The 119,272-nt window shown below is 34.3% G+C and overlaps 2 protein-coding genes across 3 annotated transcripts in view; both read right to left on the reverse strand.

Annotated features, from left to right (window-relative positions):
* Positions 1-16,231, reverse strand: part of LOC145679182 (chitinase-3-like protein 1) — a 20,818-nt gene extending 4,587 nt beyond the window's left edge. The window contains exons 1-9 of the mRNA XM_081749773.1: positions 16,084-16,231; positions 11,593-11,665; positions 5,725-5,910; positions 4,726-4,826; positions 4,442-4,573; positions 3,431-3,558; positions 1,667-1,790; positions 1,179-1,364; positions 3-116 (exon numbers count right to left, since the gene is read on the reverse strand). Of these exons, the coding sequence (XP_081605899.1) occupies positions 3-116; positions 1,179-1,364; positions 1,667-1,790; positions 3,431-3,558; positions 4,442-4,573; positions 4,726-4,826; positions 5,725-5,910; positions 11,593-11,659 (1,038 nt within the window). The 5' untranslated portion in view covers positions 11,660-11,665; positions 16,084-16,231. The remainder of the gene's footprint in view (positions 1-2; positions 117-1,178; positions 1,365-1,666; positions 1,791-3,430; positions 3,559-4,441; positions 4,574-4,725; positions 4,827-5,724; positions 5,911-11,592; positions 11,666-16,083) is intronic.
* A 44,158-nt stretch (positions 16,232-60,389) lies between these two features.
* LOC145675620 (adipokinetic hormone/corazonin-related peptide receptor variant I-like) lies at positions 60,390-118,355 on the reverse strand. Of its 2 annotated transcripts, none has more exons than XM_081746171.1 (9): positions 117,855-118,355; positions 85,997-86,221; positions 84,639-84,726; positions 78,057-78,284; positions 75,882-76,095; positions 74,019-74,145; positions 68,535-68,690; positions 65,401-65,471; positions 60,390-60,602 (listed from the first exon to the last, which is right to left on the reverse strand). In XM_081746171.1, exons 2-9 carry the CDS (start codon positions 86,218-86,220, stop codon positions 60,589-60,591), a joined length of 1,122 nt encoding a protein of 373 aa, XP_081602297.1. In that variant the 5' UTR covers position 86,221; positions 117,855-118,355; the 3' UTR covers positions 60,390-60,588. The 2 variants fall into 2 exon arrangements, with proteins under 2 accessions (XP_081602297.1, XP_081602288.1); XM_081746162.1 differs by having other exon boundaries at positions 117,859-118,354.
* Positions 118,356-119,272: the final 917 nt, after the last annotated feature.

The raw sequence follows: 119,272 nt of genomic DNA on the forward strand, positions 1-119,272 counted from the left end.
GTGATAGATTCTACGTCATCGTAACCAACCCATTGATCTCCTTTGACCATGTAAGGTACTTGATAATATGGATCCCTAACAACATTCCAACCGCCTTGTTGCAACATAACACAGATCTGAAATATGGAAAAATATCACTATAGTGTTAACATAAATATCTCAAATTTATTGAAGTTCTGTCCAGTTTATGAACTAGCAAACAAACAAATATTACATATTAATTTTAGATAAACATAGTTTAAACTTTTGAATTTTTTGTCTTTGTGTTTTAATAATAAATAGCTTCAGAATTAATTGCTCTCAAGAACAAATCAACGAAACAGTAATTTTTAAATGAAATGATTCTACTGACTATGTAACTATACAATATATCTGTAAGTGAAGTAGCGTACATTGAAAATGAAGCTCAACTGCAAGATTGAAAAATTGCAAGATTAGATTAGACAAGCAGTTTGGAATTTGTACATTTTTAGGAGTTGATCTATCATTTATATCTCCCTTATTGGTCTTTGGGGTAAGTGGAATAATTACTATACGAAGTAGATAAAAAGAAAATTAAATCAGTGGATGAATAAGTGTAAGATAGACAGTGGTGCCGATGTTTATATATAACTTTCGGAGGAGGGGCGTTTAAGTGTGTGTGTGTTTTTTTATGTCAGATTTTAATTAAAAGTATCCAGTTCCTAGGGACCCAAGGAAACTTGAGGAGGGAAAGCAAGAGTTGCTTCTGTCCTCCCAGGATCGCGGCCTGTGAAGATAGAAAAGTACACCAATCGAGCAAGACAAAGTAATATTTTTCGTCTGAAACGGGTAAAAGAAATTGTGTCTGGAGAAGAGACGAAGTCTCTCATTCATACTGTGGACAACAGAGACGTATTTACCTAGATAACCCAGGGGGCGAATGATTTGAAAGAGGCTTGTGTCGTTTTCTGCTGGAAACAGCAGCAAATAATAATTACATGTCTACTGCTATTGTGGTACATTAATTCTTTGACAAATATAGTTACATGAAACTGATTTCCTTTACTGACGAAAGTAATGAAAATTTAGTGAATTTAGAGTGAGCAAACTCGAAATGGGAATCACGCTACAGCTAAAATTATTCAATGTAGTTTAGCCGTTAATATAGCTTAAGTAAAAGGAAGCATATACATTTGAAAAATATGAACTAGAATTACTTCATTGTATCCTAAAAATCCAGCTTCTCTGGTGTAAGGTCCAGCTGTACATGGCTGAGATCCAGGAACTCCAATTCCATTATTTTCAGGTTTGTCCAACTTGAAGCACCTTCCGTACAATGGGATTCCCATATTGATTTTTTCGGGTGGAGCTCCCAAACTGATCCAATAGTGCACACTGAAGTTCTAGAAAATAAAATATGTGAATGTAGTATTGTCGTCATATGGACGTCAAGTACAAGTGTTTAAAATGAGCCAATTTAAAATGTAGACTAATGAAATTGTATAATTTTCCAAAAGGAGTTAAGATACACAATATTTACCAAGTCTGTGTATGTGCAATGCATTCACTTCGAATCCAGTTGAGTTGCATTTAAATTCTAATTCATATCAACTTTTATTTAAAAAAACATAGGAAACAAATACATAAGGAAATTGCGTTTTTATTTGATAATCATAATTAAAGAGTATCATGGATTATAACTTACTGTGTTGAAGTAGACGTTGTCACCCTGATCATCAGGTCGGCCGTACATGGGAGAGTTAAGTCCTGTTACTTTATCAAAGGCTCCGTGGTAATCGTAGCTCATGAGGTTGATGTAATCCAAAGACCTAAACAAAGATATAAATGAGATTTTTAAAACTGTGAGTTCCTTCGTAGTTGAATGGTTACTGTCTTGTCTTATGTGCTGGATACTCTAGTTCGATCCCCGTAATATTCGTAATTGAAATTTCGCGGTTAATTTTAAATAATATATAATATTCTAATAATATACAAACTATAATAATAACAAACTAAGAAACTAATTCAGTCTATGGCCTACGGAATCCGAAGATTCAATGCCGCGTTCACGAAAGCTCTCCACTGTCTTCTATCTTTAACCAACTGGATCCAGTTTCTACTTTGTTTCTATCTCTGCGAGATCCATCTTAATATTGTCCTCCCATCTGCGCCTCGTCTTCCTAACGGTCGTTTTCCGATTGGTCTGCCAGTTAAAACTTTGAAAGCGTTCATACTTTCTTCCATCCTGGTTACATGGCTTGCCCACCCGAACCTCCTAGACTTGATGACCCTAACAATGTTTGGTAAACCGTATAAATTATGTACTTCCTCGTATTGAAGTTTCCGCCATTTCCCTTCCCGTTCCTCTTGGATCCGAATATTCATCTCAGGATCTTGTTCTCAAATACTTTCAGTTTATGTTTTTCCCCAGGGTAAGCGACCATGTTTCGCTACTATACAGAACAACAGGCATGATTGTTGCTTTATATATTTTAAGCTTCAAATTCCTCGACAGAATTCGCGACGACAAGAGATTTTGAACTGAATAATAACACGATTTCCCTGCTTTTAGTCGACATTTAATTTCTTCGTAAATATGGTTTTCGTCTGTTAATATTGATCCTAGATATTTGAAAATACCCACTTTATCAAAAGTATTATTTGATATGTTAACGCATTCATAATTTGCCGTATTACGATCCCGACGAACTTCCGTGTATTTAGTTTTCTCTGCACTTACTTCTAAACCATGTTAGTGCAAGCGTTTAATAAGACCTCTGCATTTCTTTCTATTGTTCTCCTATCAACCCCTATTAAATTTACATCAGCATACGCCATAACCTGGTGAATACCATTCAACTCTAGGCCCTGGTTACTATCTTTGATTCTTCTCATAGCGTATTCCAGGACAAAGTTGAACAATAATGGCAACAAAGCATCTTGTTTCAGGCTATTCTGGACGTGAAAGCTGGCGGACAAAAATTTTCCGACTCGGACATAATAATAATAATAATAATAATAATAATAATAATAATAATAATAATAATAATAATAATAATAATAATAATAATAATAATAATAATAGAAATACTCCAAAGAATATGTTGAATCAACTTACTATCAAGGAAATCAACTCAAAGGAAATCAACTTACTATTTAGCACACTTCATAGTGAATATTAAATACACCTGAATATCCATTAAGTATTGTCACTTTGTTAGCTCGTTGTAATTACACACCAAAATAGATAATGTGGACAACATTTCGATAACTCGCTGTATAGCGAGAATTCCTTTTAATTTTAGAAAATTAGTTTTTAACTACAATAGTTGAACTTCTAGAGAAAACAAATTATCATTCCTAAACTTTGAACAATATTTTCAATTTTATGATATTATTTACTTCATGAATGATATATTTAATTTGAGTTTGATTTATTAATCAATTTGTCTTCCTTTATATTACTTACTCTGCCATCTTGGGTACATCGTAGGCGACATCAATTGTTCCTTTCCCGGCAGATACAGCTGCTGTCAGCAACAGTCCTTCTGGAGCAAAAGCTGCCTTCATCTCCTTCAAAAGGGCAGCGTGGTTCTCCTATAATTACAATATTCAATTTAAGCTAGTACAAGCCAAGAAGATTATATTATTGTATACATATTCATACATCTGGAGTATACTAATGTATGCAACTGACAGTTATTGTATTCTCTAATAATACCTAGTAGTAATTGTCTCTAACTGATCAATATGTAACAAGATTTCCATAACTTGAATTATAGGTTTGCAAGAATTTACTAGCGAGATTTGTTCTATTCTTCTCTTGAATTTAGTCAAATCTACTAGATACATTGTACAAACCTCTACATGATTCAACATTTTCTGCGAAACTAACTTTTAGAAAATAATTTTAAAAGTGGCAGAAATTTAAAAATATAATTCAGGAAAGGTAGTATTAATTGTATATGTAGTGCAATAGACAACATTGAAGATATTTCAGTTAATTAAGAGCTAATGCCTAAATATATCTTGAAATGATGCACTATTCATACTTTATTATACGATGATAAATGTATGATCTGATAATTTATAATGATCAGATCATAATGATAATTTATGTGAAGTTTACCTAAGATCAGTCTATGTGATTTAAGATTCTTGTAACTCGAATCCAAGAATTCTAAACAAATTTCTAATATTGTTATTACATATATATTTCAAAGAAAGTCTATTGTTTTACTAACATTAAACATGTTGCGAAAACACGTAATTTAATACGTATACGCTTATCAGTTTTAGGCACTGTTTATATTCATATATTAGTGCACACATGATGAGCAACTGAGCTTAATGATGAATTTTAAGATTAAGAAAACGTAGTTATTATTATTATTAGTTAAGCCTCGTTTGGTGTGTTAACTTTTACTGAAACGTGGGTACTAAGTACCATATACATTTTTGTTAAAGTTAAGTTACTTACTCTGTCCTCTGGTTTGCCACCTCGTTGAGCAGGGTATTCCCAATCAAGATCCAGTCCATCAAAGTTGTACTTCTTCAAGAATGTAATGGCGTTAGTGATGAACTTTTCTCGACTTGCGGCAGTAGCTGACATCTGTAAAAGTTTCAAATTTAAAATATAATATTTCACATATTAGTTTTATTATATGCATACCTGTTTTGTCTAAATCATTTAATGTCAAAATGTATCTAGCAGTTTTGTTCTAATCTTGTTTTTACGTAAATTTACAATAGAAAGATACTTACGTCAGAATATTTCGAAGATCCCTCATTCCATCCACCAATAGCCAGGAGTGTTTTCAGACTTGGATTTTTCTCCTTGAGACCAGTGAATCTTACAAATGCACCTGTATCATGTATAAAAATATATGCATTTTATTTTCAATGCAATTTTATTTAGCTTTTTGTCTGTTTCCTATTAAGTCAATCTTCATATACTATCCGATTATATTACGGAGAGGATTATGGCTTTGTTAATACATTTTAATAACATTTTTATCTATAACATGTTTAGTTCGGGAACTGACTTTCTTCAATGTAATTTTACATATAGCATCTCCCAAGTTTGATAACACATGTGGTTAGTTCTTTCTTAAATAAATGACAGGTGGATTTGATAAAACTAGATTTATTACATTAGATTAACTGGGAAGGTGTGTATACCTACTATCTGTTTAGGAAGTGGTTCTAGAATACCTAAAACAAGTCAACAAGATAGTTAATCTACGAGTAGAAGATAACCTGTAAATAGTACAGATGTATACTGTATTAATGAACAGATGATTCGATAATTTTCTGATAGAAAATAACACGTTGTTTTTAGAGAGTATCTTAATAGTACATAGTTACTTTTAACTTGCTGTTAGCCCAAACAAAGAAGAACAACCATAAATATTATAGAGTTACTTGAAAATATAGAATTAAACTCAGAATGGTAAATTTCAGAAACAAGAAATACAGAAATGATTTGTCTTAAAATATTGTTTCCAGGAAAGTATGAGAGGCCTTCTTTCATAGGTTTATGAATAAAAATTGTTCAGTTAAAATTACCAACTATATTAGGAAATTATATTATTATTTACTGATGTTTACGATAAAATTCTAACGTTAATATTGATTAGTGAAAGAAATTATATTTTCATATTTTATTACTTAAGAATGGGATAAACGACTTCTAATAGTATTTAATAATTCTGAAATGATTTACGTAAGTGAATAAAGAGCGAACAAAATTTCAAATGTTACCTTTGCCATAATTGTCTGGTAGGTCATTGTAGCCATCAAGTGCAGTCATGATTCCATCCCAGCTGAGACCAGCAAAACCATATATGATGTGGGTGCACAGGAAAGGATCGATATTTTCTACGTCATATTTTCCTCCTTCTGGTCGATACACTGCCCAGCTTCCATAATAACATACTAAATTTTTACCTACAATTAAAAATTAGAATGACATTTATTTAATGAAACCTGGTCTAGATCTTGCGTCGTTGTACTCTATCTTGATTGTTTTGGAATTCCGTTCAGCACTGAAGCTGTATGAAACGTGGACTTACAGCTTAATATAGGATACGAACCACATGAGCTCCACCGGGTGTACTATGTTTAGTTTTTTTTTAGAGTATAGTTTGATTAACATTCTATTTATCCACATCAGAAGTACATGTTATGATAATATCCAGCATACCCATTTAATGTCTATGGATACGTCTAATAGATGTTCACTGAAAGTATCGTAGTAATGTTAGAATTTTGGTAGGTATATGAATAGAAGTTGAATGACTTCTGTATTGATCAACATCTGGTTATCCTCAACAGTTACCTTTAAAGTACTTCAAAAATCTTAGAATTAATGTGTTTACTGCATTTACCGATTCAGTTATTTAAACATTGACATCGAAATGGAGTGTATTAATAAGAGAATTAGCTTATTATTATTATTATTATTATTATTATTATTATTATTATTATTATTATTATTATTATTATTATTATTATTATTAACTGCAAAATATAAATTGAAAATTTTGAAGGAGATAGGATTCGATGCCCTGATTACTTTATTCTTTCTAAAGCAAGTTAATACTGAGAGTCCAGTGGATTTGTAAGAAGAGAATTTGGAAGGAAATAGGAAGTCCACAACAAACCCATTTGATTGTGTTCGGAAGCAATGGAAATACACACCCACTGAATGCAATTCAACAAGTCAGTAGTATTGAAACAGACACGATGACAGGAGTATTGTCATCTATTGGAACACTACGTGGATGAGATAAATAAACCAAACGAGAAAAATAAGTAAAATAAATAATTCATGTTTTATAAAATCAAAGTCATTATTTAATTATTTATAAGTTGTGTTTCCCTGTTTCGATATTCGGTGTTCTGGTAGTTTACATCAGCTTACTGTGTTAATTGTAATATTTGTAGTGTTCCAGCTCTTTAGTTCGAACTGTAAGAATTGACTCGAGGGGAGAGGGAAACCATACGAACATGCTTCGAGCTCTTTCCTTCATTGAGGTACTAGTAACTGTTTTCGAAGTGCCAATTTTCTTGCCGAAAAATGATGTAACATTAATACCTAACATGTTCTGACTATAGCTTATTTCATCTTCTTTCTCATTTACGGCACGAAAAAAGTATGAAAGTGAACATGCTACAAAAAAAAAAAAAAAAAAAAACGGCTGGAACTTTTGAAATGAATTTTGGAAAATAGTACCTACACCGAACTGGATTTTTACTTCGATCAAAATGACTATCCTAAGTGGGAGAGAAGGTTCAAAATTTATGACAAAAATGGAGTGTCTCAGGAGCTCCTAAAGTTAGGAAGATGAAATTTGGTCTCTTTCCTATGATAATAAGAAAGAAAACGTCAATTTCAGTACGGTGAGAAAGAAAATTAAAGAAATTGCTCTTCTTCTTTCTTACAGGGAGAAGTTTTGAAAAACTCTGGACCACATTACGTTTCTACTTATTTTTAATGAGAACTATGTATTAAGGGATTCGTCATCCGAATTTAAGCGGCTTGTTAGGTACTCTATGTTTGGCAGAAATTTTGAATCTTCTCTTCCTCCTTTAGAATATACATTTTAATTGAAGTGTATAATAAAACTTCAGTTCGAGGTAGATACTATATCCTAAAATTTATTTCAAACGGTTCAGTTGTTTCCTTCTGATTCGATCATACAAACAAGACTACGTTTATTTTTATTTATATGATACATGGTTTACTTTTTCGTGCAACATCCTATCTATTATTTTTTATTATTCTTTGAGAAGCAATTTATATTATCACTGCCTGTTAGCATGCTAAAGCAGTATTCAATTCAGGAAATACATAGAGAACAATATAGAAAAAATAAGTTTCATCGTCTGATAATAACAAAATTCATGGTTCATTCCTCTCAGACTTCGTTATACCAAGAAAAATAGACGACGTATTAAATTGTGAGAAATGAGAACTCTTAATTAAGAGTATATCTATCCTTAATCATCATAGATATAATTATATCAAATGGCTACAGAAAAAAAGCATAGAAGTTTTAGGGGAGGAAGACACCGTTTTCGGTTTTTAATCAATAATGATTAACGTAACTAAAATGTTACATAAGAATAAAGACAGTGTCAAAATCAAAAGAAATAAAATATATTTGGATAAGAACATTTCATGTTATGATTGTTATAGAATTATATAATTTTTATTTAACAATTTACAGCATATCATATTACAGCATAAGTTTATTGATTCCACACAGGCAGTGTAGTTACTCGATGAAATCGAAGGACATTATCATTACTTCTACTTTTGAGCAAAATGATCTCTAATAAATATGTCGGATGATCATAGAAACAATCATGTCATTATTGAAGCTCTTGTAGGAATCCTGCACTAAATTCACTTATATCATGTTCTACTTAAGTGTATACAAGTTATTAAGTCATATTCAACTACAAAACAAGTCGAAAGAAATAAAAAGATCAAGGATGAATTATTACAACACACTTACGAGATCTCTTCTTATAACAATGTAACGTTTCCAAAATTTCAAATGACCTTGTCAAAGGAACTTGTTACAGTGATGGTAAAGAAAAAGTCTTCTTGTCTTGAAGTGGGTTATGAATGTACGATTCTTGTAGATACAAGTGAAGATGATTTCACGTCACGCAAGCTTTATTTTGGTTTCGTTTCTTACTTGTGAAAAAGGCAATGATTTCCTACTTTTTTATGACCCGCATTAATTTTATGTTAAAAGACTTTAACGTAATATTCGTCTGTGTAAAAAGTAAATTTCTGGTGCTACTAGTTCTAGTTAAGGATTTTTTCCTTAATTTAAACTACTAAGTCTAATCAGTGGTAGAAGGTCTAATCAGTAAACGTTCGAATCAAACTTTTTTTTTAAAGAAGGGGGTCAGTGGCGTATTTACGATTTTGTTTCGGGAGGGGCTTTGTTAACTTTCGGGGGGGCTTTGCCTGGAAATGTGAAAATTCTGCAAGATATTTCATTTACTTTACTAAGTAAGATTTCGGGGGAGACTTAAGCCCGGAAGCCATCCCTCTAAATACGCCACTGAGGGGGACTTTTCTAGATACATACATATCAATGCTTTTGTTTACGCAGTGGTGTAAGTTAAGTATGAAATGGACGAAATATTTCTCTGGCAAGGAAGAAACTCTCCTTTGACCATTTGAGGAAATTACTTGGTGAAAGGAGGGAATTTCCCTCATCCCCCGGTTAATTCGAGATCTTAGTTTACATTCCTAACACTCAAGAGTATCTTAATTCAAATCCAGTGACGATCGTTCTAATTTAGATAGTATAAGGGATATCAGCTTATTTTACAGAATTTTATTTCGGGATCCTTAAATTAAATTACTCGTAAAGAGTTTTTTTCTGTTATTTAATATATTGAATAAATTGAGTAGTAGCGTGTTTGCAAGCGATCCGATTGAGTTCTTCCTGATTTTTTTTTCTTAGCTGCATTGAGTTATCTCGTAGCTAAGCGGTTAGCATACGCGCCTTTGGCGTGGGAGTCCCGGGCTCGATTTCCAGCGGGAACTCATGTGGTTTCGATCCCACCTTAAGCTGTAGGTCCACGTCTCATATAGCCTCGCCGCTGCAGAAAGAGACGCTAAACTCAAAATGAATCCGTCAATCCTTAGCTGCATTAATAGATTGTTGGGATGTACTTTAATGAAATTATCTTTGTTCTTTTTCTGTACTCATACCTATCTGCATTGATGTTTTCAACAGCATTAGTAATCTTCATAGATCAGTAAATGAGATGAATTTTCATCATTGTATACCTTTGTGGTCAAGTAGGTAACACATATGCTTTCTGTGCGCACGACTCCGAATACGATTCCGGATAGTGCCTTGCCTCATATTTAATCCTGACTAGTAGTTGGGATCCCATTTCAAGCAGAATGTTTCGTGTTGTATAGCCTTGATAGTAAATAGAGACTTTTAAAAACATAACTCAGCTGAACGTTCTATCATTACTGTACTTCATGGATCTACACTTAGTATAAATTTAATATGCAAAAATCACAGAAAGACAATGTTAGTTAAGGAGCAAAATATCATTCAATACAATGTTACAAGTAAAATATTGAATTTTTATGAAAGAACTTTTAATAGCAGAAATTCAGCAAGATATCTAATTACAGTTCTAAAAGTCAATTCGTATCTTAATGAATAACACAAATCCTTCGAAAATAATACTTCTATCCGTAATAAGAAAAGCAATCAAGGAGTATACAGGCAAGGTCAAATCATACAGAGGGACTTAGTATGTAAATATCAATTTACAGAATGAGAATTACGGATGTAATTAACAATAAAACGTTTATGCCATCTTCCATATAATACCAAATAAGGTGTATCGTCGTAAAAAAAAAAAAAAAAGAAAAGAAAAGAAAGAAAAAGAAAGAAAGAAAAAGAAAAAAGTAAACAGTTGATGTTTCCTTGTGTTACTGAGATATACTTCAATTCTAAAGTAGTGCCATATTTAAGTACGAACGAAATTACACGAGCGCAGGGCGACAAAATTTTGGGGGCGACATGAAAGAGAATTAAGATGAGGCAAGTGCATTCACATGCATGTAGAGAATTGCTGCAGTGTAATGCGTTGATGAAACACTATCTCTTGTCCAATTATCTTTGTTGCAGACTGTTATTAACACAGAATCGAAAACACCGTAGCAGTTGGATAACTTCGTGAAGTCATTCACGCAGGAGTGAAATCGGTGATAAACCGTGTTGTAATGCTAAGCATGTTAACTGTTAGGATTGACATTGCCCTTCTTGAAGCTGGTCCATCTTGGTCACACAGAGTAGCAGATTGCAAACTATGAACCTAATACTAAACATACTGTACTAAAAATTGGAAAAGAAATTAGAAGAAAATATTCCAAATTAGGATAGGATTAAATACAATTTTAGCGAGTGTCTATATTGGTAATAAAAGCATTTACGTAATTCGAATTGAGAAGGCTTTTTGCAAATTCGAAATTTGTTTATTTGAAATTTGTCTTACATTTGAGCCAAATGTAACAGAAGCTAGAGACAACTCGAGCACAAAATTTAGAGTAAGAACATAATTGTAAAATAAACGTTGTTAATGGTGAGCAGAAATACAATTTTATACAATTAATGTAGTCCGTATAAAACACAAAACTGTTCAGAAACGAGATTAAGTGTCTGACTATTATTAGCTTGGTTTTGTGGGGTTTCTCTTTTCTTTAACAGCTTATTAACTGACTAAATTTTGTTAGGTGCTTAACTAACCTTTAAGTAATAATTAAACAGAAACTCTCTTTTAAGTACAAAATTATGCACAAGTTATTCATCCGAAAATAGTACAGTTTACGTGATTTTACATTTGAGTGTAATCCATTAAGAATATTTGTCTTGTTCGGTAAGGAGGAAGTAAGGAGGCAAAGAAACGAATGTATAGAACTTTTTAAGTAAAATTTTGTTACTGAAAGAAATCTGTGTAAGAATTCAATATAGTTGTAGATAAAGTAGTAGTAATTTTTTAAATAAAATGTTAATGAGTAAAAATTTATCTGTAATAGGATCAAGTTACACAATGAATTTATTATTGTCTTACCGTTAGCAAAATGCACAGCAAATGCTGCCAGGAATGTTACAAGACCCAACACAGCGAAACACTTCATATTGTCCTGAAAAATATATGGACATGTTATTAGTAAAACTTCAGTAAAATATTTGGTCTAGGAATTAATTCGTGCGGGTGGACAAGAGATGGCGCAACGAACGGAGCGTCCCACAGTTCCGTGTATCCACACATGTGTTGCAAACCCCTGTCATCGCGTATCGTTCGTAGTATAGGGCAGTGGATTAAAGCGTCAACAACACCAGTTTGTAGTTAAGTGAACATGGCGCAATTTGTGCCTGATAAAGTGTTTTTGCGGGGTGTCCTGCTGCATTACTTTAACATGCAGAAAAGTGCGACTGAAAGTCATCGTATTTTGGTGGAAGTGTATGGTGACCATGCTCTAGCTGAGCGAACGTGTCAGAAGTGGTTTGCACGGTTTAGAAGTGGTGATTTCGGCTTGGCAGACCAAGAGCGAGCTGGACAGCAAAAAAAATTTCAAGACGAAGAATTGACAGCATTGCTCGAGCAGGATTCGTGTCAAACGCAGGAACAACTTGCAGCAGCATTAGGCGTTGATCAAACAACAGTCTCCAAACGCTTGAAAGCCATGGGAATGATTCAAAAGATGTCACATTGGGTTCCACATGAATTGAAAGACAGAGACGTGGAAAGACGAAAAACCATTTGCGAATTGCTGCTTCAACGACAGAGCAGAAGGGGTTTCTGCATCGAATTATTACGGGTGATGAGAAGTGGATCCATTACGAGAACCCTAAACGAAAAAAGGCCTGGGTGAAACCAGGTGAACCAGGTCCATCACAACCAAAACGAGATATTCACTGTGCAAAGGTTATGCTGTGCATATGGTGGGATATGAAAGGTGTGGTGTACTATGAGCTGCTGCAACCGGGTGAAACTATGAATGGAGAACGTTATCGACGACAATTAATGCGTTTGAAGCAAGCTCTGGCCAGAACACGACCAGAATGGGAGAACAGACATGATAAACTTATTGTTCAACATGATAACGCTCGCCCACATGTCGCAAAACCGGTCAAAACCTATTTAGAAAATGTCGGATGGGAAGTTTTACCCCACCCGCCGTATTCACCAGACGTTGCTCCTTCGGACTACTACTTGTTCGATTGCATGAACAACGATTTGATTGGACAGCGGTTTACTTCTTCAGAAGATATCGAAACATGGGTCTCTCACTGGATCGCTTCCAAGGATGAGGACTTCTTTCGCCACGGAATCCGTACATTGCCTGACAGATGGGCGAAAGTGGTGGCTAGCGATGGACAATATTTTTCTTAAGGTATTTATGTATTTTGTGTTTGTACTACAGCTTCAATGTGTGCGTACCAACCGCAAGAATTAATTCCTAGACCAAATATTTGAAATATATTATTAAGTTATATAAAGATAGACCTATATGTAGTTTGCGAAAGTTTACCATTATATAATTTTTTTTTTTTTTTTTTTTTTTTTTTTTTTTTTTTTTTTTTTACAACAGAAGCATATCACTTTTTAAAATCACATTCCTATTATAAATGGGAGGCAATAATTTGTCGCCTCAATTTTTTTTGCTTTGCTAATCTTAATATTTTTCGTTGAGGTTAGTAATTAATTTTGTGTTAAGATTAGTAGCTCCAAAGTACTTTTTTGTTTTTAGTATTATGTTACTTGGAGTTAACTGGAGGCATGATATATAGAAAAATGGGCATTCTCCAACCACAAAGTCCAAATAGTCACCAATGGTTGCCACTAAGATGTCCCCGTTTTCATATTATTTTAGGTATAATAATACGAAGATGGATTTGCTTTTTTACTACTCTATTTCTTTTAGATATAAATACTTTTTACATTATCTCGGGTCAATCTTATATCAAAATAGCCTGCCTACATTAGAGGAGTGAAGCACAAGTCTATTGGTCAGTGCACAAAGAATACCAAATGTTCAAAAGTGTGATACTAATTTCGGTTTCTAACAATGAGAATCTGATTAATTCCTGTTGAATAGACGTTAGATTAGAAGCTAAAGAATCAATAATCTGTGTATTTGCAATCAGTACAGCAAGAGTAGTTTGTGTAGAAATTAACTTCAAAGTATAGTTCATAGCATTTTCTGTAACAACAGTACTACTTGATCAGTTCAATTTTTATTAAGGAGTTTGGTATATGAAACATTCCTTTATATATTTTCTCTGTCTGTCTGTGTGTCCGTCCAGGAGACACAACATTTCAAGAACTACTATTGATAGATTACAATCAATTTTGGCTAGGATAAAGAGGGTTAGAATTTAGAAATCGAGGTCGCTGGTGGAGGTGATCCATTCAATTAATCCTAAGGTATGGACAATCAAAACTTGGTTATGAATGTATTCCTATGGAAGAAATTATGGATATAATTCTTGCTTGATAGACTACGTGCAGTGTTGTTGAGATTAGCGGGTTCATATAACGCTCAGGATGCAAAATACGAATATATCCGTGGAATACAACGCTGAAACAAAACAAAATGACATTTTACTCGACAAATCTAAAGACTTGAATATTTGCTGTTTTTAAATATTCATTCATAAGTATATTTCATTTAATTTGAAGTAAAATGCTATATTTAAGCCTACACTTAAAAAAATTCAACTTGATAAGGAGTTCGATTTACCAAAAACCAAACCAAATTCCTCCACGTTCTGTACACTGTGACACTGTTACTTGTTAACTGTGCGTTGACAATTTTCATTAGTTTCTAAGATTGCTTTGTTTGTTAGAATTGGTCTTTCCCAGCATCAAGATTACATGCAAAAATGAACTTAAATCTTGTTTTACCTCGTGGTACGCTGAAATACACGGATGGCAAATGTGTTCAAACGATAATGTATGAATTGTTGAAATATGAAATTGGAAGCAAAGTTCCTCGAAGATGCTAATGCAAATATTGTATTCCAAAAACTCACATAACGTGGGACCGAACAGGAGCCATCATAACATACGTAAACACTTTATCGCTAAGCTATCGGAAAATAAACTAAAGCAAAGTTAATTTTGATAATTTTGGCATAGAGCTCGGTTTTGTATGTTGAATGCACGCACGATACATTTTGACTTTAGTTATATGTGTTGCATGTAATTCAACAAATTGTACTCAAATAAGAATATCAAAAAATAGACCTCTAGTGTTACAATTCGAAATATGTTAAATGACGCTCTCTGCTGCACATATGTCATATATATGGCATATATATGGCACATATGCTATATATATATATAAAATTAGACAAAAGCATAAATTACATTTCCTTCTAGAGAATATCGAATATCTAGCAAAAATTTTAAAATGAAAGAAATTAAACTTTGAGATCTTGGTTCATCAATCATGCAGGATAATTACTAGGTTTTCTTTTAGATCTAATTACTTCAAGTGATTAGCAATCAATTGATTGTTTCTTTTAAAGACTAACAAAACAAGAGAAAAGACTAAAGAAGAAAATTATGTGAAAGAAGCAATTCCCCGTAACTTACTTTTCATTTTTCTTCCTTTTTGAATTCATTGTTTTTGTCCTATATTCTTCAATGTTATGTTCACAACGTTTAACTTCTCATTTAAGGTTCTTGGAAGCATAACGTGACAAGCTTCAAACCGTTTCTCGTAACAAATTATTAACTTACTCAAGCTTGAAATTTGACTTGCTACAGTTACTAAAGCTTCATAAGAGGAAAGTTATTTCGCACATTAAATGATCACTATGATATAGAAATCCAAGAACTGTAATACAATCCAACGAAGTTCTATTTTTGTTTTTTGTGTTATGTTATTGTGTGCTACTACTAATATGAGAAAGGTTTGCATCTGTAGTTCCAGGTTTGATTCCCTCTGTAACCATACATTTTATGTTACTGATCCAGCATAATGAGATAATTAGGGAAGTTTCTTGAACTAAAAGATAGTGGAGTCTTATCTGAAAAGCCAGAAATAATTGCGTAATGAACTTGTGCGCTGACCACGCACTAATCAGGTGAATGTGCGCCATTTAGCTGGCCATAGAACTATGTAGGTTGCAGAGACAGACAGTTCATTTTAGTAGGTAGTTATTATGCCTAGCTTAAGCTCATTTTCCAAATAAAGTATAGCCTAGTAGTGAAAATAATACATTATTTCCGTATTTGTATTAAAACGGAGCGAAAACTGATGACTTCCGCGAAAAATATCGCGTAAATTTTTCGATATAATGTATTGATACATACTTGATTGATTTGGAGATTCAATAAAATGATATTAAGGAGTATCAATGAATGCGATTGCTCTTCTCGAATTTCAGATGTTGAAGAAAAATATTTCGAAAGCTATACTACCGAACATATTATTTTACTAAGAAAAATTATATTAAGAAAATGATCTGTCAAATGGAGACGGATAGAGATACCTCTTCCCTACTCACTTAGTATCGTAATTGAGTGAATGATAGTGTGACTACTTACCACTTCCTTCCCAGTGAGAGAGGGAGTACACTGATTACTGGTAAATCACGTTCGCTTTTTTATAGTCCTTCAAAATAATAGCAGCCCCGCTCCTTCGTTCACACGATGTGGAAGATGTGTGTGAAGAAACATGCATTCGTTGTTTAGAAGACAATACTGCACACACACACACACACACATACATACACACACGCAACGCGCCCTGAATCAACCCATGTGCTTGTCGTCGTCACCTGATAAGTAAATACAAGGGAAAGGGGTGGAGTCTCGCTACGTTGTCAGAAGGGGGAACTTTAAACGATAAGCTTAGATATTTTTTTTTTTATTTCTTTTCTCGTTTTGTTTGAAGCACACCTTAGCAAACTAAAACTCTCTTCATCCATTTGGGAACACTTGTTTCTATTATCTCCTTTAAACTCAAAAGAATAAAAAGTAAGTATATTAAGAAAATCATTTCAGCACTGATCTAAACAAATAACATGTGTTGTCCTATATCCAGGCGAAATTACTAATTGTGTCTGAGATTATTTTCTACAAGTACTCGCATTTTTTCGTTGAAAACACCAGGAAGTTTGTTTGAGAAAGAAGTTATATGTTTCCCAGTGAGAAATATGAAAGTACATTTTGTGAGGTTAATATTGTACTGTACATTATAGAGCCCTATATTATAAGAAATATATTTATATATATCAATTACTATATATGTGTGTGAATTTGATAGTGTCTGAAGAAGGGTATGTTAGATATCCGAAACTCACATTTATTATTACATTGATTTATAATAAAACATTGCTTTGCTCAGCATTTGTATTTTAGTGTAAGTTATTGAATATAGCAAAGCTACTACGAATCAGATAGGAAATACATATTTCGTGCAATGCTATTCATACACTTTTTGTTTCTAAAATTATAATTAGATGAATATTATAAACTTTCTTTACATAAATAATCCCATCACTCGATTGTAGGACAGCAAATGTAAAAAATTTATACCCAAGCGAAACGGAGGAATCCTTTAATATTAATGCTTGAAATCCTGGATCATTAATTGAATTATCTATTGGATCACTAATTGTATTACTAAAACTTAAGAAAAATATTACAAAGCGATGACAGATGGCCTGATAAAAGTAGCACTAGCATCATATTCTACCGTATGATTTAATATGATTTTACTCTTCTGCATTATTATTCGAGTCTCTGGTTATTAGTGTTGCCGATGAGACGAGAAATTATGTTTCCTCTTCTCCCCTCGTAAATTTTGTCGAATTCTCGTCTCGTATCGAATCTCAAAGATTTCTTTCCCATCTCGTCTCAATTCTCAAAAAAATTTTCTCGTTTCGAATTTTTTCTCCATTCGTTCTGTAAATTTACCTACAAAATTTATTTCCTATCGCTGGATCAATTTATAGATTTTACATTATTAATTTATGTAACACTAAAATAGTGTTTGAAATCTAAGACTTGTATGAACTAGTGTTGCCCTCTAGATTCGAGAAATTTCTCATCTCGTCTCGAATTTCAGAATGCATTTTTCGCCTCAAAAACGAGTCGAAACGAGAAATTTACATCATTTATAATCTATCAACGAGAAATCTAATTTATCATCCGATATCATCTCGTGGGAAACACTACAGGTTACTTCAAATCAACCTACTGACATTTACGTCTTAGAATTAGTGGTTTTTAACTCGCTAAAATACTGCGATAGACAAAGATTTAGCGCTTGTCTTAGTCGACCATTGTACGTTCTCCTCTGAACACACCCATCAATCAATTCTTACTGCAATACATTACAAAGTACCGTATATTGCTACATTCATTTGGTTGTTTCGTTTCCCCTCTATCAGTTATTTTCCCTCAATATGGAAGTTTGCAACAAGCAAAGTGCATACATTGCATCGTAAGTCTAAATTTACAAATAAGAAAGATGAGACCTAAAACATAAATCTCAAATAGTTTGTGAAAATTAATACTTCTTCCATTGAAAAGAACATTTTGTTCATTTGATGAAAGTTATGCTTTAATAAAATATTCGGGTTCTCGAAAGTTATTGCATTCAAATATACAGTATTTTTTCGTTTCTTTCTTTTAATTACCTAAAGAAAATAAAGGCTTACTTAGCCTTGTATTCAGAAATACATATTGAGTCAAAAGTACCAGCACATACTTCTTTCTTCGAAAGGAAGTAAGTGTCAACCGTTCCTAGTTCATAAATTGCACAGTCCTGTTCAAAATGTCTTGGCCTTCCACTTTGTTTTTAAAGAGTCATCTGGCAACCGTGCGTAGGAAAAATAAATACTTCGGCTCTAGATAAAGTTGTCAATTCCTGTATATAAACATTTATTTAATTCCAAGTGTAGTTAGAGTACTGATAGTACAAGGCATTTCAGATATAGGGTTTGCTAGATTTTTTGCACAAGACTGTAAATTGAGCTAAGGACCCTATGCGAGGGTACTTCCTGTGTTTGGAAGCCATCTTGAAGTTCATGTGAAGGCATGCAACGCAGCATTAAAGACAATGATGTACCGAGATCAATTGCATATAAGTAGTTATCACCAAAAAGCTATTTTATTTTACATGTGATCTGTATAGAAAGTGTACTACTTATCTTTTGTCAATAACTGGTTCAAAGGTAGCTTTCATAGCAAGAAAATAAAGTGTATATAAATATGGTGCATATGATCATTACAAAATTTAATTGTGTACTGGATTGATGCACATGAAATTAACAATTAAAGGGTCCTAGCAGTTGCACACCTAATAAAGAAAACGAATAAAAGTTTATAAATACGTGTTTCAGTTGAATACATTTGAACATAAAATACAGTGTAGTGCTCAAAATTTTCTTTGGATTATTTTAAACAACTCTGTGAATGTTTAATCAAATTATATCTTATGGTCTCAGAGATAAATACGTGGAGGTATCAGTGACGTTTGTTTGTCTTGAGTCTATTACATCATTTTAAAAAGTTTATAAACATCAGACAACTTATATGTTACTTAATTAGCAGACTTTCTCCTAAGTTAATGTTTGATGGACTTCATCATATCTCAAATAGTGGCAAGTGATGTTCTTTCACAAGCTCAGTTGTATAGTTTAAAAAAGATATACTAAGAAACCCCCCCCCCCAAAAAAATGTGAACTTAGACACTTTTCTAACTTGGTAAACTATCTGTACAGATAAAAACAATATTAAGTATACGCTGGAGGTATAAGAAATGATAGTTCCAACCTATACTTAATACTGTTTCTGACTGTACAACCAGATACAATCTCCGTCACTGGTTATTTGTGTAAGTTGGTGACTTTCTATGAAAACCCAGCTTAGACAGTTTTCATTGTAAATACAAGTTAAGAATAACAGGATAATTAAACGAAGGGTAATGTGAGATAAATTTAAAATCATCCGAAAAATTTATACAAATGAATAAAATTAACCTCGGTAAGATATTAATTGAATTCGCGACATTTCCAAAGAAACAAGAAAAACAGAGGAAGATAAGAACTTCTATTCAAGATATATCACTAAGTTACTGATCTAACTTATGATTTGAAATCAGTTCAAGTTCCCATTATTTGATTTCCACGAGCTCGATTTTTAGTTAGTTTCGTAAGTTCTACAGAGCGTCTAATTTTCCTGTAGACTACGTGTTTACCTTACTCAGAATACTAATACATACAAACATTAAAATCTGTATTTTTCCTCAAATGCGTTAAATGCAAAAAATAGCTTAAGTGAGTAATGATTTCATATTGCATGCTTCTACGATAAGTAATATGTTTATTTAATGATATGATAATAAGTATCATAATGTTCTTTCTGCCAATCTACAATCCCGATTTAAGCTAACATGTATTGGCAATCTTTTAATAAACAGCAACGAGATAAAAAATTAAAGGGAATAGAGTATGAGACACTGAGTAATCACATAAATATATCACACAATTTCCTGTACAAATCATACAATCATTATCTTTTCTACGATTTCCACTGATGAGGTATATTGATGAATTTGTTGACGAGACTATTATGAAAATTAAGAGATTTTGATACTACTTAATTACGTTTTTATTACTTTTACAGTTCTGCAAAACCGGTTAAAATTTGCGTAAAGTTCCCAAAGAAAAGCTTAGATTGTTGCTAAACCTACTAAATACACAGTGATCACGAAAGCATAATCTGTTAACTTATAATGGCAAATAATGTCATTCAGGTTACAGGGTGGCTTGTAAGTAGGCCTGAGTATCAGTAGGCAGAAAAGTGCACAGTATATGGCAGTGGCGTATTTACGATTTTGTTTCGGGGGGGGGGACTTGGTTAACTTTGTTTATGGAAATATGAAAATTCTGCATTTACTTTAATATAGTAAATACAATTTCGGGGGGGCTTAAGCCTGGAAGCCCCCTTTAAATACGCCACTGAAATATGTTTTTCATACTGATCATCTCGAAAAACGATTACGTAGATATTACTTAAGTCTATTTTTGTGGTAAGAAACAGTCATTTCTTGATAAAACAAATTCAATATATTTTGACAAAGGAATATCAGTTGGAATGTCGGAATTATTCAGGTGTGTTGTGTTTTCTTGTGTTACAGTATTTTCTTTTTAGTGAGCAAGTGAGTGAGAGAGAGAGAGAAAGAAAGAAAGAAAGAAAGAGAGAGAGAGAGAGAGATCGTCTATTTAGGGTACAAATTAATGTTGTGGTTCTACCACACGACACTTGGAAAGTTTGGTAGCGTTTTATCAAACGAACATTTACTACAGGAGTTTAAATCTCACCTGGTGTTAGCAAAATTTGTATGGAAGAAGTTATAAGCTCAAGGATGGTTGTCATGTTTTCTGACGAAAACTGTTAAAACTATGTCTTTTGCCTGTTGGTTTAGGTGTTTGTGGTTTTCATCTCTGCTTGCTGGAGCGGCTCCCAAATGACTGTCCTGAAGACGGAGAAACAGAGGGGATTAATGTCGCCAAACAAGGCTTGAAGCTTAGTACATTTATACTAGTTAATTAGTATGTAAGGGTTGATAAAAAATGTCCCATGAGAGGAACTTATAAAAGTCTCGTAAGAACGACTTAGAGATTTGCGTCAATAGATTATGTTTAATCGACTTTGTTTGGCGTCATCCTCTTTGGATTTAACACCCAGGTGTTTAATTTTGGCTTTCAGAAAAGGTTGTTGTCTTAACGGATTTCTTCTGTCTAGTTGGAAGGTAAGTGGAAGTAGAGTAGACATGATCAAATTTTAATTTTCAAGACTTAATTAAATTTTAATTTTAATTTAGAATTTAAATTTTAAATTTAAGACTAAATTTTAATTTTAATTTAGATTTAGTCGGCATAAATTAGCCCGACAAGAGGTATTCATGTTAGTTCTGGACAATGTACGTAGTGCCAAAGAAACTACACAGTATACATGAGACCTCTGAGACCCCTATTTATTTCCATAATTCCGAATAGCTTTTGAATTGAAATTACTTTGTTTTCTTCACATTAGTTACATTTATATCATTTGTAACATTTATATTTTTTTTTAACATTTATATCAACAGCAATATATAATACAACTTTCGTTGCACATTGCCCTTTTTCATTTGTACGAACTATCATTTTCCGACCCCTAATAATGTTCTGTAGTTAAACAGAGAGATACAAACCGGCACGTAAATCTTTGTTGGGGACTTAGAGACAACACGTATACTTTCTAGGGATAAAAAAACACCCGATGTGTTAGCAAAAGTAGTTGTTGTGGGTCCGATTTTATTTTTTAATCAAGAAAAAACTAAAAAGACAATTGGAAGCAAAAGCATACATTGTAAATGCAAGTAATAAGTATAATTTATTCTCTCTCTCTCTCTCTCTCTCTCTCTCTATATATATATATATATATATATATATATATATATATATATATATATATATATATATATATATATATATATATATATAGGATTTAGGATTTGATTTCTGGGTTTTCGCCATCTAAGGCCATGTTAGCCCGTCACATTTGAGGGATGGTACCACCCTGGGATTTGCCTGGTGTGAGTGGAGAAAACCCAGGAAAGCTCCATCCAGGATGGCTGTCCTGCAAAAGCTTTTTACATTTTTCAACGGCGTGCCCCCATCGGGAATTCAACCCATGACAGTTCTAAAATCTTTTTATGTATTTGAATATTGTTTGTAAAGAAATGTAAAAATTAATGAAATTCCACTTTTCCCTGATTTTGCTATATCCATGGTAATGGTTTACAGATGTTAAAATTAAGTAGCTCATCGTAAACCCTGTTTAATTCTTTAAGTATTCGAAATGTCCTCCATCAACTTAACATACATCCAATTTATCCGAAACATTTTGTTACAAATTGCGGACTGCATTAATGTTCATGAATGCTTTTCTTATGAACTCTTTCATTTCATCCACTCTCTGGGGATTTCACTGCACTCCAGAAAAAGAAGTCCATTGGCGTAAAATCAGGTGAACTTGACGGCCAGTAAACGCTGCCTTGTGACCAAATTCATCGTTGCTGGAAGACATTGTCATGGTAGTTTTTTACCACATATACATAATGAGGAATTACACCATTTTGTTGGAGCTAAACTTCAATAAAGTTCGTTCTATTTTTGAGTTCTGCATTGCCACGTTGCACCCCACGTTTATGCATTGCTGCCATTAATAGTTCCGTCAATCCTACAACACCTTTAGTGGAGGTTGCACTCCATATTGTGTCACCTGCTTGGTTTAATTGCATTTGGAAAATCAAATTGGAATTTTTGTCAGCCGCATAAACATAGTTACGTTTGTTCAAGTGGCCCAACAACTTTGAAATAGGCTTCGTCAGAACCAGATGATCTTATGAAGTACGTTTCGTTCTTCATAGATTTGATTACGTATTATTTCACAGAATTGCAATCGCCGTTCTGGATCATCTTCCGGTAAACGATGTAATAGTATTAGATGGAACAGTTTGAATCAAGTTTTCTTTTCAGTAAGCGTTGCAGTGATTCTTGGCAAGGATAATTCTTGAATTGCAAACAATTCTTTAAAAAATATTAAGTATTCTGTCTTTTGGCAGGTCCTGGGACTAATGAGGGTTTATTCTTCCTAATTTTAGGTTTGGACCTTCAAATGTTAAAAAAAATAGTGACCGTTATTTCATTTTCCTTTCCCATGGATGTTTTAGAATATCTAGGTTTGGGCGCATTCGCCATTGAACGTCCTCCATTAAACTTGTCTCTGACACAATTAATAATCAGACGTGTCGATGAAGGATATTAAACACTTCTATTTATGACGCACGTACCCTATTACCATTTAGTTTTCCAATATTGCTTAAAAACTCATTCCTTTTGTTCTTCATTTAAGTTCATTGTCATCATTTACAATACCTGCAAACAAAATAAATAAATAAATAAATAAACAATACAAAGTGTACTAATGAATTACCTATTTTTGGACCACTTGGTATAAGCTAGTACTTGCGAACTTGCTATCTTCTATCAGTGACAACCTTGAGGAGAAACAGAGTAAGCAACCTCTATCCTTTAGAATTTTCCGTTTTTTTACGTTCAAACTAGATTTTTTTTTTTTAAACTTGCTTCCAAGTAAGTAGACAGATCGCTCAGTGTCTAGCGGAACCTTGAACATTGTCCCTGTGTTGAATCCATATTCCTTCCATTAGAAGCATCGAAAAATGAAATGAAATTTTTCAGTTTAAGTCCAACGATTATGCCCTTTAAGCTAAAAGAGACAATGATTTAAGTAAGTGAACGATGGAGGAAAAATCAGTAGAACGATAGTGTGGAAGGAAACGGGAGTACCCTGAGAAAATCGATGGACATGATGTTGTCTCACAAACTTATTTGGCCGGGGATCGAGCTAGAGACCCACGCACCGGAGGTAAGCGCTCTACCATTCAGCCACAGTACTAGAAGCATAGGAGTACCAGCCGCATATAAAATGAAGGCCCAATACACTCGTTGTGTAGAATCCCTCGAAAAACGTTCGGAATTCTGTTTATTACAGAGTTGCCAGTCTAGTTTATTTTAAGCTAGATTTGTAAGTACCAGAAACACGGCTACTTTCTTGTTATTATTAGGATTTAGATTTCTGGGCTGTCGGCGTCTAAGGCCATTTTTAGCCCGTCACGTATATGAGGGATGACGCCCTCGGCGATCATACTATAAAATGAAAGGGAAGGAAGAAAGGATTGGGGGAGGAAGGAAGCGGAATGGGACAATTATGTTAAGTAACATCCCGGCATTTGTCTGGTGTGAATGAGGGAAACCCAGGAAAAACTTCACTCAAGATGGTTAACCATAAAAATCTGTTACACTTTTTCGAAACAGTGCCTCCACCGGAAATCGAACTCGGGACAGCTCACACCTTTGTTTATTTTAAATCACGTTTTGAGCTCCCTCTACCTAGGTATAAAATGTTAAATCTTTATAAAATGCGTTTAAATATAGATTTTTGTTACACATTTTATCGTTTTGTGTATTTAATGTTGTAGGAAGAAACTAGGGGATAGTTTAGATGTTGCAGTTCCAACTCTATCACTATTGTGTATTTCGCGAGAGCGACAAGTAAATGTAAGATGATACGGTGAGTTTCTTTCTTCTATGTGAGTGCTTACATTATACAGTATTCATGGGCATCAGTGCGAAAGGGGATAACTGTCTCCCTGGATTTTTAAAAGGAATTCGATTCTTCGAAATACGTGCCAAAACGTATTAGATTTGCTTCTCACCCACTACAGTATTTAATATATTTACTTAGTTGATAAAGTTATTCAAAATGAATCAATAATAATTGTTTTACATAAAGTATTAATTTAAATATGCATCAAAGTGCGTATATTCGTGACTTCGTGTATGTATCAGCCTTTTGCCCTATTGGAAAATATTCCTACGGGCGTTTCCGACTGGATTACGAAATCGCTAAAGTAAAATGCTTCGAAAATTTCTTCGAAGTTTAGAGAAACTTTTCATCGAGGGTATATAGCATATGGAGCTACAAATTAAGGTGGAATCGAAACCACCGCAATGGGTTCAAATTTTTAAAGCTCTTCCAATAGTGCAGACATAAAAGAAACATACATGATATTTTAAATTTTGCATTTTTCTGAAATTTTAACTTGTGTTAGAGATGAATAAAATTATAAAAAGATCTAAAACTTTCTAAACAAACATTTTACTATAGAACATTTTAATGTTTTCTTGCTGTAAAAACTCATTTAATTATATTGTTTTACACTGACGCCGCTTTCTGTATAACTTTGGGGGCACTCATTCAAGTATATGTATTTTGTTGTTAGATATCCAAACAACGATATCCATGTCTTAATGGGGGAGAGGGGCGCAAGCAAACTTTAGAGGTACAGGGTACCCTTTGTCTCTCTAGAACCATTGCCTGTGTTGTTTGAAAATCCAGCCATTTGTATTTATTTCATAATATTCTCAACAACACGTATATAAAGGTAACCATAAAGTTCTGTCAGTTTCTCGCCCACCACCTTCAAACATCGATAAGACACCTAAGACGTATCTGGAAAATCAAACATAGTCTCCATCAGCATTGACGACCTTCTGCCAACGTTCTGGAAGGCCATGGAGTCAATTGCGGTAGAACTTGGTGGAACATGAAGCGAAGAAGGTATCAAGTCCATTTTGCACCTCTACTAGGGATTTGAATTGGAGTCCTCGAAGAAGATTGTCCAAGGAATGGAACAGGTGATAATCGGATGGTGCAATGTCCAGGGTATATGGCGGATGAAATACATTTTCCCATCCAAGGCGTAGAGGGGTGTCCCGGGTTATCCTAACCACGTAGGGTTTAGCGTTGTCCTGCACCAGGAGGACCCATATGCGATTCAGAACTAGTGGCTCCAGAGTTTTGAGTTTTTCCTGAACACGGCCCAACTGCTGACAGTACACAGTTGTATTGATGCTCTGACCAACTGCTAGCAGTTCCCGATGCACGATGCCTCGAGCAGCCCACCACATTACACAGGAGGACATTCTTCTGGTGCAGTGCTGGTTTTGGCTGTTTTGGATCCGGTTCATGGGATGCTAACCAATGATGACGGCGCCGTGGAACTTCGTACTAGGGATGGCCAGAACCGGTTCCTGGTGGAACCGGTTTTCGGCTCTGAAGGGATCCGGTTCTAGAAGATCGGTTCGGAACCGGTTTTTCGGATCCATGTCTGGAACCGGCATTTCGGATCCAGGTCTGGAACCGGTTCACAAGATCTGGTTCCGGAACCGGTTTTTGGATGCAGCTCTGGAACCGGTTCTGAAAACCGGATCTCCAAGAACCGGTTCCTCCCGCCGTTTTCGGAACTTTGCAGCCATCTCTATGCTAAACCCGAGCTGCTGACAGGCTGTGAACAGTGTACTAGTTGAAATGGAGGAAGCGACAGGCAGGCGTCCAGGCGGCGAAAGCTTGTCTCATTTGGCTAAACAAACTGGGAAACTGGGAAACTGGCAAACTCATTTGGCTAAACACCCACTGGTGGACCAAATTTTTTTCTAGAGGCACAAGCGGGTCTGAGCGGGGAGGGCACAAATGCGTGGTCTTCTTTGCAGTGTTTTGAAGATGAACTTTGTGTCTCCTTTACGGGTCTTTGAAGGCTTTCGGATTCAGGTCTGAAAGCGGTTTCTAAGATCCAGTTCTGGATTCGGGTTTTCAGATCCAGGTCTGGAAGCGGTTCCTAAGATCCAGTTCTGAAAACCGGATCTCCCGGAACCAGTTCCGCCGGAATCTGAACTTTGTGGCCATCCCTACTTCGTACAACACACTTCTCATCGCATGTCAACATCCTGTCTAGAAATGGCTCCTTTCTCAGACGAGACAGCAAAGAAACAGTTGTCTGGTGTCTGCTCGCGTTGCCTTCTGACCTGGGGTCAAATCACGTGGGACCCTTCGTTAGAGGTGCTGCCGAATGGTTTCTCCACTGACACTAAATTGTAATCCCAGTTCCTCACATGTCTGGCCACTGTTCGCTTCAATTTATACATGTGTTGGTCCAGCATGTGGTGCGTCGTCCTCCTTGAACTTGTTAAACCACCGCTGCACTGTCCACGTAGTCACGATACCCTAACCAAAGACCTGGCTTATCTTCCACCCCACTGCGCTGCAGTGTCATTTGACCCCAGTTTGAACTCGTACAGAATACATGTCCTTATGACGCTCTGTGGAGGTCCCATGTCCACACTGTTCTTACGCAATTTCACTGCGTAACTGAGCTGCCACAATCAGGTAGTATGCTGGATATACCCACACCAACAACTGACCTTCACCTTATCTCCATTCACATTCAACTCACGGTGTAAGGGCTAATGGAATACAGACCTCCACAAAAAGCGACAGAACTTTCTTTGTTACCTCTATAAATACCCACCGTTAAAGTCGTCCTTATATATTAATTGCTAGGAAGTACTAAACATGTTCAACTTCATTTTCAATGGTTTCACCTTTTTCCCGTGATGATTAGACAGACAACATCGATGTCACTTTATATTGAACAAATATTTCAAATTTACCTTCTTTTTCATCTTGAAAGCAAAATTTTTGAAGATGATGGAGCATGTACTCACGTTTTTTTTTAATTGAAGTGTTTAAATAGCAAGTTTCGCATTTCTAACATAATGTGCTCGGGAGGCCCGGCTCCCCTTGCCACCCCCTTCCGTGGATACGGGCCGGGACTGAAGCTTTTTCAGAGTCTCTCCTCGGTTTTACCAGGCGAATGCTAGAATGGTACCTTAAGGGGGCAGACTACTGAATATTTTTGAAAAACTAATATTTTTTCTTTTGCCCGTTTTTCGTAAGTGGAAAGAGGTAATAAAATGTAACTTACCACAATAATAGATAATGTTATTCTACACCCTAAAATACGAATCGGAAGAATTTTCAGTGTTGCCATCCATAGAAATAACAGTGTGACCAGAATTTGAATTACTCAAAAATCTAGGTAAAGGCAGCGACTAGAAAAATGAATTCAACGGTAATTGATGACTTATCATGCTGTCTATCCTTCTTGTTTACTACTTTTTAAATAATATTTCTGTTTATTTTATAAACCTTACATAAATTCTTACAAAATAAATAAGTCATTACAAAATAAATAGAAACATTATTTAAAAAAGTAGTAAACAAGAAGGATAGACAGCATGATAAGTCATCAATTACCGTTGAATTCATTTTTCTAGTCGCTGCCTTTACCTAGATTTTTGAGTAATTCAAATTCTGGTCACACTGTAATTTCTATGGATGGCAACACTGAAAATTCTTCCGATTTGTATTTTCAGGTGTAGAATAACATTATCTATTATTGTGGTAAGTTACATTTTATTACCTCTTTCCACTTACGAGAAACGGGCAAAAGAAAAATTATTAGTTTTTCAAAAATATTTAGTAGTCTGCAGCCTTAAAGATAGGCCCTGACCAATTTCCTTTCGTTGCTCTTCGTTGTTGTAGTTTCTATTTTGCAACGATAATATATATGTGTTGTAAAGGACAATGGTTCGGTACGTAAGATACCTTTTTTTTTTTTTTTTTTGATAAACAGCCCTGTACATTTATGCTGTTAAATGTTGTCGCCATACTTGAACATTTAGGCTGTTAAGATATAATAAATGAGAGCGTCATCTTAGAGGGATGTGTTTTTGGAATTACAACTAATAAATGATAAGTATTAAATAAATGCAGTGCCTTAACAGAATAAAGAAATAATTTAATTTCTTGGACTAATTATCGTGGAAAGTTTTGGTGTTAAATAAAGTAAGTGTAATCGAACTGGGACAGCAATAAATATTAAAATGTTAGTTGCAATTTTTATTTGTTATTGTAATGAAAATTAGCCTCATATATTGTATTTATTAATTGTTAATAAAATTAAAGAAAGTAATTTACTAATTAAATAGTTAAAGTAAATTAAATTAACGTAAAATTACAACATCTTCGTATTTGTACTTTTAAAATATATAACTACATTCTTCTTGTATTTGTGACATTTTCAGGTAAAATGTAACTTCTCAGATAACGAACAAATTAAACTGACAAAATACAATATACGCATCACGGGCGAACACGTTGTCTTATCTTCTGTGGAAACTTTCAACAGAAATGAAAATAAAGCTTATACTTCAGTCAAAGAGACTGTTATCATATCTCTGGAGGTAATGCATGCAAGGTTGCTTTCTTAATTAGTAGTGTTTACAATCCTCAAAGTAGCTTATGTTTGGGAATTTGTGGCCTTATTCCTTGACAAGATCTTGATTCTTGTTTTACTAGTAAGAGAAGGTCTAGAGTGATTTAAATTTACGAGTATTTATTATCTATTCAATCAAATAGTCAAAACTTAAACTTTTTTAAAAAAACAAATAGTGAATTTCAACACAGAAATCTGCAGGAGATTTATTTCTTTTTATTATTTTTATAGCTTCAGTAATCCACTTATCTTATTTTGTTTGTCGTAATATAATAAATATCAGAATTTTCAAACATAACATTTTATATTTTCGTTTTGACCACGTACGATACCCGAATTGACATGATGCAATTTTTTATATTTCTCTCTCTGTCTCGCTCTCCTAAGCTATTTTGCTCATTAACATATGCCGCCCGGGAACCAGTGATGGAACAAGTTATGGGTCACTAGGTAACTTGTATCACGAGTTTTGTCCAGGTCATTCGGATCTGGGTGTCGCTTCTCAGACCCGGTTTGACCCTATGGCCCGGACAGACCCCTATGTTTCGGATAGAACCAGTGGCCTGGGCGCACAGGTTATTCCGATAGAACCAGTGACCCAGGCAGATCCGGGTACTCAAACAAATTCGATGAGTTGTAGACCCAGACGGACTCCATTACTTACATTACTCCAGATTTTCATAGTGGATGTTGATCACTCGAGCTCGAATGTTTACTTGTTTGATTCAAACTTAATTCCATGTTTATTCGTCTTCCCATACTAACAGTAATTTTTGAACGTAGGCTGTACAAAAAATATTTATCAATACACTGTATGGGCTCAGCGATATTTTATTTATTTTCTAAACAAATTTTAGAGGAATACTGAATTAAACTTTAACGATCTCTCCGAGAAAACATTATGTTTATCTTTTCTGTAATTCTGATGAGTTTATACTTCGTTAAAATCCTGTAGTTATATTTCAGTGCAATGCTTGGGCACACAAGGACGCGTACAACAAGCGAAAAAGAAATATATATTTAGTGGAAAGACAGAGAGAAAGAGGAGAGAATATGTTTTGTTACAATTACTTTAGCAGTCACACACACTTGCTACGTGCAGAGTTGGCGTGGGTCAATGAAAACTTGGCCCACGACCCACTGACCCACCACCCACCATGAACCACTCTGACCCACCAATCACCAAGACCCACCACCCACCGTGACCCACTGTGGCCCACCACCTACTGCAAACCACTCTGACCCACCACGACCTACCACCCACTGTGACCCAACATGAACCACTTTCATCCACTGTGACCTACTCTGACTCACCAAAATCCATCGTCATCAACTCTGACACATGATCCACGGCCTCTTCTCTACTCACTAAAGAGTTTACATTTCTAACAAAACAAGACTGTGAAATTATCACTAATCGAAGTTTGATTTTCTACGGTCAATCCCTTAAGCACCACTCTGTTACAATAACGGTGGATCTGACCTTTACGATTTAAAATGGTAAATTGTTTGTCAGTGAGGAAATTGAAACACTTCGAGGTGGAGAAAATTAGTGTGTGTCTAAAATATACTTGTACTAAGAGAGTATTCTTGCAAATGTTAATTTCTCAACGCATTCCAAAAGAAACTTCTATTCGCAGGAAAATACTCCTGTATAATATGGAAAAGGTTATGATTTCTCAGTTCACAGTATTTTTCTCCAAAAGACTTGAAAAATCAGCTTTTCATATCGTATAAAGGTGCTCGGGTACCTTCTGTGAGAGCATCTCAACAAAGTATGCTCATAATTGTAATTGTGTAATCACTGAAACACCACGTTAAATTTAAGTTACAAATATGCATAATTACAATTATTATGAATATTTATTCAAAGTAGTTTACCTTTTAGTTTATAAAAAAGAAAGAAGAGACTTATTAAAAATTCGATACAAAGTTGAATAACACAAATAAGCCATTAGTAATACAAGTATACATTTTCCATAACTCGTAATTTGCCACCTTAAAACAAATTTGAAATAGAGTTTATTTCCTGTTGGCCTCCAGTACTTTTTCGTGGTAAATCATCCGCAGCGGAATGGTGTCCATCCTTCAGCCAAGAAATAACTAGCTCGTCTACTTTGAGCTTGTCTACCGGTGGGCCATTAACATTGATGAACAAGTTAGACAATGTTTGAGCACTTAATCTATTTCTAATATCAGTCATCTGTATATTCATAAGGGAAAATCCCCGTTTGCACTCTGTCGTGGAAATTGATAATACTTCTACCCGACGTAGAAATTTCTGCATCTCCTCATCGACAATCTGCTTGTTAGACTTAAGTCTGATGACGATTTTTCTTGGTCAGTTTTGAAACACTCAGCAAAAAGTATTACCTCTCTATCACCAAACAACATCTTTTCCATATCGACCATGTCAGTTGGCAATGTCGACTCATGGAGAACAGAAACTTCATCTACCATACCTTCGATAGGGAATCTTTTGCATAAATTATTAATTAAAGTCTGATAAACTGACGATTTCTTATTTGTTTATAAATTTAATTTTTGTACACATGAAGGTTTGATGTCATTACCTAGCCCCCCCCCCCCTAGAAAGCAAAAGGGAACAAGGTTCCAAGGAAGTGTTCAGAGGTGATTGGGAATTTTCCTCCTTCTTCCCCTTCAATTACCACACTGCTGTTTGTCATGGGCCAAATTACGATGAATTTAAATTAAATTATCATAGTATAATTATTTCCTTGTTGAATTATCGATACTTTTCAGTGGAAAAAGGGATGAAATTTAAAAGTCCCAAATCAAGGTAAATAGACCAACGTAAAGGAAAAAAGTGTAAAATTTTCCATATAATTATGCGTACAATCCAAACTTAAAATTTCCGTGTAATTAAGCTTGCAGTACAAATTTTATGTCTATTTTTCTTACAACTTTATAGGTTGATTGTCCTGTGCTGTAAACGCTCTATATAATAAACATAAGCTTCAGAAATTATTATAGTAGAAAGCAATGAATATATGAAGCCAAGCACTGTATTTTTTGTTTCTGGTCGTTTTTACAAACCAATTCACCACCAATTTTCCATATATGGAAAGTGCCTGCCCCCATAAAGGAGAACTTTTAAAAATGCTAGGACACATTCTGTTTATTTTTAATAAAGAGTTAATACACTGAATTTCAGCACCGTAAGTCTAACGGCTTGCGAGATACTCATTTTTTTTCGCAAAAATTCGGATCCTCACTACCTCCTTAGGATATGTATTATAATGAAAGCAATATAACATCCCAGTTTGGACTAAGGCCTAACTATATACCAAAAGTCATTTCATTTGACTTTGCAATTTGACCGTGATCAGGCACATATAGTTACATTCATTTTTTATATAATAATTTGTATATTACAGTGGTTCAAAAATGTATTCTTCCAGTAGTTAGCTCATCTAAAAACTCACAGGTTTCGAAAGCCAAGTAGTAGTATAAGTCCTATTGCTATTATTAAACTACAAATATCAATATCCAAAAGTGCCTGAAGTTCTTTTTTTCAGTTAGATATACTCACCTCAGGTAAGTAGACAGAAACAAATGGAAAAGGAAGGGAAATGAAGGTCTTGAAAGTAAAACGCAAACAAATTTACCAGTCTTCAGAAGATACTGTCTACAATGCAGTGAGCAGAGTGAGTCGGTAGGTCAGACTGAGTCGGTGGGTCGCAGTGGGTCACGGTGGGTGGTGGGTCACAGTGGGTCTTGGTTGGTGGTGGGTCGCAGTGGGTCACGATGGGTCACACGCTGTTGACCCACGACCCACTGACCCACCCAGAAAACTTGACCCACTCCATTTCTGGCTACAGGTATGACGCTGTTTCAGTGTCCGTATCACTGCTCACACCAAGTCATGAGACACACCGAATTTGCTCGGGTCACTTCAGGTCGTATGTTCATATATGTTCATGGCTCTGATTATTTATTCTGGCCACATATACTTTTAAACATTTCTGTATTTAAGCTTCAGCTGACAGCCATAGGCGGCTTTGTCGTAGGCCAGATAGACCTTACCCACTAATTTTAAAAATGTGAACGTCGAAAAGATATTGAACATATTTTACTGCAAAGAAGAATAAATATATATCTACTGCAATAGTACATACATAAATACATATATATATATATATATCAAACATTGTTATTTTGGTATACATTAATGGTAGATGATTACTAAATCGCATCAACTATTACTGCAAAGATCTCCGAAGCAAAGCATAAAGCAGATGGTGAAACCCACTTGCTTTTTGTAGTGCTGTGATTGGTTAATTTTCAAGCCTCAAGAGATATTGTACTGATAGCTCTGTATCACACTCAATGGTTTATATATCAAACCAATATTTCCTACTATTATTATTCAAGAAAATACTGTACGCGACATGAGTGAGAGCGGGCCTGTCCAAAATTAAAAATCCTAAAGCCACCCCTATTAACAGCGTCTTAGCTGAAAGTAGGATTTTATTGTTATTCTATAGATTTATGTACTAGTGAAATATTCAATATTGAAGTACTTAGTAACATCTTTATATTCGAATAAGCACTGCGCCTGAAACACTTACATTGATTTCCTGAGTTCAATACGAGTTTAATAATCTTGCGAAACAAGTGTAACTTATTTATTTTCAATCGTTGGAAACATATTGACAAAAACTCCTTTCCTTACATTATTTTCTTACTGCTTGAAAGTGCATTCCAATTTAAAACAATACTTAGATCAGTGATGGGTTGTATCTTTTGTTTTAGCAGACAGTTTATTTGGTATGTTTACTTGGTTTGGAGTACATATTTATTGCACCAATCCCAGTAAATAGAGTTTTCATTAAAACACAAAGAACCACCTGAGCTAATACTAGAATAGAACAGTTCGTGACCTATGCTTAGGAAACGAGAATGCGTAGTTTCTTCAATAGGGCAGAAAATATCAAAGAATTGCAGTACCATATTTTCCCCAGCTCCTAACACTCACATACTAGATAAGAAGAAGCATCAACCGAAATCGACATATCGCGTTGAATTCAGGTTTTCGAAATATATTTGACATTATCTCAATAATCGAGTTGGGATAATATTATTATATCCCTGCGCATTACTAAATATATGAGACGAAATCTGAAATTCCCTTGGATTTATTTCATAGAACTACCGAGCAAAAATGTATAATTCAATAGAAAGAGGGAAGAAAGATTACCAAATCCCTATAGTTGATTCTGTAGATTAATAGTCGTAAACGCATATAATTGATAAAAGATAGAGTTATGGCGGAAAAAGTATTATATATACGTATATATATATATATATATATATATATATATAGAGAGAGAGAGAGAGAGAGAGAGGGGGGGGGGTTCAAAACAACACCGACAACGTTTGAGAGGTGATTCCTTACACCAAGATACGACAAAAAGTATAGACCAACCCGGGTACACAAATGCTTCCTTTCGTAGTTATAGGCTGCCGAAAACAAGAAAATATGAACTTTAAATGTCCATAGCTCCAAAACTATAGGACCTACTGTAGTCGGGTTAAGACTTCACTTAGGAACTAGTATGTGTCCTATTCAAAAAGCCATGTTTGAGAATCATAAGGCACTCACGCAACAATTTTTATAGGAGTTTGGCTACGGGCACATAATCTGAAGTACTCACCAACTACCTCTAAAAACATTGTTGCGGAAATACCGCAGGATTTTGAAACTTGGATATTTGGACAGGTCATATACTAATTCCTAAGTTAAGTTGTGACCCGACTACTCTACATCCCATAGTATTGGAGCTATGGACCTTTAAAGTTCGGTTTTGCATGTTTTCGGCAGCCTAGCACTCCGAAAGGAAGCATTTGTGCACCCAAGGTGGTCTATACTTTTGTCTTATCTTGCTGTCAGGAATCACCTCCCAAACGTTGTCGGTGTTGTTTTGAAACACCCTATATATATATACAGGGTGGGCCATTTTAATTAATCCACTGAAATATCTGAAAAATGATAAAACATAGAAGAAATGTTTCAAGTACACGTTATATATTGCTAAGGGGGAAACCCAATTCCGCCAAAAGTACCCCTCCCCGACCCCCCTAAATGGGGGTAACAGGGGGTAACTTTGAAATGTCAAATGGGAACATGTGTCGAGTAATACCTCGTTCGAAAGGTCTTGGAAAACTAAGTAACGCTCTACCAAAAGATGTTCCATATTGTGCACCGGTTTCAAAATGGCCGCCATAATATGGTTCGGAAACTCCAGTACCCGTAGTGTGAAAACCATGGAAGGTAAATTAATGAAACAAAATTGAAATACGTAAATATCATAGGGCATATCGAATGATGTGGTCCCTGTGATCCCAGTGGCCTCCCTAAAGGGGTCTTGGGGGCTAACTTCAAAATTTCAAATAGTAACATGAGTCGAGTGGTACCTCGTTCGATAAATCTTGCAACATCTAACATATTTCAGGAGAAAACGATTGATGCGAAATGGCAGTGTTCTCAAAAGGCCGCCGAAACATAGTATCCGTGTCAGAGAAAAGGTTTAGTACCCGTAGTATGAAAGCGATTGGAGATAAATGAACAAAAGAAAAACTGGAGTAGCTAACTGACGTAAGGCACATCGAGAGGTGTTGTCGGGGTGACTCCAAGGGCCAACTGAAAGGTATCCAGGGCCAACTTGAAAATTTCAAATAGCAGCTTGAAGCGAGTAACATCACGTTACATAGACAAATTAATATCAAACAGCTTCTGTAAGAAAATTTTCGACATGAGACACCGTTTTCAAAATGATCGCAAAGACTGTGTCTAAGAAAACGTCTAGTGCCCATAATATGAATACGGTTAGACATAAATGAAAATAACGAAAATTAAATAGGAAAACCACGGAGGTGTTCCAAGGCTCGAGAATAATACAACAGAGATAAAAATATTAGAGTAAAATTGCCATAATGTATACAAAGAAATCCAAGTCCTGCAAAATAATCTCTCCCTGCGCTCTGTATGTGAGTGGGGTGGAAAGTAAAGTGAAAGTTCAAACGAGAACTCTACTTTAATTCGTAAATTAAGGCTAACCTTACAAATAGGTATGGTGTGGTTGAAACATTTGTTTGTAAGGATGACGCTGTAGTGACTAAAAAAGAGAAACTTTTATGCAATGCGTGCTGGTTATTCAGAAAGCATTTCGGGGATGAACGTACACACCGTTTCGTCCCTCAAGTTCACAATATGACATGAATGCTAATAGTTAATCAAAATGTAACTGTGGCCATCCGCGTTAACTTAGTGCACCAATTCTCTATGCATGAAGTCTGCCTTCCAAACAGCATTGGGTAGGTCAAGCGTACGCCCGAACCGTTGTCCGGTCGGACATTGAAATTTTGAAGTTAGCCCACAAGACCCCTTCAGGGAGGCCACTGGGATCACAGGGATCACAGGGATCACATCATTCGATATGCCCTATGATATTTACGTATTTCAATTTTGTTCCATTCATTTACCTTCCATGGTTTTCATACTACGGGTAGTGGAGTTTCCGAACCATATCATGGCGGCCATTTTGAAACTGGTGCACAATATGAAACATCTTTTGGTACAGCGTTACTTAGTATTCCAAGACCTTTCGAACGAGGTATTACTCGACCCATGTTCCCATTTGACATTTCAAAGTTACCCCCCGTTACCCCCATTTTGGGGGGCAGGGAGGGGTACTTTTGGGGGAATTGGGTTTCCCCCTTAGCAATATATAACGTGTACTTGAAACATTTCTTCTATGTTTTATCATTTTTCAGATATTTCAGTGGATTAATTAAAATGGCCCACCCTGTATATATATATATATATATATATATATATATATATATATATATATATATATATCGTTTGAGTTTAACGTTCTTTTATAACACCAAAGCTATATGAAACGGAACTTGGGTTTGCAGCGCTACTTGGGTCTGTAGCCAATTCAAGTACCCCCACTGGGATCGAACAGGTAAAGCATGATCGACCACGTAGAAAGTACGCACGTTAGCTACTTGGTCATGCAAATCCCTTTATATAAAAGAAGCCCTGACTGATTGAGAGGCTGACTGATTAATCAACGCCTAAATCAAACAGGTTGATAAATTTCTGACTTAAGATACTGCTAAGGAGGATTTTTTTTTTTTTTTTTAATTCGACGTGAAAATTTGGATTGAAATTATAATATGCTCATATCTCGCAATATTGCAACTGATAATAGAACTTTTCTAATTCCCGAATTGGAGAAGATAGTAGTCAGATATTGAACTACTGTTCGTTAACTATTTCTACTCTTATTTATATATACATATATTTTTCGGGAAATTTGGAGACTAGATTGATCCAAGTTGCGGTTACACATGAGGCTGAGAAAGGTTTACAAAAGACAATTCTACATCATTCAATTGTTTTTTCTTTGGATACGACTTTGAAGAGGGGTAAAATCGTAAAAATAAACCTTCTTTTCATGGCTACCTTATTGACATAACAAAAGCTTTCCCATTGAAAGAAAGATCATTGCTAACTAAATATGTGTAGACATTATATGCAAATTTTTCACTAATAATGTTATTGGTTTCCACTATTACAATTGTACATACAAGTAGCAATAGAAAGAGTTTTAAAACAGGGCAACTCATTGAGCTCAATTTTGTTTAATTTAATAATTGAAACTGTAATTAGGCGTTTATACGAATTCAACATTAGGTAAAAATATGAAAAAGAAAAATTATTATTTCTGTCTTTGCATATGTAGGTGATATAATTTTAATTGGAAATTATAAATAAGAAAATTAGAAAAAAAAGTGGTAGATGTGTTTAACCAGAAAATAAGTAAATTAAATATGAAAATTTCGGTATTAAAATGTTCCACATTTCGTCCGAAAACATTTGAAACTGTGAACTAGTAGACTATTTATAATCTTATTAGACAATAAGAAATAAATTTAGAGTAGTAAGTTTAGAGGAAATTACCAGATTCCGTCTCAAGCCAAAGCAAAAATTAATTTATTTCAAAGTTATTTGTTTTCAAAATACTTTTACAATTGGATATCGACCATGGTTAGTCTTATTCTTATTAAGAATATAGATGAATCCATACGTGGGTCGTAAAAAACTGTTTGCATTTGCACCTATCGACAGTGGTGGATTTATTTTATTTTATTTTTTTTTTCAGAAAATGAGATGGGTGTCTTTTATTATCAATATTCACAAAATAATTTCCCTGATTCAAATAAAGTTTAAGCAAAATCTGTATTTAATAAAACAATATATGATAAATATTGAGGGACTATACAATCTTAAAACTTTGCAGATTCATAAACTTCAAGTATTCGAGAATTGGAACCTAAAATGTACCTAAGAGAAAAGAATAAAGTAGTTTTAAAATGGTCCAATTTCTAACGATTTTATGTTTCTAAAAGAACTTTTAGCTGAAGACACTCCAAAAATCAGAACAAACACATATGGGGGGTTCGAGTAGGTTTAGCAAGAATAGATCCATCCATTAGGGCATATAGAAAACTTTTGAAGATCGTCGCATATGTTATAGGCAATTGTTTCTTCACACCAATCGTAGAACTGGAATGCATAATGCTATGGTGAACTCTGTGGAAAAGCATTGGAGTTGTGTTAGCTACAAAAATACTGGTACAAAGTTGGAATATAAAGTTGGACAAAGTGAACTTAAACCAGATAACAAATTTATAGTAGACATAAGGTAAGATTCGAGGGAACCGAAATGGAAGAAAAGGCCCTAGAAGAAGAAAACAATAAAACACGAAAAATTAAGAGGTTTTCTTATTGATGGAAAGAAGTTCGCTATGTTATCTACAATGATAGGCTCAAGGGTCACAATAACAAAGTCTGCATATCCAGTTTCTAAAAAATCATAAATGTCGAAGTTTACTGTTTAAAAAGTATTGACTGCCTTGAAATTGCTCATTTGAGATTTTAAGTGCTCACCTGTAATCAATCAAAGTTATTTAATTCTGCTCAGAGAAAGCGAAAATATAAAGAATATATAAATTATATATGTATATTTGTTTGCCTGTTTTATTTTTATTAGTGTTAATTAAAATATTAGCCCAGTTAAATTAGAAAACTGGAAGAATTTCAAAAGGGAAGAGATCGTTTAAGATTTATGCCAAAAATAAGAGAATCTCACGACCTCCTTATGTTATGAAGATGAAACTCGGTATGTAACTTTAAAACAAGTAGACATAGGCTACACATATGACTTACAATAAAAAAAAATACTGTGTGAGTAAGACACCCCTAGCACTGAGGGGAGTGGGAAAGATGTGATATGAAAAAGATCTAGTACAACCAATATTAGTATCGAATCCATAGCGTTGCTCTTCGCTATTTATTTTACTCAATTCTTTATTTTAAAATATTCTGTATAACATTATTCTTCCCGTGTAACGAAGGATATTTCAGCTAGTAAATCATAAAACTGTAAATATAAAAGGAGCGTAGAGGGAGAAGGCGAGTCAAAGAAATGTATACCTACACCGTACATATCATCGAAAATAAAAATTAGAGATATGAAATTTCATTTGAAATAGTTAAATGTGTTTTAACGTTTATTGATATTTTACCTAGAAGACAATATAAAGAAATTAGAAAGAAAGGAGTGAGTTAAGTTCACTTATCTAGGTTAAATATTTAGAAAAAAAAAAACTTTGAAATGCGTTTAATATTTTAAGTGAAAGGTCGAGATCCTAAATTAATGTCTCTGAACTTAAGGAATTCCGAGATAATGACAAGTTATAGGAAATTGGACTGAAAGGGATGAAATGGAGCTTGCAGTTATTATAATAAGATATCCATATCTTGGAATCCTTTAAGTTTAGAGGCATAAATTTCTGTATTTAAACTTTTCATTTAAAATAAGCAAATGCATATTTCGGCTTTTTTACTATTTGACCTACATGGGAAGGAAAGTGATGGGGGTGTTTCACTAAATGTACTAATCATTAAACATTATTCTTTTTGTGCGAAGAATGGGAACTTCTGCTAGTAAAAATATACTTTGAACTTCCAGGATTTAAAGCAGCCACTTGTGCTTTGGAAACTACTCCTTTCCTCTACTCAGTCAAGTTGGACTGAATTGAACGGTTACGGAGTATATTACCACATATTTTGTCGTTCGTTACACATAGAATATAAAGTTATTTGATGATAAATAGCCTAAAATTTGAAAGATATATGTAGTTCTTGCTCTGCAGTCTTAAATTTTGGTCGTTTCTATAGATCATATGTAATTACGTACCAGCATGAATATATCTAAAGTTAAGCCTTTAATATGACTAATGAGGAGGTATCAGAATTATTACCATTAACAAAGATTTTCTATGGCATGGCGAAATATTACCATATTACTGCTCTTGATTTGATAATATAAACATCTAAACATTTTATCTTTCTAAAATATTTTGTACAACATTTAAAACAATATAACCTAGTTTAGGAATGGGTACAATATAACCAAATGGGTACATAATGAAATCTGAGGGTAAAGACGGCCAGGGAGTTGAGCTCACTATATCATCTCTTCTAACTAAGTCCCAATGTCATAGAGGTGACCTATCTTCACACCATTAGTCACATTGGGCTACCCGAAATGGGAGTACACAGTACTTTTTCCTTTTATTTATTTATTTATTTATTTATTTATTTATTTATTTTTTTTTTTGCCACATTATATACTAATCCTTAGTTGTATTCTATGTTGAACCGTAAATAATGTTTACGAGGCTAAAGTTGAGGTTTTCATCTGAAAAAGGAGTCGTGAAGGTAAACATTCATATCGGAAAATGTACCTAATTCTATTGGAAGAGCTCTGTCTCCTCTATTGTAATGGGCCCATTCTTGATGCTAATATGAAACCAATGGTTTCATAAAATTTTGCTGAACATAACCGAAGACATGTATTACAATCTTTACAAATTTATTATTACTTAAAATGAATAATGAAGTGTGAAGAACCGAATGATACCTGCAGACACTGTCAGACAAAATCTCGAAGTACCGTTACAAAGATGCTCCAAAAGTATGCTACTAGGCCTAAAAAGAAATGGCAGTAGGGAACTGCTTACACTGACCATGCATAAATTAGCTCAAAATCATACGAAGGTAGATGAAATAAGGAACGACTATGAACCAGTGCAGTGTTTCTGAAAACGTAGTATGAGGACTATGAGTGATCTTCAAGGTCTAAACTTATAGTTCTCTTAGATTGAATATCAATCCCCAAAAGACAGAAAAACGGATGCATTATTATCAAGTATTCACGACAGCCTTCAGTTATTAGAAAAATTGATATGTATTTTATTTTATTAATACGAACATAAAATTAAAGGAATTCTAATTAATGCTATTATAAAAACAAGTATATTGGAACAATGATGTACTCTATCCCCAAAACTTTCTTATCTCACTGATTCATTTGCGATGAGACGTTTAGAAAATATTTTGAGAAACACTGAATTAGTGAATCCTAATAATAAATGGTAAAGGTCTCAGTCGATGCGTCACGCTATTCTAGTAATAAACAGACACTCAAATAGATATCACTTGTCTGCCTGCTTGACGCTGATGCACTTCGCTACCTGCTCAATCACTTGCTTATCTGACCCTAATAGATTTCGCTAATTGCTCTATCACTTGCTTGCCTTACATTGATAGATTTCGCTACCTGCTCTATCTATCACTTGCCTACCTGACGTTAATAGATTTCGCTACCTGCGCTATCTATCACTTGCCTACCTGACGTTAATAGATTTCGCTACCTACTCTATCACTTGTCTGTCTGACGCTGATAGACTTCGCTACCTGCTATATCACTTGCCTAATTGATGCTAATAGATTTCGTTACCTGCTCTCTTACTTGCCTACCTGACGCTAATAGATTTCGCTACTGCTCTATCACTTGCCTACATTACGCTGATATATTTCGCTATCTGCTCTATCACTTGCCTGCCTGATGCTGGTAGATTTCGCTGCCTACTCAATCACTTGCCTGCCTGACGCTAATAGATTTCGCTATCTGCTCTATCACTTGCCTGCTTGATGCTGATAGATTGCGCTTGACGCTGATAGACTTCATCACCTGCTCTATCACTTGTCTACCTGTCACTGATAGATTTTGCTACCTGCTCTATCACTTGCCTGCTTGACGCTGATAGATTACGCCTGACGCTGATAACTTCGCTACTTGCTCTATCACTTGCCTAGCTGACGCTAACAGATTTCGTTACTGCTCTATCATTTGCCTAGCTGATGCTGGTAGATTTCGCTACCTCCTCTAACACTTGCCCGTCGGACGCTGATAAATTTCGTTACCTGCTCTATCACTTGCCTGCCTGACGCTGATAGATTTCACTACCTATCACTTGCTATCAGATGTTAAACTGTGCAGGTAATTTGTAGATTTAAAACTATTGTGACGATTTAATTGCAGCTTAAAAAAATATTATGTATTTTAGCAAATTATCCTGGTACTATGTTAACATTCCGAGTTTATCATCAAAAACAATAAAACAAACATTTAGCTCTATATTTAAATTAAACTCATTTGAAAATTTTCATTTCAGTTTAAGATATTCCAATCTTTCATATACAAGTCTATTATGTGATAAATTGACTCTGCACAGTTAGTTATAAAAGAAAAACCTCTTTGCGAGGGATTAATGTACAGCTACCTAAAATTGAAGTCAAATTACCTCGCTAAATTGTTATGCTGATACGTTGTGTCAGAAAAGCAGTAGCCCGATTGTCACCAGTTACCTGCGCAATTCAAGTACGTTGGCCTACTTCTTTGATGAAATTGAGACATTTAAAGCCCCAATAACCACTCGATTCAATCGTTATGATCACGAACATTTATCTATTGAGTAGATAATTATATTTTCTTCTTTTCTCGCATTCTCTGTGGGCTGCAATATGTCCGTCTCGTAACGAAGAAAGATTTAGGTTAGATGCAGTGTCAGAGCATAGTGCTGAAATCTCCAAGAAAAGAATCTTCCTCTTCTTCCATGATAGCAGCGTCATGCCATCTGGTCTTTTGCAGTCAGATCTGTCACATCCCGCTGGTTCACGAGTAGATGGAACTTCCGCCAATTCGATTGCTCTCCAGATAATATAATTCACGTTGAAATGTCTCACATATATTTGGTCTAGGAATTAATTCTTGCGGTTGGTACGCACACATTGAAGCTGTAGTACAAACACAAAATACATAAATACCTTAAGAAAAGTATTGTCCATCGCTAGCCACCACTTTCGCCCATGTGTCAGGCAATGTACGGATTCCGTGGCGAAAGAAGTCCTCATCCTTGGAAGCGATCCAGTCAGAGACCCATGTTTCGATATCTTCTGAAGAAGTAAACCGCTGTCCAATCAAATCGTTGTTCATGCAATCGAACAAGTAGTAGTCCGAAGGAGCAACGTCTGGTGAATACGGCGGGTGGGGTAAAACTTCCCATCCGACATTTTCTAAATAGGTTTTGACCGGTTTTGCGACATGTGGGCGAGCGTTATCATGTTGAACAATAAGTTTATCATGTCTGTTCTCCCATTCTGGTCGTGTTCTGGCCAGAGCTTGCTTCAAACGCATTAATTGTCGTCGATAACGTTCTCCATTCATAGTTTCACCCGGTTGTAGCAGCTCATAGTACACCACACCTTTCATATCCCACCATATGCACAGCATAACCTTTGCACAGTGAATATCTCGTTTTGGTTGTGATGGACCTGGTTCACCTGGTTTCACCCAGGCCTTTTTTCGTTTAGGGTTCTCGTAATGGATCCACTTCTCATCACCCGTAATAATTCGATGCAGAAACCCCTTTCTGCTCTGTCGTTGAAGCAGCAATTCGCAAATGGTTTTTCGTCTTTCAACGTCTCTGTCTTTCAATTCATGTGGAACCCAATGTGACATCTTTTGAATCATTCCCATGGCTTTCAAGCGTTTGGAGACTGTTGTTTGATCAACGCCTAATGCTGCTGCAAGTTGTTCCTGCGTTTGACACGAATCCTGCTCGAGCAATGCTGTCAATTCTTCGTCCTGAAATTTTTTTGGCTCTCCAGCTCGCTCTTGGTCTGCCAAGCCGAAATCACCACTTCTAAACCGTGCAAACCACTTCTGACACGTTCGCTCAGCTAGAGCATGGTCACCATACACTTCCACCAAAATACGATGACTTTCAGTCGCACTTTTCTGCATGTTAAAGTAATGCAGCAGGACACCCCGCAAAAACACTTTATCAGGCACAAATTGCGCCATGTTCACTTAACTACAAACTGGTGTTGTTGACGTTTTAATCCACTGCCCTATACTACGAACGATACGCGATGACAGGGGTTTGCAACACATGTGTGGATACACGGAACTGTGGGACGCTCCGTTCGTTGCGCCATCTCTTGTCCACCCGCACGAATTAATTCCTAGACCAAATATTTCGGAGCTACTTGTGCAAGAGAGACCGTGTAGACCATTCTGTTTGACTGATGAACCACATTTAGAGCAGTTGTGTGATTCACAGATATCTACTCCTACGCGAAGTGTAACTGCAATACGAAAACTCTCGTTTGAAAGGAACAGTCCTAGAGTGTGTAATGGTTATACAGGTGGCCAAGCACCTGAAATTAGAGATAAGTCTGGCCTTGTCCTCTTGACTTTTGCTTCGTGTTGTAACATAGATTGAAGTAATGTGATTAAAGATTTACCCGTTTCTTGGTATTGAAGGCTTATTGTTCTTAGTGAGAGTTTGATGACATTTGCTAATGTGGATGGCAAACCCTCTTTGATTAGCCAAAGTTTTTCACAATGAGAGCAGGATGTAGGCCTACATTTTTCATCGTATGAAACATTATCTGATTCTTCGTTGTTAGCAACTGACATGCTTCCGACGTCAGACATGGTTCCTTCAAAATTCCAGTTTCCCTGGCAGGAAGGACCATTGCGGATTAAAGGATTCACGTAATCATAAGTGTCTTGAACCCTCTGCCGGGAAAAATATATTGTTCCAATTTAATTATTTCAAGATAGGGTAAGGACTGTAACTACACTTGGATTTGAGCAGTAATATTTATGCAACCATATATTTAGCCACGCAATACCCTAACTGCATGTTTTTGGTACAGGTGTGGTTTAGTTACTACAACCACTCTAATTTTGTCCTCAGATAAAGTAATATTTTATATATTTTTCGGACTTGCACCTATTTTGATGTGTTTCTCTTTTATGATGCAGCGGGCCGGAGGGTCGGACGGAACGAGTAGTTAGTTCAAAAAAAAAGTCAAGTTACACAATGTTACAAAATAAATTAATTACTATATTTTTGACATCTCGAATAATAAATGATGAAAGTGAAAAATCAATTTGCATAATTATTACTTCCTATAGTCCAAGATATCTGTAATTTATATTATTCTAAACAGTAATAAAATAACAATACTCAAATTGTGATATAATCTTTTGATTTACTCTTCAAGAATTTTGTTTTTACTTAAAATACTCTTTCATAAAATTGATAACAAAATCTTTGTTATTTAGGCTTTGATAATCTTCACAATGTTTCCACCTACCATATAAGATTCCATTAGTCTCGATTAGATCTATATTTTTGAAACTCTGATATAAATACATATTAAGAGCTACACAACAGGTATTTTTGAACGATTTCTTATAGTCACTGTAATTAGTACCTTCATCAACAGTTTCAGTTAATAAATACTGGGATGGACAATTAATTGAATTAATTACAGAGTTTTCTTCCTTCTTGCCTATGTGTGTATCCTGTACTTGGCATTTATCGTTCAAATGAATATAGAACTCACATGTTGTGTATCCACACTCCTCATCTGGTCTACTTCCAAGTATTAGCAACAGATATGAATTCGAAGGCAAAGTTTCGACTGTAAATATGCTGATTCTATCTTTTTCACTGATCATATTTTGTAAATTATCACCAAGAATATCACTTGCATCGTTATTATCGAACTCACCAAATTGATAGCCGTTATTCCTGGGAATTTTCAATCCCATTAGAACAACTAAATCCATGTCTTCTTTAGAAGTTTCCATTGAATTAAGATATTTGCACTGAAAATTCTCTGTAATATCTTTGCCAACTAATGATTTCAACGAAGATTTGAGATTAAAATGATTTGTGTTGCTGTAATACCAGTTGTACCAAGCACCATCTCTATTGCTTTCACATACAAGTTCGGTTAAAACCTTCAGAATAATTAATGCGTCATCCACTGTGTGACTAACTCGTCCTAGTGTTTCTAGAAGACACTTAGGAATCGAGCGTTTCCATAGACGAATCGATGTGGATACATAATATGCGTCAGAATCACATATAAACTGAATGCTTCCCACCTCGTTACACAAAGACTCTTTTAGGACATTGTAAAGATCAGCAAGTATATTTCTATTTGATGAATATGAAAGAACATGAGGTAGTTTTCTTAGAAATGTTATTGTCAATTTATGAATAGTTGCACCAAATGTTTGGATTTGTTCAATCTCAGACCATGACTCAAGAATTGGTTTTGGTCTTCTCACTGCCTTCAAAAACTTAGAGATTGCTTCTAAAATGTCAACTGGGAAGAAAGAAGAAATCGACTCATTGATAATGTGTCTCCAACATATAACATGAAGCAGTTGAAGATCAGATTGTATATTGATGAACACTTTTATTAAAGATAAGACGCAATGGGTTGTACTATCGAAGACAGTCCTAATATCATTTCTTTCAGTTTGAAGATAAACATAATATTCCTTCTCTGCTTGTAGAATATATTCAATTTCTTTCTGAAATCGGAGCCACTTGAGGTTCATGTACATGGATGATGCGTCAAGAAATGAACGACAAACTGCTCTAAAGTTCTTTATATCAGAGTAACTAACAAACTGCAGAATTTTCTCAAGTATTTCTGATGGCATACGCGTAAACCAATCAATTTCGTTCATTTTGTTGTGTGATTGTACAGTAAATTTATCAAAATGTAATGTTTACATTACTAAGTTGTCTTAAACACAATTTTGTTTCTATTCCATGACAATAATTTATTTAACAAGTACTTTTCACTCTAAATTTAGAAGTTTGAAGTTCTAAAAAAAATTACACTTTATCATCATTAGCATCTACATATTTAACAATATTTATCGGTATGTTTCCAAGGTTATGCATTCCATAAATCATCTTATTGGTTTACGGTACAATAATTGTTCAATATTAAAATGACGTGCATTTATTCCATTAACCCCTGCAAGCTTTTCAGCATGATATAAATGTGCAAGAAAGTACAAACCAACCTGTGTTAGGTTGGGAATAAAAAGCACCAATACAACCAGTTCGCTGCAGTAGAGCCTAGAAGGGGCGATACGTTATTATGCAATGATAATTCTATCACACCACTGATATCTGTCATTATATCAATATATCACTCCATAATGGTGTAACCTTCGGCTGTAGCGTCGCATGGAAAAATAGATCCGTGTTCACTATCATCAATATACCTAAATAAACATAAATTTCTTTATTCTTTTTCCTGTATCAATCATGCACTACAACAACCACCTTTACAAATTCTTGCCAATCATACACTACAACAACCACCTTTACCAATTCTTGCCAGAAATGTCTTTTAAAAAAAAAAAAAGCTACCTTAGCGTGGGTCATTGGAATTTAACCCACACTGCTTTCTTTTCTCATTTTTTAGACTTCGAAACTCTACTATGCATAAATGTCAGAAGTTTTATAGAATGGCTATGTTCGTTTGTCCGTCTGTGAACAGGTATCAGAACAAGAACGATGTTCCATACTCTCAGTTAACCCTCTTTTCAAACTAAAAGTGGTTAAAATTAGACATTTCTAGTTTCAACGTTTATCTCCATTGAACGAAAATGATGAGAGATATCGAAATGCGTTTTTTTTTTTTTCAATCGACTCATGTTCCCAAGAGTAAGTTCCATCTTCTCTGCTAACCTTCTATTCTAACCAAAAGTGGTTCAAATTAACAATTTTCAGATCAGCATTTATCACAATTGAACAGAATCTGTAATAAATAGCGACGGACTGTAATAAATTGCAATCAATCAGCGAGTCGAGAATATATATATCGGTATGATCACTATCGCGAACACTATCGATACTGAAAGGAATTGAATTTACTAGTACTTCTGGTTTCAATATGATGTTTGTAGAACGAAAACTGTAAAAGATATCGAGAAGCTGTTTTTCACAGTCGATTCAGCTTTCCAAGAATATATTGTATCCCCTCCCCATATCCTTTATTCGAACTGGAATGTTTCAAATCAGTCGCGTATTTAAGGGGGAAGGGGCTTCCGGGCTTAAGCCCTACCGAAATTGTATTTACTATATTAAAGTAAATGAAATATCTTGCAGAATTTTCACATTTCCAGGAGCAAAGTTAGCCAAACGCACGCTGGTTCAAATTAACGATTTTTAGTTTCCACATTTATCACCATATAACAAAAACAGTAAAGGAGTACAGTAAAAGCAGTAAGTAAAGGCTTTTTGATATCGATCCAGCGTCCGACGAATACGTTTTATCTTTGATTTCGTTACTGTATTGAAATCAGTAGTTATACTACTCGAAGTTTGAGTATTGAATTCGCATAGTTTGTAAATTACCGTAGTTCCACACTGTGAAACGAATCTCACTTGTTTATGATTTCCAAACTATGCTATGCATAAATGTCGGAAGTTTTATGTAATTCTAGGTCCGTTTGTTCGTCTGTCGTATTAAGAGCATCGAGATGCTGCTTTTTTTAAATTTATCTAGCGTCCCAAGTGCATGCACCATCTCCGTTAACTCTATTCAAACCAAAAGTAGTTCAAGTTACGCATTTCTAGTTTCAACGTTTATCGCCATTGAAACAAAATGAAAACAAATAGTGAGAAGCTAGTCTTGGCAACCGACTTAACGTCTCAAGGCTACTTACCATGACTCTCTACCGAAACAAAAAGTGATTCAAATTTAATATTACTTCCGGTTTCCATAGAGCACGAACTGTAATGGGTATCGAGATGAGATTTTTGCAATCGAATAAGTCCCAACTTCTCAATTAACTTTCTATTCAAGCCAGAAGTGATTCAAATTAGTCATTTCCGGTTTCAACGTTTATCGCCATAAAACGAAAACGGTAATAGATTGTGAGAAGCTGTTTTTTTTTAGAAGATTAGTTGATTGATTGATTGATTGAGTTTAATGTCCCGTTCAGCAGCGAGGCTATATGAGACGTGGAACTACTGATTAACATGGAATCCGAACCACATGAGCTCCCGCCGGTAATCGAACCCGGGACTCCCATGCCAAAGGTGCGTATGTTAACCGCTTAGCCACGAAGGAGCACTTTCAAAGATTAGTGTCTCAAGTAGATTTGATTTAGTGTCTCAAGGCAATGAACAGTTCGCAGCAAAAAACCTGCAACATGAGCATGCAAGTTTATAGAGAAACTACGCCTAACAGGGCAGGGAATCAACATAATGTCTAAGTGGCACGAATCACACCAGGAGAAACCTCGGCGTTCTCCCCTGCACACTTGTTATGGAGCAAAAGACTTCGTCGTTTCACAGTAAACTTAAATGCTCATGTTGCAGGTTTTTTGCTGCGGACTATACCATGACTATCCCGAACACCACCAAACCCGAAAGTAGTTCAAATTTAATATTACCTCCGGTATCAATATTAAGTTCCACAGAGCAAGAATGGTAAGAGATATCGAGATTTGCAATATAAGAATAGCTTCTCAAGAATAGGTTCCAACTTCTCAATTAACCTTCTATTCAAACCGGAAGTGATTTAAATTAGCCATTTCCTGTTTTAATATTTATCGCCATAAAATGAAAGCGGTAAAAAATAGTGAGAAACTGTTTTTTGCAAACGATTCAGTGTCTCAAAGCAACATACCAGGACAATACCGAAAGCACAACCAAGACCGAAAATGGTTAAAAATTACTACTTCCAGTTCCAATACTGATTTTTATATTGCAAAAATTATAAGATATTGAGATGTTTTTTTGCAATTGATTTAACGTTCAAGGAGTTAGTTTCATCTTCTCCGTTAACCCTCTTGTCAAACTGAAAATAGTTTCAATATTTATAGCCATAGAACAAAATGGTTGTTAGATAGCAACAATCGGTTTTCTACAACGACTCAGGGTATAAAGAAAACATACCACCAGAACCCGCAAGAACCTATCAAAAGCGGAAGTGGTTCAAATGTACTACTATTTATAGTTTTAATGCTGATTTTCATAGAACAAAAACGGTAAGAGATATCGAGATGTAGTTTTTTGCGATTGATTCAGATTATTAGAATAATCTCCGTCCTTCTCCGTTAACTCTCTATTCAAACCATTGGTGGTTAAAATTATCCATTACCGGTTTCCATTTATCACATAGAACAAAAACGATGATATAAGCCACAAGCTGTTTTCAGCAATCAGCAATCCGCAACAATCTACTAATACCGAAAATGATTCTACTACTTACGGTTTCAGTACTGATTTTGATTTTCATAGAGCAAAAACGGTAAGAGATATTGAGATGTAGTTTTCTGTAATTGACTCAGATTCCCAAGAATAGGTTCCTCCCAAGCCTGTGCTGGCCCACCGGGACATGTCCCGGTGCGCCCTCCGAAACATCACATTATATATAAAGGTTCATTTGCATATAATAAATTCTTACAGTTGTTATTGGTGAAGAACCCGCGAAGAGTACAGTGCGCCCTATACATAAGGCGCCCTTGCGAAACCACATCAAAGATAAACGGTTTTATTCTTCTATATGTCAGTTCCGTGAAATGAATACGTACTGTTAATATTGGTAAAAAAAAAAAAAAAAAAAAAAAAAAAAAAAACGCGAGGCGTACAGTGCGCCCATTGCATAAGGCGCCCTTCTCCCGTTTCCTCCCACTTTCTCCATTCCACCATTTCATTCATTACTCATCATCACCGTCTCCTTTAGCCTAACCGGCATAACCGTGAGACGTAAAGCTCACAGATTTCATTTCATTTTTACATCTCTCTAGCTTTATTTGTTCAGGAGATATGAAGATTTAAGTTATTGGAACTTCGTTATTTTGTGCAGATAGTATGGTTTCTCAGGTAGAATTCGATCACTACAGATTGCATATTTACTCAAATTGTGCATTGAAAATAATTTCAATGCTCTTACTGAATAATAATAATAATAATAATAATAATAATAATAATAATAATAATAATAATAATAATAATAATAATAATAATAATAATAATAATAATAACGATTGGAACGATGAACAATGGAAGAAGACCCTCTGGACCAACGAATCTAAATTCCAACTTTTCGTCTTCCAATGGAAGAAGTTTGTGCATCATCGACCCGTACAGCGATTTCATCCCAACCGTGAGTACCTGCAAAGAGACACAGAGAAGATAGCGTCAGTGTTTGGGGATGCTTTACAGACTACCACGTTTAAGTTAGTTCGAATGAATGGAATAATGGACAAAAATGTGTTGCACAAAGTTTAAATGAGGCATTGAGTTCGATCAGAAACGTGGATTTGGTCAGTGAATTTTACTACAACAACATTTCAACCCACATTCTTTCACGCTATGAGTATTTATCTGCAACGCAAAGAAGACACATGGCAACAAATGGAATAGTCGCCACAGTAATTCGGATTTGTTACCCATCGAGCTCTTGTAAGATACATGTGAGAGGACAGTCCATAAATAAATGCCAAGGAATACTGAAGATATTTTGAGCTACTAGAGCCGCACACTTTCAATACTCAATACTGAAATGAAAGGACAAAGTTACCCCTCTGGTTTCAATGGATGCAGTGTAAGGTAAAAATAAATAAATAAATAAATAAAATAAAAATTATATTGATTTAATTTATCTTCGTTTGTGATCTTTTTATATCACTCATCTTACCTAAATTACAGGAAATTTAATTATAATAAACTAGTTATCCACCATAAATTTCTTGAGTTTTCATTTTAACTCAATCGTATTTAGAACCTGTTACCTAGGCGACAGCAAGCGGACGATTTTATATAGACGAATTATAAATCTAATTCGCGTTTCTTAATCACACCACTCAAACTAGTGAGTCTGTCATTTTTACCTTACAACAAAATAAATAAACTCCTCAAGAAATAAATCGACCGCTCGCTGTCGTCTAGGTAACAGGTTCTAAATACGATTGAGTTAAAATGAAAACTCAAGAAATTTATGGTGGATAACTAGTTTATTATAATTAAATTTCCTGTAATTTATTTAAGGTGAGTGACTAGTAATTTCTAGATTCAAAGGTCATTACTTTGGCCTTGAAAGACAACTTTAATATCTTGCTCGGCTTCCCAAAAAACTCATCGAGAGAGTTCAAGGAGCACAGACTCTAATTTCAATATCTCTAAACTTAAACAATAAAACTTCTCTAAAATCTCTTTGGAAATGTGTTAATATGGAAACCAGTACTCTCTCTACTCTATGTCCATATTCCTTGCTTTCAAAGACTGTTAAACTTCATTACAGAAACAGTCAGGTCTTCACCTAGTTTGGACTTTCAACACGCTCAGAAATCCAGATAGGAAACTAATTAAAATCTTAAAGGATTGGTAAACTTAGGGAATCAAGGAGTAGCAACCGTCACTCATGGCCCAGCTATTATATTACGCCTGGCACACTAATATTTTCGTACACGAAAGTTACAGTGTGAAAACAGAAACACCAGCCAGGCTTCACTACCGCCTGACTGTACGGGGAATCGAACCCAAATCGCAACCTGGATTCAAATTTCATGGGAAAAACCTCCAGCACCTGGAGATTTCAAAATCCTAAGTGTCCTGGTTCACTCTCTCCCTAGGATCACCCCAAGAACAAATTACTTTTTACTCTCTCTCCCTAACCATTAAACTAGAGCCCAATTAAGCCATTATTCAGACGTAGAGCTCAAAAATCCTACTTTATTCTTTAATTCCTACTCCTATCTCGGGAATTCACATAAGTTATGGCCAGAGACCACTTTCTCTAGCGGGACTGGAAGCCAAGGACTAACATATCCACTGGACATCCAGTAACTAATATAAAGAGCAACTCCCGAAAAAAAAAAAAAAGCTTACTTGCTAATTTCCTTCGGACTGAACAGGCACCAGTATAGAGAGACCTTCACCCTACAGGCCTTCCTAGCTGAAACAGCGAAAGCCATTTTAAAAATCCGCTTTTTTATATGCTTTGCCGGGGACAGAAAAAACAAAGAAAAAATTTAACTTAGCAACGGTTCTGGAAACTTCTACAGCAATGGAAAATTCCTGGAAAAGCAAGCAACAAAGAGAAATCTTCAAGAAACTAGCCTCTCTACCAGGCCCGTAGTCAGCCCAAAAATGTAAGGGGGCCCGGCTGAAGTTAGGGGAGGGCCCGATCCAACCATATGATAGTTCATCATCATATTATAGTTCATTTGCAAGCCTACCGTGAACATTTAGAGAACCAGCAAAAATTTAGGGGGGCCCGGCCCCCCTAGACCTCTTGGATACGGGCCTGCTCTCTACCAGGTCTATAATCAAGTGGGCACGAGAGTAATATTTGATCTAACTAAATAAATGATTGGGATAATTTTCTAATTGATATTTATATTCATTTACATATAAACATACTAAAATTATATATATTACGCTATACTTATATTACATAAATAGTGTCAGATAAATGCGTCAGGCCTGACTTACTAATTAATATACACATCTTAATTTTATATATATATTTAATATTCATGCATAATCAAACAAGGTAAGGAAGTGCCCCTTGCAGCAGGAATAGAAATCCGTGACAGTAATATAGTTATTAATAGCCAAAAATTACTCCATAGAATTATCTGTGTCTCGTAAAAGGAATTGATCAGTTAAAAGATTGCTTCCAATATGAGCTTTCCCCAAAACCACCTTCATTATTTGATAACATCTCAATGAGAAAGGGCATCAAGTCATCTTTAGTTTCTGCTTTTAAATGTGAAGAAAGCAACTTCAAAGTACTAACGAATGCTATTCATGTTTTAGATGGATATATTCTGCATTTTGTTGTATCATACGGTGATATTCTTGACTGTTACATGTACATAGTATTTCATTACGGTGAAAATTGCATCGTTATTTTTGATGGATATTCTAAACAGCCAACGACTGAAGGAATTGAGGAACAGAGGAGAACAGCATGCACAACGTTGGCAACAATTCACTTTCAAGAAGATTCATTTACCTATACGCAAGCTGAATTTTTAGGTAATCGCAATAATAAAGTTGCCTTAATTAATACTTTGGTAGCTCGTTGTTTGAAGTCCAATGTGAAGATCTGCCAAGTAGAAGCTATTTCAATCGTTAATGTAACTTGAAAATGCAAAATGCCAAGTAGTACCTGTTGTTGTTGTCGGTCAGAACACTGATCTTCAGGTGCGTAAATAAGTGCCCAGCAGATCCCGCATTGCGGTGGGGGGGCTCAAGCCATCAGGCCTCGTGGGATGTAGAGAAGGGACCCCACTCCACGCTGTCTGCGGGGAGGCCCAAAAACCGTTTGTTACGTCACTGCTGATCTTTTAATTATGTTAACAGCATTAAAAAAGGAAAAGTGTCTTAAGGCCTGCCTCTACGACTAAGAAACAGAAAACTATATTTAATATTTATCAGCAACAGTTATTATTTGGGGAAGAAATATGTGATGTACTGTTGTTTTTGCATGCATCAACAGGTGACACAACCTCAGCTATAGTATATCGAAAGTGTAAACTTCAAGTCATACGTATTCTCCAGAAAGATAAAGATTTGAGGACATCAGTTTTAGTGTTCAATGATCCGTTGTCTACCAAAGAAACAATAGCCGAAGATGACGAAAGATTTCTGCTTCAATCCTATGGTGCCAAGAAAAGCCAGAGCCTTGATAAGTATCGTTATTATGGGTACAATTTTCTCATGGGTAAGCAAACATTAAGTTCCAGATTTGATCTCACACTGCTACCCCCAACAAGTGCAACCGCAAAGCAACATTTTATTCGTATATATCATCAAGTGCAGGAATGGAAGGGAAATTCATTAAAGCCTACAAATTGCTGATAGATACAATCTATCAACAAATTGTTGTCGGTTTGCTTAGACCTGGAACCTGCACTTCTGGGTTATTACGCAATATCTTAGAAAAAACGTAAGGTAATTGTGAGAAGAATTGTGTTTGTTTTAACGCTGGGCTCTCTTGTTCGCCCATGTGGGGTTATTGCCAGAGTGTTTCGTGTGATAACTACCCAGATATTCCTACTTCGCAAGAAAATGAGGATGAATTGTATTTGATATTTAAATTAGATAGATATTCAAATTACATTTGTATTTAAATTACATAGACAAAAGAACACACTTCAGATCATACTTTTAATAATAATTTTCAATATAAATTATTGTATCCCAATGTATTTTAGCATCCTTAGATATAAAAGTATAGTGGCACCTTTGGAAATAATATAAAAACTGCAGAAATATTAACTCAAAGTTAGAGGTCTGTTAAGTAAAATAAGCCATGCTCAATAGATGTTCAAGTCTAGTACAAAGTAATTATATTTATTGTAAACTTTATTAATCGAAAGTACTATTACTGTGTGATTTACAAGCCACTGATTGAGATATATAAACATTTTATACACTAAAATCTGTATTTTTTCCCTCTTCATTTCAATGTACAATTTCAGTAAGTATGCAATCTGTAGTGATCGAATTCTGCCTGAGAAACCGCACTATGCACAAAATAACAAAGTTCCCATAACTTAAGACTTCATATCTCCTGAACGAATAAAGCTAGAGAGATGAATTATACACCAAAATGTGCATTTTTCAATTCTCTACATATCTTCTCTGTTTATAGTTTACGCTATCTGTGCTCATTTTGGAAATATCTGCGAAAAACTGAAAATTGGCGGCCATTTTCCAATATGGCGGCCGAAGCTCACGGTCAATCTTAGGGGACTTTTAGTATGTTGATTAGGAGGTCAAGTACAACAACTGTGCAAAGTTCCTTGCTTGTATGATTTTTTTTATAAACCCCTAATTTTGACCTAAAATTCCTGCACTAGTACGGAATAGCGAGTAAACGTTATTGCTTTTGATATGGATTCTGCATCCGAGGAACAGGTTTCATCTTTGATCTTATTAGCCTATTGCAATCAGTAGTTGTTGATGCACTACTTCAAATTTGAGTACTGAATTCCCATAATTTGGAAGCCTACTGATAAACGAAATTCAGTTGTTTTTTCTTTTCTTTTCTTGTAATAGGTACAACGTGTCGAGATATAATCACAACTAAGAACACTATCGAAACTGGAAGTGTTTGAATTTACTGGTACTAATGTATGCAATACTTATTTTTATAGATCAAAAATTGTAAAAGTTATCAAGAAATTTATTTATTTTTTTTTGGTAATCAATTCAGCTCCCCAAGAATTGGTTGTATCTCCTCCCCTAATCCTTTATTCAAACTGGAATGGTTCAAATAAACGATTTTTGGTTTTAACCTTTATCGCCGTATAACATAAATACTAAGGGAGTACAATGAAAAAAACAGTAAGTAATGGCTTTTTGATATCGATTCAGCGTCCGAGAAAGAGATTCTATCTTCGATCTCATTACTTTATCGCAACCAGTAGTTATAGTTGTACTACTTGAACTGCATCTCGATATCTTAAAGGTTATGCTGTGCATATGGTGGGATATGAAAGGTGTGGTGTACTATGAGCTGCTGCAACCGGGTGAAACTATGAATGGAGAACGTTATCGACGACAATTAATGCGTTTGAAGCAAGCTCTGGCCAGAACACGACCAGAATGGGAGAACAGACATGATAAACTTATTGTTCAACATGATAACGCTCGCCCACATGTCGCAAAACCGGTCAAAACCTATTTAGAAAATGTCGGATGGGAAGTTTTACCCCACCCGCCGTATTCACCAGACGTTGCTCCTTCGGACTACTACTTGTTCGATTGCATGAACAACGATTTGATTGGACAGCGGTTTACTTCTTCAGAAGATATCGAAACAAGGGTCTCTGACTGGATCGCTTCCAAGGATGAGGACTTCTTTCGCCACGGAATCCGTACATTGCCTGACAGATGGGCGAAAGTGGTGGCTAGCGATGGACAATATTTTTCTTAAGGTATTTATGTATTTTGTGTTTGTACTACAGCTTCAATGTGTGCGTACCAACCACACGAATTAATTCCTAGACCAAATATATGGTTAACGAAGAGGATGGAACCTAGTTTTACGAAGCTGAATCAATTACAGAAAACTTAATCTCTATATATCTTACCGTTCTTGCTCTATCAAAATCAGTGTTGAAAACAGAAGTAGTAGTAAACTTCACCTATTTCCGTTATTGGTAGAGTGTTGCGAGTTGTAACGATATGTTCTCTTGGGACTGTAGAAAACCACTTCCTGCTATCTATTACCATTTCTGTTCTATGGCATAGGAGGGGGCGGTTGCTCAGTGGTAGAGCGTTCACCTCCAGTGCTTGGGGGTCCCTGGTTCGATCTCAGCTCGTGCTGTGTGGACAAACACTGTGCTCGTGGGTTTTATCGGGGTTCTCCCGTTTCCTCCCACTTTCTTCATTCCACCATTTCATTCATTGCTCATTATCACCGTCTCCTTTAGCCTAACCGGCATAAACATGGGACGTAAAACTTAAAGATTTCATTTCATTTTTTTTCTGTTCTATAACGATAGGTATTGAAAACGGAAATGGCTAATTTTAACCACTTCCGGTTTGAGTAAAGAGTTAGTAAAGAAGATGAAACCTATTAATAGAACAATGAATCGATTGCAGAAAGCTGTCTCTTAATATGTCTTACCGTTTATGTTTTGTGGCAATCAGCATTGAAACCAAAACTAATATTAAATTTGTATCACTTCTGGTTTTGATAGAGTGTTTCTGTTAGTTATAGTATGTTGCCTTGAGACGCTGAATCGTTTTCAAAAAAAAAAAAAAAAAAACTTCTCTCTACTTTTATCATTTTTCTTCTATGGTAATAAAGGTTAAAACCGGAAATGTCAAATTTGAAGCATTTTCGGTTTGAATACAGAGTTAACAGAGAAAATGAAATACGGTGAATCGATTGTAGAAAGCCACTTCTTGATATCTCTTACCGTTTTTGCTCTGATGCCTTTGACAGACAGACGGACAAAGTCGTTCTATAAGACTTTCGACACTTCTGCGTAGAATAGTTTGGAAGTTTGAAACTAGGTTTATTGATATTTTGGACTTAGCCAACGTTTCTGAAACAAAATCCTGAATACCACACTGGTGTTAATGTTTTAAATTAATGTAATTGACAAGAGTTTTATTCTACGGGTACTATATAAAATAACACAAGATTTTAAAAAATGTTACATTTCTTTACTGTTTTGTTTCTCATTTTAGAAAAAAAATCGAAAAAAGTTCGATTCGTTCAAGTGATTACTAATGAATTTGAAAATAGTAAATAATAAATCTTATTATGATACAAAAACATCTAAGCCAAGGATATATTTACTATTATTTTAAAACTGCACTTTTTAAAAATTCACTCGGGATTTCTCTGCATGAATAGCAAAGAAAATTTTGTTTGAACCAAATCTAACATCTAAAGGTTTTTAAGGTATCGCTTCTTGTCAGTAATTCAAATTAGAATAATCAGTAACATTATTTTACAACTTATTACATATATAACTTATATAATTACTTATATTTTATTGTAAATACCTAATTTATTAAATTCAATAGTAAATGATTAACATAGCAGAGGATTAAATATAGCAAAAAATATTAGTTATATTACTTATAATACATTATTAAATCACGTTGTAATAGTACTTGCAAAGGCATTCCTTATTTAAACCAAATCGACCCTTTTCTATCTTTTGATAATTATTGCTTAAGAAGATGAATTTAAAGATCTTCACTTCGAACTTCCTCTCCTTTAATAGAAATCCTGGATTTCTTAACGGTGTCAGTATTCGAATACTGTGCTTAAAGATCTTTCAACAGTAGCTGTTGGCACAGGAATAGTTAATATTTTTCACACATGCACATTTTAGTCCATCATAACCTAGAGTGGAACCAGGAATGCACCCACGGGGAGTCCACCGGGTTCGGACCCTCGCAAAATACTTCCTAACTCAACATACATTTGTACACTTTCTCAATAAAACTACAGTATACTTGTTTAACATGGAAATGGTTGACATAGCAAGAAAATTTGATCTTACACTTCATCTGTACTCCTCTTATAAACACAATCTAGTTTAATCATTTTTTTTTCTAAAATTACATATCGTCTTTTCGGGTGCAGAATAATACCCGGCTAACACTACATGTAGTGGTTCTTATTGGATCCGTCTCCAAAGCTTGGACCCTTTCCAAATAAAATTTCTGGGTGCGCGCCTGAGTTGAACTTAATATATTTTAATGTTGACACACTGTGTTACTCACAATTTTTGAAAATAGTTTGAAGGATTGTACATCTGCTTTAAATAATCTTCATCTATGTCATGAAAACTTTGATTTCTGACATCTGACTTTTGTTTCATCAGTTGTCTCTGTCAGTTAGTACGGTCTCTCGATAGAGGGCTGTAGTCTCTGATTATGGTGAAGGTACATTTCCATTTTTTCTTCTTCTACACAGTTTTCTTTTACTATACCAATCATAGATTTAACAATTTTTTGCGGAGGACAGTAAATCTGGAAACCTGGGGATAATACCCCGGGCACCGCACTGATCGAAGCACTGTTTAATATCTTTGCAGTAAATTTCTGATATTCAGCGTAACCTTTAAGAACTTAAATAGTATTCCACAATTCTGAATTAGTGGCATTTGGAAATCATACTAGTTGCTTTAAAGATTTATTTTCCACCCTTTAGGTAACTTATTTGCTTCCAAATTTTGGACGTAGTCGAAAAAACGTAATGTATTTATTCATTATCTATGTAGGTAATATATAAATAAAGGAACAAATATGAAAATAATTTTAAAATAGGAAAATATATTTATTATTATATACATTTGGTCATGTAATTTACATTATTTTGAAGTACACAGTAGTTTTTCTGAATACATTCTATTCCACATAAAACTTCACAAATATATGGAACTTAATCATATGGCAGTATTAGTAAGTGTTGCTGGTCCCTCAGAATTCGAATTCATATTTAGGTAGCTCATCTACTTCACACCACCTGAAAAAAGTATATGAGAAAGTAATTACAATAGTATCTTTTTTTAACAATAATAGCTACATTATGGTGATAAATTTTACTTCTATCACTCCGGTGGATTTATTTTTAATTCTAGTGCGAATTACAAACTTCAATAATTTTTCAATTTCATTATATATATAGGTGAACTTTGCCTACTTTTAATACAAGTTAGTTACAAATGAAAAGACAAAATAATTATATTTGTGCTTATTTTATCATTGTGGTGAACAAATATCTTGTGAATGGGTTTCTTTTGGGATTCTCTTCTTTCTTCATTTCACCATTTCATTCATTTCTCACCATCACCGTCTCCTTTAGCCTAGCAGGCATAACCGTGGGACGTAAATTTCAAAGATTTCATTTTTTCCATATAAGGAAAGTTTATCTTGGATAGTCAAAACATTTACAACTTTAAAAATTCTTAATCCTTTTATACATAAGATTGCTTTAATTCCTTGTTTTGAATTGGACTATTATCCTAATTTGATTAAAATCAAGATCATAATACCAAATTATCTCAGGCTAGAAGACGACTACTTAAGGGAAAGAACATATAATATCATTTGGAAATTTTACACTCAGGAATTAAAGTCATAATCAACTCGAATGTTTACAAATGCATCTAAATTTGAAGAACAAAATGTTGGTACAACAATTTACACTCCTTCTAAAGATGTTACATTAAAATTTAAATTACCAAAATCCCTCACTATTTATAAAGAAGAAACATTTGTTATTCGACAGGATTTACTATATATTAAACAAAAAAAAAATCTTAGCATGTATTTGTTCCGATTCCATAAGTGTGTGTTGAGGGGTATTCTTTGGAACTCTAAAGCTTTGTTGCCCATATTTAATATAAAATACTTATATCGTATTCTAACTAAGTAGATATTTCATTTAATTTCAAAAAATCATATGTTGACATAAAAATACGAACATAAGTGACCCAACAGCGAAGAATTCTTGCACCAAGAATTTGGTCTTTCCTATCAAAATTCCACATCATAATTACAATTATATAGTGAAGAACAATAATCTACACCACCCAGATAAAACCTATTGGCCTTCTATGAAAAATAAAGAAAATAAACATTGGAAATATTTACAGTTCTGGTCAAGATCTAAAATTATACTTTTTTTTATAGGCTCCTTCTTGAGACTGCTTTAATACAAGTCAAACTTTTGAAATCAGAAACAAACATGTAACTGCTGGTGCCGCAAGGGTGACGGAACTATTTATTATATTATTTTTGAATGCAAACTTTTCGAAGATAAACGACAACAATTATTGTTCAATTTACATCTGCATTCAGGCTATGGACTTTTCAATTTTAAGAATTTTTTTTCTAAATTTAGTTGGAAAGCAATAAAAACAGTTCTCAGTTTCTGCAGGACACAGGCAGTAGTTCTTAAGAAACACACATGTATATACATAATAATCACCAAAAAATCTTCAGAGAGAACAGATATACAAGGCGATTACAAAGTCCCGTCCCCTCCCCCCTTAACTGACTTATATAAACTGTAAATATATATGACGGAATTACAATGCATTTCTTTCTTATTTCAGGTATAAACAATGCCTAATACAAGTGACTATACCATTGGAGAACGCATCGTCACAAGCACTTGGGTTCACGAAAAACCCTGAACAAGGAAAACGTTGGAGCAGGTGTGTATGAATTTCCAACTACGATTCGGACGATATTCCCCTCCAAAGAGAACACTTTTACATTGAGAACAGAGACTGTTTTCTATCGTGGTTGAAGGATAAACCACGGAGCGGTAGATCGCCCACAAGAGAGAAACAACGCATACAAGTCGTGGAGTCAGTTGAAAAGATCACCAATAAAGTAAACTCGCAAACGTCCGCGGAATTCGATATATCTTGGTCAACTCTGTGCAAACACATGAAACATTACACTCATATTGACCTAAATTTGTTCAAGAATTATCTGATAATAATTTAAACCGAAGGAAGGAGGCATGTGACCTTTTTCAGGTGTTTGACACTATCCTCAAACGTGGAAAATGATTATCAGTTATGAATGTATCATGTACCGAAGCTTCCGAGCAAGAAATACTGGCTTCGAGTCAAAGAAACCCCCTTATTTTTATGAGGAGATTGAGAATGACCCTACCCATGCCATGGACAGCAATCAAATTTACGGTCCATATTTTTTGATGGACCTGTTAACCAACGTCGATATCTTGGTATGCTAAGAAATTGGTTCATTTTCCTTTCAGAAATCCGAGGAGTCAAGGAGAATGTTGGTTTCAACAAGATGGAACACATCCTTATTTTTCCTCTTCAGTTCGAGAATACCTCAATAAGGTGTTTTCAGAACGCTGAATTGGCCGCGGATCGCTTTCATTGCCCGCTCCCACTTCGAATCCCGAACTTAACGACCTATGACAATTCGCTCTGGGAATTCATCATCAATATTGTTGCAGCACAACATTATGCTACGATTGATGAATTGTAAGAAGCTGTGATATTTGCTTTCAGGTGGGTTACTCCAGCAATGCTGAGAAGAATATCCCACAGAATCTGGCGACATATTATTTTGTGTTCGGAGCACGATAGAGACCATACTGACGTGTTAGACATTTAGACATTAAAGAAACAGACATCCATTACACATAAAACTCAATAAACAAAGTGTACATCTATAGAAAAAATAGTTATAATTAAAATTTTCTATAGTTTGAATATTTAGTACTTCAAGAGAAGTGACGGGACTTTGAAAAAAATATCCTTTTACGCAATCATCTCCAGATCAAATCAAATACAAGGAATAATGATCGAAATGAAGACAACATAAATTGATGACATCTTCCAATAAGAGTTTTACAATCAAAGTTTATTACTAATTTCATTAGAATACAATTCGAGATTATAAACCATTTAAAAATATGTCTCGGGTCCATAATATGAAGAAACACTTGTAAGGTGAAGAAGAAAGAAAGCTGGATCTGTTTTTCATGCAATGCAAGCTAATTTAACAGAGTAGAAATTTTACAGTTTATGTTCCTATGATAGTAAAAATTAGTTTTGATTGTGCAAAAGTAAAATAAAATATCCGCTCTGTTAATTTGATAAAATAACAACTATTGAACTCCATTTCTTACAGGCATCATTGGATTGAGAGTGTGGAATATGGAACTGACTTAACCATAATATTTATTATTTTTGTGATACAGTTTACTCATGAAATAATTTCTTACTAGATTCAAGTCCTTTGGCCCTCTGACCAACGTAGATCAGTACATATAAATGCAACAGTTTAATTTTAGGTGTATAAGTTATGATTCTGTTTCGCCCTGAATCAGCAGTTTTTATCTTTTATTGGGTTTTATATATATAGTAGCCTTTGGCTAGCTGGAAACTTCGCCCCCCAGACCACCGCGTTTGCTCGGCCTACGGCCTTGCATCTCTTAAATCCACCATTCTACCGAATTTCAAGTTTCTTTTCCTATTTAAACTATCTAAAAGATAAAATTTTGTATCCCAAGAAAACGCGCATTTAAATAACATGAGAATTTCTTCATCTCCCTTTAGACCACTTAAAAATTAAAAATATTAACTTTTGGTAATTTTCCTGTGGGTTAGTCCCGAAAATCTACAATCATGCCAAATTTCAACTTCACATGTCAACCGGAAGTATTCGTTATTTTATGTCAGTGAGGTAGTTCATGTAGTTTTATATATAGTTAGGATTTACGAATAGTGACAGTTCGATCGTCTTAACTCCTTGTGGAATAACAATTTACTCACAGTTCAATAGATGTGGAATGATGTGGAATTTAGTATTTAGTAATGTGAGAACTTTCTCAAGGGTTATAGTATGCAAGTGATAATATGGACCTTCTCAGTAATGATAGCATGGACCCTCCTCAGTAGTAATTACTCTTCACTCATATCCAGTTTCAAGGACGTAATAATAACTTATCCTACTTATACTAAGCGTCTGCGTGAATAAGGCCTGAATGGGAGAGAGAAAGTAAAGAATAAACTGCTAGACGTTTGCTGATCCTCTTGTCTATTATAATAATCTCATCCTGCCTCAATATCAAATAGACTAATAGTTTTACTTTACACTACGACGTCCAGTCATTACAATCATTCTATCAAACCTTCAAATATTTGAATGGCTCTTAACGAGTTGAACTAAATTTACGGATTTCTAACAGAATAGTTTCCTGCATTTGACACAACCTAAACTTATCTTACCTTCTTTCACTTTGGGAACCAGATCCTAACCTCTTCTATCGGTTCCTGTTAAAAGTTGTATGAACCAATTATACAAGATGGGTACAAAGCAGCTTTCCCCAATATCATATGGGGTTTTGGGGAAAGCGATTTGTACACACCGTCATATTACGCTTGCAGGGAAAAATTCGTTGTTTGTTGAACATGGTGTTTCTGTGTCTTACCTCTAATACGTGCTTTTCGACGAGGACCGATTTGTTCCGAGGACGCGGGGAGATCACAATTAGTAAACAAATTATCATTGACAATGGGGTAAATTTGCTTATAGATAACCGAAGAAAGGCTCCGCTCACTCGACTTACCTTAACAGTGCACAGAGCAGTGATCATTTAATGCCTTTCCTTGTTTAATTTTTAGAAAAATGAAAAAAGAAATCCTAAGCTTAAATTGGTGAAGCTTAAAATATCATCAGTAGAGCACAAAATAAAGTAAAATTTCAAGAGAAATAAATCATGAATATCTAGGAAACTATACATTAAGTAGATTAAATAAAACATTTACCATTTGAAAATTCCGATTTTGAGCCATCTTTGTATACTAACGTAAGCATTTTCGTATTCCTTCTAGCCATCCTGAAACAAAAACACAAATTATTTTTATTTTTGCGCACTGAATTACCTGATTTCCAAAACTATGATTTTACTTAGGTATTACTGAAAAATATAAATTAATAATATATTTTAATATAATCGATATAGTTGAAAGCGTACATACTAGTTTCCTTTAAAATATTTTAATCCGAATAAATAATATGTTGTCAAAATAATATTGTTTCTAAATTATACTGGTTTAAAAAATCTGTCAGAATAGCCTACTTTTTAGAACTAGAAATTTACATTCATAGTTTTAAAACATTAAAATATATATATTCTACTCATTAGTTAAAAATGCACCAACAGGACATCTGCAAAGAATTCCTAACTGATATATCTGCAAAAATGATCAGATATATCAAGAATTGATTGTATTCCAATCGGTTTAACGTCCCAAGAATAGTTAACTAAGGGTCAAGGATACATTTTTAACAAGCAAGACGTTAACTAACTTCTTTGTTGTAACTTTAATTCAGGATATGTATCTTTCAGTATCTTTCGTCACAATGTTGAAATGGGCTGTAACAAAGATTACATAAATCAAACAAAGACTTCTTAAAATGTGTCATATCGTTACAGGAAGTGTTTATTTTCTCGAAATTAAAAGTAGGAAAATGAAATTTCATTCACCGAATATTAAACACATACACACACACACACACACACACACACACATATATATATATATATATATATATATATATATATATATATATATATATATATATATAAACTTTTCTCTATTCCAGGAATGACGTAACTGTTATTTGTTTTATTGTATATCTGTAGAAGTCCGGTATATTTTATATGTAATGTAATAAAATATAAATCATTTTTATCGTTCAAATGACTTTTTCAATTAGGAAAAGGACGACATAAGTCATGTCTTTTAGAAGTTCATCCGAGCTTCGAATTTGGCATTATTGTATTATAATGCTTTGATACAGTACTAAAATTAGGAGTGTTAAAATTTAGATTACCGTCTTCAATCCTAGATTAAACCATCGTTACCCAAATATCCTTTCATGGGTTCTTGTTTCTGTCCTGAACACCTAACTGCTCTAATTTAAGTACAAGCCTAATTTAGTCTAATTAAAACAATCAATTGAAGGGCATTTTTTTCAACAAATGTCGTAACAAATGTCGTAAAGTCTTCTTAGACTAGAGAACATACATGCGATTTGTGAGATTATTATTGTTTAACTAATGGACGCTGTGGGGTACGCAACTATAAGAAAGGTTTCTCGCGAAAGTTCCAGCGAGAACTGAAATATTTAACTGCAATTATTTTCTGGACACAAAGTGAGTGCCTATTATTTATTCATCTATAACTAGTTTTTGTTATTACTTTACAAAATATTGAAAAAGCAGAGAACGAGATTGTGTTTTCGTTAAATCATATTATGATTTACATGATTCATCTGTGAGTTCAGTTTAAAACATGCATCTCCTCTGTAGTAACTCTAAATCCTACCACTTTAGTTTCAGCCATACACACTCGTATACGGTTTAACAATTACATAGAAGTTAATCTATTAAGGCTAAGAAGAAAGCATTTATATCATCTATATATATAAAAGAGAACGTACAAAAATTTGTCCGCTCATCACGCTAATACGGCTGAACCAATTTCTTTCATTTTTGGGGGGTTATTAGGATTTGGACCCTAGATGGTTTTTATCATATCACTTTAATTTTTAATTACCAGTGTCTTGAGATAATTGACCATTCAAGTGTCCATAACGTACAAATCCTTTGTTATTAGTTCATCATAGGTAAAAATAAACGTATTTATATGCAACCCGCATGACCGTGTCACTCGGCGGGTTAACATAAATGACAGGCGATATACAGCGGAAAATAGCTTGAATCTTCTGTTTAAAATTTTTTAATTGATTTGCTTATTTTTACAGACACTTTTACAATATGCCAGCACCGGGATGACCGCAGCGAAGCGGGGCGGGTTAACATAAATGACAGGCGATATAATGTTAAGATTTACTGCAATCTTCTATGGTTTTTATCATATCACTTGAAAGCGAAAAAGTAAAAATTATCTAAGTAACAAAGTTTATTGCGTTCCGGGGTGACCGCAGCGAAGCGGGGTGAACGCTGCTAGTTTGCAATAAAAGACAAAGCCAACTTGGTCATTCTTAGTTAGCCTTCTCTCGTGCTGTTTTAATGTGGTCATTTCATAACGGTCCTTGTAAAATTTAGCGGACCGCAACGCAAAAGCTGGAACAAATAATTGTAAATGACATACCGATTATTGCAAACCAAAATGCATATTTTACGTTGTATTGACGCAAATCCACATGGAATGAGACCCCCCAAGTCTCCATCTTTGAATTAATTTGTTCCAATATCTTACGCTTTCCCGATTCATCTGATTTGGGAAGCTATTTATATTGAGGAGTGTAACGAATGTCAATATTATAGGTATGTAAGTTATCATTAAAACTTTATTATTGTATAAAGAGGCTTTTATGTAATAAACACAATGTTAAGCACATCTTACAAAGTTATTACAATAGTTTTGGTACACATTTGTGGACGGTTTTTAGCATAATGTTAGCATATAATTTTCAAAAAACAAAAAGTTATGCTGAAATGCATAAGATAGTTAAACTATACAATATTTGTAGTAGATTTTCTTTTCTGCCAAGAGCACCTTCGTTGTTAAGTGTTATATTTCTAGCCTTTTGTGTCAATAACCTACGTTCAGTATTCGAAATAGTATATAGTAACCTTAGGACCTTGAAAGAAGTATCATATTAAACCCAAAAGATTTTTTTTTTTTTTTTTTTTTTTGCGAAGATCAAAATAGGAAATATTGAATATTCTGTTATTCGATCATGTTTATTTCTCTCCAGTAAAATTTACACATGTGATTTCTGCTTGGAGAGATGTTACAACTACTCTTTCGACCTTCTAACTCTGTTCCCAAATCATGTTTTAATTGTTCTGAAAAGATTAACTTCTAAACATAAAACAATTTTTCCTATTTTATGTAAAATAAACATCCTAATCTTCTGTACTTACGCAGCTCTGCGCCTTTCCTTTTGAGTGCTTCTGTTTTTGAAGTTAAACCACCCATAAACAATTGGATTCACACATGAATTAGTACAGGCAAACAAAAAGAAGACTTTTTTAACAAGTGGATCCAGACTCGTAAAATATTCACGGTCAATCCAATATCTACGAAAAAACACATTTGGGATTAGAATTAAAGCATGTGATAGATGCAAACAATAAGTAACATAATGAAAATATTACAAGTATTCAATATAATAGAATCAACTTTCATATCCAAAAACATTGATTTTTTTTTAATCTTTGAAATACACTAATAGAATGTATTTATGTGGAATGTTGTACAAGTCAAATGTTTTTATGGTATGTCTTTCTCGACTGAAGAAAGAGGATAACATAGTTAAAGAATAGAATTAATTTATGTTCACTTTAGAATTAAGTAAATATTTTAAATATATTTTGCCTTCATAGCATAGTTTTATAGCTAAAACATATATTGTTGCGTTAAATTAACATAAAGAGAGAAGATGAAATACCATTGAATTCGCTAGAGAAAATTAATCCCTATCTTTCCTTGTAGTGGTTGTAAATGTTAATTTCCTTATTAAATTCATTTCGTATCAACAATCTTCGAAATAATAATAATAAAAGCTGTCCCTTGTAGGTAGAAAGATTACATTCTATTATTTTGCGTTAACTGAAAATATTAAATTTGTAAAGGAATAATTAACACTTCTGACCAGAGTATAATACTTATTTACTAAAACTAAAATACAATGTAACGGTAATCGACAACTTAACGCTATCTTCATCAGACACTAACTTGGATGAAGATAACGTTAAGTTATCGAAACCGTTGCATTGTATTTTAGTTTTAATAAATAAGTATTATACTCTGGTCAGAAGTGTTAATTATTCCGTTAGTAAGTTCCAGAGTCGTAATGGATAGAATTAAATTTGTATGTAGTACAGTCTAAAATTTTGCATTTCTAGACTATTTTCACACATAACGTTAAAAATACCATTTTATTGTTATAGATATCTTATTTACAGTTCTAATAAGGAACAATTTAAATTGCAACAATTTAAATTGTCACCAGCAGGGGTGGACTGGCTCCATACGGAAGGACGGCGGTATAGATGTTAGGAAGGTGTCACAGTACTTGGTCGGAGAGAGATATATTATGTCATTAATAGATGTCTATTGCTATAGATGCTTCACATTATGTCTATAAACACATCTAGTTTCGAACATACGAAAGCATATAATTTTAAAATAAAGAAACTTCAACCAAAAGTGTAGTTTTAGTTCGAAATTTGATTGGAGAATGCAGCTGCAGCGTCCGGCAATAAAGCTGTAATTTCAGATTAGCCAACCTTACACTTGCATTGCAAAGTTATTATCAAGTAAAATTCACAAGATACGAGATTATTTTGTGTACTATTTAAAAAAATAATGTAAATATTCTAGGAAAATATATTTTTTTTAATTTCCGTTATTAAATAGATTTTCTGGAAATTCATAAAGGAAAAAGGATATCGAGCACTTGCCCAACTGCCCGGCGAACCAGTTCATCCCTGTTCACCGATATTTTAATGTGGGTAATTAAATGGAAAATTAACCATTATTATATTTAATTGAATTGATTTCAATATCAGTGCAAAATATAATCAAGTAATGTTTCAGTAGAATGGTAAATAAAAACAAAACAAAGAATCGCGAGAAAGATTTGGGGAAAAGATAAGCCTATTTTAGTATTTCTTAAGTAAACACTTACGGAATCTTGAAATGTTTTATATTAAAGTTGAGTGTTACAAAGAAATGATTTAAGAAAGTAGCAATGTATTATTACGAAAAATGGAGAAATTAGTTGTGTAGAACAAACAAAAATATAAGAAATTGTTGGAATAAGCACAGGAAAGAACAATATTTGAGACACTTAAAAACAAGAAAGTGCAATCTGAGGGAGATGGGTTACATTACTTATATATATATATATATATATATATATATATATATATATATATATATATATATATATATATATATATATGTGTGTGTGTGTGTGTGTGTGTGTGTATTTGTGTGTTTGTTTGTGTGAAAAGAAAAACATGTCTAGTAAAATGTAGATATGCGGTGTCAAACATTTTAATGATTACTTTAAAACACAGATATTAATGTGAAAACTTCGCAGTATATGGTGACACAGTAATAATAATGAACAATTGAAATGTGTCGTAATTTTTTAAGTGAAGTTATTTCTTGTATTATCTTGTTAAGAGTCTAGAAAAATTTTAATTAGTTCTTAATACTTTGTTCTAAATGCTAGATCTAAGGTATTTCTAAACTTATCCAAACCCAAATTTTTAAGTAATGATTCAACAATGTTTAGTTCATTACCGAAGCAATTGAGGCGCTGTTAATAATAAGAAGTTTCGTGCAATCTGAACTCTCGGAAATTGCAATTTGAAGTGTTCGAGTAGTAACACCAAACTTCTCTGTGGGAGCCAATACTAATGGTTATTTATATAGATTGTGGCAGTTGTTCAAAATAAATACGTAGATTATTTTGACCATTCATGTAGGACCGTATTTACGCATGGGCCAATATGGCCCTAGATGGTAATCTCTTTTTTTTCATACTCTTCTTCAGGAAATTTCAGAATTTTATTATCCATGCGCATATGAATATGACACAGGGTTCTAACATTTGTAAATATTCAAGTAACAAGAACGTGTTTGGCTAGAAAGAGATAATTAACATTTCAGCTATGAATTTATATTTATTTTTAATCTTTTCCCGTTGTTGACACCGTCTTCTCTTATCATAATTTCAAAATCTTTCCATTGTTCATTAACTATAGTTTTAAAAACTTATCACCGAGCAGCCAGTACGAGTAATTTATGACTGTTTCATTGTTGTGACGAATTTGTATTATTAATCATTAGAGTGATTCCAAAAAAAATTTTCGAACTTCGTTTGTGCAAGTTGTGGAAAAGTTTTCATTGGGTTAGTCTAGTTTGCATCTAAAATTGCTTTTTTTTTTTTTTTTTTTTTTGTCAACTCCTTTTCCTATCTTAAAAGTCACAAGCAGCAGCAAGCAGTTCAAGAACTCTGGTCCCCCATTTTTCGCGCTTGTAATGTATATTAATAACGATGAAACTGCTTTTAAAGGTAGGGTTCGTAAGTCTTAACGTTATTAATGTAAAAAAATTGCATCTTTTCTTACTCATTTTTATGTTGCGAAACTGCAAAGACCATACATAATGTGTATAAATGTAATTTTGTGTAAATTTATCTTGTACGTTGCTTGTTTTAGGCAGCCTTTTTTAAAATTAATGACATATTTTTCCATATCTCTCTAAATTCATAAAACTAAAATAGTTTAGTGACTTATTAATACAGACCCTGGCTGTTGTTTTGATAAAGGTTTAAAAACTAGTGTCACATGGCGGCCGTAGGGACTGAAAAGTTTCTTCAGTTATGCCCATTTCTATAACACCATATGAAGTTCACTGCGATTGGAAACCAATATGTGACAAATCACTAAAATTAAGTTAAGGTTTACGATTTTCATTGGGCATCACTGTTTTGCATATTAATATTCACTAGAAGTAAGTCTTGGAAAACACCATTCACACAAATAATTCTGGAAGACATCAAAGTTGACGACCATAAAGGACTTTCGCTAAGAACTTCATCCAATGGTTTGTAATGTCCTCAAGGATAAAAAAAAAAGTTATTCACGATTATGTATATGAATATGAAGTTTGTTTAAATTGATTACCATATTTGTAAAAATTGCAATAATAATGGAGCAAATAACATACGAAATTATATAATAGTAATAATAACACAATCTTGGGCGCTTCGCTTTCATTTTCTTTGGATATTTTACTTAAAATTACTATTAGTATATACTAACTTACATTAATGTTTTATCATTACTAAAAAGGTATTACGTCATTGCTGTTATTCAACCTTCTATATCATATGATATAATCACATTATTAATAAAACATAACTAAAAGACAAAATATTTAAAATTCTATATTTATATGTGAACAAAGGAATTTCTTGTTAAGTCTATTCTAAGTGATAGTTATGTGGTGCAAGTGTGACGGATTATAGGTATGTTGGGTGTGTCGCGAAGGACAATACCCAAGGTGATGACGGCCTATAAAACTTAGGGTAAAACCACGTCGGCAAAGAGCAACAGTGATCAGAAGAAAGCCCTGAGTGACAAGTTCTGCCAAACATTAAAGCACATTATCACTCTGAACTGTTGTGGAACTGCACTGAAAGTGGTGGAGGAACTCAAGCAGCACCTTGTACAGCCTGTGTCGACAATCACAGTTCGCAGTGAGTTATATGACATGGACATGCGGGGTCGAGTTGCACTGGCGAAACCGCTAACAAGGGACTATAACACTTCAGCGTGGCGCCAATGGTATCGCGAACGTGCAACATGTATTGCTGAGCTTGGAAATGTGTGGTAGTGTGGTCTGATGAGTCATCATTCACTTATTTCAATCACAGAATGCATATGTGTGGCGGACATTATAATCTGCAATGTCTCTGTCCAACCGCGAAACATGACCACTGCTCTGTGATGCTGTGGGCAAAAATATACTGGTTTTCAGTGGTCCTGTGCTGACGCTTACAGGTCGCGTCATGTCACTGTCCGTGATTATGCCATCTTTTAGGAAAGCATGTGCACCCTATGATCCAGAAGTTGTTTCCGGCCAGTAACTCCATATTCCAGAATGATAATGTGCCCATTCACATAACTAGAGCTGTTGAAGCATGATTTGAGGACCATCGGTATGAAATTAAACACATTCCCTAGCTCGAACCAATCCCCAGATCTAAATGTACTTGAACATCTGTGGTCTGTTTTATAAACATGGATGCGACACAGGTTTCCGCCTCCATCTTTTCTCACGGAAATGAGTGATTGCACTGCACGCGGAATGCGGAATATTCCATTAGCTAGCATTCACGACTTCAATGACTCAATCTCAAGTCTAATCAGAGTTGCTGAAAACGAAATGTGGTCTAATGCAAGTGTCGATCCTATGGGAGGTCCCGACCCCCCAATACTCATGTGGGCCCCCATGTATTTGTATGAATATGTATTTTTTATAAGTATTTTTATTGTTGTATGTATTTTTTATGATTATACCATATTTGGCATAATTTGAATTCAATTTATCTTAAAATCCTTATATATGTCTTCTTAGACCCTTGTCTGTAACCAAATACACATCTGAATGGAGCCTCCCAAATTTACAGAGAAATCGGCGCCCTTGGTCTAATGAAATATTAATATGGTAAGTTGATTTTTAATGTGTTTCCATTAAATTGATAAGTATCTGTATGTATGCTGTGTTTATAAAATTGACACACACACACGTACACATATACGTATACACACACTATATATATAATTACAATTAAGTTACATTAATTGTTCAGGATTACTACTTACAGCATACAGAACATATAGTAAGGTGTCCAACAAAGAACAAACGCTGAGACTATGACAACCGTTAATTTCAAAGTTCGAACTTTTGCTCGACCTAAGTTTCCTGAGCTAGATCTTCTCATGCAGTGCTCTGAAATTAATAAATTTACAGAGGATTAGTGTTAAAAAGAACATTTTTGGCTTGCTACACATTAATACTTTATTAAACAATGTATAAATTCTGCAGAGGTTATTGATCAGTTCGAACGTTTAGTTTAGTTTTGTTGAGATATTAACAAAAACGTAATACACAAAGTTAAAAATGTTCATGTAAATTATGATATTACACATAAAGATGACGATGTCTTTGCTAATAAAACTTTATGTAAATCATAAAGCCTCTTCAACACTGAAATGAACAGAAAGCTTTATGTGCCTTTTATATTTGTAATTACGGAAAGGGAAATTTAGACATATTGAAATTTCCAAGCCTGAATGTCTGTAGAAAGAGTACATTCAGATTAGTTGGCTGACAAAGTGGTCACAAGTGACAATCTGAATTTCTTACAAATTTTAGTGCTATTTTGTGGAGTTCTTGGAGCTCGTCTAAATGAAATCTCTATTAAAAAAAAAAAAAAAAAAAAAAAAAATAGTAGCTTGTAATTGTCTCAATAGGAATGCAACTCAATCTTTCACTCCAACTAATTTCACTTTGTCCTTAAAACTTTGAACGTCTTGTCGTAGAACAATAGTTTCAATGTTATGGTGTTAACCACACTACAAGTATCGATGTTACGAGTATAAAGGCAAGTTGAAAACTCCTTTTCATTCAACCGTTTACTTTGGAGCACTCGAATGAGAAAGAGAAAAGTTATTTAGAAATACAATATTGATTCTTCTCTATGGAAAGTCATACATGAATTCCCATTCCTTATCTAATGGGTACGTAGGATTACAATGTTAAGATTTAATCTACTTCATAATACATCATATACACCACAATAAGTTTTCAAATATTCCATCTTTCCATATGCATTATTTAACATTTACGCTAAGACATACGGACACGCTAGATATTTAGTCATATTTCTCATTCCTGAGATACAACTAATTATTTCTTAATAAGTCAACCATTCATGATTGTTTTCAGTAGGCAATAATTTTCATGCTTTTTTTCATGTCATTATCTTTCATGTCTTTATTATTTGTTCCATGTCTTTATTTATTGTAGCTGTAAAAGAAAAAAAAAAAAAAAGACGATTTCGTAAAGTGAGTTAGGTTGACTTCTCATAAAGGCATGTTCAGGAGGCATCTTTGACTTCTTATAAACAGCATATCATAAACACCTCATAACATTATTAACAAAATGTTCGAATTATTCTGCACCAGCATTTAAAAAATGTGTAAGTACTTGAAAATGAAACGTGCTTTTCTTTCGACATCGATACGCTTTTTGTCTTTACATTTTGCCGTATTGTAACTTATTTGTCTAAAGCTAGGTATACTAGAACTAGGTCACTAGAACAGACAGTAGGGCGACCAGTTCTTTTTCCAGTTAGTTCAAAAACGTAGAAATTTAGGAGGATGAAGTCAAGGAATAACATTATTGAGAATAGGAGTAGAGACAAGATGAACTCATTGTAGGGCAATCATTCTAGAGTAATGATAACTTCATTCTAGGGCAATCATTTTTATGCTACAATTAAAATTGCTCCGATTTCAGACGTTCTGTATTCTTATTATCAAGAAGTGAGATCAATAAAAACAGAAGCTAGATTTGAATCAGCATCCAAGGTATAGTAGCAATGAAATCCAGATTGATACTATTATTCCATATTATACAATCAAATTTAATTCTGTCAACAATTGATGATAACAAGAACTTACCACTCTCTTCTCGGTTGCTTTCCTTACATATAACATAAATTATAGATGTATAACAGAAGATGATAGTTATTAAAGGGAAGCCATACATGAAAATGAAACCAAACAGCCAATAGAAAAACTCATGTGGCTGCTTAAAATTCCTCAGGAAAAATATCGTAGCACATTGTTGATAGTCTGGAAATAATGGATGTGCCTCTACTCGAAATATCACAACCTGAAACAGAGGGAAAGTTAGTATAAACATATATATTGTCCATTATGATATTTTTATATACAGTAAATTAGTCCTAAATGAATTTCGAAAATATAAAAAGATTAGGTTTCCGGAGAAATTATGGAAATATGTGCTATTTTGCACTTAGTAATATTTGTATTTTTATATTTAAGTAGAAATGAGCTAAAAAACAGCTCTTCTAAGTATAGTTAAAGCTAATTCATGGGGTATTTAAATAGTAATACCTCATTCTCGAAGATTTTGTCATTTGACTCATTTAGCTATGCAAATTCTCAATGCTGAAAAACGATATGGGCGACTATATCAAACTTTGTGGTACCCATTTTATTCAATTAAATCATATAATACTACATTAATAACTGAACCATTTACATATGAAATATGAAACAAATTATAATGATCATTTCAAGAAACTTCGTGTAAAGAAAAGTCACTTCTAAGAGTAAACTATCTCTTTTTACCATGAGAAATAGTCTATACAACATTATAGGCATTCGTTCCTGAAATATGAACAAAACTCCCAGAACAACTTTCGAGAAACTCGTCCGAAACGAGATTACAGTCGAGAGCAGTGTACACTATATTAGATTTTAAAGTAAAATTACTTACTTCACATTACAGGGTTAGTAATGAAGTAGAAACAAAATCTTTTGAATTGTATTTGAGAAAATTGTTCAAAAACATCCTTAAGAATAACCTACTCCTTATGGATTTTTTTCTATGAGAAATTGCTTAGAGCTACTATACTCTATCCAAAATAAGAAACGAATTGGCATTTAGAGAAAGAGTGTTACCCTCTTGCCACATAATGAATTATCCCTCTGAAGTGTCCTCTATAACTGTTTTTCATTAGAGAGGGTGAGGTTATAGAGGACGCCTTAGCGGAATACTCATGATGTGGTAACAGAGTAGCACTTCTTATTCTAATGTCAATTCGTTTTTTATTTTGAACAAAGTATAATAAAATATTTATTTATGAAATGTGACAATCTAAAGCAAAGGAAAAGTTACTACAGGTATATTTCATATTTATCGGAAATCAACAAAGTCGTGTTTTAGAAAATCATCCAAAACCAACTTATCCCTAAGAGTAAGTCATCCATCCGGCATTTTTTCCCAGAAAACCAAAAAATACAATATTGTATGGTTGATGATTATATATATATATATATATATATATATATCAGAACAAACGTACAAACGAACAGACATCCAAAAATTACTTCTTCGGTATGTAGGTGAAATCAAACTTGTAAATTCATTAAATATCGAATTTAGTTTTTACTATGATCATATTTTTTTCTCTCCAATCATCGTTCAAAAGTCGATTTTGAAAATGAACAAAAGCGGTTGAATCAAGCTAAGCTTTCCCACAGTGGACTAGAGTAATATTCAATGCACGGATATGGATTCAAAATGGGTGCACAATGAAGTCTAAATTTGTCTAGACATTAGTTAGTCAGACCTTACAAAACTTTGAAACTTTTTGTAATTGACTGCTTTTTTACCCATTTTCTATAGTAAAATATGAAAGAATCAGCAAAATATTAAAGATTTGACATGGTTAATAAAAAAAAATAGTTTCGTTGTAATTTCATTTTATTAGAAATGAAATTACCATGAAACACTCTTTCATTTTAAAACCTTTAAAATCGCCAAACATATTCTTTAAGTAATCTATTTATCTATTTTTATAGAAAAGATACATGAATATTCTGACAAAACGTTTTCATTCTTTCTGAAATCTTCGAATAAATTCCGAAACAAGAATGATCATAGTAATATCCTACAGTATCTGTGAAATCTATTTTGAAAAAAAAAAAAATGGATTGTAAATAAGAAGTTAATAGTCATACTTGTTTCTTTCTTCATAGCTATATTAAGTCTCTTGGAACCTCCCCCCATTAAATGAAATATCCCTTGTATAACTAATGCCGTACCTGTGGTAAACTGCACAAGATGCTTCCAATCCAGGCAGAGAAGAGAAAATACTTATTTCTTCGGTCAGCGTTAGTGACTGCTAATGGTCTCATTACAGCGAAGTACCTGTCGAGGCTAATACATACGAGGATAAACCCAGAAAGGTAAAGGCCGAATGTTCTGAAGAACATCATTATTCGACACATTGCGTCCCCTCCTTTCCAACTCACTGTTACATTCCACGCAATCTAAAGAGAAAATTGAAAATCATTGTTATACTCTCTTACCACAGTGTTATTTTCACTCATGTGCAGAACTTAAGAATAATGTGAAATTGTACATAAAGTATTGAATACGTAAATGTATTGAGTTTATCCTAGAACCAGTGCTTAATTGCCATGCATGGTTCCCGGTGATATATACACTCATTGTCGTCAGATGTGATGAGCGGTGTTTCAACACACCAGCAGTTGTGCTCGAGACAGGCCCAGGGATGAATTCAGGAGGTAGCCCGGGGGAATTTCCTCCCCGGAGAAACTCAAAATTTCAATCACAAAATGTAGAAATTACTTCACCCAAACTCCCCTCCCCCGAGGAGTTCACATTTCCCCCCCGGGTGAAAATATCTGAATTCAACATGGACAGGCCTGTCCTGTAGTCGAGGGAATGCGGTGGTATACACTCTTCTTAATCTTAATCATTACGGTATACCTAGAGACGAAACTTTTTCGCAACAATTTTGATATTTTGTAGCATTAATTATCACAACTTTCGCATTTATTTTTCTAAATGTAACAGAAGATTTTTTTTTTAATTATGGCTTGTAAACAGTATATTTCTGGTAGTAAGGTTATCTAATACGAAGATGAGGATACAACTTGCTTAGGTGCATATTCTAGCTAATGTATTCACTGAAATATAGAAATTAATGCAAAAATTTAAACACTACTCTAACCTCATCCTTAGTTAAAGGATAGCATTCTTCTTTTAAGTTTGTTCACCTGTCAGTGACAATCATATTATACTTGGAAAAGAAACTTTCGGCATCAACACTCCAGACTGGCAACCATATTGAACGTAATGAGTTGACAGCAAAAGACCTATGGTTAACTTTTAAACTGTTTAACAATGCTACAATGCCAACTTTCTTATCCTCACTGTTGAGAACTTAAATAACGTTACTTTTAAATTCACGGTAAGCAATCAACAGATCATGAACATTTTCACCACAAAACACAGTCAACGATTTAAACAACAGTTCAGTTTTGTTGATGTCTACATATTTATGAAGTGAAACAGTTTCTGAATCAAGTAACCCACAGAACTTTTCGTAAACTCTCCACACAGAATTGTCGTCACTTGCTTGCGTGTAATTTTGCAGCTTCAGCATTACTTTTGCCAGGTAGGTTTTCAACTTGACATCAACTTTAGCCTGATGAGAACTACCCTTTTTAATTAACTTTGCAGTAGCAGACCCAAATTTTCCTGCTTAAGTTAACTAATTTATTTCGCAAGTTTTTTTTTTTTTTTCACAATAAGGTAGTTAGATCCTTTTACTTCCTTAAAGAGTTGAACAACAGCACTTCCATGTTCACTGACAAATGATGCTCGCACTTGAACCTCAAATTTGCCTTTTCTGTTACTACTAAAATTTTCTAGCCTCTGACTTTAAGTTAAATAATATTGGAAACGTGATTTTTTTAGTTATGATTAGCAATAATTAACAAGAATTCCACCTTTTCGTTTTTATTCGCATTTATCGCAAGTAATGCCGAATTTCGCACGCAAAAATTCGCGGTAATATAAACGTGATTTCTGGCTCTGAAACGAAAAGTTTGAGGTTTCCTAAAAGATATTCGCGTTTTTTTTTTTAACGTTTTGCACATATCGCATCAGCAAAAAAGTTTCGTCTCTAAGTATACCTTTTATTTCAAGACATACAATCATTTTTATTTGATTATGTTTGTTTATTTATTTAATCGAGTCATGACTCTAGTATTAAAATATTATGTCTGTTCTTTTTTTTAAATCATATTCTTAGCCGCTGTTCAAGTGTATCCATAATGCCAAAAAAAAGTCAGTTTTGTCTCACGACTCTGTAATCACAAAATTTGATTTAAAAAAAAATATTTGAGTTTTGCGTTCCTTTTAACAACGAGGCTGCATGAGATGTAGAGGACCTACAGCTTAACGTTAGATTCGAACGACATAAGTTCTAGCCAGTAACCGAGCCCGGGTCTCCAAGAACTCAAGTTTAGTGTCTCTCTCAGATTGAGGCTTTAGACATGGACCTACAGTTTAACAGGAATCCGAGCCATATGAACTCCCGCAGGGAATCGAACCTAGATCTTTCGTGTCGACGACGCAAATGCTAACGATATAGTTACGAGGCAAGTTCACAAGAGAGAGAGGGGGGAGGGAGAGGAAGGAAAATAAAGAAAAACGGAAAGACTATGTGAGATCAGTCTCTGTCCAAGTTTGTATTGTTTTCATCAGTAAATATTACAACAGTTAGCTTAATTTAATTGCGACAATCATATTTCCACCCTACTCCTCACTATAATTTTCTTAATTCCTTCTGGTACATCGATCGCGATTTTCTCTGCTCCTTTTCTCAGTGTGTTGATTCTTTCTACGTACCTACATTCATATATGTTCATTCATATTAGTGCAGAGATTTATCTCAGAAGTATCATTAAGATAATATAATAAAATGTTTTAGGCTATAAGAAAGTATCGTAGCCAGTACATTTTAATGCTAATATACGCGTTTTACATTGCTATTTTTTAAAAATAATACCCTATCTATTGTATATATCTTCTGTCACAGATACAGTGCATAGGCCTACCCTCTAAAAATTTCAGGACTACAGCACCGATTCGAGGCGTCACATACAACGTGAATAGAGCCGTCTTGTTGGCCTTATTGTCATGTGCGTATGGGAGAATGGCGAAAGAAAATTATTGATGATGTCATGCCTGGAAGAATCATCGTATAACTGGAGAGAGGTCAGAACCAGTTGGAAATGTGAACTCGGCGTCCCACCAACTATTATCTCAAAAGTCTTATAACAATTTTAATAGTGTGAAAACGTCTGTCAGATGTTTCACGGAGATCGTCCAAGGAGTACCAGTGTCAAGCCAGAGAACACTTTATTAAGCCTAACTGCCAAGTGCAAAAGACACAACACTGTCTCAGATCACGGCAGGGATCTTGCAGCTGGTACAGGAACCATTGTTTCAAGTTTATAGTATATAAACGGTTAGTTGTGGAACACTGATATGCCAGACAGCCAACAAAGTGTGTTCAATTGGCCTAAATGCATAGAAGAGGCCGTTTTAATTGAAGCAGAGAACTTCACGAATGGACCCAAGAGCAATAGAGCCATATCCCGGTCACAGATGAATCCTGGTTTAGTTTCGCCAGTCATTCTCTACGTATATTCATCTGGAGAGAGCCTAGAACATGGCTCCTTAGAGAATTAACATTACTGAATTGGACCGTAACAGGAATGGAGAAACCATGGTGGAAGTTGGATCATTCTGGGGTCTTACACCGACACGCCCCTGTATGTCTTCCCACGGGGAACCATCAGAGTATGTTAATCTGTTTAGGGGTGCAATGGGCCTTGATTTCATCCTAATGGATGATACTGCACGTCCCCATTGGGTCAGCATAGTACATGAATACCTTGAGCCTCAGGTTATTAGACGATTCAATTGGCGCAGTCAATTACAAGACTTGGGCCCATTAAAACATGTGAGGGATATGCTTGGTAAGTGAATTGCACCCCATCATGTGGCTCTGAAAATGAAATGAAACGAAATATTTTATTTTAACGTCCCACAATGATGCTCTTTATGCTAAGGGAGACAGGTGATTAAAGCAAGTGAATGATTATGGAAGAATTGGTAGAATGAGAATGTTAGAGGAGACAGGAATACCCCGAGAAACTCACGGACATGATGTTGTCCATCACAAACTTCCTTGGTCGGGAATCGAACCATGTACCCCACGCACCAGAGGGTGAGCCACCGTCCCACATGGCTCCGAGATCCATTTCCAAACTAAAGAAGACATTAATCCAAGAATGGAAAGCTATACCTCATCCACTTATTGACAACCTCATCCTCATGCAGGCACGTTGTGCTGTACGTTCTGCAGTACGGGGAGATCACACAAAATATTCCTGTACGTATCTTTTTTTTTTTTTTTTCGGTGAACACATGAGTACATCTCCTGAGTTTAACGCCTCTCTGCATTTTCGTTCATATTGCCCACTATATGTCTTTTCCCACATTGTTTTATTATATTACCATTCAGAAATTCTATCTCAAGCCAATATAACAAATAAAGGAGTGTAACAAGTAAAGGTCCATATAGTAGTCGCGCAAATCCGATACAAACATGCGGCGTTTGGTTGAGCATGAGAAGAAGTGAAGATCACCAAAATTTAAGCTGTTATGGACTATAGAGAGCGGAAATTGTCGCTTAAACTCTAGGAAGGTAGTAATGACGGTGTAACTGAATATCTTGCAAAGAGTGAAAGTAAACCAACCAAAATTAACTTACCAACCATAAGAAGGTTTGGGTACAAAACCTCGCTGCCCAAAACCTCGCGGGCCAAAACCTCGCGTCCCAAAATCTCACCTGGTCAAAACCTCGCAGTCCTGATCTCGGGGCACAGAATCTTCCTGGTCTAAACTACGTGGGACGTAATCTCGCCTGGGAAGAAATGTCGTCAGTATAAAACGTCGTCACGACGATTTCTTCCATGTAGAATGCTCTACATATTGCTATTTGTATATACTTTGTAATAACACGTAATTGCATTAAAATAATGAGAAGAAAAATTCTAACGCGTGCATTGAAAATCTATCCTATATAAAAATGAAAATAACTATGTTTGTGACATCATAGCTCTTGAGCCACCCGACCGATCGCGATGAAATTTTCAATATAGATGAGGTTCGGGCCTGGGATGCATTTTATAATTTCATTTTGACAGTACAACGAATGGGAGGGGAAGACATTTAAAAATAAATAAAATTTAATAACTCTTGAACCACGAGACCAATCTCGATCTAATTTGCCACACAGATCAGGTAGAGCCTGGGATGGTTTTTATCATTTCACTTTAACGGGAAGGGCTAGACATGTAGAAATACATAAAAATGAAAGTGGCTGCGTTTGTGACTTAATAATTCTTGAACCACTCGACTGGTCTCGATCAAATTTTCAACATATATGGGTTTCGAGCCTGGGCTGGTTTTTGTTTCACTTTGACGGTGACCTTATGAAATTCTAACAAAATATAATAATATTTATGAAAGTATGAAATAATATCTGAGTTTTTATGTCCGTCGATTATGTCTTGTAGGTTAAAGGAGACGTAGATGATCAGGATGAAGGAAATGATGGAATGAAGAAACGGGAATACTCCGAGAAAGCCCACGCTCACAATATTTTCTTCTTCTTCTTCTTCTTCTTCTTATTATTATTATTATTATTATTATTATTATTATTATTATTATTATTATTATTATTATTATTATTATTATTATTATTATTATTATTATTATTATTTGCAATATGGAATTCCATATTAAGAAATTCATTGGTAAATTTTAAGGAAAGGTTTCATTCTGCAAGGTTTCGGCCAAGCGAGACTTTGATCCGCGAGGTTTTTGGACGGCGAGGTTTTGACCAGGCGAGATTTTGGCCTACGAGGTTTCGGGCAGCGAGGTTTTGGCCCGCAAGGTCTTGGGCGGCGAGGTTTTGGCCACGCGAAATTTTGGGCGGCGAGGTTTTGGTCACGCGAGGTTTTGGACTGCGAGATTTTGGGCGACGAGGTTTCGGCGGCGAAATTTTGTCCGTATCCCCCATAAGAAAGACAGACAATTTAATGTAACCTGTATGAAAAGGAAAGCTTTTCTAAATGAAAATAGTGTAAGGAACCGGAACAATGAGATTCCATGGTAAAAGTTTAATTTTAAAATATATGTGACTGAAAAAAAAAAGGACCTACGTAGTTGACGCGGAAATCTAAACACAGCCAGTTGACATGGTGCTACAAAATATAGGGAGGTGTGCTGAGGTGTACCATGCCATGGATCTTAGAGTGGAAGTAAAGGGGGTGCAGAGAGCATGAGATGTAAAGGCGCGAGACGGAACCAGTGCTAGTAGTTGTAGTAGTAGGAGTGAGTGAGAGTGAATGTGTGTTTTTTGTGTGAGCATTTGATTACGAAGGTTAGATAATGTCAATGGAAGAAGAGTGTGACGGTACTTTCGAGGCTGATATGTAAACTTCCATCATATGTTTATAAAATGCAATAGGAATAGGAATCATTGTGTACAAATGCAATAGGAATTATGTGTGATAAAAGATCCTTGAGAAGTCGATCCGTTCTTACACTCGATAATAATATGGTAATATCAATCCCTATGTACTAAAAATTATCTCATTCATACACCAAAAGATGATATAATATCATAAATAGGTATAATTATTTGTATCTATCATTTAAGGTATGTATCAGAACAAAAAATGTCCTTCTTTCATAATAGAGGCTTTAAATCTTAGAAAATGTATTCTACTAACCTCGAGTGGAAGGAGCAAAAATGTAACAAATAAGTCTGCTATTACGAGATTCATTAACATCATATGTATTCGGGATATAGGGCGCGTCCTGTAAAAGAAAAATAAATGTAATCAGAAATGATTATTAAAGTTACTGTTGAATGATGAAAGTAAAAATAACTTCAAATTTAAGTACAACTAAAACAAGTAAAGAAGGAATGCTGATAATTGTAAGAATACTTACTAAAGAAGTGAATACCGTTTCACAGTGTAAAACTAAGATTCCCGAACAATGCGAATTCAATACTCAAACTTGAAGTAGTGTATGTATGTAAGTACTAGTTGCAATTGAGTAATAAGATCAAAGATAGAACCTGTTCCTCGAAAGCTGAATCCGTACCAAAAAGCCATTACTCGCCAACTCCTACTGTTTTTGTTCTATGGCGATAAAGGTTGAAACCAAAAATCCTTTGCTTGAATCACTTAATTCATTAAAAAATAAAATGACAGGCGTACATTCAAATACACGTATATCATGTGGTATATTTTGATCTACGAAGAGTACATTAACGTTTATGTATGTCCAAATATTATTTCAGTAATTTTTTTCTTATGGGAATACAGTAAGTTAATCGAATAAAAACATGTGATGATGAAGTAAGAACTATCAGTAAGAATTTTAAAAAAACGTTGAGAAGGTAGAACCGTTGAGAAAGTAGAACCGTTGAGAAGGTAGAAATAATATAGAATGGTTTAAAGGACGAGAAAAGTATAAAATAACGATTATAAGTTAAAAAGGAAAGATTGAATAAAAGGATAGGCATACTCAATTTGATAGTGGCAAAAAGTAATAAATTAGAATGTAATAAAACAATTGAAAATATTAAATACTACGTAATATAAAACAGGGAAAGAAAAGAAGATAATGCAGAAAACAAAATAAGAGAACGAGAAAGAATGAAGTTGTATAGCACTGACAATTTTAAAAATATTATATTAGAAGGCAATTAGAAAGAAGGCTATCACACTAGAAATTCTTACAGGCATGAAAATTACTCTAATGAGGATGAAGAGGAGCAAACAAATTTAAAAAAAATAATAAGGTAAGCAGGGAGAATTAAAGAGTACGAGATATACGTGTAAAAATGATAAAACAAATAAGACATTTGAATGAAACTGAAATAAGTAAAGACGCAAGAAAGAGAGTAAGATTTAAAAAAAAAAATAATGTATTTGAATCTTAAGCTTTTTTTTTTTTTTTTTTTTTTTTTAAGAATATGAGTTTTGCGTCTCATAGCATGCAAAAGTAGAAATTAAGAGTAAACTAATTCGTATGTATATATGTCTGTATTTGAGAGAATTAATCTAAAATAATTTACCTGAGTATTGTAATAAATACGCTAATATTTCCTACACTTGAGATCATGAGAAGACAGGAATAGACTATAACGCTGAGAAAGTGACCCCCATTGAATACCATGTCGTGTGACATCGTGGGTGCTGGAGACGTTAACCTTTCATTCTCCATCCAAGCACATGAGTTGACGATCTCAAGTGTTTGCGGAGTAGGAACTGGAATCATTGTAATGTTGCTTATTTGCATTCTGAAAGCATAAAAAATAGCATATTATTCGTAATAATTCTACAATTGTGTGTCAATTTACTTATCTCTATATTATGGAATATTGCACATTTTAAATAGTAATAATAATTTGCAGATAATAAATTTTGATAAATTTAAGTAGCATAATAGTAATAATCAATAAGAAAATAGAACGAGACAATATTTAGAAAGAAGACAATAATATTATTTTTTTATTGAAGTCGAAGGATAATTGATATTTAGAAACGATGAAGAGATAGGTAAAAACATTGAGAAATTGGTTGGTTCTCAAATTTTTGTGATATATTAAATTTAGAAGAAAGAATTAAACTATCGATATAAAAAATATAATACATTTCATCAATTAGTAGATATCCACTAATCAAAATCTTCAATAGTTGTTAAGATTACTAATATTGAATAAACCAAAACAATGTTTTGTACTTATCATGAGATGGAAAATTTTCTATTATATTTTTCTGGAAAATTTCCGTTCGAAACAAATATCTACAAGCAAGCATTTACCCCACATAAAGTTATAAAATAGGTTGAATGCATGTATAGGAATGTAAAACAACAGATCATAATTTTCCGATAACAACTTTGTATAACTGGAAAATTTTCAGATATTTCATTCATTGTAATCAAAGGTTCACATGGTGTTTCTCTTTGTGTGCGTGTGTGTGAAGTACAGGAAAAATAAATATAAAAACTAAAGTTTTTTTTTATTTGATGAAAAACTGCATCAAAGTTTCGTATAAAGATTATTTTATCTATGGCTACTACATGGCTATACAAACAGAAACTTACCTGAAAATGTCTTATTTTGGAACAAAGTGTATATGTTTTTTCTCTCTCTCTCATTGTATTCTATAGTAGTAACACTATTTTTTCATTATTGTAAATTCAAATTCTAAAAAATGTAGTCAGGAAAAACTTTATATTGAAAATATACTCATATTTAATATTTATAAAAAATTGTATAGAATAAAATGAAAGAAAACATATTAATTATATGATAGAAAAATACGTACAGAACGAAAAAAAACCTCATGTAATTTTATAAATTAAAATGAAGTCATTGTGGCTTCCAAATTCGTACTTTTAAACTAGTAGACAAAAAACGCTTGGGGTTATTCCGTTTTCTCGAAAATTTTCATTCCATCCAGAGACGTAAATAACGGTTCCGTAAGTCCCGCAATGAGGAAGGACCCAATTCAATGTGGTACCCCAAATAGTAAAAAATGAATTGTGTTGAATAAAGTTTTAACGAACTATTTAGTTAAAGATTTGAAGTAACAAACTAAATATTATTAATATTGATGATATTATAGATTAAATTCATGAGATGTTGAAGCAGCTATTCCTATTAAGTATTTTAAATACGCTTATGAGTGCAAAATTAAAAGAAAACGATTTCTATTTGTTGAAAACGCCTGCTTAGCAAGTAGTCTGCCTGACTTATGTACTTCCCGTCAGCAACTGTAGAGAGGTCTTTATCAAAGCTGAAATTATTCAAAACATTTTTAAGGAATACCATGACTCAGTGTAGGTTAAGTGCGTGAGCATTGCTAAGTATTCAAAATGAAGCGTATCGCAAATAGTGGTGGGCACAAAAACAGGTTTTTCGGTTTGTAGGAAAACCGAAACGGTTTTTGAATGTTAAAAACCTGTTTTTCACCGAAACTAGTTTCGGTTTTCACTGGACCTTGTTTCGGTTTTCTTCAAAACCGGTTCCGTTTTTTTTTTTTTTTTTTTTTTTTTTTTTTTTTTTTTTTTAATTGGTTCAATTTCTGACCAGAACAGTGTTTCGTTGTGTCCACAGAAATAGTTTTATGTTTTCCAAAAGTTTTTACCGAAACCCTACTAGGTCGGGTTGCTTATGTGAAAGTAATTTTGAAAAATATTTGTTAATTTAAAGAAATTGTGTAAAAACGTTTAATACTTCTATCTATCTGACATTCCTGTTTACTGTGTGTCTCGTTTTTTTTTTTTTTTTTTTTCTCACACGAAATTATGTTTATAATTCGATTCCTTACAATCAAATAGATTCAATTATGTATTCAGAAACAGGTTATAACCAGAAATTATGCAAAAGTGTATATGCTTGTTGCTTGAATTGTTATTGGTTTTCTTAAATTAACTATTTATATTCTTTCTATTTGTATGATCAAAATAAACGTTTTCCGTATTTGAGTTATCCAATTCCAAACCGAGTTTTGTCCATTTACAGCAAATCCCGGAAAACTGAGAAAAACTGTAGGATCGATGTGTTCTGTAGAGCTGGAAATATTTGAGAGTGTTCAAATGATTCACATGAAGTCACATTCTACAATTTTTCTGTTTTCCGGGATTTGCTATAAATGGACAAAACCCGGTTTGGAACTGAACTACTCATACAGGTAGGCCTTTTTAAGCACTGTTCAGTGGTGGTTTCCGGTCCATAGTAATGAATTCACAAGTCATTGTAACATCAGTAAGTACTCCTTGAAAGCTCAAATAATCGGCCAATGCTTCGTATTGTCTTTTCAATAGAAACATTGAGAAGGGGCCCTACTGCACTCTGTATTGTGGGGGAGTGAGCTTTTTAGTTACGCCACTAACTCTATCTTTTCCTTTAACTATCATTCATTTCTATTAATAATCTATAGTATTCTTTCTAACCTGCAGAGTATATGCATGGAACGTAAAACAAAGATTTCATTGCATTTTATCAAGCAATGATGATTATTACGTCTTAAATACGAAACTACGCCATACTGCGTCAAAACGCGAGTTTTCTTGTACTGTAATACATGCAGGGTTCATCACCAGTCACGCTGCTGTCTAGTAGCGTCTTCGAATCTCTTCTGCATAATTCAATTTATATAGGCTATAAGTTTCCAATTTCCCAACATCAATATTTTATCTTAACTATATATAAAACTACACGAGCTGACATAAATTATTGAGCACTTCCTGTAGGGCTACAATGATTAAATTTGGCATGATTGTAGCTTTCCGGGACAAACCCACTGGAAAATTGCCAAAAGTGAATATTTTTAACTTCTAGGGGGTCTAAAAAGGGGATGAAGAATTTCTCCATGTTATTTAAATGGACCTTTTTTTGGACCTATAATCTCATGTTTTAGATACTTAGAATTGGAATAAAAACTTGAAATTCGGCATGCTTGTACGTTTTCGTTAGTGTTACCTAACTGAATCATCAGAAATAACAATTTCTAACCGTAGAGTGGTTTTATGGAGAACTGAAAAATCTTTCCCATGTTATTTATATGGGACGTCTTCTACACCCCAAAATGTTTAGGCAGTTACCGCAGGATTAGAATGATGAAATTTGGCATGATTGTAGCCTTCCAGGACTAACTGACAGGAAAATTGTCAAAAGTGAATATTTTTAGTTTTAAAGGGATCTAAAGGGAAATGAAGAAATTCCCATGCTATTTAAATGGGCGTTTTCAAAATCTTATCTTTTGGGTAGTTGAAAAAGGAAAATTAAAGATAGAATTGTGGGTTGAAGGGGTGCGAGGCCGTAGGCGAGCAAAGACAGTGTGTGGGGGCGAAGCCCCCGGATGGACAGATTTAGGAAATATGAAGAGCAAGTTCACGAAATTCATTGTTGATGCAAAGGCCGATAGATAAGAAATGCGAGGCCGTAGGCCGAGCAGACTCGGGGGTCTGGGGGCGGAACCCCCAGCTAGCCAAAGGCTAGTTTGTTTATAAAAAAGAAAAGAACTGGATAAAATTATTTGTTTAAAAGGTTGTATATAAACCTGTGAATAAAAATAAAATCTACAGCAAAAAACATGCGTTACTAACGAAGACGTAAACCCCCTCCTTTCCCTTGTCATACTTCGTAACGCAAGGCAGAACTCCCTCCCCCCTTTGCCGCGTTACGTAATATGTGGACGACCCCTTATCGTGGAATAGGCAGGTAGACACACAAACGAACATTTTGTTGTTTCAGTATGTTATTACTTCTCCATATTTCTCCATAAGAACTTAACGGGATAGGTAGCACTCCTTTAATTTTGTAAAATAGCTTTAAACAATTTTGGTAATTATAACTTTATTCATCAATCGTAAGACAAAATATTCAATAAAGGACAGAAATGATATATAGGGCCTACCTAAAGAAGCAGTTCTTTAGCAAAATACTAACGTGAAGGTAAACAATTTAAACAATAGCTTGTTTAGAAATATCATATACTGCAAAAACGTACTAAGTACCACAAAGTACGAACCAAGTAGATAATTCGTAAATCTTACACCAGATGACACAAGTAACCAAGGCAGTTATATATGGTGTGGTAAAAAAAAAAAAAAATCATAATCATAAGCGTGATAGTAGTTGTTTATGATTAAAATTTTACAAAAATGAAATCAACAAACAGTTGTCAGTTATTAATTAACTTTGAAGTGCTCTTGCCGGATCCATGAAGAAGGACGGCGTGGACAACCGCCTTTTCAAAGGCTATATTTTTCTTTTTCTTTTTTGTGCTCAGCTATTTAGCATCACGTTACAATTTTCATATCATATCATGAAGTCTATCAACTAAACTATAACAAATCATGTATACATAGCACTAATTTATTCTTTACATATATTTCGCTATATTTCGAGTCTATATTCGTCGTCCAGGATTGATCCACCCCCTCCAAACGAACATTCTGGATCCGATAATTTAAAGCAATTTGTTCGTTAGCTAGATTTTTAATCAAATAATTACTTAGTAACTATAACGTTTAGTGGCTAACTTGTAGTAAAATTATTTACCTAAAGCAATAAAATATCTTACAAACAAATTGTTCGTTCTAAGATTATTGATCACAAGACTGACTATTCAGATTAGCTCTTTAGAATGGATCGTTATTTTATTCTCATGTGGAGTATCATACAAAGAAAATTCTGGCACTTTCCATTGTTGCTAACTTTGACTTTGTTGCGGCCTTTAAAGTTATTATTTCTATCGTTATCGATAAGCTGAAATAATTTCCATTCTTCGGTCCTTCGACAGTGGCACGTTCTGTTTGTTTCATTTCCGCTTTTAGTTAGTTATTTAAGAGTTTAATTCAATTTATAACACCGAGGCTATACGAGATGTGGATCTAGAGTTTAACCTAGGATCCGAACCTCACGAACTCACACCAAAAATTAAATTCGGTTTCCCGCGCTAAAGGCGCGCATATTAACCATATAGCCACAAAGGGACTCTATTTCCATCTTCAGGAAATGTTATCTCTTTTAATTTTTGAGGCAGGCTTATGGTTTATTCAAATATGTCAAGGATGGCACTTTATTTGTTTGTAAACTTCCTTCAACTGTCACGTATCATTATTTGTACAGCTGTTAATAGCCAAAATTGAAGGGTGAAGCTAGAGTAGATTCAGACACTAGGAACAACTTTTCAGACATCCTATAGGAGCTCAAAAACAGAGAGAGAGAGAGAAGAAAATGTAAAATAATATGCAAGAGCTTTGATGAAAATAATGTAAAAAGAAACATATCCGAATACACGTAGGCTTATTCCAGATCAAGCAAGTCTGTAATAAACAGATGTTAGTCTCCAAGAAGCTAAAAAGAAAATAAATATATTTCTTGAATCTTCTTTCTGAGTTTACTCATTAGATGGTCCAAATTTACGTAATTACTATAATAAATCAAAAGAATATCTATGATTATAAGAGTGTGGGAGATACTGCTTTGATGTATTGCACGTGATAGAGATTTTCTCGGGTCAACAGTGAATAGTCAAAGTTCAACGAGAAACCCATGAAGGCTGCAAGACACTCTGCATATAAATACAAAATTAAAAAAAAAAAAAATGCTATCAGTCTTAATGTATCAAATATATATAACTGAAACTGATATAGTATTTTTTATTTTGCATTTATGCTATACTTTTATTCGGTATCGATTTAAAATTATAAGATAATTGAAGATCTATTTCATTAAGACAGTCACCGTCAATGAATTGTGCTCTTCGATAGTGGAAGTTTGAATAATTTCAAAGACTATCTCGAGCAAACAAGTAAAGTTACAAACTAACTCTCTCTCTCTCTCTCTCTCTCTTTTTTTTTTTTTTTTTTATGATACTTGTATACATACCAGATTGACTAGTTTCATGACTTTGTTACAAATTTCCTGAGATAATAGAGGAAGAGAGATAAAAGAAACAATTTTGTACAGGATTTGTGTTCAAAAACCGGGCCTGTAGCTAGCCCCCAAAATATAGGGGGGTTCGGTAGAAGATAAAGGGGCAATCAAACCGTATTATAGTTCATTTGCAAGCTACCGTGAAAATTTTGGGGGGCAGTAAAATTTTGGAGGGAGGAAGCCTGCCATGGATACAGGCCTGCTGAAAACCTAAGGTTTATCCATTATATATTCATTAGGGGGTCGAAAAAATCGAAAGTTTGAGGACCCCTTTGCGGTAGTGCGGAAAAGTTGTGCCTGTATGTAAGTATTTCCCCTGAGAAATTTCAGAACTTTAAGATAATATCTTCTATTCTGGCAAAGTCTCTAAAGTTTCGAAAATTTACTTAAAAAATAGGAAAAATCTAAAATTTTGTAAATTTTCAATAGAATCGTAGGTCCTTTCGCGGTAGTGCGGAAAAGCTGTACGTACATGGAGGTACTACCTGTGCAAAATTTCAACACCCTAGAATGATTTCTTATTTGGCAGGGAGTGCAAAATTTTGAAAATTCGTTGAAAATTCAAAACATTTATCTTTTTAAATTGTTTAATACTTTAAATTTATCACATCATCTTTCATGGTAATAACGAAATGTTGCGTTTACATATATTTAATTACTATAAAAAAAATTCAGAACCTTGGGATAATATTTTCTCTTCTGGTTGTTCGCCTGAACTTACATATTGTTTCTTACTAGTACATGAACCGTATTCTTTCAATCACAATAACTCGAACAGTGCCGTCCCAAATGCGAATGAAGCTGACAAATACCGCCATATTAAATCAAAGGTTCGGGGTATCGCTTCAAGCCACTGCTGCAATAGCCACAGGTGTTTTGCACGATGTAGACCTAATCAGTGCATCGGATACAACGTTAATAGTTGACAAAAACAAAATATAAACAGAAAGATCTCGAACTGTGAAAAAACTTAGAGGTAAGAGTTGATTGCCAACTTGATAACACATTATCAAGAGAAAAGCTTGGCGAGAAGTACTTTCAGAGAACGTTAATGGAAGAACATTATTCTCTTTGAAGGAATCTCTTTCTGTCTACGTTAGATACGTTACACCTACCTCTGGATCCAGTCTGGACATTCCTGAATATATTATCAACTATGTCACAGAAGAGATGCTTGGAGCTCTCAACAGTGTTTTTGTGCTTGGCTGTGATGGAATGCCAGTAAACACAGGAGTGCATAATGGAGTCCTGCGCCGCCTTGAATTGAAGTTAGGCAAACCTGCTCAATGGGCTGTTTACCTCCTTCATTTTAATGAATTATCACTACGTTACTTGTTCCAATTCCTTGATGAGCCCACTTCTGGCCTTTCGTCTTACTCTGGCAGCATTGGAAAGTCTTTGGACGGCTGAGAGTAGCTTCCGTTAGTAATATATGAGCCAATTAATTGTGCCTTATCTTCGATTGATCCATTCATTCTTACTAAGGATCAAAAATATCTTATGGATATTGCTCTTGCCATTTCCTTAGGAATCTGTCCAGCAGATATAGCCAAACGTGATCCAGGGCGATTCAACGTGTTATGCTGGTTGGCAACAGCGAACAGGACCTTACGACTATATGTTTCCACAACGAAACCTTCGCACAGCCTAAACACCATAGTGGAGTTCATTATGAGAGTGTATGTTCCATTCTGGTTCCATATCTAAGTCCAACATTCAATTAGGGATGGAGCTCGACACTCACCAATTCATTGTGACCTGTAGATATTTGGATAAAACTCACCTCGACGTGATCGACTCTGTGATTTAGCGAAATGCTTTCTTCGCATCTCCAGAAAACATTCTGATTGCGATGCTAACCGACAAAAGAGCTCACATTCGAACATTTGTAGTTCGAAAAGTTATAAAAGCCAGAGCCAGAGAAGTTGAAGAAACAGGTGAAGCTGATGGTGTTCGCAAATTCAACATTCCTAAGATAAATTTTGAAGCTAAGGACTACATTGATATGATCGACTGGCAGAGAACCCAGGTTACCCCACAACCAGTTTTGAATAACATAACATCAGAGGCTCTGCAAACCATGCTGCAAAAAGAGGTTCCAACTGAATGGTCATTCACTGACTTCCCATGCCACACCCAAGCTGTAGGAAGAACTGTACATCTAGTTACGGAGGCCTCCAGAAAAGTTTGTGGCCATGAAAACCGTGACGGCTTTATTCGGGTTACCTTGAAATCCAGAAAGTGTATGCCATCATTCAGATTCAAGAGTCAGTATAAAATGTGAATTGTGAAACCTTCGCGAAAAATTTTGACAAACCCGAAATTGACAATCCATAAGTTTTATAATGTAGAGGTTTATTTTTCTGTTCGTTAAAACATAAACATTTCACATTCCAACATTAAACATTTGAAGCATAATAACTGTGTAGTTATAAAATGTTGCTGCTTAACTTGAAACAAATTAGTTATTGCGATTGGAAGAATATAATTCATACGAATTATGTAAGTTCAGGCCAACCGCCAAAAGAGAAAATATTATCCCAGATTTCTGAAACTTTTTATAGTAGTTAAATATATATAAACGCAACTTTTCGTTATTACCAAGATGCTGTGATAGATGCATAGATTAAAAAATAATAAAAAAACATAAATGTTTTGAATTTTTCAACGAATTTTCACAATTTTGCACCCTCTGCCAGAACGTAAGATATTCTAAGATGTTGAAATTTCGCACAGGTAATAACTACATGTAGGTACAACTTTTCCGTACTACCGCAAAAAAGCCTACGATTCTATTGAAAATTTACATAATTTTAGATTTTTCGTATTTCTTAGCAAATCTTCGAAACTTCAGAGGCCTTGCCAGAACAGAAGATATTATCCTAAAGTTCTGGAATTTCTCAGGAGTAATACTTACATGCAGGAACAACTTTTCCGCAGTACCGCAAAGGGGTCCTCAAACTTTCGATTTTTTCGACCCCCCTCTATTCATTCATTTTTTCGCATGTCAATTCAAATTAGAGGACCCAAAGTATTGTGAGCCCCGTATCAAAGGCTAGTTTCAAAATGCCTGACACTACTATATATATGAATCAATGATACTAATATTGCAGAACAGTGACACATTCATAGGATGATTAAGGTGGTCTGAAACGAGAATGCAGGTGTTGTATATGCCTGATGAAGATGAAAAAAAATTTTTTTAAGTTAAAAGAAAAAACAGGCAAAATCATTTGTTAAAATATCTCATTTTGTAACCTTCGGCTAACGATTTGCCAATAGAACCCTTATATTACACATCCATCATGGCCCATGCTTCTAAGCCCCTCAGTTCGTTCGTTCCCAGTGAGAGAGTTACAGAATGCGATGCTTTCGTACACATTTTATATCTCTCTGTCCAATTAAACAATGTTACCGTCCAATATCAACATATAGAGACGTAATATATCTTTACGTGATATGTTTCTAGTTTTCATTCAGAACAACTCTCTCATTCCGTTGTGAAGGTGCCATGGGCCCAAATATTACAGTAGTGTGGAGTTTAGCGTCCCTTTTTAGCAGCGAGGCTGTATGAGACATGAATCAACAATTCTAAGTGGAATCCAAATCACCGTACTGCATTCAAATTTTTAACGTTAATCGAGAATCGAACACAGACTGCGTTTATTAATTACTAAACCGGTTGGGAGAGGTACCAGTCATTGTGATACACCGCCTTTAATACAGGGTTCACAATCCACTGGATTGCCAAGTTTGGAGAGTAAATTGGGTACATGAATGGTCATATATACAGAGGCTAAACTATATGTTTCCGAATACATGTCCGATTTATATTTTTGATCTCCTTTCTCATACCTTCAGAAGTTTGTAACATAGTCACGAAAAGGAGCAAGTTATTAGTAATGCTAATGCTGCTAAACGGAGAAAGTTCAATTGAATGATGTATTTAGTCAGGGCATCAACTCATATCATTAGTATTTTTCTTGCATTCTAGACCAGAGCTCTTTATCTCATAACTCAAGTACGTAGATCGAAATATATAAGCATCACGCACTGATTCGGAGTCAATATCGAAACCATTTACGGTACCTCCTATCGAGACTCAAATAAATTCGCAATTTTTTCACCAAAACTATTACTGATACTGAAATATACGCTGAACCATCTGATTTTGTTCAGTTCAATGTGACTATTGCCCAATATATATGGTCCTATATTTTGACAATATAATAGCTAATTAATCAGTAGTTTTAGTTAATAATCGTTAATGATAATTTTAGGCTTTAACTCTGTAAAGACAAGTCTTCGCTCTTAATGTTTTTATTTTTTTTTTAAATAAAACCAATATTAATGGAAATGTTTTATGAAGGTGATTGTTCGTTAATAATATAGGTAAGTCTGGGCCAGTACGTATATACCTATATTATTAATTATATATATATATATATATATATATATATTTATAATTATGCATTATGTATTTTAAGTTTTATTTAGAATATTGTTTTCTTCCATGCATCTGTATATACGTTTAACTGTATATTACTTTACTTTACTTTTAGCTTCTCTTAACGTATATAGCATTCAAGTTTTTTCTACATAGTTTTTTCATAGTGACTCGATGGAAAATTCCTGAGGTTTGGGAAGCGTTGTCTTTCTCATTTGCGGATTTTTGAAAAATAAAATCATTAATTTTTTTAAAAAAAAGAAGGGTCTAAGATCATATAAAAAAAGAAAATCTCAGCTAGGGATGTACACGAGGCGAGTCGAGACAGGATTTTCCTGACAAAATTCGAGTCGAGACACGGCTCTTCCAATAGAGAAATATACAGTTTTCGAGTCGAGACATCATTTTTACAGCACATTTTCGAGACGAGACAGCTACAAATCTTGTCTCATGCGCATCCCTAGCCTCAGCGCCCTTTCTGGATTACGGATGCTAGGGCTACTGCAGCCTGTTTGGCGTATGTCGAAGGTCCACCTCGCCTTTGAGATTTTTTTTTTTAACTTTCGTATCTTGTACAGATCGATCTGAGTGATGAACGAAGCAGAGAATAAGTGATTTCTTTGGAGCTAGAGTGATAGCTATAGAATCTTGTCTCTTTCTTATTCGTAATGCATACTCGATGTAAATTTCGTTTTGTAATTACTATTATGAAGAACGGAGTTCAGAAGGAGGTTGCAGTGCAAAAGCAGATTTCTAAAATGCTCTTCAAAGTCAATATCTATTGAAACTAAGTATTAATTGTTTCTCTCTCTTAAAACTTGTACTTCAAGTTGAGATCAGTTGATAGTTTATTATAGTTTGTTGACTGGCGACAATTTATCTTGTTTTTATTTTAAAATTGCTTATCAAAATATTTCAACACAAGGAGAAATTTTCCGCTCTGTGCTACTTAGCTATTAAAAGTAGGCACCAAAACATTAGTGACATCAATAACGAGATTATCTTTTGACTCAACGTTCCTCAGAATGGTAGGCCTACAGTCTTCTAATTTACAAACTCCAAGGTCAAGATTCTTACAAAGTACCTGGATTATTTGTAACATCTCATAGTAAAGGCTCTTGTTCTTATTCTTGGAGCTTGAAGGGTCGTAAAACTGAGTAACTAAATTAAGAAAAAGTATTATTTAAAAAAATGTTTTGGTATTGTAGCTTGCAGGTCATTGCTCATTTTGTTTTTATATATTGAAATCATTGTGAAATTCAATAGCAGAGACTATTGTTTAGTATTTAGGAAAGCAGTGCACAAAGTATGCAGTATGAAATCTATGTGTAACAGTAGTGAAGCAATGAACAAGGCAGACATACTGTTTCAAATTCGAGAAGCAATCAAAAATTGCTACAAAAGCATTGACAGTGTAAAACAATTTCGTAAAAGAGTTTCCTTGCAATTCATAAAAAGAATCTGGAAAATAACAATGGTAAAATTTTGATTTCAAGACAACCAATGGCAAGCAGTTATTATACATGTTTCAATGGAAAGTTGGAAGTTTAATATTTCAACAGAAATAACATTTCGAAAACATTTTCTTATTTGCTCTGTAGGTAATTTATTTCAGTCGCTTTCAACAATCTACACAACTACATAAATATTTTTTTTTTCATTTCCAAGTTCATAAAATATATATTTGGTGCAATATTTAATACACGCGAATTGCACACATGGAATAGAATGAACATCTAGGGTGGCCAATCGTCCATGACCTTTCACAAAATATGTTGCTACATATGTAGGGCAACCTATTCAAATTCAGACTAGATATGAAGAACTTATGAATCATCCACAAAAATCTGTAGTTAACATTCATTCGAAGAAAATCACAGAATAGTACTTGAAAACACATCATCAGCGGCAAATCTACTGATGTGTATAAGAGATTACTAAGATATAGGCAAATTAAACAAACTTAAATTTAAAGAACGTCAAGATGGAAAAGCATTTGAAGTTAAGTGCTACTTGGAATTCTATAGTAATAATATATCCATAAATTATTAACTCGTTAAACAATTTAAAGTATTGTTATTATAATTTAAAGTTAACAAAATTGTGTAATGTCACAACAATTCTCCAATTGGCTGAACTCTCAGGATCAAGGTCATACGTCGCCTTTGAAACGTGATATTTAGCATTAAGAAAATGTAGATAAAATACCAAGCGGAAATTTTCGTTCTTTGGAAGATGTTAAGAAAATTTTTGAAAATTTCGTGAAAAATAAAATCTATCAGTGTAACGTCCCGCAATTATGCCTTTTAATGTAAGAGAGACGATGATTTCGACAATTGAATACTGATGGAAGAATTGGTGGAAAGAGAAAGTGGGAAAAAACGGGAGTACCCAGAGAAAACCCACGGACACAGTGTTGTCCATCACAAACTTACTTGGACGGGGATCGAACCAAGGACCCCACGCACTAGAGGTAAGCATTCTACCACTGATCCACCTGCCCTTATTGAAAATTGCTTGTTCAGTAAGGTTCGATTTTTAAGTTACTCTTTACGCAATCACAGTTAACTTTTACATCAGGACGAGTCAAATTTGTCTCACATCCTAAACCTATGGTTTTATTTAACTTTATGCTAAGTTTTATGCAAAATCTTTAGTCTATTCCCATCTGTTCGAAATCTATTATTTCTAGAAAAACCTATATTTTTTTTCTTTTTATCAAAGTTGAAATCAAGTATAATCTCTTGCTTCCGTCCGAAATTAAGTTCTCTTAGTTTTGTGAAGATATTTACCCCAAATTCTCAGGACTCTGCATGAAATTTCCAAAATTTTTCCTAAATATATTTCCTCAATCTCAAAACTTAGTCAAGTCGACACTTTGCATGAGATATTCATATCTCTAATCAGAAATATACTTACAACAACTTTACGGTTGTATGTCCAGGACTTTGAAAGAAGTGTTTAATTATAACAGAAAACTCTTTAATCTGCCTATCCACAATCCGAAGTGGACTTCGTTAAAATCCTGTCTTATCTAAATTCAGGATATAAGGAGAAAATTTATACGTAGGTATATAAAATTTTCAATTTCCTAGGTTGAACAGTTTCGAAAATTTCATGAAATGCGAAAATATCGTACTTGGATGTGTAATTTCACAACATTCCGTTTAACCCGTAGTCTAGAGCCTGAGGACAACATTTATATAAAATTTTGGTTAATATTGAATAAGATACCACTCTATTGGAGTATTGCATCAACACCTACGAACTCTGGAACTCTGGAGGTAGAATATATAAATGTTATTAATTTTGGTGCTTACTCTATTTCGTCGCAAAAGCGATGATATATAGGTGTGTTATCCTCTTCCAAATTTGTCTTTACGCCAATTCATATTATGAACTTGATCCTGATCAATCTTAAAATTATGATTGAAAAAAATGTTCTCCAAACATATTTCTATTGAGAAGCCCACGCTCAACTTATTGTAGAACTGTGAAATAACATTACCAATCAAAACTTGGCTTATTAATAGTTACTACAAATCCTAAACAGAATATTTGTATAAGTCTTTCATTTAAATTCTTGTAGCAGTACTTAGCGGAAATGACTGAAATAATCACATCCAAGTTTGGTGTCAACTTAGTTTTCGGTTAAATATAATTTAATCAAATAGCATGGTTATTATCAAGTCCCAACACTAAATAAATACTAGTTGAACCTGTGCTGTTTACTCAGCGCATCGTTCTGTTATAACCATGAATCTCCTTCCAACTGTGCATGTCTCCTTACACAACTAAATGGCAGGAGACTCACAAAGGAAGTGAATTGCTATGTATAGATGTTGGAGTGAGTTTGTAGCAAATTTGTAGAAGTAACATGATATCAAGTGGAAATATTTTTTTTCTAATAAATCCATATCCGTCCAAGTGCGCCTCATTGCGTCTCTTGAGGCCTTTTGAGTTACCAGCATACAGTAGTAGGTTTTTCCATTCAGATTTAAGCAAAGCGCCTGCAATGTCCGTCAACCCGCCATACGTAACTTCTCTACTGGTTGCCTAACACCGTAGTTTCGTCCTGAAATAATGTTAATCTTATGGGCTGAAAACGGGCCGTAAGATGTTGAATAGAACAATAACGACATGGTTTCTGAAAATTTGAATGAGAACTGGATAATCTCCACAAAATTTGGAATCGTCCAGTAAAACGACACGTTTCTAGCACTTGTGGTTTTTGTGAGCTCTGGTGGATCTCATTATAGAAAGGATTGGAGACAAACCTATAAACCTAGCATTTTAATATATAGACTAGCTGAACCCGTACCTGCACCCGAACCCGTTCAGCACCCTGTACACAGTGTATCATTCACATATGAGCATGAATCTCCTTGCCATTCCTCAGAACATCTGTGCATGTCCCTTTACAGATACAAGTGAAGGATGTCTTCATAAAAATCACAAGGGGTAGACCTACCATAAATGGGAGAATTTTTAGATTATTTTTTCAATATCTCGCATCGTTTGCAAGATTGAGCCTACTTCCGATTAGAGTTTCTAATTCATGTATGATCAGTGTTTTGTTTTCTTTATTCTTGGATGCAGTATGTAATAAGAAAATACATTACATACATAGTTAATTATAATGTCAGTGGTATATGGTGTTCATTGGGCAAAACACTCCAAACAATAAAGATTCATCTCAGCCTGGAGAAATGGTTATTAGTTTTTTTCATTTTCATTTGACCATGAAACAAACGCCTGTATACAACTATGTTTGTTGGAATGTATAGCTCATAGGATTGATGCTTTACTTTTTTAAAATTTCAGCACTTTCAGTGTATTCCTAAAAATACATAATAAAGAAATAACGGTCACGTTTTTTTAAAAAAAAAAATTCAATTAGAACTAAACAATCTTCACAAAATTAGGAATCGACCAGCGAATAGCACTTGTGGTTTTCGAGATCTCATTGTCGAAAGGATTGGAGACAAACATATAAACTTTTCTTTGGAGGCAAACATATAAACCTAGCACTTTAATATATAGATAAGAAAGTTTATATCAATGCAGTATTAAGGTCAGATTTAAAAGCATCAAAATATTCTCGCGTTTGTTGTTTACTTCAATTCTGCTATGCAATATGTATGACATAGGTGGAAGTCTTACGTTAGTTGTTGAATACAAAATGTGTATGCCCTGCATAACTTAGTAAGAAGTTCAAACCAGTGTTAAGCAACGTAAATTGTTCTCTCACGTCAGTCTTACGTATGGCGCTTTAATAAAACATCTTTATTTTGTATGGAATTCTTTCATAAGATTTGGTGTTATAGAACTTTTGTGTTTTTCAAGGAATTTGCCAAAATAACGATAAAAAGTTCCAGTCAATATTTAAAAAAATGTTCTTTCTATATGTTCATGTGGATCCGAGATGCTAGTATAATATTACATCACTCATTCTCTTTTCACTCTTTTCAATACTCAACTACTAGTCGTAACTATATTTCAACCTTAGAATAAGAGAAAATCTTCAGTAATAAACAATAATCATATAAGCACAGTATTTGAATGTTTCTTAGTGAATTAATTCCATGATCAAAATTAAGTATTGATATTAAATAGTTGAAATGAAATAGTTAAATAGTTGAAATTTACAATTTAATTGGTTTGTTTCAAGAAATAATTATGCAATATGAAAATCATCTGAATTAATCTGATTTAACTATTAACCTTTTATCAACTAATTCAGTTTGGCTATATCTACGACATACCTATAACTACACTCAATTTTTGCAATTTCAGAGCAACAGAATCATTATTAATTTTTGCTGCTTTTTGTTATCAACCATTTTTTTTCTTTTTTCATGATGTAGTTTTGAAAGTTTCATTATCTAGAAATGTATTGCTATAACCTGAAATCGTTTATTTTTGGCTTTTCAAAGTTTAAATTCTATTGTAATTTTCACCCAATATTGGGCTAATTAGCTTAATTCAAATCTCTCTCTCGCTAATATTCCTTAGGGACAAGTTAAGTTGACACTCATTTTCATTAATAAGGAACGAACTGTGAATATCAGTATTCAGAGGTTAGAGGATTTGTATTACATCCTTGCAGCTTGTGAGAACATTAAGCAGTTAAGCATATAAACTTACCAACAATAATCTCGTTCTTCCCGGGACCTATCTCACTAAAAACATGGAATACGCTGAAGCAATGGAATTTTAAAGTTCAGGACTCGTCTCTTGTCCCGTTTCTTAATTATCGCTCATTGGAAGAATCTGATGTTCGAACTTGTAAATCAAACCTCAGATCCTGAAATACAGTTAAAAGAGTTAGAACGTATCTACTACGCTGTGTCCAGCACGAAGGGAAGAAGCTGGTTGGTTAATTGGACGGTGTTATGCATCAATTGACCAAGCGCCAAAACACGGTTCTGAGATATTGAAGGAAATAAAAACATGTTCCTATTACGATCCAGTACTTGGCGCTTGGTCGAATAGCTTTTCCTGAACATTTAAACAAATAGTAGGGTTTCAAACCATTTTTTAAAAACATTATTTACATTGTTTCCTATTCACTGATGTAAAAATCTCGAAAATCGCAAAATGGCGCTTGGTCAATTGATGCATAACACCGTCCAATTGGGATTATTCTCGATAAGGTTTTGTCTGACGGGAGAGTTGCTAGGTGTTGAAATCAAGTAGACCGAACGGATAGTAGAAATCAAGCATAACAAATCGCTTGGCTGATATATATGGTAACTAGAAAAGATGCCTTCTCGTAGACTTACAACACGGACCCGTTCGAACGAAACTTTTTTTTTTTTTTTTTGCGCCATTGACGCTGACGGGATGTATGAAGCTGGCCATACGTTTTCAGGTCCCTTATTTACTGTTATTACGTGAGTGTTGCTTAAAGCACCTTATTACGGTACTACTATGTACCGAACAGAGAACCCTCTGGATTTACACATGCTCGATTCCGCTGAAATTGTAATCATTCTTACTTCATATCCTCAAAAACAAAGCTTTTATCATGTCGCGATTTTCACAAACAGAAGTGTATTTACCCTATGTTACACTAATGTCATTCAGATGAAAATGCGTGACAGAGTACTAATCGGTTCCTTTAAGAGATTTTTTTAAAACCTTAGCAATGTAACAAAGACTGTACATGTTAGTAGTAGTTGTTGTTGTTATTGTAGTGGTGGCAGGCCCGTATCCACGGGGGACCTAGAGGGCGAAGCCCCCTAAACTTTTATTGGTCCCCTAAAATTTTCACGATAGGCTTGCAAATGAACTGTAATATGGTAATGAATTATAATATGGTTCGATCGAGCCACGCTAACTCCTACAGCCCCCTACCTTTTTGGGTTGGCTAGCGGCCTGAGTGGTGGCGGTGATGGTGGTGGTGGAAGATGTACAGAAGATAACGTTAAACTTTAAACCAATTTCTCGTTGACCAGAATACTTATTTTTGTTGATTAGTTTCCACCTCTTCCTTTTAAACGTCCTTGCATCTTCAGTTAATAACATTGTACACAACAACAAAAGTCTGAAGTTCTTTGTTTTTCCTTTTTTTATTGCAAGCCTACGAATCAACATGTTTTAGTTAACTACGAAAGTGCTTAGTCGTAAATGAAAAGTTGCTAACAGAGCAATTCTTAGAAAATTATATGGCCATGATAATGAAGTTACTGTTGGATTAGTAGATCACGATGATTATCAATACATGAAAATAATATTTAACTATTTACTTTCAATGTGGAAAAAAAGATTGTCTATTAATGTTGGTGACAGGATTTCACTATCTAAAATAAAATTTACATTTGATTTTAGATCATGTAAAATTGGTATTAATTTATTCTACTTTTCCATCTTACCATTCCCTGATTTGTTTTTCGGAGCTAAAATAATATGATGACGTAAAACGACTAAAACCAAGGACAGTTTGTGGCATTGTTGGAAAATTTAAAATGTAAACAAATCTAAACAGAAATCCAACCTGCTGTGTTACCAGTCTAGAGTTAATACTGTTTTATGTCAAGAAAAAAAAAGAAAAAGAAAAGGAAAAGGAGTAAAGTCCTTAGTTAATCTTTATAGGGAAAAAAATATGTGATATATGAACAATTTTTAATCCTGATTAAAATTAAAGTAAAAATAATAATGTTTATTCAGTAAACAGTGCTTGTGAAACTCACCAAAATAAGATGATATCTTATCTTGTACATGTTGAGAAATTCTGATAGAAGTGACACAGGTGAATGAAGTGTAAAGCACTTAGGCTATACTTTTGGAACGAAAACTACAAATATGTTATCAGATAAAAATAAAAATAAAAACAGAGAGAGGTGGTTAGTTTTTTTTTTTTTTTTTTTTTGGAATTGAACGTCACTTCTCTTTTTCTATTAAAGACATTATACTAAGACGAGAAATATTATATTGAAATTAAACAACAAATATGAAATATGAAAATAATACTATGTGTAAACACACACACACACACACACACACATATATATATATATATATATATATATATATATATATATATATATATATATATATATATATATATATATATAAAGAGAGAGAGATGTTGGATACATCGATCTTCAACACAAATTCTTAAAGATTTAATTATTTATTTTTGTATTTAAAAAAGTAGCGTATATTTCATATAAGCAGATAATATTTAACATTATAAGTTCTAGCGAGTTAATTTCCTTGCTTAATTAGTCAACTGTTAACGGCACTTGAAAGTAGGAACCCTCATGATTTCATAAATTATTGGCTCCTGATCAGAATCTAAGTCATGCTTTCAAACTACCAACATTAAGAATTAATTACAGTTACGTTTGTAGTGATTAATTTAGTGAACTAGTTTTTTATTATTTCCTCATTATTTATCGACTAAATATGACATCGTCTTCCAAATTGTGATAGGTTAACTTTTCGTGAGTCCTAAAGGAATATAAAAAAAACTGGAGATACTACTTCACAATCTTTCAATTTTACGTCTCACTATATGCCGCGTAAGCTAAAAGAGTCAATGATGATGAGAATGAATGAAATAGTGAAAAGAAGAAAGTGAGAGAACCCTTAGAAAACACACTCAAGGTGTTTATCCACCACAAATCCCACTTGACGCGAGTTGGGTTCGAACCAAATTCTCCAACGACCAGAGGTGAATGCTTTACTAATGAGAGACCGCGGATTCATTCTAGATATGAGTTTAATATTATATTATATTATATAATCCGGATTTGGTCAAAGTAGCTAAGCAGTCAATTAAACAGTAAACATGGAGCTCTAAGAGTGTTAAATCCCCTTTTATATATTTTATATAAACCACTTTCATCGGCCAGTATACCTATCAACACTGTACACTGGCTTAGGTGGGCTTAGGTATTGGGCGGAACCTATGGCGAGCAAGCCCTGCGGAGCCCTTCGCCGGTCGGTGACATAATTTCAAAAGTAAAATAGTCGACGACAGAATATCACCTTACAAAATATCTACAAACAAATATAGAATGTATCTCGAGTTTAACAGTGCTTGTTTACAAATCGCAATATTTAGTTGAGTTCAGTTGATTTTGAGTTTAACGTCCCGTTCAACAGCGAAGCTATATGAGACGTGGACCTACTGATTAACGTGGAATCAGAACCACATGAACTCCCGCCTGGAATTGAACGCGGGTCTTCCCCGCCAAAGGCGCGTACACTAACCACTTAGCCACGAAGGAGCTCAAATCGCAATATTGTAGGGAGATGCTCAACACAAGCGATGTCTCGTATACAATCAAGAAAATGAAATAGAAAGCCTACTAACACTTAAACAATATTTTTCTTGATTTGACATGAGTTTATTAATCATTTTGAATACTTTATTCCGAAATAGTAATCATTCATCTCCTTGTTAGTCACTTGTTGTCATAAATTTGCATTAAATCGAACAACTCATTTGACTAAATTCAAAACATTACTACAAAAATTGGTGTTTAAATTTTCTCTATGATTACTTGATGCTGAATTGTGTAAAAATAGAAACTTAACAGTGACTGACTAATCGTCTTTTTAAACTATATTTCGAGCGCTTTTGTACTCCAATTTGAATCTGGGATAGGCAGATGATTGTTCAATGTTTCAGTCCTTTTTCGTTGAACCAAACCATTTTAGTATATACTATTTGTGTCTATTGTTTCCACGACACTTCACATATTCTCTCACATGATTCGTTTCACGTATTCTCTCGGTTGAACCCGAAAGAGACAGGCAAAATGGGATACAGAACTTTTAAATTCGGAATTTATTAATCATTGTCCATTTTGTGTTTTGCTAATAGCCAATATTTTCGTATTGTAATATTTTCTGAATTGTCGTCCACCTTCACTTAAGGGATTTTTTAAATTGTGTATCGAAATTTAAAAATCACTTATCGGAGAGTATTGCCTCGGAATTCTCTAGTTATCCCTAGCCCCGGGTCTTTTCATTGCAACAATTATTGACTTTTGCACCTTTCCCGTTGGTCTAATAGTTAACGCATGCAGGTCATCCCGAATTCGATTCCAAGAGGAAGATCATTAAAATTTGATCGCATTACGGTAGTTCTCTATCCAGTTTAAACTACGCATTCACATCTCATATAGTCTTGGTACTGAAAAGGGACGCTAAACTTTAACAAATAATCAAATTACTACTTTCGCTGTGAGGATAATGCTCGAGAATGAATACTTTGCTTCCTCCAATTACTCATAACATTCTTACCGCAATAGCTTTGTTCTGATAAAACAGATGTTTTTAATTGCATGTTATTATGTATATATACTACACACTAATTATGTTTTTTTTTTTAACTAAATGTTACTTCCGCATGCACGTGCAATAAGAATGTACATCCAATTAACTCTTATTATTTTTTTTAGGTAATAAATTTTGTCGGTACTTCTGAGCGTATGTCTCACTTGTTTATGTGCATCAATTTCTGATGGACTTCATTCCATTGCGAGTTCAGAGGTTATCTTACACGAGAACCAGAACAACTATGTCCTTGGTTGTTATGTCAGAAAGTTTATTGCAAAGAACACTTTATATAGAGCTTCATAAGTAACAACGTGTGGAAATCTGTACAATTTGATATATTATAGTTAATTGTTATGTACAGTACTTCTGGTAATGAGTCATACATTTTGAAGTCAGAAAAACTTCAATGGAAACTTACTTTTTTCAACTGAAATGAGAAAACAGTCAAAACACTCCTGTTTGCTGCTTCATGAATTGTATTTTAAAATTCCTTTTCAGCACTGAAGTTGAGAGGGACCTTGCTCAAAGTGGGACTTAAACCACAACTTTACTTTCTCTGTCCCGCATCTAGAATTATATTAATACTTTTCACCTGCACAGTCTGAATTTAAGTTCTCACATTTGAATTGCTTCTATGTGGCTTTTAGAAGCATGCTTACCTAATTCTTTACCCTGCTCCAACGCTGACTTCCAGTTGCTAAATCCTGTCACAGTAAATGTTTGATCCCGTACAATATTCCTTAGAAATTTCCTACAAGGATAGCAGAATACTTGGTCCCTTAAAATGGAATATTCTAACCAAGGACTTATGGGATACCCTTGACTTTGGAAACTACGTTCTTTCTCATCAAACTTGGCTTGAGCATGATCGGCTGGCGAATACAAATTTATCCATACTATCTTTAAAATATGTCTACAAGAAACACCACCACTTTAAACTCACATTTTCTTTTCTCGTAATGACACTGACACTTTCGGTGAGCAATGTAACCACAACATAATATAATATACCTTGAGAATTTGATACCTTGAGAGTTATTCTTTAGGTAACGTTAGTTTGTTACAAATTAAGAACTTTCTATATTGATTCACTATTGTATAGTGAGTAATGTTTCTTAATTCATCCGTACCCGTACATTTGAATCCAAAATTTGTGCCATCCAATGAAACTACATAATATAATGTTAATCGCGCTACCTTTATGCAGGAATAAATTTTGGAGTATCGATTTAAAAATAAAAGAAAATATTGTCATTAAGCATGAACCCAAGTATGCTTTTAAGAATGGTTGTGAAACGCCGTATTTTGTTTATTAGTATGATCGCTCTCAGCAAAAATATGATTTACATTGAGTGTTACCCAGGCAGGTAGCCAGTCCAAAAATGTAGGGGGCGGTAGAAGTTAGGGGGATCAATCCAACCATTTATAGTTCATCACCATATTATAGTTCATTTGCAAGCCTACCGTGAAAATTTTAGGGGGTCAGTAAAAATTTAGGGGGGCCCGGCCCCCCTAGATCCCCGGAGATACTGGCCTGGTGTGACCTAGTGAGATTCGAAAGAATAGCTGAACAAAATATATAATTTAATTCAGAATGCTTTTTATTCTGATGTAATATAGACCTATCATAGAATTTATTCTAAAAGTTTTTATCAGTCAAACCACGCCTAATATACCTAGGTGAGTGAATAAGTGAATAAGTTGAGATTAGATTAAAAGTTCTTATCTAGATTTTGGTCCCTTTATCCCCGCCCCCACACAGATTACTTCAATCTTTGCCCTATTTGAGACCCAAAATTACGAAAACTAAGCACCAAACTATTAGCGATATTTCTAAACTAATTAACCTCAAACAAAACATATCAGGGAATTTTTATTGATCTTTCACTTGTACAGTACGACTAAATTTTGGGGGACTCGGTTGCAGTGCGTTCCCAACCCGTAGGTACCGGTCTGCTCCAGATATGTTGTATTATAATGTACGTGAAATAATATAAAACTATTAATTTTGGTACACAAAAAAAGTTGGCTCCCAAAAATGTGCCTGGCCCTCTGCTTGCCCCCCCCCCCCTTAAGAAATGAAAGCTCGTGTCGTCATTGCTTTCTTCGTCCATAATCCCCCGGGCAGTGATTGACAAAAGGACGTCATCCCTCATACGTGACGAGCTGACATAAACGCAGGTGTTTACAGCCCAGAAATCTAATTCCTAATCCTAAGAGATGAGATGAGAAATAATCAAGGTCCTATGTTCAAAAAACTCGCTATATGTCATTATATGATTTAACGGTTTAGGCTTAAACTGTTTATGCAATATTATTTAAATATTATTTAAACTATTTATGTGATATTCAGTTATTTTCTTTATTAAGAAAACTGTTTTTATGTTTAAAAGAATGGCAGCTTACTTTCTACTTCAATGAATTTTAATCAAACGTTTTTTGTCCAATATTTGATTAAGTGTAAACAATTATTTCTGTTACATTACTTATGCCTATAAGAGGTCACTAGTTAATTAGTATGTTCATATTTTATATATTGTAAAAATACCCTCCTAGGGCAGTAGGTAGATCAATTAACATGCGGGATTTTTCTTACTAAGATTCTGCACTTGGAATTAACATCTGCTTTCGAAAACGAAAGAAAAAAATCAATGAATTCCGGACACGTGAGATCAAGATCTCGTGGACGAGTTATGCTAATGGGCTTTTGTGCATGTCCTCAATATCTAGGACAATAGGAAACAGAAATATTTTCAATGTTCAATATATGAGTGACTTGGGAGAAAATAAGGGTAAGCGACATTTTTAAACTTTCGAGTAAACTGGAGAAGAAACGTCAACATTCCCATCCAATTTAATGCAATGACACATACAAAACAAGCTTCCCCTGTTACCGGCAGATAATTTTCCGAGCTTAAACTCTATACATAATGCGCTGTGGTCCAATCCAAACCCATTCCACCGAATAATTCAATTTTATCAGAAATGGTGCTTACTATTATCTTCCCCAGAGCCGCTCATATGTATACGGTATATGCGCATATACAGTATAAGCAAACAATTCTATTCAGTCACAGCAAGACAATATCTTATGTTTAATTCTGTACATTAAAGACTGAAAATAGTGTTAACATACCCTTGTGTTTCATGTTCAATATAATAATTTTACTCTCAATAAAGGCCGTGGTGGCTCAGTGGTAGAGCGTTCACTTTTGGTGCATGGGATCCTTGGTTCGATTCCAGCTCAAACTAAATGAGTTTTGTGGTGGAGAAACACTGTGTGCATGGATTTTGTCGGAGTTCTACAGTTTCCTCACACTTTCTTCATGCCACCATTTCATTCATTTCTCATTATTACCGTCTTCTTTAGCCTAGCCGGCATAACCGTCGGACATAAAACTTAAAAAATTCATTTTTTTTACTACCAACACCAGTAGATATGTGCAAGCATTCTTTTTTTCTTAGGTGAGATGTTTCATTCCTTATTCATGATCGATTTCAACACCAATCAACAGCAGTAATGCTCAATCTTCCAAGGAAACGCGTTATGATACATATTTTTTTTTTTTTTTTAACAATCAACATTGCCCTGAAATATTTATTTAAAACTGGGGCTGAATTCGCCCTTGCACTCTCTTGATGTCAGTCTAAGCAATAGATCGCATCTTCAAAGAAAGCGCACGACACATGCATTGATCCATGAAAATCGGGCAATTTTAAGGAAAAGTAGTTTTAAACATGTTTTGTTTTCCTGCTTTAGGTAAGGTGAAATAACTGATTTCCACGTCAAGCAATTATCTCCACTATGAATCCTCAAGCAAAACGAAGGTCATGTTTCATGAAAATAGTGTAATTTTAGAAAAGTCACCATTAAACATCTTTCTTAGATAAAGGCACCCCTTTACTACCGACTATTTTCAACCTCAAAACAATATTGATAATTGTTAGATCTCAAAGAAAATATACGCTATTTTCCATTCTTCGGCTCGAGATTTACTCAGAACACATATTTCGAAATCCGATTGGTAGATAAATTCACCCTTATTCTTCACCGATTTCATTCAAACCCAAGCAGCACAGATTACTGAAAAGCCTCACAGAAAAATGCACCATATTACACTAAAATCAATTCATTATCATTATTAGTTTACAAAAGTTATGGAGTATATTTTCTGATCACATTATGCAGAACAATATGAGGTAATTTTTCAACGTGAGGTAAATTTACTCTTTTTTCCCTACCCGCAACTGGTTTCAGACCTAAGCAATGGGAATAATTAGGTAACCTTTAAAAAAGCACATACCGCAGTGCATGAAAAAATCGTATTTTCTACAAAAATTATAGCTGAAAGTGGTAATATATTATTACTATGTCTATGCGCAAATTTGCTACTCGAGGTTAATTTTACTTCATTTTTCATGATGAATATCAAACAAATCTATAGTCTAGTTTGCTTACTTAAAAAAAAAAAAAAGTGCACGCCATGAAATAATATATTTTTTCCAGATGTTATAGTAGAATGGACAAGAAAAACACAGACTACCACGTAAGGTAGAATGGTAGAAACTTTCTTACACTTACTTCAACTACTTTGACTTTTTAAAATTAGTACTAGTTGAATCTGCGCTCTCTACACAGCGCATCAGTCAGATATGAGCATGAATCTCCTTGTCATTCCTTATAACGTCTGTACATGTTCCTTCGCAGACACAAATGAAGGACGGCTTGATTTAAAAATAAAAATGAAATTTAAAAAAATCAGCAAGGGATATTATAAAGGGAAGATTCTTTCTATTATTTTTTCAATACCTAGCACTGTTTGCAAGATTTGAGCCTATTTCCGGTTGGAGTTTCCAATTCATGTATGATCAGCGTTTTCTTTCTTCTTGATGCAGTATGTAATAAACAAATACATTACACACACAATTAATTATGTCAGTGATATATGGTGTTCATTGGGCACAACATTCCAAACAATAAAAATTTATCTTAGACTGGGGAAATGATTACCCTTCGTTTTTCATTATCATTTGACTAGAAAACAAACGCAGGAGAGATATAGACTATTAACCCCTTATACAAATGTGTGGTGTTGAAATGTATAATTCGTAAGATATGATACCTTTTAAAATTTCAGTGTACCCCTAAACCCCTAACCAGTGTACCCCTAAAAAACAGAATAAAGAAATAACGGCCATTTTTTAAATATTCAATTAGAACTAAACGATCTACAAAAATTTGCAATCGATTAATGAAAACAGGAACTTTCTAGAGCTTGTGGTTTCCGAGATATCATTGTCAAGAGAATTTGCCACAAACATATAAAAGTCCACAAACAGATAAACGTCCACAAACATATAAACCTAGCATTATAATATATAGATAAATCCGTGAAATTCTCAGAATATATTTCTAATTGATTTTCTTATATTTTATAAAAATCTGTCTTACAAGTTAATTGCAATCAAAATTGAGGATAGATGTCGAGTCATATGTTGTAGCCAGTTAAGGGTGTCCATGTGATTTAGTCCAAGGCAGAGGTAACAGGCAGAGGCTTTATTTGTAGAATTTTCATTTTGAATATTGTACTGGTAGCACTAAATATACGTAACTATTATAGCAGTATCATTAGGCAAAACGAAAATATTGCAATCCTTTCATAAAGACACGAAAACAACGCGGACTATAGCTATGTTTACTCGATTTAACTGGAATTACTTGATTTCACGTAAGTTCTTGTCGGAGGTTTTATTTTTTAATAATGTAAAAATAACAGCTGATTGACATTGACACAGCCAATGAATCGATTTGTGTTTCAACTGACCAAGGCATTAGCGTTCAGTATGTCTGGTTCTAATAGGAGCACAACGGTATCATGGTTTCAAACAAATTGATAAGTTATAATGAACATTAAATATTTATTTTGCTTTTGTTATTTTTCATTTTCCTATTTATAAAAACTTTGTGTCCTTTGTTTACCATGATAGAATACATGACACAATAAAGAATCACAGACATAAATAGAATAAACAATAATAATCCCTGAATGAGTTTCAATTCGTAATTGTATTCCTACAAACATGTAGCTTTACTAATATGTTTGCCTTTGATGCGTGTGTGATCCTTAATTTGATTCTCAATAGAGTATCAAAATTTTGATGTAGACCCATACAATCTCGTTCTAGGTCTTGAATAACCTATTATTATTATTATTATTATTATTATTATTATTATTATTATTATTATTATTATTATTATTATTATTATTATTATTATTATTATTATTATTATTGTTTTAAGTCCATATCAGTCTTACAGTCGTTTGTAGGATTTATTCTCTCGCTGGAATGATGCCTCATTTTTTTCTGGTACGTTTCTAGTTTGGCACCGAGAAGAGTGGTTCATAATAGATATCATCTCTCAGAATAGCAACAAAGGAAGACCTAAGATCTCATGCGCGAAAATTTGAATTAAAAAATGTAATACTTACAACTTCATATTTTAATACGTGACCGAACTTTCCTTTAACTCCTCAGAATTATCAATAAAATAGACGATAAAAATCTAAGGAATATATTTACAGAAGGGTAGTAATAAAAAAAAGTTACATTCCTGAGGGCTGACCTTGGCGCTGAGAATTCATTTAGACAAGGCCAACACCTGAACCACTGTAGAGTGCCAAAGCATTTAAGAAGTAATAAAACACACAATAGTTGTCTCCGCATGTATTGCTGGTTAGTTTCAACTTTGTCATAGCCACATGCTCGAAATAACTTGTATTCTAACATGTAACAAAAGGTGTTATTCAAAGAATAATAATAATAAAAAAAACAGTTAATAAAATATGAACTACTATTAGTTATTATATCTATGTGCTGCTGAAAACAGCTTGTTTACTTGTAGTTCTATATTCATTGCAATTTCTGAAATGAAATGGAAATTGAAAGTGAAATGAAATATTTACTTTTATTTCCCACAGTTATGCTCTTTAGGCTAAACAAGATTTGTGATTAAAGAAAGTTGACGATTTTGAAGTAATTGGTAGAATGAGAATGTGGAAGGGAACAAAAAATCCAAAAAATCCACTGACACGGTATTGTCCATCAGAAACTTGCATGGCGCGGGATCGAACTACGATCTCTTGCACCAGGTATGAGTCATTGTGACGTTTATCCCATTTTTTATTGGTTCGTTTGTTTCGAGTGTAATTTCTTTTCCCAGTTTCCAAACCACATATGGACTCTACTATTGATTAGGGGGGCGCGGTGGCTCAGTGGTAGAGCGTTCACCTCCGGTGCTTGGGGTTCCTGGTAAGATTCCAGCTCGCGCCGTGTGGACTTTGTGATGGACAAACACCGTGCTCGTGGGTTTTCTCGGGGTTTTCCCACTTTCTTCATTCCACCAATTCACTCATCCTCACCATCTCCTTTAGCCTAACCGGCATAGCTGTGGGACCTAAAACTTAAAGGTTTCTTTTCATTTTCTACCATTGATTAAACCCAGAACCCACTCAGCAGACATGCATTACCTGTTCTGATACTCGAATTTTACAATAATATCTAACGTAATGATTTCTTGTAAGTTAATGAGTATCAAAACGTAATTTTGGTTCATTATTTATTTATTTAAGTCTCTGATATTTGTGGCATATGTCCATAAAATACTATACCGTTCAAATATATTATTATTGTAGTCCAAGCAATATTCCAGAATTTTCCCACTGAGGCTGGAGATATGAAATAAGAAATATGCAGAAATGGGCATCTTCGAAATTGACGTTGCAGACAGAATCAAGTAGCTGAGGCACCGCTCGTAATAGTGATCTAAATTTAGCTTGCTATATACGATGAAGCAGAAATTATCTTTTTTAAAAAAGAAAAAAAAAGAAAACTTCGACATATCATTTCTCACCAGAAAGCAGAATCACCAGAATGTTATACAAACTTTTCCTGTGCCATGTACAACAGTTAGAACATGGTACAGAAATAGTTTGTTTGCTATTATTATGCAGTGTGATTTGTAGTTGAAATCTAAAATGTATATTTAAAAATAATAAAATACTGTTGTTCAGTCACACAGAGTTTCACATAATTACGTAGTTTGAAGTATATCTCTGAGAATTATTTATTTATAATACACGCTAATCATTTATTTCTATTTATTTTTATTTTTAATTGTAGACTCTTGTTTTAACGTTTTTACCATTGATAGCTGCCTATTTATTTTTGCTGTTTTTCTATTACCATTTTTACACTATTCAATTTTGAAAGTACTAACATATTAATGTTTTTGATTTTGGTGGTACGTAACTGTATTCAGTATCGCCTCATTTCTTCTGAAGTTTGTTTTGTTTGCGACTTCTGTAGCTATTTAAAAATACTTTTGTATTTATGAAGTAATTCTTTCAATGTAAATCTATTTGAAGACTGAAACAGGAGTATATTACATGCATTTAAAAGATAATAGATCAACAGATCGGAGCACCTGTTAATTTTTTCACTTGTTTAGATTTTTACGCTTGTCTTCAAAGCCAATCAGAACTTGAAGAATAACATTCATGATGAGTATCAGCATCTTCCTTCCCAGAAAATAAAATAATTATAATAATTCTTCTCTCTAGTCGACTGGTTAGTCTTTGCTGCACGAGTCTCAAATTCCCGGTTATTGTTATTATTATTACAATTATTATTATTATTACTATTACTATTATTATTATTATTATTATTATTATTATTATTATTATTATTATTATTATTATTATTATTATTATTATTATTATTATTATTATTATTATAAGAGATAGTACAAGTCAGAAAGCATTAATTGAAATATGTTGTTTAAAATTAAAGTTTAAGATTTAATAATAATTTTAGTTTCTTGTAACACATTAACCATAATGTATCATAGGGGCCGCGGTGGCTCAGTGGAAGTGTGTTCACCTCTAGTGTATGGGTTGAGTTGAGTTGATTTTGAGTTTAACGTCCCGTTCAGCAGCGAGGCTATATGAGACGTGGACCTACTGATTAACGTGGAATCCGAACCACATGAGCTCCCGCCGGGAATCGAACCCGGGTCTCCCACGCCATAGGCGCGTATGCTAACCGCTTAGCCACCAAGGAGCTCACTCTAGTGTATGGGGTCCTCGGTTCGATCCCAGCTTATGCCAAATGAACCTTGTGGTGGATAGACATCGTGTGCGTGGGTTTTCTCGGGGTTTTCCCGTTTCCTCCTACTTCACCATTTCATTCATATCTTATCATCACCATCTCCTTTAGCCTAGCAGGCATAGCCATGGGACGTAAAACTTAAAAGATTTCATTTCATAATGTGTCATGTCCTGTTGCTAGTGGCATAATGACATTTTTGATGGTAAGTTTTAGTATTAGTTTTACTTTAATAGATGGCGTGATATTGAGACTGGGTATGAATGACATATTTTTTTTAGCATTATAAAAAGTAGATTTGTCAGTTTCCCTGCGAAAAGTACCGTATACATTTTGATCATCTCAAGAAATGTGTCGATCGATATATGCATCTTCTTTGGCCATTTTTTTTTTTTTTAAAAAAAGAAGTTTGTATTACCAAAAATTACTTTTATACATTTCCTTTGTCTGTCAATGTGTCCGTCCGGAAGACAACATTTTAAGGGCTACTCGATGAATCATTATCAATTTTGGCCAGGAGGTAGAAGGTCAAAAGCTAGGATTCGAATTTGTTAATAGATGTCATCCATCCAATTCATCTCAAGATGTGAACAATCAAAAATCGGTTCTCCGTATAATTATGGATACCGTATCACCTCTGGTTTATAAACTACTCTCAGTATTGTTGACATTACCAGATTAGTGTAATGCTCAGAATATAAAATCTAATCTGTCCATGGAATGCAATGCAATAATGAAATAAAATGGCTTTCTAGTCAAGAAATTTAAAAACTTCAGTATTTTCTATTTTCAAATATTCACTCATCTTCCTGAGTTTTCTGAGCGGGGACAGAAAGGTGAGGAGAAATGCAAAAAATCAAACTTCAGTTTTCACGCTGTGTGTATTGATAAACCAAACTCTTTCACGAGGTATACACCATGTCACTGCTATTTCTTTTATTATATGTTCATACTATTGTTGAAAAACTATAATTTATTACTATTAGTAAATAAGTTTTCACATTTTTATCAAATTTATTATATTTTATAGGGAAAATGTAAGATAACGTATATTATTTTATCACTCACCAACCTTCAATAATCTGAAATATGTTTTCCTTGAGAAGCCACCAAAACTCTCCAGACGAAAATCGACGAAATTTCACACGTAACTTCGTCTCTAATAGATAAAGTTCCAAGTATCGACATATCACCATCAAAATGTTACAAGTTCTTTTTTTAAAAAAAGAAAAGAAAAGATATCCACATATGTAAATCACGTGAGATTCTTCTTATTTATAAGTTCTTCTATATAACAATGGAAAACAACATTTGGTCTTTTTACTGTTTCCTTTGATTCAAGAGATCACAAAAATGTTACTCACCACAACACCAACAACTTAAAAACTATGTACTCTTTTCTCTTTTCGCTGTACTTTTTTTTATTCCGGACACTTAAAACATGATTATTATTATTCATGCGGATGTAGATTGGTTCTCAGTGCAGAGGTCAGAACTGCGAAATACATGACCATGGTAGAACGGACCTGCTGCGCAACGACAGCAACCGCTGGCCACGTGGCCAGCTAGTGAATCTGTCATCGCAGCTGCTTAGAATCGGAATCTAGAATGTTTATTCTTTCTTTCTTTCTTTTTCTTGATTTTTCTTAAGCAATTCCCCGTTCATACTTATTTTATATTTGCCCTTTGTGTTCATTTCTTCCGACCTCTTCTCTAGTGCAAGTAAACAAGCTAGTCATATGCTAAATCCATTAAGAAAATGTAGTTTTTTCGTACCGTAAACTTACCAGAAAACCTTGGTTAGTTCCGAAGTCTTTATTAACTTCCTTTGTATTTGTTCGTGCTGCAAATAAATCACACTTTTGTTTCCAGCATTTCGTGCTGTAACTTCTTTATTTGTATTGCATAAAAATTGAAATATTGCTATTAACTCTAAAATTAACTTGACATTAAATTGCAATTTCTACCTACCCGAAGGATTAAACGAGTCAATAACATAGACGGATCTAGGAGGTAAAAACTGGGGGCTAGTCAGACCCCAGACTATGATAGGTAGCTATATCATGAGTTTACTATACACTTTCAAATATATATAAATAATAGCTTAAATTATTCATAACAGTCACTCAAAAACTGGAAGTGCTACGCCCCCCGCCCTCGGGCTAGATGTGCCACTGGACCAGAGATGGAGTGGGTCGGTGGGTCAATGGGTCAAGTGGGTCAAGTTTTCTGAGTGGGTCAGTGGGTCGTGGGTCAACAGCATGTGACCCACTGCGACCCACCACCCACCATGACCCTCTGTGACCCACCAAACACCGTGACCCACTGCGACCCACTACCCACCATGACTCCCTGCGACCCACCACCCACCGTGACCCACTACGACGCACCGACTCAGTATGATCTACCGACCTACTCTGCTCACTGCATTGTAGACAGTATCTTCTGAAAACTGGTAAATTTGTCTTCGTTTTACTTTCAAGACC

Source organism: Thermobia domestica, chromosome 2 (assembly GCF_964235325.1).
Source record: "Thermobia domestica chromosome 2, izTheDome1.hap1.1, whole genome shotgun sequence".
NCBI lineage: Eukaryota > Metazoa > Arthropoda > Insecta > Zygentoma > Lepismatidae > Thermobia > Thermobia domestica.

What these genes read in the sequence shown, in the direction of transcription:
- LOC145675620 (XM_081746171.1), bottom strand. Translation starts at nt 86,220, where the DNA reads ATGCAAATAAGCAACATTACAATGATTCCAGTTCCTACTCCGCAAACA. An exon ending in TTTTGCTCCTTCCACTCGAG is followed by an intron (nt 78,285 to 84,638) that starts GTTAGTAGAATA and finishes TTTTCTCTTTAG; the next exon opens with ATTGCGTGGAATGTAACAGT. An exon ending in AAGGAAAGGCGCAGAGCTGC is followed by an intron (nt 65,472 to 68,534) that starts GTAAGTACAGAA and finishes TTTTTGTTTCAG; the next exon opens with GATGGCTAGAAGGAATACGA.